The sequence below is a fragment of the Vidua chalybeata genome, chromosome 4 (genome assembly GCF_026979565.1).
Source record: "Vidua chalybeata isolate OUT-0048 chromosome 4, bVidCha1 merged haplotype, whole genome shotgun sequence".
Classification (NCBI taxonomy): Eukaryota; Metazoa; Chordata; class Aves; order Passeriformes; family Viduidae; genus Vidua; species Vidua chalybeata.
Window position 1 is genome coordinate 57,091,269 of NC_071533.1, and position 122,522 is coordinate 57,213,790.

At 37.1% G+C, this 122,522-nt stretch overlaps 2 protein-coding genes and 1 long non-coding RNA gene across 14 annotated transcripts; 1 reads left to right on the plus strand and 2 right to left on the minus strand.

The window, feature by feature from the left end:
* Positions 1-9,450: 9,450 nt before the first annotated feature.
* On the plus strand, positions 9,451-90,043 carry LCORL (ligand dependent nuclear receptor corepressor like). 11 transcript variants are annotated; one of them, XR_008430454.1, is made up of 8 exons: positions 9,451-9,631; positions 33,686-33,751; positions 40,595-40,674; positions 40,897-41,026; positions 50,070-50,324; positions 58,007-58,059; positions 59,003-59,093; positions 68,268-68,356. XR_008430454.1 is itself a non-coding variant. In XM_053940251.1 (8 exons), the coding sequence occupies exons 1-8, from the start codon at positions 9,484-9,486 to the stop codon at positions 89,550-89,552; spliced, it is 5,649 nt and encodes a 1,882-aa protein (XP_053796226.1). In that variant the 5' UTR covers positions 9,451-9,483; the 3' UTR covers positions 89,553-90,043. The 11 variants fall into 11 exon arrangements, 8 of the variants coding, with proteins under 8 accessions (XP_053796226.1, XP_053796225.1, XP_053796227.1 ...); XR_008430453.1 differs by lacking the exon at positions 68,268-68,356 and adding an exon at positions 60,505-60,592; XM_053940251.1 differs by lacking the exon at positions 58,007-58,059 and adding an exon at positions 89,512-90,043 and having other exon boundaries at positions 68,268-73,105.
* LOC128786723 (uncharacterized) lies at positions 84,855-91,288 on the minus strand. Its single transcript, XR_008430456.1, has 4 exons — positions 91,236-91,288; positions 87,167-87,390; positions 85,905-86,127; positions 84,855-85,442 (listed from the first exon to the last, which is right to left on the minus strand). It is a non-coding gene; the product is annotated as an uncharacterized LOC128786723 (long non-coding RNA).
* Positions 91,289-93,595: 2,307 nt separating this feature from the next.
* NCAPG (non-SMC condensin I complex subunit G) lies at positions 93,596-118,207 on the minus strand. Of its 2 annotated transcripts, none has more exons than XM_053941696.1 (21): positions 118,067-118,207; positions 117,247-117,456; positions 116,130-116,358; positions 114,704-114,849; positions 113,715-113,799; positions 110,409-110,601; positions 108,754-108,903; positions 106,526-106,666; positions 105,437-105,560; positions 104,621-104,710; positions 104,297-104,476; positions 103,745-103,855; positions 103,100-103,219; positions 101,357-101,593; positions 100,847-101,028; positions 98,024-98,198; positions 97,405-97,566; positions 96,415-96,586; positions 95,267-95,353; positions 94,753-94,828; positions 93,596-93,926 (listed from the first exon to the last, which is right to left on the minus strand). In XM_053941696.1, exons 1-21 carry the CDS (start codon positions 118,175-118,177, stop codon positions 93,800-93,802), a joined length of 3,108 nt encoding a protein of 1,035 aa, XP_053797671.1. In that variant the 5' UTR covers positions 118,178-118,207; the 3' UTR covers positions 93,596-93,799. The 2 variants fall into 2 exon arrangements, with proteins under 2 accessions (XP_053797671.1, XP_053797672.1); XM_053941697.1 differs by having other exon boundaries at positions 117,247-117,388; positions 118,067-118,130.
* Positions 118,208-122,522: the final 4,315 nt, after the last annotated feature.

Below are 122,522 nucleotides of genomic sequence, written 5' to 3' on the forward strand. Positions count from 1 at the left end.
TTTCAACATTCCTTTCTTTTGACTTCAGTTTTCATCCTGAGCTTTGCTTGCATGACAAGGAATTGTTACTGGGTTTTGTATGTGTACATAGAGATATTTTATGTGTGTGTATATACATATATGTGGTTTTGCTTCTGAGGGAGAAAAATCTGTTGCAGGTGATCTGGATTCTGCATGGAATTGAACTGTTTCTTCACCTTTAAGGTGTTTTTGTTGTTTTCAGTGTTACAAACTGGCTTTTTAAGGAAGCATAGTGGTTCAGAAGGATTTGGTTTACATGCATTTCTCTGCTCCATGGCATCTTATTGCTTGGCTGAATACCTCCGTAACTAAGAGAAAATATCTTTCCAGATGATTAAAATGATGACCATTTTCCCACTGTTTCCCAATAAACTCCACCACTTTTAAGTTTCTATCTTTAGATAAACCTACTTCCTCATTTTCTCTGCTCTATTTAGAGCACAGATGTGCTTCCCAGAGTAAATACTAGCTGTGTTTGGTATAGCCAATTCCCATGTTGGATAGAACAGCTGAACATAATATACTGTATGAAGGGTCACTGTGAAGTGCAAAAGAGAAAAGCAAAATCAAATAGCTGAATAGGTGCATGGCCTGTTTGGTGACCAGCTGTATATCCATGCAAAGTCTTATCATGATGGCCAATCTGAGTTCAAGTTTCTGCTTCATTTGTTTCTCCAGCTTGCTTTTTTTCATGCCTTCCCCTTGGCTTTTGTCCTCTACTGTGTGTATATTTATCATCTCATCCTAGATATGGCTCTTGTATTATCTATGACATAAGTAACAGTAGCAATATTTTCTTAGCAAGCTCCAAGGTTTCACTTCTAGTGAAACAAATAAAATGTATCCCAGATAATATATGCTGTAAAGAATGGCGATAGAAGTTGTATAATAATATTGAACACTTAATGATGAACTCTCTTCATATCGAGATATCCTTGGACAACATTGATTTGCCACATGCTGTGTAAGACTGTTTATGACAACTTTGATCAGAAGTACTCAAATTTAAGAAACAATCAGGCCACAGATGGCAGTTAATCTAGTCTTTGACTAAATTAATTGGTTTCATAATTGGGTACACATGGAGCTCTTTAAACATTAATCACAGTCCTCTTAGATATCTTTAACAAGAGAGAGTATGGCTGTTCTAACCAAATGCTTTGTGAAGCTGAAAATAACCAGGAAGTGTTGTCCTAGAGAGAAAAAAAAAAAAAAAAAAAAAAAACACCCAAAACTCAGAATGCTGTGATTGTATTTCGTTCTGGAGAGATAAGAAACAAGATGAGAACTGGCATGTTTGGTAAAATTTAAGAAACACTTTGTAACTGCACAGAGGTAGGAAACTTGTTACTGTTATCCTTTCACTGGGCACCGAATTCAAGATCAAAATTGCTTTGGATTTTAAAAGCTTATGCAATTTCTACAATTAGTTTTCTGTTAAATTTCTTCCAGTTTCATAGATCTGTAGATACAATAATGAAATACTAGAGCCCACTTAAATTATCGGCAACAAATGCTGTTGGCTTAAGACATTCTGAGCACTTTCTTTGACTCTCCAGTCTGATGGAGTATCTCACTAGAATCTATATCAAGGCAAAAACACCTGACTAATGAATGTTGAGGAAAAGCTGATTGTGAGACTGCATAAAAGGCTAAGAATATGAGAAATAATCTAAATAGGAAGGGCTTATTACAAGGGTATGAAAAGTACTCACTACAAAACCTTGTCAGCCAAATCTGATGAAGTGATGGTACAGCCTTGGCTTGTAAAAATATTTGTGTAATATTTAAGTGGTTAATTTTAATTTTTAACAGTAAAGCTCTACAGTTAAGATAGAGTTTCTACCTTAAAGAACAAAATATTGTCAGCTCTAACACTAGCATTACAAATTCTGTTTTTTCTTTAAGCCCAAGACTCTAAGACCAGAAGACAGGGGCCTCTTGGCTTTCCTTTGAAAGAAACTGTAAGCATTATAATGCAGAAAAGGTTGAAAATATACCTTGATTCAACCCTAAGCAGAGAGGCAAGGAAAAAAATGCAAAATGGAATGGAATGGAACGGAATAGACTACAGGGAATGGTTGGAGAAGGAATAGATCGGAATCACTGTGGCACTAGGCCCAAACTTGAAGGAGAGGGATGTCAGTATTGCTTTGAAGTGCTGCACACCAGCTTCTCAGCCAACTTGTTATGCACTGTGAGGAGGAATTGCCAGGGAATACAGATATCTAGCTGTGAAAACATCCTTCATGGCAAATGGTGGGAAATTAAACACATTTTAAACAAGAGGAGGAAAAGGAAGAAACCCTCAAAATGTTTGGGTTTTATGGGGAAGTTGCCTTGTCTAAGACAGAGAAGGAAAGGATTACTTCTCTTTGCATCTCAATCCATGAATACTTGAAAAGGCTTTTTCAAGCATGATCAAATTATGGGAAAGGACAACAGAAGTATCACACTTTTTCTCGTGATGATCTGCAGTAGATCATCTCTGTTGTCTACTTTTCTCAGCAGAAATCCAATGAGGAGCTGTTCAACTTGTCATATTCAGCCTACCGTGACTTCATTTTTTTATTAGCTGAGGGAATTACTTAATGTAGTCCTAAAAAGGCATACTTAATATGAATCTATACTTGTTCTCTTACTTTGTTTGAATTAGCCTAATACAAAAACAGTCTTTACAATTAATGTGAAAATGGTAAATGTAAGAAAAAACATGAATTAAAAAAACCTTCCATGTTTGATTATAAAATCTCAGTATGGAAAATATGAGAACATCTTGATTATGTTAACTGCCTTTACAAAATAGAAATGTTATTTTCAGTACATTTGCAGCACTACTGAGATTGATTATAACCACATGAAAAGATACTTATTCAGAACCAGTAGACAAAAATCCAAATATTTCAAGAATGCAGTTATATGAAGAAATCTAAGGTCACAGCAAACTAAACACAACAAGACTGATCTAGCTACTGAAAGAGTTGCATTACAGTAATAACACTTTTTTTTCAACTTATTTTGGATTTGAGAAGTCATGTTACTTTCCCTATTTTCCTAAAAGGATAGTGAATTTCGTACACAGTATTCCTTCTTTTCTTTTTCTTCTATGTTTTTTCAATTCAAGAAGTTTAGCTCGAAAATGAAGATACAGAATTTGTAGGAAAAGAGGGAAAGGGAAGATCAGTGGGGGATTCAGATATATAGCTTAAACCACATGCAATTCAGCTAAAAGAAAGGCTGTACATAAAATTGATAGGATGAAGCCTAAAGATGTAATAAAAATAGTTGTTCTAAATCAATCTATTAATAGTTCTACTTCAAGAGGTGATCATTTTGCAAGTGATGTTACAGGAAATAAACTGCCTTACCCAAATGACTACCACTTGGGGTGGATGCTGGTTAGGTTGGTTATAGAACTGCAGCCTGTTCTGGAAACTGCAGCTGGAAAGAGGTGCAAAGGACTCCAAAACATGAATTTCTGCAGTAAAATCAAAAACATGCATACACCTTCCTCATCGCTGACTCGCACTCCTAGGGAGATGGTAGAGACCTAGGAGGTGATACACTATGCTCTGCTTCCCGGGCAATGGTGCTCATGGAGCAGCCAGCTTGAGAACTGGGTGTTGCATATGCAATTCTTAATTTATATTGCAATCCTTCAGGGAGAAGAAACCACCTCCTGTGATGCTCCACACATGCTGCATCTTGTCATATGCTCTGTTGGTTCAACTTTCATACAGGGAAACCTACCCAATGTGTCATTCCATACAAGGAAGGGTAGGTTTTGGGGAAAAAACTTTCTTAGCTTAATAATTGAGCTGTAGTCTGCAACAGAAGTAGCAGCCCTTGTCTTACTTAGCTTTAGCAAGTTCTTAGCTACTGTAATTGTAAAAGTCATTCATGAAGACATAAACAGTTCTTTGTCTTTTCAATTATAACACAAGTTTGGATTACCAGGGCATTCTCTGATGGCTGGCTCAGTATTTCATGTCCATCTCTAATATTAAGCTGCAATTAGTGATCTATTCTCTCTGGATTTAATAGCAGTATATTTTCAGCTGCAGAGTTGCTCTGGTGATGGCATACTTAAATTACTTGGCCACATGGGAAACTTTAGAGAGAGTGAGTGACATTACTCAGCTGTGTGGAACATAGGATAGAGGTTTAAATGGAAGGAAAACCAGCCATATTTGATATATAGTGCTATGGAGACATCACTTAGGAGTATATATCGGATTTTACCTTCCCTCCAAATTTAATTTTAATAGTCAAATAATGACATGTTAAAACAGCAGTCTAATCTACAGTAATTTGTTATTTTCTGGCATTTCAAGCTGACTGCTTTCACTAACATACATTTTTCTGCCAGACTAGTACTGAAACAAGATATATCATCCTCATAAGAGCACTTTGAAAATAATAAAGGTTTTAAAATAGTACCAAACAAAAGTTTCTCTTTTGTTCTTGGGAACAAAAGACCTGAAAATAACCAATGAAAATTTCACTATATATTCTAAAATGGTATATTTTAATGGAGAGCTCTATTCATATGTTAGTTAACCACATAAAACCAAGTGCATCTATTTTATAAACATTTACTGTAGAGTTTCATTATAGTGTTTGCTTGCTACAAAAAAGGCAAGTTTGATATATGGAAGTGACATTTCTATTTAACTAAAATAGCTAATATAAGTAAACAGGACATGAAGAATATTGGTGCTCTTGAAAGCCTGCCTGCTTTTCACTAATTAGATGATATGATAAGAGCACATCCGCTCAGATACAAACTTTGTTTTTTGGTTGCTCTAAACCAGTACACCTAGTTAGATGCTCACAGATTTAAGAGCACTACTGCTATACCACAAGAATCTTATTCCCATTTTTTACTTTCCTATCCAAATGACAGAGATGTTTGTAAAAAAATGGTCATCTGCCCAAACTAATCATGTTTCATGTACTTAGAATTAGGTCAATAACAAGAACAGAAATACAGGCAGTGGAATCAGCTAATGTCAATGAGAATCACAAAAGCACACCCTGTAATAAGGAGACAGCAGTATTTTTAATTGTATATTCTACTGAAATACACAGTCATTGAACACTAAAAATATATCCTGAGATATACCTGATATGTGATGTGATTTGGGGGGGTTTCCTGTGCAGCCCCAGGAGTTGGACTCAATGATCCACACGGATCCCTTCCAACTCACAATATTCTACATACCCTGAAATTTCAGGTGTAAACAGATAATTTCTTTCTTCATCTGTAAGATATTCGATATTAAATTATAGTCTATCCACCCATCACCATTTGTAAACTATTTTTAATTTTATATGAGCATAGAGATATAAAAGATGTAAACCTGGAATGCTTACAAATCATACTTCTTCCTGGTGATCCAAAAGCCAATGAGGAGACCTGAAGTTGCCTGACTCTTCAGCTCTGTTAAAAAGCTCATTTTTCCACTTGTGTGTGAAATGGAAACTTTTCCAATTGTTCCCATTAGAGTTTGTTCTTTCATTTTCCCTTCATTTTCCTTCATTTTCATTTAGAACTGATGACAATGCAAAGAAATGTTTGGAGTTGAACTTTCAAGACTCACAGGGCCCCTAACTCAAATATCAGCAACATCTGGATTATGAACATATTTTTGTGTATCTTCACACTGATGAAAATTCAAAGTCTAAACTACTATTAGAGATAATCTTTTTATCTGGTCTGTGCTACTTGCCACCATAGACACGGAAGTGATAAATAATGGGCTGGCCCCTCTCTCACAGCATTCTTGCTGTACTGCTCTACAGCTGCTGGTCCAGCTGCCTCTGCTGAAGGAAAAAGAATGATCATGTCAGTGTTTATGGTGAAATACCCTCTAGTGTCATTATTTCCACCCTTCTATTTTCTGCTGCAGTATATTTTTCAAGTGATTATCTACAATATTCATTCATAAACCTATCACAAAATTCATCATTTAACCCTTTCTGTTTTACCAAGACACTGACAATTTCAGGGTTTACTAATTGCATTCATGTAAGAGAGGAGCTCACCACTGCTCCTGTAGAAGGCTTGCTACAAGGTTTTGACTGTTCAAGTTAGACTTTTAATTACACTTCATCATTGCCCCCAGTTTCCATAAAGCAGCACTTACATGACAAAGAGCCATGCAAAGTTGTCTGTACAGGAGTAAGTTTCACCTTTGGGGACTAATTATAAAGAGGTTTTGCTGATGAACAATTTTGCAATGTTTCAATAAGATAGTTAGATCTCCCAATATGTTCCAAAAATTAATTCAAAATATCAGATTTTGATGGGGTTGTGGTATCAAACTGTAAGCATCTCTGAGTGTTTTAATTTCTCTTTACCCTCAAATTAATATGAGATTAAACGGTAAGAACAGCAGTAATAATTTTTGTAGCTTCAAAAAAAAATTGTACTGGATTTTGTCTCCAGAGCCATTTCTAAGTAACTGGCACTCTGATCCCATAAAAATTAGCTAGGACAGGCAGCTAAAATTAACTAAATTGAAACTACCCCTCACTGCTTCAGCTTCTGCCTTCAATCAGCCTTGGAGTTTTGCTCAGAAAACTGGAAATGTTTACATAAAATCCAGTACAAATCCACATAAGAAGTAATATCTTGGCTGGAAAGACATTTTCATAAGAAGAAAAACCAGTACTATTAATGTAAAAATAACATGCCTGAAGGTTTGATGAAGCAGGATCCTTGGCTTACCTGGTTCAGCTTTGTTTGGAAAAATAAAACATCTCCAAGGGAGGGATTGGTGCAAAACTGGTCTCTACAGCATATCTGATTTCTAGGCAGTATTTTCAGAAGGAATAAAGAGTTCAAAACCTGGACAACTACAAAAATTCACTTGGAAATGCTTTCTTTCTCTTTTCTCCCCCTTCTCTCTGCCCACCAAGGTTTTCAGTTTTGTTACTTTTTCCTTTCATGTCTGGAGAAGTCTCTCAAACAGGAAAAACCTCAAAACTGCAACAAAAATTATGTTAATTTCACAAAATGAGAGGGACATGTGGTTACTTCCCTATTCTTTATTTAATCATAGAAACCTCAAAATAAAACTGTTCAGATGTGGGACATTTGTGTCCCTATGAAACTGATTCACATCACATAAGCTCAGGGATTCAGTTAAACACCAGCCATTTAAAATTTTTCTGTGTTGAATTCACTAAGCTCAATTACCTGCTTTACAGAAGTGACAAAGTTTATTTTAATGAAACTTCTTTACAAAAAATTATGTGATCTGCCATCTGTTCCCAAAGTATTGTTTGTTCCAGTAGAAGCAGAACGAACTTCAGGGACCTCTACAAGCAATCCCTGAATGTGTCCTTCACCCATAAAAAAAGAACATCTTTATGACGTTCAGAAGGCAATATCCATCAAGTAAGGTTTGCAATAGAAGTCAATTCATGAGAGATTTGTTTTTAACTAGTCTTATGGCAAAAAAAAAATTATATATATATATATTACAGGAGGGATACTGTTAGTTTGAAACTGATGTATTATCCAAATAAGGTTACATTTTAGTTTGTGTGGGTTTTGTCTTCTCTGAGTTATCTTGGGTTTTGCCATTTCTTTGAGGTAAGACTGAAAATTTTTATTGCTGTTTGGAAGGCCAGTATGAGACACAAGGTACTTGCAATAGATCTGAGGTGAAGAAGATGACTGGTAAGTTGCTGCTTATTTATTGCTGGCTGCCATGATGAAAAGTTAGAGGAAGCAACAGGCTACCTTTACATCTGCACTTCCAGTCTTGCCATTCTCCTGATAGGCTCGACTAAAAGGTGGTCAGGGCTCCACTCCTACATAGCCTTGCTTCTTACAGTCTACACAGATCTGTAGAGGGATGAATGAATGGGGAATAATTCCCCTTCATTGTTCAAACTTGAAGCTCTTCTGCAGTTTTGGCACAGTATTGCTGCTAACTCTGCTCATACTCTAGAACAAGAAAAAAATTGGGTATAGATAGAGCAATTTGGTTCTTTCCAGCCTTGCACCTTCAACCCATATAGGGGAGTAAGGGGAGAAACAATGGAGCCTTGTCTTTTCTATGACCTTATTAAATCCTGTTTTCTATTGCAACCTCCAAATAGGCACAGGAAATGTAATTTCTTACTGAAGTGACACTGCTTACAAAGGCTAGTATGAGAAGGAGAGCATGGGGGAGGAGGAGGCACTCAAAGACGAGCCAGGATCTGAGAAAACTGCAGATCTTGATTCCTCTGTCTAGGGAATTAAAGACTGCTAATTGCTGTCTTGCAAGACATGGGTAGCGATTGTCACATTAGACTGGTGCGGAGGGATATGTGTCTTGTGCTGCAGGCACAACACGAGGGTGACTGCAGAGCAGCACAACCACCGGTCCAAGTGGCTGTCAAGTGCTCCAAGTAATCCAATCTGACGTTTGTGTGTTAACTTTCTTGCAGTTACCTTAATCTGACTTCAGTTTGTAGGTTGATAGTAAGCCTTCTCAGGCGTGCTCCCAGCTACTGAACGGAACTGATTTGGTTCCTAGTTTTCACGCTAGTCTTTTCCAAAGGGGTGGTGGGAGATAACGCTGTGTGACGCCAGTCCCGAGCAAACCTCCCTGTCCAGCTCTACACGACTAGCACCCCCATAAAAACTGGACTGGAAGCAAAGCCGTTGAAAACAGACTGGTGAACTGGGCAGCAGTTCAGAGAACTTTGAAAATCTCCCTACGGAGTGAATCTGGTGAGCTGGCTGTAAGGCACAGCGCTGTGTGACAGCCGCGTCCGTGCGATGGTGGCAGGGCCGCAGCGGGAGCGAGCTGGCGGCAGCCCCGGGGCAGGTGAGGGCGAGGGGCTGGGAGAGGCGGCGGGGCACCTGAGCCAGGACCCCCGCTCCAAGCAGCGCCCAGGACACACCGTGGGATGAAGGCGAGAACCGCGCCGGTTTTTGAGCTGTTCTGAGCCCATCACTGTGAGGCGCTGGGCTCTGGGGCCGCTGGCAGGGCCGGCTGTGCCGCCCACCCGGGGAGAAACCTCGGGGGCGGTGCCGCTCCCCTCCCTCACGAACTACAGCTCCCGGCGGGCCTTGCTGCCGACTGCCCTGGCCGGGCCAGAGCAGGTGGCGCGCTGCCCTGCGGGCGCTGTAGGCCGGGGGAAATCGATGGGCAGCGGCGCAGTGGTGGGCAGGGAAGGGTTTTCGGTTCTCGGCCCGGTTCTCGGCCCGGCCCGCGGTCTGTGGGGGAGAACCGGGCCCCGGGCAGGGCGGGCGGCGGGGCGGGGGAACCGTGGGGAGCGGGGACGCGCGTCAGTCACCCCGCCAGGCGGCGCGCGCGCTCCCCGCGCCGGATGCTGAGGGGGAGAAGGGGGTGCGCGGGCGCGCGCTCGACGAGGCAAAGGGGGGTGGGGGGGAGGGAGAGGAGCCGGGGGAGCGCGCGCTCGTATGTAAATGAGCGGGCGTGAGGTCAGAGGCAGATGGAAAAGGGAACAGAAGGAATGGCCGCCGCGGCTCCCGCTCCTGCTGCCGCCGCCTCCCAGTGCCGGAGCCCCCGCTGCACGGCGGAGCGAAGGGGAGTCCGCCGAGAACTCGACTCCTGGCGGCACCGGCTCATGCACTGTGTGGGTAAGAGAGGGGGCGGCGGCGGCGTGTCCCGGCTGCAGCGGGGGGGACCGAGGGGCGGGGGACAGGGCGGCCAGCGGGGTCTGACACGGGAACGGGCAGCGGGGCGGGCGAGGCTCTCCGAGCCCAGATCTGTCGGGTGGGCGGAGTGGGGGGAGCGGGGATGGAGGAGCGGCTCCAGCGGCTTTCTTGGAGGGTGAGAGCGGAGACGGGGTCTGTAAGGGAGAGCGAAGGTCCTAAGCCGCCTCCGGGCAGCAGAAGGTGGGTGTTACGGCTTTGCCTGGGGCCGCTGGGTCCCTCCCGTCTCCGCCGACCGAGACCCTTTCTCAGCTCGGCTCCTTTTGTCTCGGCTCCTCGTCGTTCGCGCGGTGAGCGCCGGTGGCTGCCCCCCTCCTCTCCTCCTCCATCGCCAGTGCCTGGGGGGCGGAGGGGGGAAGGGAGCCCGCCTCTGTGTGTGTGTCTGTGTGTGCGTGCGCCTTTAAGAGGGAGCCGCTCCTGCACTGACGGTTGGGATTTGAAGTTTTCCCTCCCCCTGGAAGTTGTCATGGCGACGGCAGCTCTCCCCCCTCGCGCCCCGGGGCTGCCCCGGTGCCTCTCGTGCCGGGAGGATTCCCGGGTCACGTGACCCCCCGCGCGTGTCCGGCTGGCGGGGGCGCGCGGGCCCCGGCGGCGTTCCCGCCTGCGGGAGCCCCGGGACCGGGGCTGCTCCCGCTGCGCTCCGCCCGGGCAAATGCAGCCTCCCCTCCCGGCCCCGGCCCCTGTCCCCGTCCCTGTGAGCGCTGGCATTCGGCACGTGTGCCGCCTCGGGGCGGCGGGCTCTTCCGTTGGGTTTTTTTTTTGTTTATTTGTTTTGTGGAGGTGGGGTGTGAACGCTGAGGCCAGGAACTGCTTATTTGTATTGTTTCAACAGTCGTTTCCCTTCTCGGGGAAATAGAATCCTTGATCTTCAAGTAGAGAAGTAGAGCGTTAGAGCTAGTGCCGATCCTCCCCGATGGCTGAGCGGGGAAACACATCTAGTATGGCTGGGACGGAGAGCAGCACTTCATTCAGTGTTTCTGCGGGCTCTTGAGACAAGAGCAGAGTAAGAAGAGAATACCTAACAAGCTGGCATACCTGTATTTACAGGCAATTAGCACTAATCCAGGATCTGTGGATTTTTTACATTTTTCAGTAACCTGATAACTGCTTGTTATGAGCAAGCTTCTTGATCTTGCTGTGTTGCCCCAAGAGCACTTGTAAACACCTGTCCTAACACCTGTATATATGTTAACATGCCTGTGTATGCTTGCTGTGTCTTTTTATTCCTCCAAGTTATAGTACTGTTTAGAAAATAGTGTTTTCTAAACACTACTACACTATATAAAGCTTCTAATAGAAAGAATGCAGTTTAAGTAGAATATACAGGAGAGCCAGTGCATTTGCATAGATGCTGTGATAAGGTATTAAATCTGAGGATGGATATCTCTCACCAAGTGGCACTTTCTGTGGTTGCCTGTTATTTAATGGCATTTCATTTAAAAGTTTAAACTAAAATCCTAGAAGTCTGCTTGACAGTGGATGACTTGAAGGGATTTTCTGGTGGTAATTATATACTGTCAGATGTGTTTGAGAAACAGTTGCACAGCGCAGCCCACACTGAGAAGGAGTGTAAAGAAATACAATAGGTTGAGTCCTCTACTGGGCAGATCTCCTGGGTGTAGGGAACTTCTTCGGTGTTGCCTTTTGGGTTGGCCTTTCACTGAGAATTGCAAAGTGCAGAACTGTCATATAATTACTTACATTTTACACTGATTACACTGTGGTTGTTCTTCACATTCAGCTCTGTCTTATTTGGAATAAAAGTTAAGGGTATGATTTCTTTGTATATTCATGATGAGAAATTCAGTTAATAGAAAGGAGTCCTGTAATTATTAGGAACTGCTAAGGAGAAAGGACATAGGTTATGGTTTAATAGTTAGTCAAGAGCTATCTCAGTTAAGAGCTATTACCTGGCAGGCCTGTTGAGCAGCCCTTATCAGAGAGAGTGTAAACAAAGTGGCAAGAAAGTGAGTAAGTAGCCTGGATAATGGAGGTAGAGTATGCTTAACAGGTTTGGGCTGGGGCTTTTTTGTGTGGGTTTTTTCTTTCCTTTACTCCTTTGAAATTCCGTTTCATTAAATTCTGTGAAATAATAGCTAAACAATGTGAAATAACCTCCTACAACAGCGAAACAATTTTTACTTTAGAAGTTATTTTCTCACTTGCCAAAGTATTCCTAAGGATTTGAAGAGTCTAACAAGTTAGTGTTAACTGGAAGGTCTGAACCCAATGGCAGGGTTTATGGCTGAAATGACAACATGGTGGAAGAAGGAGTGGTGAGTTTGATGGATTTGGCACTCTTCTCAAGAATCATACGTTTATAATAAAGTGAGAAAAACAATATGGTAAGGCAGTAGACCCCCAATTCTTGAACTTTTTGGATGAACAACTTTATTTTGATGTCTTATGTCATTTACTGTATTGATACTAAATTTGATATTGGCATTTCTGTAGTATAATTAATTGAACACTGAAATAATTTATCTGTCAAGGACTCCTCATCTACTTTCTTTATGGAAGTGGTAAACTGAGCCAGAGATAAGACCTCCAAGACAGTGGTTGAGGCTTACAGTGAACACTGTTCATATTTACTACAGTGAGACTGAAGTAATATTCAGTAGAGGGCTAGTTATGGTTAGGGACTTCTTCTTGAAGGGCTCAGTTGCTGAATTGTTCATTGATCAAAGCCTGGTTGTAGATGTAGCTCTAAAGCCCATGCATATATGTAAAACCTTGGGGTTTGCCAGCCTGATATGTTAATTTGTGACCTGCAAAATATGATTTAAAGTCTTACGTGAAAATGTTCAAACACTTAAAGAATTTGAAAAGAAAAACAATGATAAAATTTCACTGACATTACTGAAAATTTGTTTATTTGGTATCTAAACATACTTGAAGGTACAAAAGACTCCACATGGTAAATGAATGGAATATATTAATGGAAATTTGAAATAGGTGTTCAGCACAAAATGTCTGTTCAGCTGGAAATCTTTGTGTGTGTTATTTTGAGCACTGACATTCCTAAGATGCTTAGACTTGTGCTTATTGGGTGTTCCTAACTCTTGCATGACTCGATCAGAGTTCAAAACTACATGTTCTTAAAAAGTACCTGGAGATCTCAATTCTGTTGGTGTCCTTACAGCTGTATAGTATGTGCTAAGAAGTATTGCTTAAACTTATCAATGGTGCTCACTGGTATGTTTTGGCTTAGGTACAGTCTTTGTGGCATAACTAACACAAAATACCCTAACTGTAAATTGTGTATTTATAGAAAAGTGCAGAAAGCTCAGGATTGAAGTACCTGAGTTGGCCAGTTACTGAGTTCTATGGTGGTTTAAATTACAAGGTATTTTATAGAGGTGAATATCAGAAGGATTAAAAAGTGCTTTCTGGTGCTCTTTGATTAGAACTTTGTCATGTGAATTGATTAATTCTGTTCCATTGGATTGAGAAGCTTTGGCAGTATGTATCTGTAAGTCTAGCTTTGTAATCAGCCTTAAAAAACAGGATTTGTGTGGGTTTTTTCAAGCAGTAATTGATCCCACTGCCCAATTTCACTTGAACTCCATAAGCAGAGTGTTGGCAAGTACTTTGAGTTCCCATGATTAGGCACACAGGAGAGACCAGGTAATGGCTGGGATGCAAGAAAGGTTCAAGCACAGGGTCGGGCTTTTTGCTTTGTTTTCACAGTAGCCTGTGGGTGAGGCTTGGAGCAGTAATACGGGGCTTTTTAATGGAAAGTGACAGGTAATTCCAACCATGGATGTTGGAATCTTGCTAGGACCTTGCAGTGTGTTGTGAAAATATAATGGTGTCTAAGTAAAGCTTTCATTTTCATTGAAAGATTAAAATATTATTGCTATTTTTTCTAAAAAAAACCCCATTACTATTTGGGGGAAGGGCAGAAGTTTTACTGTTCTTCTACTGCAGCTCAAGGACACACATTTGACAGGAAATAGCCTTGGTATTGCTTTCTTATGAAAACTGAAATTTGATCAAAGTGCACATCCATTTTTGTATGCTTGTGAAATCTAGCATATAAATACTCCTTTACTCTTGTTAAATTTTTTCAGCCTTTTTTTCCTTCAAAACTAGGATACATTAATGCATGTAATTCAGTTTTGATAGATCTAGACTTTCAATTTTTTATTTTGTTCTAGTATTTGAACTTCTGCTCCAGCTTACTATTTTTGAACAAGCTGTCTCTAAAGTGTACTTTCCAAGGAGAGGAATTACCCCCAAACAGAAGATTTATAGCTGCTTTGTGTGCTGGTATCCCCACACTTGCAGCACTCCTGCATTAAATACCTCATATCTTTATTCCCACAATATGCAGCAATGTTCTCACTTTCCATGTGGCTGTAAGTACTTTGCAGCAGGATAGTGTCACTTTTTTTTGTAATGCCGCCATGGTTTTAGGTGATTTTCTGTGGTTGCCATTGTAGTAGTGGGAGAACCAATTATTTTACTACACATCTGTTATGTTCTTGTGTATCTACTAATGATAGTTACGGTGGCTCAGTGCTCTGTCACCTGTCAGGCCACTAACAGATGGCATGCAATAGTGACTTCAGTATGGTACCTGCTTTGAACTCTTTTGCTTCCTTGGCACTCCAGCACCTTTAAACAGCCAACAAGCCTGCTATGGCCATAGTGCCATCATCCAATATGATGGGCAGTAATACTGGCGTAAGGTGTTCCTGTGGATCTGTTGTGCTTTGACCTGTGATGTGAAACCCTTGGTGTGATTCCAGCATGAAGCAGATCAAGGAAGTAATCTCAGTGTTACTGCAAATGTCAGAAGAACAGGAATTAATCTAGATCTCAATCACAGCACAGGTTCACAGGCAGTTTTTGATGCAATGAGGGAAGATGGTATCATGTAAGGGAATAGCTCAAACTACTATTACAGAGTCAGGTGTGCAAGTGGGCATTAGCATTGAACACTTATTGTGAACCACAGTTTAAGAATGCAATAAAGTTCCATTTTGCATTGTCAAGTCCCATGGAACTGTCAGTAGAATGGGGTAATTGCAATTCTGGCTACATGTTCATGCCTCTTGGATGCTTGCATCAGCACTCATTAGACCCCTATCTGATCTATTTTAACTCAGTATCTGGTCAACTGGCTGTTGCAGAGTTGGGTGTTTGCAAAAAAAAAAAAAAAAATCTGATGGCTCCTGCTGCTAACACAAGGATAGGGATGGGCCTTTGCAACAGAAGCAGCATGGGTAATAACAGAAAAGAGCCACTGGATCGGTTTAGCTGACAAGAATGGAACACAGTCCTAAATGTGCCATCTCAATTTCCCCTGAACAGAACAGGTTAACAAAAGAGGAAAAAATGGTCACTGTGTATATAGGTCATTGGAAATTGCTGCGGTGTATGTATTAAATTAACTGTCTTTAGACTGAAGTTAGAGAAAACACATGGGTTTTGTGTTTGACTACCTTTGTTTCAGATATGTAGTGTTAAATCAGCTTCTTTTCTGCATCCTCTCACAATCCATTTCAACTTCTCAGCTTTTCTCTCAGAAAGAAGTAATTGCCCACTGCTGTCATATGTTTTTAAAGGACTATCTTATGTTTGACTATTGAGAGAAATTTCTATGTGGTGAAAACAGTACAAGAAAAGTTAGATTAATGTTACCCAGAGATTTAGTTGAAAAGGCAGAAGGAGGAAGTTCTCTGTATTTAGCTGTAGAAGCAGTACTAGTTCACTGATCCCTTGAGAACCTGCAATTGTAAGGATCTGTGGAGCATAATTTTTATGAAAGATGAAATTGTTCCTGCTACATAGACTAATCCATGGATTGTGTGGCATGCATGCAGTGCTTGGTTTGAATTCTTTGCACATGGAACAGAAATGTGTTGCTGGGCATGCAAGCAGATACACATACCTTCAGCAGTGTTGATAAAACCTGTGATTGTTTTTGGTGCTCCCTATGTCTAGATACTGGTATGTGGAAGCAGTTCAATTTTTAAGTGTTCCAGGAACTACTGTAATCTTTGTCAGTGTTTCTAGACATAGCTTGAACTTACTTATTGTACGTTCTTATATGGTAGCTGTTTACTTTTTATGTACTGATAGAGAGCTGAGAAATTTAAACTCTGATTTTCTGCTTTATAGGCACTGAGAATTTCCTAAGCTGGAACTTGTGTAAACCAAAACCATGAAGTGCAAATAAAGTCACTGCAACTCCCTCTCAGTTCTTCCCTTGATTTGGCATTTAGTAACTGTGCACCCTAATGCTTGAGGTTGGTAACTTTCAGGGGATTTTTTTTTTTTTTTGTTGATGCATGACACAGTATTGTTGTTTTTCTTTCTGAACTCACTGTACCTACCTTCATGATTTATATTGACTGGTATGAGCATTCATTTACTAAACAGTTCAACAAACCAGGCTGTAAAACTAATCTAGCTTAACACTAACCTAGAAAACAGGAGGAGAAATGTGGCAGGAGGAAGAAGAGGAAAGAAAAGGTCAGATCTAGTTTAACTTGGATCAGTTTTCCAATCAGGTTTACAGTGTACCTGTTTTTTTCCCCTGAGTTAAGTTGATTTACTGGGGAGAACAAGGCTTCTGATTTTTAGCAACTGCTTATTTTATCACCATTTTGGGATGTTTGAAGTGTGTGAGTTGGCTGGAGAGTGTTCCTAACCAACAAGACTTGTTGATGAGAGAATACAGTACCACTAACAATAAGATCTTTCCACTTGTTCTCCCTTTGTAGTAGAACTTGTCTGGTGTAGCAGTGAACTGCCCTTCTGTTTTAAGTTAGCCTGGGAGGCCTACTGTAAATTTTGTTGTTGTTGTTGCTCTGGGTTGGTTTTCTGTTAGCTGAGTCTCCTGAACTGCCTTGCTATGTGATGTGAGGGAAGTAATAATAGGTATGTGTTATGCTGATCAGTTATCAGATCAGGGTATGCTGTTGAGGAGCTGTATTCCACCTACTCTCAAATAGCTTGGGCTTGTACTGCCTATAGCTAAATTGGGAAAAATTAGTACTTCTTTCCCTTTTCCACCCTTGCCTTTATTTTTCAGCTACATTATATGGATGAGTAGATGGTTACAATGGATCCCTTTTTCTTGACTATGACTCAAGTATCAAGGCTTCAAAGTAAGTTGTTGTTCTAACCTTTAGAGTTCAGTGTGTTTATGCAGAGGTCAGGCAGAGCTTTATAGACTTTACTAACTTAAAATTATTTGTCCCAGTTAGAACTACTGTCTTTTATGTTATTCTTGAACTTTGCTCTTTTCAATGTGCTTGGTGGGAACTTTGATAAGATAAGTTGGAACATTAATAGAGGTTGCAACAGAACTGAATTGCTGTGGTTCACACGTAAAGTATCAAACTTGTGAAAAGTAAGATGGCATTCTAAATTTGGCTACCATACATTAGGGGAAAAAAACACAGAGCACAAAACCAAACAAAATTGAACCTTGTTTGGGGGTATAAAGTTATGTGAGATATCTGTTCTTTTTCCACTGCTAATTTACCAGTTTATCCTTTCATTTACTAAAGGCATAAAGAAGCCAGGAAGAAGTAAGGGAAGAGTAGGGAAGATGGTGGTAGTGGCTCATCTGTTTGAGCGTGTAAGGGCACAGATGATGTATTGCAAAGAGCAGAGAACTCTGAATCTGCAAAAATGCATTGAACTGTGGAGGCTGAATTCCTTTTTATGGGGCGTGGTCAGCAGCATGTCACTGCAGATCAAAGAGCCACCTGTCAGGAGGTTTTTTTGTTTCCACTTCTGGCACAGTCCAGGTTCCTGTATAGTATCTTGAGAAGCTGGATTAACCCCTTCTTAGATAAACATCCTATTCTTGGCAAAATTCTTCTAGCATCTCAGTTACTGCTCTTGTGTTTGGTTCTCAACATCCATCTAGGCTTGTATCTCCATAGCAGCACATTGCAGGAGTGTGAGTTGGGTAAATGTCACTAGATGTAATTTTTTTTCCTGTTTTAAATTTTGTTAAAGTTTGTTGGTAAATGAAAGCTCACTGAATTTGTGACCTCTTTCACAAATTTCTCTGTTCCTTGCTTTCAGTTTCTCTTCAACTTGGTAGAATCCTGATATACAATTATGAGACATCCTAGCTTTTGTGGCACCATTGATTACTCATGTTAAAAGTGCTGTTCAGTGGGAAAAATTACTGGTTTTCAGTGTGTTTTATTGTAAAATGTTGCTAGTTTATTTTTAAAATGCTAAAATTTTGGATTTTAAGTATTTATCTTCCTCCTTCCACAGTTCCCAGCTTCTTCAAATCATCTTAATTAAAGGCTAGTTAGTTAGTCTTACATGTGCATAATAGTTCTCACTGTCATAGTTCCACTTTTATGGAATTTTATGGAATATTTAGCTTTATAAACTAGCTTTAGTGCATTTCTAGTCTGATGATCCACTACACTAATAAGTCAGAGGGCAGTGTAATTGATCTAGGGTTGAATATGCTCCTCCTTTTCATAACTATTGTCAACAAGCTTTGTGTATCTTATTTAAAAGTTTTATTTTCAATTTGAAAAGCACTACACCATTTAGTAATGCCAGGTTAAAATGCTACTGCTGTAAAACTGCTGGACTTCTTTTGATTAACAAGGAATTAGTATTGCCACCATGTATAATGTAGATTATAGAAGATTGCTTTAAAGGAGCCCTGCTTGTGATTACAGCTGGCAGTTTGGTCACAGAACAGTGTGCCACAGCAAGGCCCAGCTAAATGCAAAGATCTGACTTCACTTATGTGTAGCTATTAAGCCCCCTAATCTGAAAATGGGGGAGGATTATCAAATGGCTACTGTTTTGTGACCTTAGTTCAGATGTAGGTCATTCTGGTGTTAGCCACTGATGAGGGGGAAGAAAAAGAGAATCTGAGTTTTACTGCTACCTTAGACTGTTCTGTGTATGGGCTTGAGTGCTAGCTGTGACAAACTGTTTCAAAAGTTTACTGTGCTATCAGCTAAATAAATGATTGTGGAGTTACCTGTGATTCTGGTACATGCTCCTTCAATTCTCTTATTCTTCCTGGACCATCCCTGTCCTCCTTTGCATCCTTCAACTTTCAATGAGTAGTATTTGACTAAAAACAAATTTGAAAGTGATACAGTACAATGGCTGTTGGGGAAATAAGGTTTATAAACCCACTTCTGCCATTTTGAAAGGTGTCTGTTTAAAGGTCCCTACCATTTGAAAGGTCCCTACCCACAGCAGGGGGCTGGAACTAGAGGAGCTTTAAGGTCCCTTCCAAGCCTGTTCTATGATCTCTATTGGGAATTTTGCCACCTGTTGTGTCTTCTACTCTGTTGTGGCTTTTGAGGTCAGAGATCTTCCTGTGATATTTAGAGAGTTTCAAAGCTGTCCTGATTGAAGTCCTGCCACACCTCTTTCTTTTGGTGCCTAAGTCTTGTTCAGTTATAGTTGTCCTGTGATCTGTCAGGAAGTGAGATCCTTTGGTCAAAGTGATTTCAGCTGTGCAGCTCTTACTGGGTTCTTTGCTTCATTGCAGGTATGTTCCTGCACGTCATTTAATTAGATGTGAAACGAAATGTCATTTGTTTATCTTTGAGGCTTGCATCATACTCTTTGCTGATGCAATGAGTCAGAACTTCCAATGTACTTGAATGCTTCTTTTAATTGTTGATTAAATGTATTTAACAAGGTAAAATTTACTCTAAAGGAAATTGTCTTCTCGAGGCTAGACCGTCTCCTTCAGCATTACTTGTTCTTGTCTTCCCCATTTTTTGTCAATTCTGTGCCTATTTTGCATGCACAATACCCTACAGGGTTGATGAAGTTTTGTCTTGAGATGCCAATTGATGTTTAAATTGGTTAAACTATGACAACACATCTCTCCTAATTCTAACTGATGTATATGCCATAGGCGCTTAATACCAGTCTCCTATAGTGGTGTCCCAAAACATGCACTCCTGTTCTATGTCACCAAGCACTCACAGTTCTCTAAGGACCTCAGAAATGTGAGGTGGCTCTTGATGTTTGGCCTTTCTCGTTTTTCTTACTGCAGTTTGCATTATTCCCTTACTGGTTTTTAAATAGCAACAACAAACCTTCCCTTAAATTCATATTGGCCTTCCTTTTGAAATGCCAGATATTATACCTTCTCAGAAAGAATTTCTTCAACAAGACCATCAGACTGGTTAGGGTATATTGGAAAGTACCTTTATTTTCCATCTGCGTCCCTTTTGAAGTCTACTGACTCCTGAACAAATGGGTTCTACCCTAGTGAAATAGGAGTTAATAAGAAAATTATCCATTTGGAACCTGTGGTGTCGGTTCCTATCTTGGAACATTTGTGGAACAATGGTCCAGAGGGCTCTGAGCTTAGTGCTGATGTGAAAAACTGCACTGAAGTACTGACCCTAGATCAGCTTTGTGCACAGCCCTCAGAAGCAATGGTAGATGAGCCTTGGGTCCTTAGTACCTCACTATGTCACTTGCACAGAACAGAACTTATTCTTAAAGCTAGAGCTTCTCCACAAAACATCTGTGTTTCACTTGAGAATTCATATTAGAGATAAACTGCTTAGTAAATCTTAAAATAACAGAGTTTTTGAGCAGGTGTTTGTCTGTAAATCGGTCATGTCTAAATTACTGTTGTCACCTCTGGCAAGCACTCCTTGTCCCACAAACCTTCAAAGACTGAACTGAAAATTTAATGTATCATGGATTTCTTAAGTGGTCAATGCTTTCTGCAGTTACACTAAACTGTGAGAGAATCACAGTGCAGTGTGACCTGAGGAGACTTGCATGATGAATTTACATTATTGAAGTCTGTGATATTACTTGTTGCATGTGTCTCTTAATTGGTGACTTTAAGAATACTTGTCCAGTGGTTCAGGAAGGGGTTTTGCTGGCCCACATCTGGCTTTATAAGGCCTTTATTCCAGGTTATCACATACAGTAGTAGTTTGACAGCTGCTACTTGATGTAACTTGAAGTAATTTCCCACTCTTTCATGTTGTCTGAGGAGATGCTGACATCTGTTCAGACTGAGGAATTGAGTAATTCACCTTGTCTGCCTCACTCAGCCACCAGCATCGGAAACCACAAAGAGCCAAAACAGCTTGTGAGTGCAGTTACTTGGTAGTAATTTGGATGGTGTATTTGAAGAGCTATTAACTCTCCTTTGCTCTGTGTGGTGCTGCACTTCTCCACCTGCCTTCAACTGACCTGGTTAAGTGGCATTCAGGGTAGTTGCAAACTGCATACTCGACAGCTTCATGCATTCAGCATCTCAAGTGGCAAACAGGCATTTTCTCCTCTTTCATTCTCAACCTTTTTGACAAGTAATACATGTTTTTTTGCTCTTTGTGTGAGAGATATGAGTGATCTTGACCTATGAGATTGATTTAAGAAATTTGGTGCCAGAAAAGTAACTTTATACTATATACGTTTTCCAGAATGCTTGTACTGAGATTGATCTGTTTCCTGCAGAAGTTTCCCTCTTGCTGGAAATGCAGACTGTAATCACATCTTTCATTTAAGAAATCCTATTCATTGACCTTGCAGTTCACTTGGCTTCCCTAAGTGGTTGCAGTTGTCTTTTCAAATTGTTTCATTAAGAGGGAAAAGTGCTCTACTTACAGATCAGCTCAAAGTACTGAAGTTTCTTGTTCTGTCTTGTTTGAGACTTGTGGGAAGCAATGGGTTATGGCTATCTTGGGTCAAAGAAACTCACTAAACTGTGAGTGGAATAATGAGCTCTGCTAAAGATTCTGCCTTTTGTATTTATCTTATAATTTATGGTTCTTATGGAGAAAAAGAAGTGAACCCCAAACCAACTGATTTGAATCCTTTTTTTTTTTTTTTCAGCTGCTTGATCTTCGTGCAGAATTTGTGATGAGTTGGTTTTTAAAGGAATAAAATAGGGACATCCACTTTTTTCCCTTTTTTTTGCATAGTATAAAGTGAAGAAGTATCTCTTTGTTTTTAAAGCAGACTAACAAATTTAATAGTGAGAATTACTGTCTGTGGAAATAATGAATATTTGCTTTTGCTAAGGCAAAGACAGTGCTGGAATACAGAAGGAGTAGAGTGTTTCTAAGACAGGATAGCTACTGTTTAAACCCATCTGCCTTGTGTAAGAGCTCTTGTCTGTTCCCAACGTGATTCAACTATTCAGAATCTTGCCACTAGGTAAAAATGTATCTGGTTTTCCTTTGTGGTGTTCTCCCTGCTCCCCAACTCAGGCTGGACAGTTGTTTGTAATGTGAATTTTATGGAGTCTAATCAGAAATTTAATACAAAACTCCCAGTTACAAAAATCTCCCAATAAATTCTCATATGTAGTGTATGGTTGAATTTCAGTGCTATATGAATTCTGTTCCACTGCAGATGAGTTCAAGTCCCACACTTTGAAACTTACCATTTTCTTCTTTATCTTGTGCCATTTAATGATTGGATGGAAGCTTATAAAAAGTCTCTACAGATGTATGCTAATTGCTTAAAGAAAAAAAAATGACAGACCAAAAAATAAAAACCAAAAAACCAAACCCCAATCACAACTGCTTAAGCTTTTGAATTGTGTCAAATAGTAAAAGCAAATCCCAGAGACTTTTTCCTGTTCTCTTCTTACACGTGACACTTTTTATGTGATGAAAATATCCGATGTGAAGCTAAAATTTGTGTTTAAGGTCTTTATTTCTGAATTTCTGCTTTTCTGATCTCCAGGAGGAAATTAAATGATTCAGCCTTCTTAATCAAAAGTTAAACAGTTGAAAACTTTTGTCTGTTAATTTCAGTATATTCTGCAATACTGCAACAGATGTTGATTTGATGGATGCAGATTCCAGGTTGGTTGTCCATGACCTGTGAGCTGGGATACACTGCCTATGGCCCTTGAGCAATGTCATCTTCTATTCACTGAGCATGTTTAAGAACTGGTTTGAAATCACAGTTTAGCTGAGTTCTTTCAATCTTACAGGAGCATCTGAGGCACTTGCAGTTTTAGCCTTGAGCACCAGAACATATATTTTAGAGAAAGTAAGCATAGTTAAAATTTTTTATTTGAAGTGAAGTTTTTAAATAGATATAAGTCAGTTTCTCCTTAACATGTTGCTGACTCTAAATTTTGTCTAATTTGCAAAGCCAAATTCTGCCTGGATTTAAAAATGATGGCTGTTATAGGGGCCGGGGGGGGGTGTTGCTGGTTTATTTTTTTTTAACTAGGTATTTGTAAAAATAAGCTGTAAATTAAAGGTGAAAATACATGGCTTAGGTATTGTAAAATGCAGACAAGTGAACTTAAGACAAATTTAAGAAATTAACTACTATTAAAATGGTATATTCCACTCATTTCATGCTAACATGGTGATACTTCTAGGATTGCTAGAATGTTTTTTAATGATCCGGTTTCAGCATTTGTGTTAATGATATGTTTGAAAATAAAGATTTTCAAGAATTTGATACTGAGATTTATAGAGTTGATAGTTCACTCACTGTGTTGGTTTGGTAGCCTGATACAAGGAGCCATTCCTTCTGGAGCTTCAGCAGGTAGGAAAAGTGTCAATTGATTTCAGTGCAGTCTAGTTGCAGGATTTCAGTCAATTCCAAACTTTCTAAATAATAGAAACCAATAAATAGTTTCTCAATAACAAATAATTTCTGAGTAGGAGGAAGATGAATCTGCTGGGAGAGATGAATGACTTTTTTCCAGTTCATAATTTCAAAGCTATTTGTGGGAAATAGACAGGTTGTTTGAGTGACACTGAAATTATAATTGAAAAGAAACCTGAAAATTCCCTTGAAACTGAATCTCTTCTGAAATTCCTCTTCCTTTTAAAACTTAGTGTCAGGCAGCAGTTTCATGGAATGCTCTGAAGGCTTGTAACTTCATTAGCTTACAGTAGACACATGGTGTAACACAGAATCCTAAGCTTCAGTTCCTCAAAAACCCATCAGGCTAGGAATGTTCTGATTTTTTGTTTGTTTGTTTGTTTCTTGTTTTTTGGTTTTTTTTTTTGGTTGGTGGGGTTTTTGGGGGGGGTTTTCTGATAACTGTTTTTTTTCTAAAAGTTTTTCTTAGTGGAAAGCCCAAATGTTCTTTGATTCCTATAATCCAGGAAGTGTGCAAGACCTGTTTATTTGTTAGTTGACTCCTAGACTTTCTCCCAGATGCTGGTTGGATGTGTGATACTGCATAGTGATAAAACGATGTTGTGACCTATTCATTGTTAGGGACTTGCTGTGGACTTGACTTTTCTGTGGTTTAGTGAACATCTGACTAGGCCTTCAAGTAGAAGAAAAGAATTTATTTGACAATTGTAAACTTGTTAGGTAAAATAGCCAAACGTTTTAGTCCTCTTGTAAATCTTAAAATGATAATTAAGAAACATACACAGGCTTTAGGCAAATGGTTTTCTGAAAGTGACAGTTGTTTCTCTGTCTTACTCTTGGGCGTTATTCTCCTCATGTTATAAAACACTTAAATTGATGCCAAATGAGGAAGTTGTAAGCATTTTTCCAGGCTGGATGTAATCTTTTAGAGTCTCTTCCTCCCTCTGAATTTCCTTCTCTAAGGATACAAGCTATGAACTGGTCAAATTATTGCCAGCACTGTTCTGGGTAACAGTTGGTATCTATCTAGCTCTGATGTAGAGTCTTGGAAAAAGAAAGGCAGGATAAGCTTCAGTCTGAGCACCAATATTCACACCAATTCCATATTTAAATGCCCCAGTGCAGCAGCTGGGATTAGATTACTGTTCAAAGAGTTTTTAGAGAGAACAGAAATTAAGTTTTACTAACTGTCACTTGGAAGCATTTTTCTCTCTCCTTATCCACAGAGCAGCATAGTCACTTCTGAAGTGTCCTCCTTATGCCTTTTAAATTATAAATAACACAAGTCTCTCAGAATATCTGGCTGCTACATTAGACATTAAATATACTTTTAACATTGGCAATGTCTGAAGGTATAGAAAAAGGCATCATGTTGGGCTCTCCTGTTTACAAGTCTGCAAGGACACATTGGCATAGATTACTTGGGAGAATGGAACTGTTTCCCTTTTTAATGGACCTCATTTTTCTTGCTGTGATTTATAAATACCTGAACTCTAAGTTGATGCAAATTGCAGTCTTTCTTTAACCTAGAAAAACTTCCCCCTCCCACCCCTGTTGGCTGCCACCCTTTTCTTTAAAATTGTGAACAATTGAGGGGGAGGCACGACATTTCCTCTTTTTGTTCTGCCTCTGAGGTATGGCCAGTGTCAGTCTCCTGCTTTGTATTCAGCTTAATGCTTGCAACTGCTTCATGTTACAGCGAGCTCTTTTGATGTATGCAGTATTTTTCTGAAACTATATTTCATCACTGTCTTCATGCCCACAATAAAAGCACAGCATAGAGAGTTGAAACCAAGGATTTTTATCCTAAGTGAAAAGTAAGCAGTTAGAACTGATGTGATTCTGTACTCTCACTTCAAGTTTTGGTCACCCTGTCTTGCTGGCAGCAGCAGTGTCCTCAGCTGCATTAGTTCTTAGAGTCATGATTTGCAGAGAAGGAAAAGCATCATTTTAGCTATGCTTTGGAATTTGTATTTGAGTCTAAATAGAGGATTTCCTCCCTTTCATTTTGGAATCTCTGGTATGTTGGTTCCTGTTTGCTCAGGGAACTGAATCAATATGGTAAAGAAAATGAGTGTTTTAAGTTAAATGTTAGAATTTTCTATTATATGAGAACTTTTTTAGTGCTGTAAGCAAGAAATGGATTCAAGCTAGACAGCATATGCAACAGAAGCCCCTGCCCTGCTCCATTCCTAAGCAAAATCTGTCCTAAATTAAGTCTCAAGAATTTTTCTGCAAAAAAAAAGGGCTGCTGTTTACCTGATAATCTGGCCAACATTTTATCAAATAATGTATTTTAAGAATAGGTATTCTGTAGTGACATTACAAACAGGAAAAATATACTGTTTGTTAAAAAGAAAAAATTAAAGGCAGTTCTAATATTTGACAAAACCAATGAAGCTGAATTCTGTCTGTGGTATGATTGTTTTAATCCAAGGTAGCTGTCTTTGTAAGGCAAACCACAAAAGTTCCTCCAGATATACTCCTGTACTGGGCCAAGCTAAATAATGCAGTCATGAAAATGTACAGAATGGGGAGAAGAAGAACTGAAGTTTTTTATTTAGATATGGTACTATTTTGAATTCCATGCTGTTTTCAAAAGGAGTCAATTTTCAGGGCATAGTTACAAGGATAGTGGGGAGAAACTGAATTTATTTTTCTCTTGGTAATGTCAGTTTTGTCAGTAAGTTTTAGCTCAGAACTTTGTGTTTGTGTGTTATACCTTGGCATGAAGCTACTGCTACTTAAATTAAAGTGTGTATGAGGTGAAGGGGGCAGGTAGTAGAGGAGGTTGGGTTGTTGGCTGGGGCATAAACCAGTGTGCAAGATCTGTCTTTCAGTCCTTACTTCTCCATAATTTCTTTCCAATGTGATTCTGAGACTCCTCATACAAATCATGTAATAGTCCTCGTAGATCAAGAAATACCAGCTCAAAATATAGGTTGTATGACTTCAGAATGGGATCAGAATTCATATGTCAGCTAGATAAGTGTTTAGAGGCAAATGCAGAAACAGAAAATGAACTCATGAGTGGTTATCAAGACCCTTTAACAACTGGCTAAAATAACAGTAGCTGTTACCACACCAAAATATAAAAGAAGGTAGTTTAATTTTAGTGCTGTGTCTGGCAGTACAGTGCTCAATCTCATTAAACGTAATCTTATTCTTTGGATTTTCCTAATTACATTTTAAGGACTATTTATTAAATTCTACAGTCTTTTAAGAATTGAAATGAGCAGTTCTGAACTTACTTTCACATTAGTTTTGATTTTAAAAGCAACATTAATGGGCTAAAATCCACACTGCATAAAATGTGCAATTTTTTTTCTTCAACTTCTAATTTTTTTCTTTGCTGAGAATACTGAATTCAAAAAAATAAGGAGGATACATGAATCTTCCTTGCTGATGTTTGTTACTTAACAGGGGTGAGGCCTGATTTTATGTAAGAAGCTAAATAAGTGGTTTGGACTTCAATAAAACGACTTGAACTGCCATAATTCAGATGTGATTCTTGGTGTAGTAAGCCACAAAGTGAAGGGTGATGGAAGTAAACTTTTAGGCATACAGAAGTTGTGAAGATTTCAATATACACTGCTGCTGACTTTCTTGGGTGGGTTAACAAAATTGTGTTTCACAGAGCCTCAAGGTTCTTTTTTCCTACAGGGCCTCCAGAGGCTGTAGTGCTTAAAGCTAAAAGTCTCATTTCATTCTAGTAGAAATACATATGTATGCCCTGTCCTTCAAAGCAGTGTTCAGCAGTCTTACGTGCCTAGCTGATGATATACTGGAAGACAGGAAGCAGAACTTAATTTGCACGTACCCAGAATCTTCCAAATTCCTTAACACATGGAGCAACATAGACAGGACAATAGGATCTCATCTAAAGGGTAACCTTTCACATCAGATGAAAAGTAGAGCAGTAACTATGAATCAGATGAGCAATCTTGATAAGCATCTCCCTCTTTCATTTAAATTTTTTCTATCCCTGTAAGGAGCATTAATCTACTGTTTCTGGTATGCACCCAGAGGTATGAATAAAACAGTCTTTATGGCTTAGAAAAATATCAAACCAGAAGTGAATTTATTTAGAAGTATTTGCACTTTTATCTTTAAGGAGATGAACTGATAAAAACCTTATACTTTCCTAAACTGGAAAAGCTGCAGCAGATCAGAGGAGGGGAGAGCAAATATAAGAAAGAGGTTTTTTTAGGTGGCTTACTGTGAGGTCATTGGTGTCATTATTGTAGTTTGTACAAGTTTTGTAAGGCACCTCTTGAGATTTAGTATTATTGTGTTCTAGTACTGAGTAAAAGAACAAATAAAAATGCTTTGTTAAAATTTTAACTAAAATTGGTTACATTTTAATAAAACGTCCCAAATATAGGCTTAAAAAAAAAAATAAAGCCTTGTAGCTAAAGCCCTAGAATTGGATTACTTCTTAAACAGAAACATGGAAAGGTGAAGAGAAAAACTACTAATAAAGAAACAAAAAGACAAAAGGGAAAGGAAATATATCTGCTTTTATGAAATAGACTTTCATTTGAAAAGAACATATAAATTTGGGAGTTAATATGGCCATATGCAAGGTTAGGGGAATCAAGAATTTAATGTAATGTAGAGTGCACCAAACCTATCAAAAACTTTTTAATACAACTGTGCATATATTTCGGTTCCCTTTCCCAGCTGTAGAGTAAGTACTGCTCCTATCTTCAGACCTGCCAAGTGGTTTATTTGAAAGTGGTAGTCGAATGTCAGCTTCCATTTATTACATGATATTTATTCTTTTTTTGGCTATTTTTCTAACACATAGTCTGAGTTATTCAAATTTTTTGAAAACATATTTGCAGTCTCAATTCACTTAGACAATGGGGGGAGGCAAGGAGATGGATGTTGAATTCAACTCCGAGGCTAAAGTAACTGTTTCCTCTCAGAAACATTATAGAGATAAAGCTTTTGGAAAAAACATAGCCAATGTATAGCTAAACCTCTCCGACCTCTATTTGTACTGTATGACTGTTCAATTACTATATCTGTCTAAAATTAACGTAGACCAACTTTGCATTAAAATTTCTGTAAATCTTCAACTGGTGGTTTTGTCTAGGCTTAGTGCAGCAAAGACTATCCATTGCTTCCACAGTTGCAGGGACTGCATGGCTGCTTCTGAGTTTCTGAATGGAGAAGGCTTTTATAATTCACAGCCATGCAGCTGCTGCGGAGGAGTAGGATGAAGAAAGGCTCTATCTGGTTATGAGGGAGAGTCCCTGCATATTACTTGAGTACCTCTAAGTGTGTATAAGTTGCACTGTGTTGGAAAATTGCATGGAATATATCCATTTATATCCATTTAATTATTACTCTGTTTTATTCATGACAATTTTACAGCCTGCACTGTTCATATGTGGCACTTTCTAATGTGTAAATAGGCTTCAAGATGTTTCAGACACTAAATAGGTTACAGTGATAAAACATTATGGAAAACTTTATGATTTAAGCTTTGTGAGCAGCTGAAAGATAGCTTCTCTTTAACATCCTAAATAAAAAGTTGTGAAGACAGTCTAAAGGCTTCCTTTGGACTTAATAATCCTGTTTTAAATCTGAGTAAACTGGTAGAGACACTTAACATACTGGAATTTATTTACAAAGTATTGCTTTTTTTTAATCACTCAGTAGTGGTAATTGCCCTTCACCTTGCAATTTCTTTGACTTTATGAAATAGTTAGTAGGATATCTCAATAAAAACCTTGCCTTAGACCTTGGCCCATATGAGACTTCTCTTGCTTAGACAAGACAGTACAGCATCCCACTTCTAGTTCCACTGTGCTCCCCCTATCTTGGGGGAGGGATGTAAATCAGGTACTACTAAGCCCACAAAAAATTACTCAGCTATTCAAGTCCCTCACTTCCCTTGGGATCCTGCATTCCATCTCATGGCTGCAGTGGCCAAGACCACTGTTAACTGTTACATCACTGGTTATCTCTTACTTAATGATGAGTAGCAACTAGGTAGTGCCTCCCCTGTTGAGCTTGTCCATCATCTTAGGCAGGTTTGTCCTCCAGACACCACAGAATCCCTGTGAGTTGCTTGTGCACTGGCATGTTGCATTTCCAGCATAGGTCTTGGTCATTATGCAGCCTTTTTTTTTGGGGGGGGGGGGGGGTGTCATGTTTTTTGGGGGGTATTTTTGTTTTATAAAGACTTGATCTACTTACTCTTGATTGACAGTCTATATAGTCTGTAACAGATGTTCACTATGATGTTCACCTGGTTTAATCCTGACCTGTAGATTTTAACTTAAACAAATGGAGCCTTAGTGTGGAATGGCCTACAGGACAGTTAAAAATCTAAGGGCTTGCCTTGACTTTCTCACTTCCCCTTTCTTAAAAGCCAGTATCCATCCACTGCAGTTGTGTGAACTGTCTCACCAGTAAGATTGTTACGTGCTCTGGTGTATAATTGCTGGTGCTTGCTTCCTCTGCTGAATGGGTTCATATACAGTTTCCTAAGGTGTGTCCCTGCTTATGCCACTACTTCAGGAGGACTGTAAGGTCCTTGTGTGCATTTGCCCTCTCTGCCATTCTCTTCCTTTCTAGGCTTCAGTCTCCACTTTCCTGACAAACATAGTTTGAAGACCTCATTATGAGGCAAGCCTGTTGGCAGTGATGATTTGCATGATCAAATAGATCCTATCTTTCTCCAGCACTCTGTTTCTTAGAGGATCTTAATGTCATAAGAGCTGAAGTCCTGCCTGCAGCTATGTAGTCACTTGTTGATCCCACGGGACATTTGTTTGCCCTAGGAAAGCCTTCACCTTGGATCAACATCTGGGCTCTGTTCTTTATTACATTGACACGTGGTGTCATTGGGCATTGCCCCTGTGCTCCTTTAGTTTGCTGAAGATCACTTTTAGCAGTATCATGGTGGCCAGGTAGATAGGTAACAGAGGATATCTTCAACAGCTACATGAGCCATAAGACTTTCTCTGTAACATTCTGGATTTGGACCAGAGGCAAGAGCTGAACTTCTAAGACAGCCAGTCTAGCTGCTGGGCAGAAGCCCCGTGGGGGTCTGCAGTTACTGTCGCCTTCCTTTTGGTGGCCTTTGCTGTGATCCATGGCTTATATGCCAAACCTGATAGAATTTGTTCCTGGGCTGTTTGCCTTTTCGGTACCCAAATAGCTACCGATGGAAAAAGAGAGCCCCCTTCCTGTTGCTGGAGGTCACAGCTTCAGCCTCCCTCTTCGTGTGAGTTCCTGTCCCATCCCAGCCCCGAGTGAGGAAAGCAGCATCGGTGGTGGGGGAAAGGTGGGAGGGAGAGTTAATATAGGGGAAAAAGCCCTGTTTGCAGCTTTATTCAGAAATACAGATCGTGGAAGCTTGTAACTGGGTTAGGAGACTTGCTCTATCACAAATTTCTACTTATGAAGACTGTTGGAGGAACCTGTCTTGGATTTTAAAAGGTGTCAGACAATAAAGAAAATGGATTATTTCTACATGAAGATACAATAAATTTATTAGAGAAAGAGGGAGTTTGACAGTTTGGGGTATTGCAAGTTACTAGAGCCAAGTGTTGCTTTTCAGTTTGGAGCTAGAAAGTGTCAGATCATGAGTAACAGTTTTGAAAGACAGTTTGGAATCAAATAGGCAATCAACCACCATGAGACAGCAAATTCTGTAAATTTTTTTTGAAGCAATTTTTTTTTTCCATTAGTGAATCATTAAAAATATAAGCAAAGTGTATTTCTGACTAGTTTCTGTAGGCTCTTCAGGTTCTGGAGAGTTCCAAAGCTGCTACCTACTGTTTGGTTAAGCATACTGACTCAAGAAGAAAAACTAAGATTGGTTGAAGGGCTTGTGTCCAGATGGTTACATTTTAGGAAATGGTGCCAGCATTCATTCATTAGTACTAGAAACTAAGATACATTTTCATGTTTAGGTTAAACTAAAATTGTATCAATTCTGCTGAAAGGCAGCAGTACTTTGTGGAGCGTGCAAGCAACATAGGTACTTTCTGGGAAACTTTTAGCCTAAGGTCTGGAAAAAAATTCTCTTGATGTTCTTAGGTTGTACAAGTAAGTGTTCTTTTAAAAGAAGGCATCCAGTGTCCAAAGGTGAGGAAGCAAATGATTGGGTGGAGTAAGTCTGTTGTGTTTCCTTGGAGAAGTTCTGTAATACTTCAGGAAGAAAAACAGCCCTTTGGATGGGTAGGATGGAATTAAGTTTGGTGAATTAGCAAAGAAGCAGGCTGGTGTATCCTTTCCTCAGGGTAAGAAAAAAAAAAAAAACAACCAACTCCCACAGTGTGCTAATTGCCATCTCCATCTTTAATACAAGCTGTATGGAAGTCTGTTTGGAGGTTGCATTTTTCTTTGACACACTGCTGTTTACAGAGCTGGGTTTCTGTGCTCCTGGTTTTGCATAGGCAGGAGAAGGTAGTAGGGCAGGCAGGTAAGAACAAAAGTAAAGGCAGAAACAAGTACCACCCTCCACAGGGTGGTAGATATCCAAAGACCAAGGAGGTTTTGGGTGCTGACTGGGATGGTAAACAGGCTTCCTGTTGTTTGATTGATGAAGTTCTGAAAAACAGGGGTTGCTGTTTGCTCATTTGAAATAAGCAGAGTTGTCTCCAAGTGCTGCTTCATTCATTTCTTTACCCAGAGACAGTAACTTGGCAGAATGTTAACTAGCTAAAATGACTTAAAATGGCTTACAGTGTGTAACGTTAATGGCAATACACATGGTGTGAGTTGTATTTCTGCTCTGTTGTGTTTGGAGGATTGCTATCTTAACTTCAGGCTTCATCTCTCGTGCCTTTTTTGTCTGTAACTCTTTGAAGCCAGAAGAACAGGGAATATGTGCGATGCTAATATGTTGTGAATTTATATTACATTGAATCTAAGAGTTTCTGGATGATGCTTTAAGGTAAATTTTAGTGTGTGCCTTGGCTTTGGGCTTTTTGCTTTCTAGTTCTTGTAGGCTGTTTAAAACATGTGTGTATATATATTTGTTAGAGGACAGTGGTTTTGTAATTTAATTTGTGTTGTCTCGTGGTACTGTATTTAATACAAACAAAAGTGGAAAATGAAATCCATATAGTTCAAGATATAAATATATAAATCCATTTATAGCTCAAATATCAGATTTGTAGAGGTTATAGTTGATTTACAGTATAGTCCATATATTAAAATTGCTTTGCAATGGAAACTTTAACAAAACCTGCCCTGTCAAACTGAACAGCTCCTATGTGTTAAGATAGCTTCTCTTGTCTGCTTCAAATATTGTACATATTTATTCTTCCTTATACTAGTGTACATACAATCTAAACCAAAAAGTAAATATAACTTTTGGGGAGGGAACAGGATGTTATGTTGTCTTAAAAGACATCGCATGATGAGCAAATTTTGTGATTCTGAATGTTCTTTGTTGATAGAAGTTGTTTCCTGAAGATTTTGCTATCTTTTATGTGGTGTGATGATAAAATAGTCTTGCAAAGTTCTGGTCTAGCAAAATAGCTACAGACAGGCCTTTAGTATAAAGAATGAGAACCTTCAAATGCTGCTTTGAATTATCCTCTTATTTTCAAATAAGCTTATTGTTTGGAAGGAGAAAGGGGGGCACTTGGAAACTTTCTATATTGAACAAAACTTCTGTTATATTGATGTTGTAAATTGTCACCATATTTCATCAGTTGTCATGTGCTTTTTTTTTTTTGTATGTTTGGGGTTTTAAAATTTTATTTATTTATCAATCATCTGATTTGCTCTGTGTCTCATCACCCTTATTGAAGTATTTAATTTTTACCAAATACCTAAACAGACTAGCTGGTAAATCTGTAAAATAATTGGCTTTATCTAATCCTCCATTTTAAAATGTTTTTGTATGGATGCAGAGGACTAGAGAGCACTGTCATGGTATAGAAGCAAAAGAAGCTTGCATTTTTTCTATTTTTTGTAATATTAGCCTGCTCAGATTATGTAGTTTCAGGAGATCATGAGAAGTTTCTGATCTCTGAAGTTTTCTTTTTTTTTTTTTTCTTTTCATTTTTCTCTCTTTCTGTACATGACTCTAATTCTCAGGCTAAGAGAGAAACTCCTTCACTTGCTTAGAGCTGTGAGGCTAATCCTCCCACCTTTAGGATTCTGTGGTAGTTATTTTAAGTCTAATGAGGTTGTTGGGGCATGGCTTAATAGGCTGATTGTGGGCAGATGGCAGTTGCCTTGTCTTATTTTTATCTTCTAATGCTATTGACTAGTACTATCCTGGAAGGAGTAAATATTTGTTTGATAAATGTAACAATTTTTGGAATTGCTCTTAGAATTTGAGGATACTTATTGCCAGTTATCTGGAATTTGCTTTCTTTTAAGAAACTTTTGATTTACTGTTTTAAATGTTTCTTTTATCTCCAGGTTTTGAAAGTATTTTAGAAGGGCTTTATGGACCAAGGCTACGAAGAGACCTCAGTTTATTTGAAGGTAAATGAGCCAGCTGTTAGTGCAATGACCTTAACTTACTGGTTTTTCTTTTAGGTAAAAGTAGTTTTAAATATATATCTTGAATTTGAAAAAGGAAATCTTCCAGTGCTTTTCTTTCCAATGTTCATTTATTAATTTTCTTGTCAATACTGTGCATAAGCAAAACACTAGGGAGAATGATGCCTAGGTTTTGTTCCCATACAGGGGAATTTGGATAAGCTAAGCTTTTCTGCAAAGCTCTCATGAAAAAGACTTACTCTTCTAGAATAGTGCCTCTCCTCCTTTTGATTTTGAATATTAATTAGAAAGGGCAGACAAGCTGCTCAGCTTCCTATTGACATTAATTGGTAAAAGGAAGGTAATGGATGCTAGTTTGGTCTTGTAGTGGTCAAGAAAGTTTATGCTTTTTATATATTCATATTTTTTTACATCTTTACTATATGTACACCAAGCTTTTAGTTTTTATAGTACTTTATATGTATAAAAAGTCATAGTATGTTTAAGTATGTGTGTGTATGCATATATATATATATATATATATATACACATCTTTTCCATTAACCTTATAAGACCTAGCATTAGTCCAAATGGGTTTGGTTTTGCTGGACTAGCTGTCAATAACACATAAGTCCGTAGTTAACTATGGAATGATTTGACAACGTGAGTACCATACAGCAAAAATTTGCTTTGGAGTGTTGAAAGAATTATTTTTGCCAAGTTCATTTTATGACTTAAAAAATGTTCTTTCTGTTATCAGACCTTAAAAATGTTCCATCTCATTTCTTTACAATTCATTGTCTCATAGTGTAATTTGTAAAGCATATCATTATTTAGTGCTACTACATGAGGCAGACTGGCATGTGCTGTATATCTTTGCTTAGAATACTTTTGGAGCAATTGCTTTAACTTGGTTATGGTTTTGTCCCCTTGATAATGTGCAAGTTCCTTGGCCTGTATCATAATAACACAGTATTTTCATGGGGAAGGGGGGGGAATTTGGAATCCTACTTTGCTGATGCTTTCAGAATATTTTTTCCTTTCTCAAGCTGGGCATGCCACTAATAAGACATAGAAACATTTAAGAAATATGTACAGTTGGATTAAAGGTTGTTTTCATGACTAGTATTCTCATCTGCTGTGATAAGCAAGCACATTTGAAAAGGAAACACAGAATTTTGGTTTTTTCTGGTTGTAATTCCAATACGTTGTATTGTATTGAGCTGTACACTGATTAGTAGTTCAAGCTTTATTTTTTGTATGAAAGGGTTTACTTTTTCTTTTTTTTTCTTTTTTTTTGGGTTTTTTTGGGGGGGGGGGTGGGGTTTTTTTTCTTTTCTTTGTTTTTTTTTGTGGGTTTTTTTGTGGTTTTGTTTGTTTGTTTTTTGTTTTTTGTTTTTGTTTTACTTTTGGGTAAGAAGACAGTACTGAGCTGATGAGGTAGTGGCCAAAGTCTAAGCTGCAGTTAAAGGGGCATGATATGCTACACTGTAAAGTTTATATTGCTCCTTTAGACTTCATGTGTGCAGGTATTTGAACTGTTTCAGGGGTAAAGTTTTAACTTTAACTTACTTGCCTCAAGCTGTTGAAGATTTCTTACCTATTTAAAATCTGATACTTCCATTGCTTACATAGCTTTGCTATTTGATGCCCTTGTGACTTTGTCTTGAAAATTAAATTTGTGTTTATCTAAAATGCAACATCTCAGACCTTTTTTTTTCCCAATTTCTGAAAATTTTTTGTCAGTAATGTGCAAGAGTTCTTCAACAATTAAAGCCTATTTCCATGTCTGAGTCATCTGTAAAATTGATTTTAATTCTGGAGCCAACTGCTCCAGAACTGCTGGTAGGTTGGGGTGCCTACCTTACCTTACTCTATTTTTGGTTTATTTTTATAGATATAGTATCTGTAACTTCAGTAATGCCATGTGAAATGGTTTATACTGGTACAGTTGAGGTCAACTTTATCATTATTATAGTATGCAGGGCTATTTCTAATTTGAAGTCTGAATTTTGTTTTGAAGATTAATACAGAACTCTCAAATAAAATTTGTACAAAATTTTCCACTGTCATAAGTGCCACTTTTCATTTCACAGGTAATGAAGCTAAGATACAAAGTAAATAATTTGCCTTAGTTAAAAAATATGGCTGGTAGAATTAGAATTCATGTTTTTAAACTCTAAGCAATGTGCCTGAATTACTGCATCTTTTAGGCTGTTTATTTTCCTCATAACCACTAAACTAATACTGTCAACATGCAGTATTATGGCTCATTAGCAGCAAGAGTGTTTCCTCAAACATACCTCAAGAAATTATGTAGCTTTCTTGTGCAGAAATAGGTGAGAATTGGCTGAAATCTATGTTGCTTAGATACAATAACATTTTATTCTCTTATGTTGTTGGCTTCATCTATTGTGACATGAAAAAAATCAATAATGTGCATAAAATGTAACATGATTGATATATTTCCTCCTTAATTCTTTCCTGAAATAGTATTTGATCTATAGATTAAAATATTGTGTTGTATTATCTTAAGTTACTTGAGCAAATAATAAATTGTAATGACAAATCTTAATGTTAAAAGGTACACTTCAGTTTTACTAGACTATTACGCTTCTCCAAGCAAATACCTTGTAAACATTTTTTTGTGTCTTGAAATTCTTTTATATGTAGGATTTACTTTGTACTTGCTAAACTGGTTCTTGTCACCATTATTCAGCATCAGTTTGTTTTCCTGACTGCTTGGATTCTGTAGCTTCTAGTTGCAAAGGGGTCAAGTTCTGTATCTTGGCATCTGACCTTGGTTCAAGCTCTGAACTGAGGCTTCTTATGTCATTGAATCTTTAGGGCTTTCTAATCCTTTCCTCATACCCATTTTCAGCTAAGTAAATTCACATATAAATTGTTATTCTTTACATTCTACTTATGGATAGTTAGCTAAACTGTTAAAAAGCTGTTCCTCTAATCAGGTGATATGTGTGTACTTTTTTCTAGGGGGGATTATGTGCTGGGGTTCTATTCTCTTAACCACTGAGGAAAAGCTATGTCTTGTTGGAAAAAAAGCAGCTCTTAATGCTCTTTTTCTGCCAGGAAAAAAATCGTCTTTATACAGGAAAAAAGCTTTGATTTTTCCTTATGTTATTTTGGAGTATTTCTAGTAGTGAAAAATTTTATTAGAAACACAAATCTAATAGAATTTGAGTTTTTATGAAATTAAAAATACGAAGGACTTGATAAATACTTCAGCTGTTTTAATGTACTTGTTAGGAAGCAGTAGTGCTGTATAAAAAGAAAGGCAGTGATATGTTCCAAATTGTTACAAATAGCTGGAAAATCTTTTGGGACATTATTATATAATAATCAGAAAATTCTGGTAAGTAAGAGTTGAATTTTTTAAACTATTTTGTATTTAGATTTACTAGACAAATATTTCATATTTTAAGTTATAAACATGGAATCTGTTCAGTACTACAGATGTCTGAATTAATTTACTTAATTTGGCATTACTTCTTGGGAAAAGTGGTTTGGGGAAACAAAGATATGAACCTCTTAAGAAATGAAAAAAGTTCTGTTTTGTCAAAGTTCACCATTTTATTCTTAATAAATGGAAATAAGTTTAACAGCTTTGTGCTAAAGGGTTTTGTTTTCAAGTAATGATCTGTACTGTGTTTAGTATTAAAATGCTGTTTGCACCGTCTTAGCAACTTTTTCTCGTGAGCTAGCAAGCCTTACAGGTTGTCTGCAAATCTTTCATCATCTGACCCCAGGCAAGATAAAATGGGGAGGGAAGATGATCCTCATCCTAAATTCAATGCAGCTGAAGGAAAGTTTGTTCAGCTTAAAGTGTTGTCTGTGCCTCTGATTTTTCTGAGAGTATGGCTGCCTATCTGTAGTTAAAAACTTAATACTGATATCAGGATGTTTCCTGTGGTGGTGACCTGAGACTGTTTGTCTGGCATTTGATATATCTTGTATATATCTGATATCACTTTTGCTTAGCTCACTGGCAGACTTAATATGTCTTGTATGTGATTTATACTGCTTTGAATACAGGGTTTAGTGTTATGTAGAGGTGATGTTTCTCAAGGTTTGCTTTTTTGGCAATACACAAGGATTGCTCTCTAGTTTGACTTTTACCAGTGGAAATTCAGGATTCCAAGGCAGAAGAACTTCTCTGAAAATATAAAGCCTGTCCTAGAGTTAGGTGTAGATTCCCAGGACTCATAAACAGAATTTTCATGGTTGCAAGGAAAACAATGAACTTGTTGTGAAGGAATAGTGTTGTTTTTATGCCGTGGACATCCTAAAGGACTAGCTCTAATTGGCTGGGACAGGTAGATTAATTCAGCAAAAATGACTCATTATCTCTTGTTACTGTCCAGCCAAGAAAAATACCATGTCTGTTTTTAAACATCAGCTGTCCAACCTGTAAAAAATTGCTGGTTTGCACCCCTGAAAGCATATAATACAATAATACAGAATTCTGTTATAAATCAGTATTTTAGAGCTGAGCAAACTAAATTTAAGTAATAATATGGAGTTACATTATATTTGTGCTCAACTGAAGAACTTTTATTTTTCAGAGTAATTTTTTTCTTATTTTCTAACTCTTTTTAATAATATCTTTGAGAAGATGTAAAAGCTCAGCAGTTATGGGAAGAGGGTGGAGGACAGTGGGCAGTGGGAAACAACCCTGCAGACAGCAAGGTCAGAGAAGGAAGAGGGGAGAGGTGCTCCAGTCACTGGAGCAGAGATTCCCCTGCAGCCCTTGGAGAAGACCATGGTGAAGCATGTAGAACCTGCAGCCCATGGAGGACCATGTTGGAATAGATATCCACACTGCAGCCCATGGAGGACCCACTGGAGAGCAGGTGGAGATGCCCTGAAGGAAGCTGCAGCCTGTGGAGATCCCATGCTGGAGCAGGCCTCTGTCAGGAATTGCAGCCTATAGAGAGGAGCCCATGCAGGAGCAGCTTTTCGGGCAGGAGCTGTGGATTTGTGAAATGATCTCTTCCTGAAGGACTGTGCCCTGTGGAAAAGACATGTACTAGAGCAGTTCCTGAAAAGCTGCAGTTGTGGGAAGAACACTGGAGCAGTTTGTGAAGGCCTGTAGCCCATGGGAAAAACCCCAAGCTGGAACCAGGGAAAAAAGAGAAGGAAGTGGCAGAGAGGAACCTTTATGAACTGAGAGCAGCCCGTTTCCCATCCTCCTTGCACTGTTTGGGGTGGGGGAGGAGGTAGAAGAGTCAGGAATGAAGGAGTGAAGCTGAAGCCTGGGAAGAAGGGGTGGTAAGGTGGTTTAGAGTTTTCTCTTTCTTATTTTGAAAATCTGGTTTTATTGACTATAAATGAAACTGATTCTCTCCGAGTCTGACTTCCCTGTGACAGTAATTGGTAAGTGATCTCCCTGTCTTTATCTTGACCCTCAAGTTTCTCCCCCTCATTTTCTCCCCTACCATCTTACTTCCTCAGCCCTGCCCTATTGAAGAGGGGCAGTGAGAGCATCAGTGGATTGGGGGGTTGGCAGCCAGCCAAGATCAGGCTACCATCATGTGCTATTGAAAGCAGATAATCTCAAGAACCTCCCTAAACAGAGCTGACTGTAATTTAGTGGTATGGAGAAAAGGAGGAAACATACCTGGTAACTAATAATGGGAGTGAAAAAGTTCTTTAAGTTGTAAGCACATGAACTGGAAATGAACAGGATGGAGAAAACCTTGGTGTTGTAGTTAATCATGTTTGGATTCACCTGCCAAAACACTGCAGTTGTAATAAAGGCTGCTGCGTAACTAGGATACTGTAGGAAAAGTACTGCCTGCAGTGTAGGGAAGTCTGGTGTAAAGGTAAAAGACATCATCATGAGATCTTGGTCCCCATGTGCAGGAAACAGATGTTCAAGTGAGACTTGTGCAGAAGAGATGGAGTTGAATCTCATGAGGAAAACCAGGTGGACTAGATTAGTCACAAAATGAAGTGTAAAGGGGACAATGAAAGTCTCTGTAAATGCATCAGGGTGCTAAATACCTAGTTATTGTTCATGGGTGCAAGAATAAAATTGCCACAAAAGCAAACTGGAATAAGTTGCCATGTGCAATTTTAAACAAGAAATTAGAAGCTTTATTTTAACTATTAACACAGTTGATTTGGGAAAAGTTTTAAAGTAACTGGTGTTTGTGAAGAGAAGGGTATTGGCTGAAAACTCTTAATTTTTGAAATGGAGCTTAGTAGTTTGTTTAAAGGAAGTAGATTATGTGTCTCCATTCATTAGAAGACTGGACTTGATATAGGCAATGTAAGTTTAAGTCCTGCATTCCCTCTAGACCAAAGTACGTTTTCTGATAAAACATATAAAGGTACTTTTCTAGATAAATCAAGTGCTACAAGGGAGTATAAGGCTTGGATTTACCTATAGTGATGATATCAAATCAATTAAATATTATAAGTATAATGCATTTAGCTCACGTGGTAGGGAGTCCGTATCCTAATTCTTAGCTTAGTTTACCACAAGTTTGCACACTTCAATTAAAAAGAATGATGTCTGCAATTCAGAACTTTTTTTGCAGCATTCATATGCCTCCCGTAATTATGACAGATAATCAATTGAATTACATGAGTTTACCTTTTCTTTTAAGGAAGGCACTCTTTGCTATTTTTAAGTTGAGCTGTAAAAGCCAGACAAGAGCTTGAAAACATCTGAAGAATTGAATATGACTGAATGTACTCTACCAATAAATATATATTATATTAGTAATGGAATTTATTTACAAGACTTTTAGGAAGTGTGTGTTATTTTCAAAATCCATTTTTTCTTGTTTAAAACATCTAGATTTCTTTTCTTCCTTTAAGACTGTGAGCCAGAAGAGCTAACTGACTGGTCTATGGATGAGAAATGTTCCTTTTGTAATTTACACAAAGAAACAGCCAGTGTAAGTATGAGCATTATATTAAGCATTACTCCCCAACACTAATTTTTTGGTATGAAAGTAAGAGAGAATTGAATTTTGCAAATAAGTTAATTCTGCATTTTGACTCAAGGTAGTTTGATTTTAGTGGTTCTATTCCATTCAATATCTCAGTAATTTAATTATATGTTTTACTACCAGCAGACTAACTTCTGAAAGATGTTATGATCTTCATATGTTTTCTAGGATCGTGCATCAGTTTTCGGTTCTTCACAGTCAACGCCTACAGAGGAACTGTCATCTCAGGGCCAGTCCAACACTGATAAGATTGAATGCCAAGCAGAAAACTATCTAAATGCACTCTTTCGAAAGAAAGGTAATAAAAGCATGTCTTTTGTATTATGAAATATGACCAAAAAAAATCTAGAAGAATCAGATTATTCAGGATTAATTTTGTTTCCTAAGTATTTTTTTATTTATCTATTGAAATAGATGTTTCTGCTGTTTTTCTTTTTTATTCTTTTGATTTTCCTTAATCTTTTTCGTACTTGAATCACTAAATGAAGTACTACCCTTCCTACTTGCCATTCCTCTTCGTCCTCTTGCATTATGTGTCATTCTTACGAATCCCAGTTCATAAGTTGTATTGGATTTTTCTTTTTACCATGAGCTGCTACTTTGTTTTCATGCCAACCTCAGGTCTCCTTCTCTGGAATTCTAAGCATTGAAATATTTTCTGTTCCTAAATTCTCACTTCTGGTTTTCAATGGGAAAGGCATTTTAGGCAAGAGAATGTGCTTTGCAGATTGCAAAATGGAATTTGGGATCTTCTTGCATGAAAGCTGCTCCTTCAAATACATCCAAGTTGGAGGCTAACACTTCTTGTCAAAATACACTATTTAGCAGGTTATTAATTCTTTGACTGTTCTTGTTCTTTGACATTCATCAAGATAGAGCAGTACATGAGTGAATGACCAGTCAGCTTAGTTCATGAACGCTACGTGGTTTACTCACTGTCAACAAAAGCAGAAATACTCATTTTCTTCCTTAAGTTCATGTGAATGAAGTTACTGTGAATGCAGTAACTACAATTTTTATAGATTTTTCTTGGGCTTAGTATGTGTATGTGGATGTCAGAATAGCTGAGTGTGGCTAGGGTGACAGCTCTCTCTTGCTTTTGACAGAATTAGTCAGACACTACCTCTTATTCACATAGGTGGGAGAAAAAAGCGAAGTTAGTTTTGTCCCTTTTAAATTGCTGTAGCAGGAGAGATTATTATGCCCTTGAACCTGGGGTATGTAGAATCTTTTTCTGTACAGACTTGTCTACTCAGTCTATGTTTTGCTTTTTTGCATTTTAAAGAACTGAAATGGAGTGTAACAGCATTTTGAGTGCATCCTTTGGACTCTTGGCTTTCTTTCAAACCAGCTATTTTCCATTTGAAATAAAATGTCCAATGAAGTTGGCACCTCATTACTTCTTAAAGTCTTATTATATTTTCATCACAGGCCCAATTGTGTGGCATCTCCCTAGGCAGATATTTTAATTCCTTCAAATTTCTACTTTGTCAGATCTCTTCTTTGTCTTGATGTGTACAATATTATTCAGTGTTTGCCTGCTTTATGCTCCTTCTGCAGATGATCTCTTTTGATACTCCTTGAGCGGAACTTCTATCATGGGAGAAGTGAAACTTGGCATGACCTCACCTTAGTGGAGTGAATGACTTCTAAGTGAAGTTTCACACAAAGAACATTTGGCTTTTAGCATTTTCTTTTGGTTGATCTGCCAGATCAGTAATGCTAGGTTAAAGAGGTTTTGTCTATTGAAAGACGAAACTTCCAGTTGTTTTTGTGATTCTCTGAAGTACTTCTGTATTCTTGGATAGGAATTTACTAAGAATATTGCTTCAGTTCAGGTTTTAGCAAAGTCTTTAAAGTTGTTCAAATTATGGGAAGTGAAAAGAAAGAAAATAGTAAAGGGCATGTGAAACCAATTTATGAGGTATTCAAGTAACTGGTTTGGATTTTAGGAGGAAGATGAAGAGTTTTACTAAGAAAATCCCAAGTCTGCTTTCTGAATATTTGTAGGTTTTTGAGTTCAATATCAACTTATGAAGAAAAGAATAAAAGAAGTATCCAGTAATTGTCTAGCTAAGGAATAATTCTTATACCTGGTCCCAAACCAGATGTTCTTTTGTTGTTAGAAAGTTGTAGAATTCTTGGCTGGCTGTCTTTAAAATGGAGTAACATTTGTTTGGATTGCAAACTCCTCAATATGATCTACTTTCTTGGTATTGTAGCTGATTTAGGCCTCTATGAACAACTTCTAAGACTATTGAGCAAATTAGAGAGTTAATTTCTTGGTCCCATTAATTTTTTTTTTTAAGAAATTAATATATGGATTTTTTAATTTGCAGACTAGTTTGAGGGGATTTGGTTGTGGGTTTCAGGTTTTTTTGTTTTTTTTTTTTTTTTTTTTTTTCTGTATCAGGTAACTTGTTCAGAAGATCTCAAAACATGCAGCAATGATATATTGTTGCCTGGAGCAGACAGCCTTCAGACATTAATGTTTGACTATTTGTCTGTAGAATCTGGGACAAAAGATGATAAAACTCCTGCCAAAATGGGTAAACTCTTGAAATGCTATAAACAACTAAGGCCTTCCCATTAGGAGCCCAACTTCATTATGAATTAGTGAGAGATCAGTTTTGTAATCAGTTGTCTGTAGGAAAGTCCTGTGCTCAGCAGACATGTCAGCAAATCCAAAGTCCTTCTTGTCATCAAACACTGATTGTTGCCATTAAACAACCCAAATACTTTCTTCCCTAGTATGACATCTCTCTTTATCCTTTTGGTGGTATAAGCAGAGTAGACTTAGATTGGTGCTTTTCCACTTAGATAATGCTGAAGTTCAGCTGTTCTGTTTTGTTAAGGGAAAAACACAGTACGCTTTAAAAATATATATAGGTCTTTTTTTACTATGAGTATTATAGAGTGTGACATGTGCTCATTGTTATATCACAGAATCACAGTTGTTAAAAGCTTGATCAGACATTTTGTTCATGGACTATTAATTTTCTGTATTTCTAGTAGTACATGTTGTGTGTTCTTAGAAGCTTATTTTTCCATGCAATATTAATGTGACCTCTTTAAACAAAACTAAAGAAAAATGGTTGTGAATCGGGTTCTATCTTCAGGATAGATGATCTACCAAGAGATGACTGAAACATGAGAAGCTCATGTAGAAGTTAAGGAATTTAGGCACAAAATTATAGAGAGAATGTTTGAGATTTACTTGAATCTTTTCAGATTCTCTGCACTGCTCTGTCAAGTATCTTCAATGCCATGTTTCTTATCCCAATGTAATTTTCCTGTGGGCTTTTTAAAGCTCTTTACTATCTTTCTAGATATCCTTTTTATGTTCTAAAATATTTCCATTCATAAATGTGGCTTTCTTATACCATACCATATACCTGTATTTAACTTTGAGTTCTTCTGTTCTTTTTGTAGTTTTCTTTCAGTTGCGTAGCTGTCACAAGCTGGTTATGCATCTTGGACAATGTATATTTAATTTAGCAAACCTAAGTCAATGTAGTCATGCACACATTATCTCAGACTAAAAAAAGTGTTACTTTCTGAGGTGTAGTTTTGAGTTGCACACACTGCTTCATCCAAAACCTGCAGTTTCTTTTGATTATTAGTCTTAAGAAATCTAATTTGTTCTTTCAAAATCTGGATGGTTTTCTGTAATCACTGACACTGACACAGTTTGTGCAGTAAACTTCTGTGACAGCTTTTCTGTCCCTCTTAAACTTCATCAGGAAAGAATGTTTAGTGGGGTTTTCACTCCTTTCTTAAGGAGACACTTTTTGTGTTGATCACCTACCTGCCAGCGTTATTCTCTTCACTGATTCTGCATTTCTTGATCATTTCTACTACATTTACAAGGATTCATAGAAATATGACTGGATATAGAATTGTGAACATTGCAACCTGAGTAGAGGAAGAAAAAAGGTGGAGTGTTTATGAGAACAGAAGAGTTAGCTTACTCCTTCTGTTTGTTGGTCGGTCAAGTTAACTGAACTAATCATGATATATGCCTCAGAATAAATAGTTGTATTCCTGTTGTAACGTGCTGATGACCTGACAGCGACCTGAACAATTTTACAAGTAGAGCTAAGAACATCACTGGGACAGTTTGGTGGCTGTTGAGGTGGGGTTGTTAAAAAAAATGTGGCCTTTTTGTGAAAAGGGTGAATTTAGGGAGTGAATTTATGAAGCACACTGAGAAGTAATCACATGTTCTTAGTCCTGCTCCTCACACAACTGGATTGCAGGTACAAGGGGCATTGTGATTCCCTGCTGCTTTTCACTGCCTTTTGGCATTGTGTCAGAAGACAAATTCTGGTCATAAGGTTGAGTTTTTAGTGAAAAAGTACTGGTTTTCAATAAATGGAATACTGTTGTGGAACACTATTTTGGGAGCTTTTAACTCATTGTTCATTGTCCTGACAGTCAAATCTGTCACCATAGACATTGCAGTCTAGTGATCACACATAATGTTGATGTGCAGAATAGTTAACAATACAAATTTGAATAGTAACAAGCTCGTGCAGCACATAAACTGAGGAAGTATTAATCCTAAATATGAGCTTTGAATTAAAATAAATCATTGCAATTAGTCATAATTACATTAGATAATTACTCTCTTCTCTTGCATTCAGACTGTTACCTTGACAATCAAAACCAGAAAATATCAGATTACATCATACAGATTCAGTCTTCTTTTATACTAATAACATCAGGTCTGTAGACCTTTAGAGACTATTCTACTGGGTTTAAATTATACATTATACATGGACTAAATATACCTGCCTTGTATTTTATAATGACTGTGAAAAACAGATTTAAACAGATGTAGGCATGCAAATTTAAAACTTTGCAAGTTTTTCATGTAGTCACAACTCCTAATAAAACATCTTAGGAAAAAAACCTATTCAGGTCCTACCAAGTATATCTGGTGCCATCTGCTGATAACAATTAAGAAATATTTGGTAGTAATACTAAGTTCAGAGTTATAATACCTTTCTTGCCCGAAATACATTTCATTGTGTTTTAAAATTTTATATGGCTAATTACAAATTTCTCATGTGTAGTGGAAAATTACCACTATGAATCATAGGATGGGTGAAGTACTTCCCCGTGTTGGGTGGAACAGACTGAGATACTAGAGAGCAGCACTACAGTAAGGGATTTGGGGGTCCTGGTTGATGGAAAGTTGAACCTGAGTCAGCAGTGCCCTGGCAGCCAGCTGGGCCAGCCCTGTCCTGGGGGCATCAGGCACAGCATGGCCAACTGGGCAAGGGAGGGGATTGTCCTGCTCTGCTCTGAGCTGGGGCAGCCTCACCTCAAGTGCTGGGGCAGTTTTGTGCACCACAGTATAAGACATTAAACATTAGAGAGTGTCCAAAGGAGGGCAACAAAGATGGTGAAGGCTTTTAAGGGGAAGCCTTACAGGGAGTGGCCGAAGTCACTTGCCTTTTTCAGCCTGGAGGAGACTGAGGGGAGACCTCATTGCAGTTACAACTTTTTCTTGAGGGGAAGTGGAGAGGCAGGCACTGATCTCTTCTCCTTGGTGACCAGTGACAAGACCTGAGGTCAACCTCAGTCCCAAGCTGTGCCAGAGGAAGTTTAGCTTGAATATTAGGAAAACATTATTCACCAGAGGGTGGTTGGGCACTGGAGCAGGCTCCCCAGGGAAGTGGTCACAGCACCAAGCCTGACAGAATTCAAGAAGCATTTGGACAATAATCTCAGGCACGTGGTGTGACTCTAGGAGCTGTCCTGTGCAGGGCCAGGAGCTGGACCTTGATGATCCTTGTGGGTCCCTTTCAACTCAGAATATTCTAATTTTAAGACAGGGTCAAAGTCTTTACAATGGTGCATAGCAACATAATGACAGACTGTAAACAAGCTGAAATGAGAGGTTCTTTTTAATGTAAGGAAAAATGAGGACAGGCAAGCAGTAGAACATGCCACCCAGAGGTTGTAGAGTCTCCCATCCATGGAAGTATTCCTTACCTAACTAGGTAAAATCCAGAACTTGCTTTGACCTTACTTTGAATAAGCAGTTTTACTAGAGCCTTCCCAAGGTACTTCCACCACGATTTACAAGTTAATGATTTGCATTACAGAACAGTCAATTTGATAGCAACACTATTTGCATTTATGGCAGGTAAGTTTAGTCTACCTGTGTCTAACCCTTTTGATTGAATATGCATTTAGCAGCAAGAGCACTTCAAATTCAACCTGAGAGCTCATCTTTCAGAGTATATGCTCTTAGATACACATACACCATCCTCTCATTATGTTACCTTTTTAGAATAAAATAGCTTAAAATCTGTGAACTACCAATAGCTGCAGCAGTTGAATATATAAGAAATTCTGCTGCATTTATTCTTCATAGGGAGTATTTGGAAATCATTGCAAAAAAATTAAACTAATACTAAAGAAATTATTATGAAAGCAAAAAAAAAAATTCTTTCTTATTCTTACTAGGTAAAAGATGTCTTTGCTTCTAAGGGAAAAGCTGACTTCTCCTGCAAGTGTCTAAAAGTCATACATGCTTGACTGTTACCAGTGCAAAGAATCTAAAGTGGAGTAGAAAGGCAGTAAAAACTTGACAGTTCTGAATTAGTTTTGTCTTGCAGTTTTATAATAATTGATGCAGGGGATGATGATTAATAAGGAGAAATCTGTTCCAGGCTGTTGTGTTTTCCTACTAATGGTAGGTCCCCTGTACTCTCTGGTCTTTTGCTTCTTCAAGGTACATTTGCACTGATGATCAGCTGTTACCCAGAAGCTGTCAAAGAAGATTTTCTTGTGTGCATGCAACAAATTAATTGCTCTGTATATAAGTAGGGTCATTCCAGGCCCTACTCAGTCTTGGTAATGTTTTGTATAATTCATTTTCTATGAGTTTGATTACAGGCAGTCAAATTTTTGGGTTTTCAAGCTAAGCTGTTGATCAGTAGATTTCATTGTCTGGAACTACCATTTCCCTGTCATGCAAACACTTTTGTTCCTAGATAATTCAGTTATTTAATTTCATCTCTTAACTTTCCATATTCTTTTCTTGTATTTTGCATGTGCATCAGTACTTTACATTTGTTGCCTTACTGTTGCAGTATCTGTTGTTGAATTCCTTTTTTACTTCAAAGTGTGTCTCTAGGATGGTAAACTCCAGTTGAATATTTATTGAGTTCATTATTTAGGAATCAGGAAATAGGTATGCTCTGTGTATATTGCTGTGCCTGGAGGTTACATGGTGAGATCTTTATAGGTATCATCCATCATTTAGAATTTTACCTCATACCTCTCTTCAAGAAACACCTGTCAATTTTAGGTATTTTGGTAGAGATCTGGTTGAAAGATTGTTGGGAGATAGAGCCTTAACCATAAGCAGATTTGTTTTGTGATGCCTTGGGTAAGTTCTCTTGAAGCCAAGATGTCTTAAAAATGCTGGAGCTTCACCGTACCTCATTAAACACTATGGAGAGGCTGGCCAAAAGGTCTTGACAGGAAGCATCTGAGCAGTGAGTCAGCTGCCCTCTCATGTGCTATAGTCAGCAGACCTCATAGGTGCAGATTTGTGATTCCTTGCAATGCTCTGTTGGTGAAAATTAATTCTCAAAATGGAATATGTTTTAAATAAGCCTGAAACAAGCAAGCAAAAAATCTTCCACACATTCATCCTAAACCTGAGCAGCATTCCTTGATCAGTGCTGGCAGTCACTCTCTTGATAGTTAATGGATAAAGCTTCATTGGCATAAAATGCTTGAGCAAATACGCTGAGTGATCCTCCAAACTTCCTATTAGGAAATATACCCTTTGCATGCAAACATCTACCCAACCCAGCCCTTTCAGTATCTTCACTTCCATGAAAAAATCCCTCAGTTTATCATCTGTTTTATTTGTTTCAGATTGACTTTATTATCCCAGTAACTACGGAACCATGTCCTTTGGTATTTCCTCCAGGCAATCAGGGCTCACCTAAAAGCTAATTCTCTTCATTGCTTTCACACTTGCTTTAAATCCTTCTCCCTTCCTGATGGAAAACTGTTTCACTCATTACCTATGAATTCAAGGATGGTCAGTGGTTAAAGTATTGAAAAGGATATTTTTGTGGAGAGGAGTGTAGAGTTGAAGGAAAGAAGGAAGAGTGAGGTAGTGAAATAAGTACTACTACTGCCAGTTTAAGGGAAAACACAAGTCTCTGAGTATGGTCAATTGTCTTGTGAAATGGTGTGTTGCAGTCATCAGTGCAGTAGCACAGCTTACTTTAAGTTTGTTAATTATATTATTTACGCTAAGTTACACTTACATTTTGGTTTTTCTGTTGCTTTTAGGATTCTTTTTGGTGATTCACAGTTGCAGTTTCAGCTGTGCTTTTTAGTAAGAGGTTTAACTTTTCTAGCTGATAGATTGCATTAAAATAAAGTAATATGTATCATGTGTGATCCTTTTTTTGTTTGTTTGTTTCTAAAATGAGATACTTCTTTCCATTGAAATACTGCATACACCAGCAAGAAACAAGATATACAGGATATACTGTTTAGAATAGGAAATAAAGCTTTTCTTCCAAGTGTTTTATTGCTAGCACTTTGAAATTGTCCTAAAAATCCTGTAAGATTTTACAATAAAAGCTTAAAACTTTGTTTGTATTCAATTGCTTATATTACTACAAATTGTATGGGACATTGAAATGCCAGAACTGATATGATGCTACTTGAAATCCTGAGTCTACAATGGGGATTATGATCTCAGAGTGGAACACATATCTTCTTGCTTTTTTTTTTTTTCTTTTTAAGACCAGTTCCTCAAAAGTCCAACTGTTCCATGTTACAAAGAGGGCTAATCTTTATATCTACACTTTAAAATTATTTTTGTTATGGTTGTTCTTTGAAAGTAACTTCTTTCTGTATTAATCCATATATCTTATTTTACTTTCATTGTATTGTATTCAGTATTCTTTATTTTCAAAACTGAAAATGAACAGTCTGCAAATGAAAATTCAGCTTATTTGCCAACAGTACAGATTCTGAGTCCCCTAAGTAATGCAACCGCACAAACTCTTACTTGCATGCTATGATATAGGAGTAAGGTAAAAATTAATGATCTGTGCTAAATGTTCTTATAAATGACTTCCAGTTAGCTATGCTCATTAAAAAAACTTGATAGACATCTGAGTCAATATGTTTGTTACACATGTACTTATTTAACACATTTGTGTGCTTATACGAAGTATTTATTTTTGTACTTATTTAACACATTTGTGTGCTTATACGAAGTATTTATTATAAGAAAAGTAATCAAGTTTGGTTCTAATATATCTGTTGCCTGTGTTTTTTATTTCTAGATCTTCCTCAGAACTGTGATCCTAACATTCCCCTAGTTGCTCAGGAATTAATGAAAAAAATGATCCGTCAGTTTGCAATTGAGTACATTTCAAAAAGTAGCAAAATTCAAGAGAACAGAAATGGTTCATCATTTGAATCAAGTCTGATGTGTAAAAGTATCCAAATGAACCAAACTGAAAACTCCCTTCAGGAAGAACAGGATAGCCCTCTAGACCTCACTGTGAATCGAACTCAAGAACAGAATACTCAGCAAGGTAAATATCTATATATGATAAAGCTTTGGTTTACTTTCATTTATTTATTTTATGGTGTCTTATACCCTTAAAAAATAAATGTCCATGTTGAATAGAAACATTTTTCATATTGTATGTTAGTAGATAAGCGTTCTGATTTCTGAGTACCTGTGTTAAATAAGTAGTATTGGAATTTCTCAGCTTTGGAATACTGAATCTAAGTCCTCTCACCTGTGCTGTCACAGGTAACAGTGGTTCAAAGTTTTTTTGAAGAAATGGGCTGTCAAGAAGCCTGAAAAAGAAAAAAAAAATGCTGAGATTTCAGGGAGCAAATGTCATTCAGTCTCTGTCAGCTCTTGAACACTTTGAATCTTTAAATACAGGTTAGTTAGAATGATGGGAAAAGAAGATTAATCTGGGAGAAAATTTCCATACTTTATACCTTAATCATTATAGATCAGTGCAGCTTTCTTAACTGAGAGTAAAGCTAGAAAAATAAAGTCTGTCTCACTATCATTTACAAAAAGAAAATAATTTCTTTGCCTCAAGGAATATTGCGATCCAAAACTGATAACAGTATAATCACAAGAGTGTTTTGGACTTTGAACTAGATTTGGGTTAAGAGCAGTTTTCAGGAAGGGTTGTGACTGTCATGTGCAACCGAAAGCAGTGGCAAAAGCAGCTTTTGTCTTTTACAGATATCAGGGTGTGCTTAATCCTGTAATACTGCAGACCAAAGGGAAAAGTTCACCTGTATCTCATATACCATACTAAAGAAGTTGAAAGAAGACAGAACTAAGGGGTTTTTTTTTTTTTGGGTTGTTTGGGTTTTGTTTGTTTGTTTATTTTAATATACATTAGCAGATTTGGTATGTATGTACCTAATGATGCAGTCTTTAATTGGAGAACCTTGGGGGCAGGGAGCTCTGATAGATTCCTCATGATAAATATACCTATTCTAGGTTAAATTTCAAGCATCCTTTCTCTTTGACAGAAAAAAACATTAAGAAATACTAGAATTTTTGCTTTGATTTTGTATGGTCAGTGGAAACCAGTTCATGCCAGGGTTTAGTAAATACATAGTGGTTTAAATCCTGAGAATCCTATTCTGCTTGGATGTAATTTTGCTATAGATGAATTACAGATTTTAGAGGTTTATAATTGGCCAGGTTGAAGCACATTTGTTTTGCAAGAACAGTAAAAAATACTTTCCTGATATCAGGACTATAGCATGTTGCTTACTTCAGCAGCTGATTATTAGTAACTAGTCTTAAATGTTCATGAAGGAGCAAAGTCCCCAAAGGCAGGTTCTGGCCATTGCTGAGCCCAAATAAATCTTTGAAGAATGAAAGGGAAGGCAGGAGGTGGGCAGGGACAGGAAGAAAATTATGCTGCCACCTTAATTATATCTTAAAATCCACTGATCTTTCCTCTAAGAAAAATCTAAAATATAGAGAAATTGAGTTATTTAAATAATCTTTTTTTGTCATTGGATTTCTTTCTTACAGTAAGGCTAAAGAGCAAGTTTAGAATTGTGCACCTTCAGTGAAACACCTAAATCTAAAATAGATGCTCAGCACACACAGTGTACAAGTCACACATTAAACTGTGTAAGACACTGCAGAGTCTCAGACTGCCATGTTTGTTTGGGTGCTTTTTAGATGTCAAAGGTAACATCTTGCTGTGAAATTCAGAGATGCTGAAATGAGAAATAATGGTGGAATAAGAATATAGTTGGAGAAAGGTGGCTTGAACATCTTAGCTGCCAGGGAAGTTGTATTGTGGTTTCTGTTTTCCATGAATGTGTTAATTTTGAGATATTTTAGCTTTTACTGTGGTGGTGGCAACACAAGCAAATAAGTTCAAGATTAAAAATGTCAGCCTGCTCTTTTTATTTGCATTGTGTTCTAAGTGCAAAGATTAATGAAAAAGTTATTTCAATTAGCTTTTGTCAGGGGCTGTGTATTATTATTGTACCCATCTCTCAGTTCTATACTTTTCCTGAAGACAGCTTGGTTATAATAAAGTGTCATATACTTATGGTAGGGAATTAGGAAGTTTTTTTAATTGGATTATTTTTTGAAATGTATCATTCTCTAATATGGTACTCTTCTTTGGTCTGGAGACTTCTCAAAGCTGTACCATGGTTCCATTCTTAGTAATGTTTTTTAAATATCATGCAACTCTCTTTAGGATTCGCTACTTGCAATTCCTGTTACAATTTCCAAATGAAGTGGCAGTAACAGAGGAGGGAAATTCAAGTCGCTTTGATGGATCCTCAGAGTTGAAGTCCTTAATTCAAATCCTGTTAAACAGATAATAATCCAAGTATGAGTTCTTTAGGTTCACTTTCTGCCTAGGCAGCAGCTGCTTTGTATTTACAATAGTTATCTTTGAAATAAATTATCTAACTAGTTAAATAGACAATCTTGCTCCTTTACCATGAGAGTGATTCTTGGGCTTGAGAGGCAGGAGTAAACTTTATTTTCCAGATGACTAGAAGCAGTGAGATGATCCAAGCTAAGTGCTAGCTCAGCACTGAAAAGAGATTCTGCCACTGGAGTTCTACATTAAAGAAAGCTTCCTACTTTCCTTTGGAGGCCATCTCTGAAGCCAAAAAATCCTCAGGTCTGACACTTCCAGACCTGATAGCCCTGATTTTTGGGCTTACATGGAAAGGTTTTTGTAGCTGGGGAGGGCTGTAGGGTGGCATCTGTGAGAAGCTTGTGTGAGAAGCTTCCTTGTGTGAGGCTCAGCCAGCTCTGCCACAAACCCGCACCAGGCTGAAGGGGAGCACAGGAGCTGGGCTCATGGTGCTGCTGTGAAAGCATGGTTAAAAAATGCTGGACAGGCAGAGGGGTCAGAAACAGCACTGGGAACAAAGAGGTCAGGGAAAGGGGAAGGGAGGTGCTCCAGGCACCAGAGTAGGTATTTCCATGGAGCACATGGAAAGGACCATGGTGGAACATGTGTTCCATTGCAGCTTGTGGAGGAGATACTCATTCATGTTGCAGCCTGTGGAAGACCCCACATTGGAGCATCTGGATGTTTTCTGAAGGATCTGTGGCCTGTTGAGAAGGAGCTGTAAAGAAGAATTGTACTGACTTTAGCCCCCATTCTCAATCTTGCCTATGCCATCTTGGGATGGGGGAAAATAGAGGAGTTGGGAATGAAGTTGAGAGCCTGGGAAAAGGTAGGGGTGGGGAAGTGCTCTAATTTTTATCTTTTTCTTTATTATCCAACTCTATTTTAAATTGCAATAAATTCATTTTCCCCAAGTCTGTTTTGCCTGTAATGGTAATTGACAAGTGATTTCCCTGTATTTATCTTGATGATCTTAATTTTATTTATTACTGCCCCCCCCCATTGAGGATGAGGGGTGGTAGAGGGGCTGAGTTGGGGTCTAGCTACTGGCCAAGGTAAACCCATTGCACCTCTGGAACTGCAGCATTTGGTACTGGGTATGAGTTTAAGCAGTGGCATCCAGGTATGTCCAGCTGACACCTGACTGGTAGTGGAGTCCCTGCGCATACTCTACTTTCCTCTGCAAGTGGAAGTGTGGTAATATAGCAGGGTGCTTTCATTCCTGTGTACCTTGCTGGTAATCAGGCAATCATTTCATTGTCAGTCAATTAGCAGCGAGTGTCTCCAAAAATTCCTGTATCTTGCTCCTTTTTCTAATCCATGTGACTCTTACAACTGTCCAGGCCTTGATAATGAGTACTCTGTATAGTGAAACAAAACCTGTTTTCCATGCACTGCATCTAACAAAAGTGGGGTGTTACTGTGTGCTATTGCTTTTCCTTTAAACTAAGCCAATGAAGAAACAGCATCCTTGCAGAATGAAATGGTGAGTAAGGAAGTGTTGGAATATCCTGCAGCAACTTACTTTCTTGTGCAGTCTTCTTTTAAGAGTCAGAAGTAGAAGCAGTACAAATATATAATCTGCAGGTTTAGCTGCACAAGCTTATTCTTGTTTCTGAATATTCTGGAACCAAGATATGCAGAACCACACACTGATAGTGTGTAAACATAGCCAAAATATTCAAGAAAATTTTCATAATTCCCTTGTTTCATTGAACCATCATAGAATGGAAGACATCAAAAGATAGCTGGCAGTGTATTAAAAGAATTCAAATCTTTACTGAAAATAAACTTCTTAATGTCCTGGCTTGCATTGGTGAAAATACTATGCATTTTGAAGATACACCTGGTATGTTCCCAAGATAAATTGTACGAGCTGTAAATATATTCAAGAAACAGTTTAATACTTTTGCTTGAGAAAGTCCCCCTAAAAAGCTACATTTTTGAGGGGAGTAGGTATTTTTCTTTGCTGGCTGCCATGATGGCTAGCAGCCAAGCCCCTTGTCAGATGCTTGCTTACTTCTCTCTTGATGGCACAGGGGAGAAAATAGGAAGAGCAGAAAGGAGAGCTTATGAGTTGAGATAAGGACGTGATCATTGCTTACTACCATTTGCCATCATGGGCTAAACAGACTTTGCTTGGGAAAAATAATTCAAATATTGCTTATTAATATAATTTTTTTCATTATTAATTCAGGCAGTAGAAACAAAAAGTGCATTAAAACACTGCGTTTCCTAGGCTCAGCTTCATTCCAGGTTCACTTGTGACCACCACCACCCCTGAAGTGCAAGGGGATTGGGTGTGAGCTGTCCACAGTCTGTACCTAATGGTTTCTCTCTGCTGCTGGAGTTACCTCTGCTATTTTCTCATTCTTTTTGTTCCCATTTTTTGTGTCCATCTGGCACTTTTCCCCCTTTCTTAAATACAGATCTTCAGAGTTTCTTCCCAGGTAGCTGCTGGACTCAGCTGTGCTCTGCAGCAGGTCTGGGAGCCAGTCATCTGTGTCCAGCACAGGGCAGCCCCTGGCCTGTCCTCACAGATACTGCCAGGACTGTGCCCTGATCACCCAATGTATGGCCATATACTTTTCATCTGGCATTTTTTATGTTGCTAAGTAGCACTTCAAGTCAAAAGGGGCTACTCAAAGTGGTAGTTAAGAATTAATAAAAGGCTTTGGTGTTCCTAGTGACAGTTTCCTGAAAACTCTGTGTTCAGAAGTATAGAAAACAGGCAGCAAAAGGCGAGGCACCATGAGGAAAAGTACTGAACAGTGTTGTTTTGTTGCTACAAAACCCCTCGTCCTGTGGATGGATAAGGTAAAGGGAGAGTTGTTATTTACTAAATCTCACTATATTAAAACTAGGTAGGACCCTCTGAAAATTCTTAGAGGAAGAAACAGGTAATGGGCAGGTTTTGCTCAACTGTTCTCAAACATCGGAACTGCTGTGATAGGAGGTCATGGGTCACTGGGCTCACAAAGGGCCTTAGACTTCACAGGTAAGAGAACCAAGGCCAGAAACTAAAGCTAGAGTAGGCAGGGATAAATCTCTGAGATCCCTAAGCCAATGATAGCAGCTGCTAGGAGAGCAGGAGAGCAAAGAGCTGCAGGTAGTAGCCGAGCTGATGTGCTCTTCCACAGTAGGAATGGAGTGCTCCCCTGCCTTGGAGGCTGAGGACTGAGTAGTGTGGGTTATCTGATCTAATAAGACAGTTCATAATAGCTAATGAGAGATTTCCTGAAACCCAGAAAAAAATCAGTTTAGAAATCAAATACCAGTTGTAGGAACTCAAGGCTGACCTGGTTTCTGTTGCTTCCCCTTCCCCTCCCTGCTTCCCTAACATCACTAGTCTGGAGGAGTTTCAAGTGATTGTGGTCCTGATTATTTTGAAAATGAACTTAGATCACACTTAGTTTCATCTTGGTATTGGTGCACCTGATGATCTTGTGCTGAGAATCAAAGGCCAGAAGTTGAGCCATTTCTTTGAGGATAAGAATAGTTTAATTTGCATAGAAATAGCTGCATTAGAAGACCATGAGTAGCAAACCTGAAAAACATCTAATACATTTTCCTATATTATCCACTGTTACATACTTTTTTTTTATGAAGGCTCGCTTCTTAGTAGTCATGGCTTCACCAAAAGAGTGGAAGTAATTTCATACCTTTTATTAAAAACACCTTACAGAGTGTTTTTTTCTGTTCCTGATACAATTCAGTTCCTGTCCAGAATTCTTGCTGTAATACCTGTTTTGATTGATTTGTAAGAAATAATAAAGTTCTGGCTCACTTTAGAGAAGACTATCCCTACCTTGCAAGTAACAAGCTTCCAAGATTCATAGTCCACCTGTAGGATGCCTCTTTGCCTTTATTGGTCCTGTACCTAATGTACCAAAGTGAACATCTCAACTGTGTATATACATTCATTTCATTAGGTAGGATTTCACTTTGTCTTAGAGCTTTACAGCAAATACTCTCATTTTCCTACCAGTTTGAGGTGTGAGTTTTTGTGAGGGTTGTTTCTTGTTGGTTTTGGTAGAGTTTTTTTTTTGTGGGTTTTGTTTGTGGCTTTTTTTTGGTTGTTGTTTTTTGGGGAGGTGTTGTTTTTTGTTTTTTTTTTTTTTTTTTGATTGGTTGGTTTGCTTTTTTAAAATATTCAAATGAAATTGCTAAAAAAAAAAATCTGTACTCCAGTGATTCTATCTGGTACTTTGCATATATATAAAATTTCTTATTTTTACTGAGTATCATCTTCCCATAAAGCATTGTCTTCAGGGAGGTGTCATATACCTAATGTATTTGCATTTGCTGTGTTGGAAGAACCAAATGTCTTGAACCTTAGATTCCTTCAGTTCTGCACATCCTTTAGAGGCCTGAATATATTTTTTGTTTCAGGAGGCTGAATTTTCACTACTGTGTTCTTTCACTAATTTTTCAACTGTTTGCTAGCCTGGTGTTATCAAAGCCTGTTCTGAAAGATTGGAAATGAAAATTATTTTCATTATGGAATCTTACAAGAGCCTTTGGATTTTGTTGATTTGGCTGCTAGCTTTGTTTTTTTGGGGTTTTTTTGGGTTATTTTTTTTTTTTGTAAAAACTTTCTTGTGATGTCTACAAGTATCGACTGAAGATGGAGAAACTTGTGAAAGGGAGCATCCAAGCAGTTAAGAAAGGGAGATATGCTTTGTGCGACTGACAGGGCACAACAGATGGAATCTCTTCCACAGGACTCAGGGTTGAGCTTGGGTATTCTTGGGTAGGCCAAAATTTCCACGTAGAATTTTTCTGTAGTGTTCTGAATTGGCTTTTTCTTCTGTAGTATCAATGCATTAGGAAGGTTGATTAGCATTAGTCCTTTCTCTAACTTTCTTAAGAAAGATTTTGAAAAGAATGTATTCAGGTGAAAAGGAGCACCCTTGCTAAGGGGCATATTTATATATATATTCATCCCCTAACACTGATTTATGATGTACTTTTTCTCTCTTTGACCTCCTTCAAATAGTACAAAATAGTTGTGGAAAAACAGTGAAAAAGCAGTCCAAAACCAAAAGTCTGGATTTGATTATTATACAGAACTCTATTTCTTTGCATTATTGGTATAAAGGAGAGCTTCCCAGACAATTTTCTTGACTTCTTATTTTACTGTTGGCATTTGGATCCTTCAACCAATGCTTCATTGTCTGCATCTGAGGCTGTGGAAAAATATGTGTAATTGATTGATGTTTTTGAAATAATAGGCAGTAACATGAAAATGATGCTGTAAATGCAATAAGGGGTAGTATAAAGGTGATAATAGAGTTGAATGTTGAGCTACATGTTGAAACTCAAAATTGAATTCGCAGAGCTCAGGCACACAAAACAGCCCAAGTTTGAAACAGAGAACCAAGGAAGAAAGGTATGAAATTAAATATATTTAGGGGATTTAACTATAATTTAAATGTCATTGATTTTTTTTTTTATTAAAGAAAAAATTTTAAAACGAGCACCTGTTAATGTTTTTGAATACTGTTTTTTTAAAAGTATGTTTTTCTATTTCAATACTTCATAGACTTTAATAGCCAAGTATAAATCTTAATTTTTAACATTTACAATGACTTAACAGAGCAGACTCCCTTTAGTCCCTTTAGCAGACTCACTTTAGGTATTTCTTTTTTCTTATTTCTAATATTATTGCATATATGTGGAGGCAGCAGGAGGAGTATGTATAGTTAAAGTGTTAGAACTCTGTATTGGGCTCAAGCTCTTTTCCCAGTGACAGAAAAGTTAGTGGATACTGGGAAGTTACCCAGTTACTTGTACCTGCTCATCCAGTAACCTGGTCTGGTGTCATTGGTGACCCTGCTCTGAGCAGGAGGTTGGTCTGGGGGCCTCCTGAGATCCTTATTAGCTTGAATTACCCTGTAAACCTAGGATTTAGTTATGTCAAGTTTAACTTCAGCATCAGAATTGTGTGTTTGTTTACACTATATAAATATGAATAATAATTGTAATATCAAGTGCATTGTTTTGGTTGCCTTGAAAGTAAAAAGTGCAATATAGACACATGATTTTTAGGAAAGCAGTCATGTTTGGTTAATACAGGTTCTTTTAAATGTTATTATTTCTGAATGGGTTTACTTTTTATTTTTTCTCAAATTTATAAAAGTTTGGTGACAAATCAAATATACAAAATAATTTGCTGATGGCTGATACTGTTAATGGAATAAGGTGTCAGAAATTTTACAAGATAAAGTAGCTGCTTGAAAATTGTGCCATAGGTGAAAATACATTTGCTGACAAAATCTCTTGAGATCTTCCTTAAAGCCACTGTTATTATCATCACTACTCATTCTTTGCAGGGGATGGAGTGCTAGATCTCTCTACAAAGAAAAGCGCAAGGTTGGAAGAACCAAAATATGATCCCTTGTGTTCTGAAAACTCAGTGTCTGGGTAAGCAATGTTTAGGACTCTCTTTGGCTTATCAAAAAGACAATCCAGGTTTCTCTTCTTTGGCCAGGTTTTATGTTCGTAACATACCTGTATATACTGGCACACACATGTGGTTCCTATTTTGCTTTCAAAAGAATTTTTGTCACTCATAAGTGTGTGTCTATGTATATATCATATGTTTCATTTGTCTTTTTTCCTTTTTTTTTCTGTTTAAAGAAAAGTTATCAGAACAATCACCAAACTTTAGTTCATGTTACTAAAAATTATGTGAAAATTGATTACATAACACAGTAGAAGTAAGAGACTAGTAGAAGAAAGTGCAAATAATTATTTTAGAATTTATTTAGGGAACTTCAATTTTGGACAAAAATGACCATGTTAATAATTAGATGCAAAATCTTCTTCAACTAATATGAACAAGTTAAATGACTATTATCAATAATATTCCTTAATAGAGAGAGAGCAAGCACGTGAGAGAGAGCTCTTAATCATCATACTTATATTTGCATCACGGTTCTGACTATGGTGTGTGGTGGCAAGTGGTTAAATTTCTTTATTCAGCAAGGAAAGCTTTATTGCATCTGCTGAAACCTACCACAAAATTAGTGAATATCTTTGTTTTGTTGGATTTTATGATCTTGGCATCCTCCCATCCACTAGCCATAGCAGGACCCTTTTTGTCACCTGTACGTCTTACAAATAACTTATTACAAATAGGACTACAGTAGCAGCATTTGTTGAATTATGTAAAAGTGCATTTTATTAATTTGCTGATATGAAAAATTTTGAACATGGATGGCTTTGTAATTAGTGAGCTGTAAATAGTGAGTAGAAGTTTTTAAAATTTTGTCTTATTTTGTGAAAAATGGACTTGATTGTTAACTACAGCACTTTATCTTCTTGTTGTAGAAAGCCTAGTTTTGTGTAAGTCTGGGATGTTTGTGTGTAGTTATGTACTTATTGCTGCAAATTTTCTATAAGGGGGTTGACTCTTTTATTACTTGTTTAGCGGTAACGTCACGTTTCTACTAACAAAAACTCCTTCAGGATTTGGGTATTTAACAGAATGTTAATTGTATAATTAAAATTATAACAGTGTTGCTCTGCAAGCATGTGAACAAGGGAATATAGCAAGCACATGAGACTATTACCAAATACTGAGCTAGGATATAAAGTTCTTGGAAGGGCTGCTGTAGAAGCCACGGTATGATTTTTGACACACTGTCCTACCAGAACTGTAACATTTTGCTAGGATAATCATTTAACTACCACATCTCAAAGGCTAAAAAGTATCAGAAGCAGTGATGTTACCGAAGCAAGGAGTATAATAAAGGAGTGGACCCTTCCCTTCCATAGCTGTGTGAGAGTCTCTCATACATCAGTTTACCATCGTTTCATTCCATCCATCCAGGAGACTACACAGAAACAGAGAGGACTATGTGGAAAGAAGTGCTGAGTTTGCAGATGGTTTGCTCTCAAAAGCTTTGAAAGACATTCAGTCTGGAGCACTGGACATAAATAAAGCAGGCATACTTTATGGCATACCTCAAAAAACTTTACTTCTCCACTTAGAAGCCTTACCAGCAGGAAAGCCTGCACCTTTTAAAAATAAAACTCGAGATTTCAATGATAGTTATTCATTTAAAGACAGTAAAGAAACTTGTGCAGTCCTACAAAAAGTAGCCTTGTGGGCAAGAGCTCAAGCAGAGCGCACAGAAAAAAGTAAACTCAGTCTACTTGAAACCTCAGAATTAAAATTCCCAACAGCTTCCAGTTACCTCCACCAGTTAACTCTACAGAGAATGGTCACTCAGTTTAAAGAAAAAAGTGAAAATCTACAATATGAAACTTCAAGTCCCACTGTACAATTAAAAATTCCTCAGCTAAGAATAAGTTCTGTGTCCAAACCACAGTCTGATACTGCTGGTCTTCTGGATGTTATGTACCACGTTTCTAAAACCTCCTCAGTCTTAGAAGGATCAGCTCTTCAAAAATTGAAAAATATACTCCCTAAACAGAACAAAATTGAATGTTCTGGACCTGTAACTCACTCAAGTGTTGACTCCTACTTTCTGCATGGGGACCTCTCTCCTTTGTGTCTTAATGCTAAGAATGGGACAGTAGATGGAACCTCAGAAAATACAGAAGATAGTTTGGATCGTAAAGATAATAAGCAACCAAGGAAAAAACGTGGCCGCTATCGGCAGTATGACCATGAAATAATGGAAGAAGCAATTGCAATGGTAATGAGTGGGAAAATGAGTGTTTCCAAAGCACAAGGAATTTATGGGGTACCTCACAGCACTTTAGAATATAAAGTAAAAGAAAGATCTGGAACATTGAAGACTCCACCGAAGAAGAAACTCCGTTTACCAGATACTGGCTTATTTAATATGACAGATTCAGGGACTGGCAGCTGCAAAAATAGTAGCAAGCCTGTGTAGAATAATTGTTAGCAAATTGTTTTGTGTGTGTATGTATGTCTGTATACACACACTATGTGAGAAATACATATGCTCACTCTTGACAGAAGACATGAAATTACACAGTTCAAAAACCACATACATGCCTTTTGAAAAATAGTTTTATTCAGGGTTTTCACTGTGGACAGAAATATAGAGTTGCTCACTTAATTCTTATAGTGTGTATTTAATATAATCCATGTATAAATAGGTGAAAAGATTCAGGTTTTATTTAGTAGTCACTAGCATAAAGATGTTTTGGGAAAAAAGGTATTTGTCATGTGAAGCATAATTTTTAATTGGTGGAGAACCACTTTACCCATTCAATTATCCATCTTATTATGGAAATACACAACCAAGGGTTAGCAGACTTTTATAGTTCACAGAATACTTACAATAACTTGTAAGTAACTCAGATTATTCACAGCAAGGGATTAAAAAAAAAAAAAAAAAAATAGTTCCTCACAAGGAAGTGGATTTGTGAAGTATTAGTAGGATATAGTACATTCTGTGAAAGAAAAAAAGTTTGTTATTTAAATATCCAATACAAGTAAGAAAAACCTTTCATTACAAAAATGTGTGTTTAGCAGGCATAAACTGCATTTTTTTATCATTTTAAGAAAATTTTGTTGTTGGTTTAGAAAGAAATTGGTGTTTACAAAGTGTACACTTATGAAATCTGAGAAATTACTGTAGTTATAGAATTATTAAATATGAAATAAGATGGAATACTAAGAGCATAAAATAATTTAAACTTTAACATAATTTCCCTTTTTAGTTTGACAATTAAGGTAACTTGTAAGTTTTAAAAAGAAAGTTGGAATGCAACTTAGAGCATGTTCATAATGTGCACAGAATGAGCTTGAGAATGGTTTGGGTTTGTTTTTTTGTTTAAACGTGCTGGTTAGTTGATGTTATGACTACTTAAAATTTATTTAAGGATTGTGTCACACTCCTATTGAAAAACCTCACTGTAACTGTAATGTATTTGCTGCTGTGACATTTCAAAACATTTTCAGTTTATCAAAATGAATACCAAGTTACATTATCATCTTGCTAATAACCAAATTTGCAGTTCAGGGTCTTGATAGAAATACAAGTATGAAACAGTGAAGCTGTTTTTAAACTTTCAGTAATATAAATTCTTTATAAATTTGGTAGTTAGAAGTTAGACAGTTCATTTTAAATACATAACTTTTAATAGAATTTAAGGGAGACCAATTACCTTCATATTGCAGTTTTTACATGAATTTCAAAGTATTCACACTGGACTTTTTATCACACTTAATTTTTTTATGTAACATCAGAATTATATGTCTACATATGAATGGGGCTTGCTTCATACATTCACTACTGAACATCAATGCCCTTTTCCTCTCAACATGTAATTTTTTCTCTGTGTGCCTAATTTGGCATAAAAAAAACTTCCAACTTTTATACACATAGTACATGTGCACACTTTTTTTTTTTTCCACTGAAATTTGCATGTGTATGGGTTAATTGTAGAAATTAAATGGGACATTAGACACATATGGGCCACATCAGGTAATTTCCATTTATAGATAGACTTGCCATTAAATTCAGTGGAGAGCATACTACAATACTGGTGGCAAAATCCAACCCATATCTATTAACACTACAAAAAAATGACAACATCCACTTTAAAAAAGAATAATCCTTTGGAACTGCACAAGCAGTATCTCAGTTCTTTGGTCTCTCAGATCTATACTGAATCTTCTTCAGTCATTAAGGTTTACTTGCATATTACAGAATGAATCTCTCAGGCACATGATGATTCTTGGGGTGTCCTGTGCAGGGTCAGGAGTTGGACTCAGTGATCCTGGTGGGTCCCTTCCAACTCAACTTAATCTGTGATTCTATGATTTTAAGCAGAACTGTACCTGATAAGGAGTTCGCAGAACAGCAGATGTCAGGGTCATCTTTCATTTTAAAAGAATTAAGCCATATTTTGTGTGGGCCAGAAGGATTAATTTGTGAATATATCCCCACTGAAAATGCAGCTGAAAAAACCTTAAAAGTTTCAACATCTGTCTTTATACAGTTTTACTTGCAAAAATCTGGGGCTTCAATACATTGCCTAATATTTGTACCATACTGATGTTTTCTACTCCTCAGACATTGTTAGAAATTTGAGTCAGAACTTTATATTGAAGGCAAGTGACAGTACTCTTTTTATATCATTTAAAAGATGACCTGACCAAAAATTTAACAGGATTCATAAAATCAGGGATCATTTTACTATTGACTTAACAGTACTCAGTAGTTTTGTATGTAATATTATAATTAATTTTCAACATTTTAGTATTTGTATTTATTTTTTGGTCAGAAATAGTAATTAAAATATTTTTTGATAGTTTATAGATGATACTCAACCTGTAAGTGTTTAAAGAACAGAATTATTTGTTTCTAATTATTAGGCTAATGTTTAATTATACAGCTAAGGAAAGGCAGGGAAATGTGTAAATTCTCCTCCCCCAACCCCTATGTATTTCATTAATGTCATTTAAATTATACATTTTGAACTGTTTTATAAATTCAGTTACCAGTCACTACTTAGTAATTGACAATTTCTGAAAATCCCTCTTTCAGCAGAATTTTAAATGAAGGTGAAAGCAAGCCCTACATGCTTTCTACTTATTTGAATGTTTCTCAAGTATTTTATATTAAAAAACAGTGCCTCTGTTTTTAGAACTACTGCTCAGTAAAGTTGTTTAAACCATTTCTGGTAGCTAATGACAATTTTATATTAAATTGTATATTAACTTTAGTGAGACTGATTTTTTTAGTTGTTTACAGTACAAATACTTGTATTTGTTTTTTAATTGCAGTATTTCCATTGTCGCAGTAATTTAGTAAAACTCTGTGGCTGCCTTGATTTTTGACAGATTTTTGTTAACAACTGATTTTTAGGCAATTAGTTATATTTATGCATAAATCAATTGCACTATAATTCATGAATTATTTATTACAATATTTTCTAATGAATTCCATGTATTTGTCTTGTGTTGTAAATGTACTGTAATTCTGTTTCTTCTTTGTGTTGTTATATTCCTAAATCTGATTGTATGAATTTAATTGTTTAGTTAACGTGTTTCTACGTTGTAATTTGTAGTAAAGCACTTCAATGCTTTTGCACATAAATTTACAACACTGATGTGTGATTGATTTGCTCATTCAGTAAAAAAAAAGAAAGAAACAAAAACCTGTACACTGACTTATTTGACTTATTCTTGAGGCACAAGTTGATTAGCAGTGGCATAAGACTAAGAACTGTACAAATTAAGCTCATAATTACTAATTTGCTATGAGAATTTTATCAGAAATAGTAGCTTTAAGGAAGGATGTTTTCTTTTCTCAGAATTGATTAATTACTAATGAGAACAAAATCAGAAAATTAATTTTCTAACACTCCCTTGAGTTAGCAGCTAAAAATTATGAATAGTATATAGCTTTTTTGAGGTACTTATTTACTTAAGTCAGAAAACGAACATTTCTGTAAGACAGATTTGTATTTCTATAGTAGTTCCATTCTGTTTGTATGAGTACTTGAAACTATGTTCTGTTCCAGTTTTGTTGCTGTTCCCGGTCTGTACAGTTCTTGCTAGAGTGATCTATCTTGTCTCTGGCTGAGACAACAGGGGAAGGACCTTTTTTGGGAGTCCTCTGATAGAGCTCTTCCCTGATAGTTTTTGTGGAGGAGGCAAAGTTTAAGTTCTTTATATATAAATTAATACACTGAAAGTCTGGGAATTAACCTTATCACATTGTTGCCTTTGTGTCATTTTTGGACTCAAGTCAATCCCCACTCCAGTTATTAACTGCCCCTATCTGCCAGAAAGGAAATATCATTCCATGCTTCACCGTGGTCTTGAGCAATACGGAAGGTACCAGGGTAGCAGTGCATCTTGATCCTCTCACCTCTCAGCCCCTCTGTTTCCTGCCCACTCTCTCCAGCCATCTTTGTGTGTGTGGTTTGGAGGAAGTGTGCAGTTTGTCAAAGTGATAGGTCTTCCTTCTATGAAATTGTTGCTTAAGCCTTCTATCCTGAGGATAGTCTAAGCTACAGTGTGACAAAAATTTAAAGAAATACGAATTTCTTTAAACTGAAGCATAATTCCATAGTTGTATTGAAAAGCTACTAAAACTTAATATGTTTAAATATATTGACATCTCTACAGGGAGACGCTTCAAGGAAAATGTGTTGCTTTAATGCTTGAATTTGTTGGTATAGTAAGTTCTGCTCCCAAATGGTGACTGAGTAAGAGCTCCATGTGTCTGTACAAGCTCAGACGATCGTTTGGACTGTGGTACTATCGCAGTAGAATAGATGAAAGTTGTCTGTTGTCTGTCAGCTTTAGAAACTAACTCACGTTAAGGGAAAGCAGATTAAAGATGTCATACAAGGGTGGATAATTGGAAAAGAAATTGTTTTAGCATAATGTCTGTGATAATCAGAATACTGCTTTATACAACAGATTGATCTCCACATAGCAAATTCAAAACAGCTTTGAGGCCTGTGGATGATTTGGTTGCTCACTTTGAGAAGACTGTAAGGCTCCAGAAGTTTCTTCCACCAGTGAACAGACTTTAAATAGCAGTTATGGATACAGGTCCTCTATAGTTAAGGCTCTCCAGTGAAGATATAGACACACCTTGCAAGTCTAGACAGATAGAAAGGTACTAGTTTAAAAATTCAGTCTAAAAATTGACTGTGCTATAGCTATCTTTTTAGCAAATTAGTACTTAACAGATTTACTCTGATTTACAAACAGAATATGGAAGATGAAGGCCTAGTGGCATTTTGATTTTTTGGTTTTTTTATCTGGCCTTTCAAAACATTAATTAAAATCATGGTGGTGAGGAGGGCAATTACCTTTTATCCTTAATTGTACTATTAGAGTAAGCTTTATTTTTACAAGGGTAGTGATTTTGATACCTTGTGACTCCTGAATTTGTTGGAGTAACAGACTTTTCTCAGTGTAGTGGCATTTCAAAAAGAGTCAAATCCTGACACTGGCATTCCCTTGAACAATGCAGGTTTTATTTTAGATTGCAAGTGCAAAGAGGTTTTGGGTTTTTTTTTCTTTTTAAGACTTAATAGTTTCAGATTAAATATCGCAATTTCAACTAATACCATCACAATTATTTTATGCCTTCATGAGTTAGTATCATCTAGATGCTTGATTTTGAATGTATACCATTTCATACAGAATATTACAGGAGGAGAAAAAAAACATGAAGAATTATTATGCACAGTTGGCTGGTTTTAAGCTCTAAACTTTAAAATCTGTCTAGGACAATAAAAATACAAGCTTGCATGTAATAACTTCCAGTAAGAAACTTGAAGCTAAAAGTTATTATTGATGCTTATAATTTTGGGTATGACTTAATTAATGAATAGATAACTATATTTAAATACAGCACATTAAATTTTAAATATGCTTGTTCATTGATCAGTACAGTTGTAAAAAAAATCAAAATTAATTTTAAGTACAGGCTTAAATACAAAAAAATTACAGGGGATAATAGCAGGGAAAAAAAGTTAGTGTCATGTTCAGAGTTTGGTGATATGTTTAAACTATACATACTTTTCTAAAACAGAATTCTTCCAACATTTTCTGCTCATGTAATTGGTTTCAGTAAAACATTTGAACTAGGTGTTAACTATCTCTTGATAGTTGCTATCCAGCATAAGGATTTTGTATTTAATTGAAGAAATACCTGTATTAATTTCTACCATGGAAAATTTTCAGCTTTTCAGTATAAATGATTGATTAGGTAAGTAGTGACATTAGTTTTAATAATTTATAAGAAATTGATTAAATAGTTAAAGTAGTATTTTATAAGTTTTTTTTTAGTTAATACATTTCAGAACAAATGTTCAGCAGTCCATCGATATAGGCCTACCCTGTTTTAAGGATATTTAAGGGATATTAGCTTTTATCTTGGAAACTACTTATTCCAGTGGTGATTATCTCTTTTTCTGTTTAAGGAATCTGTGTGTTGCACACACGTGTGCGTTTAATATATTGCAATGAAGAGCATGTGATGCACCACTGCAATTTTTTAAAAACTGAAAGGGAAAATTTTACCTGAAAAGAGTGCTAGGCTATTTTTTCATTTTCTGTTAGCTTGTTAAGTGTTCTTTAAATATAGAAATAAAAATGTCTTTAGAAATACCTTTAAGTGTATCCTGAAGAGCACTCAGTACACTTGAGTATTTAAATATCAAAGAGTGGGATTCAGGAGAGATGGATCCATTCTTTCCTCTGCCACAACCTTGAACTTCACTCATTTACCTTCTCTGTGCCCCAGTTAGTGAAATGAGAGTAATACCAAGCTTGCCAGGTTCTTGGTGAGGTTTTCTTTCATTAATAGTTAAGATAGTTTGAAATACCAGGAAGTTAACATTGTTGTAATTACAGTTAGGTTCAAGAAGCTGTATTTCAAATTATTCTTTTTGCCTTTTAATTTTTTCATTATTATTTTTCTTAATGATAGTTTAGTGCTATCACTGATAAGATGCACATCATTGCTAGTGACACTTGCAAGTATGATTGAATACTGCAAATAGAACAGAACTGTTTTGTAAACATCAGGTTTTTAGGCTTGAGTTTAACCGTTATAACAAACATTAGATGTGGTGTTTTACTGTAATTTATATTTTGTTTTGATTTGTTTTCGTTTTCAGTTCAAGCTCAACAGCTGATGCAAATTCAGAGGAAACAGCTAATTTGGAAAAAGGAAAATCAACATTAAACAAAGTTTTGGAGTCTTTTTGTTCATATCACTGGCAACAGACTTTGGCTATGTTAAAATTCCTATTACAGGATGAAAATGTTCCTATAGTTTGCAGTTGCAAGCAAACACATTTGGTCCACTCTGAAACTCCCAGTTCCCTTACTGAAGAGGATGTTCACGTTCCATTTTGCAGTTGCAATGGACACATGCTGACAAAAAGGTGCTGTTTACAAAATCAAAGGCCAAACACTTGTTTACCACCTCTGTCTGTTTGTATTAAAGATTTCCATTCTTTGTCATGCCAAGCTGTAGCAATTGGATGTATTAAGACAATGGTGAACAAAGCATGTAGTTCTCCTAAGTATTGTGCTGACCAGTTGCAAAATTATAACAGGCATTCTGTGAAAGCAGCAACATGTACATATTCAGCTAAGGACTGTGACCTCTTAAGCAGCATTAAGTATTCAAACAGATCCCGCAGTCCATCACCACCTCCACTGTCACCTGTACACAGTAAGGAATTTGAATTGTCAGAAGGAATGGTTATGGACTTTCCAACTTTGGACAACAACAAGCTTGAAATATCCATCAACCAGCCTCCATCCCTCTTGCCAGCTGAAGGAAGCAAAGGAGAGTTTGAATATGAGGGTAAAACATGCAAAGGAAAAGAGATTGATTATTCTGATGGAGCACTGGGATCAGCAGACCAAGAAAGCAATGATGGTTATATGAACTCTGAGAAAGGTGAACATTCTGCTATTTTTCAAGATTTAATGGACCGCATTAATGAGAAGTTGAAATCAATAGACACTACAGATCTAGCAACAAATCTTGTAAAACTTTCTAGCAGTGACAGGGCACCAGAAAATGATGTCAAATTAGGAGACTTCATAACTTCTCTTTTGCATAATGCTAAGGCAAGTGATTACAGCTTTATGGAATTACTTCACCAACATGATAAACAAGTGGAAAATAAAATTATTCAGACAAGATTTCGCAAGCGTCAGGAAACTTTATTTGCAACATATAATTCTCCTGATTCACCAGTCATTCGACGACAGTCTTTGCAAATCAAGAGGGAGCTTGCAAGCCTTGATGAAACTCTTGTAAGAAAAAAGTCAATTTCTGAGAGAAATGCAAAGAAATCTACAAAAAAAATTGATAAAATGCATCCAAATAAAAGACATAGTTTTACTGTGATAGAAGATGAGACTTTGCAACATCTTGAAAGTAATCCATGTGTGAATTGTCAAACCAAACCAATGTGCTTTCCAGTACACCAAACAGAGTCTTTCGATCTACCTCTTACTAAATTTCAGACGAGCTCCAGCTTTTTAGTTCTTTCAGAAAACAGTGCTATTGCAGCCAGCCAGGCAAAACTCCCAAATACACAAGGAGATTGTGCAACCTTAAAAGAGACTGGTCAGATTCCTCTGAAGGATGAGAGTAATGAAATCTTGGGTAGAACTAAACGTAACATTGTGCCTCCTGGATGGTACTCTGTGTATGTAACAAACAATATCATGTTTAGAAAGTCATCCAGTACAAAAAAGTCCTTGAAAAGTTTGGAAAAAATGAGAATAAATAAAAATCTTCATGCTGAAAGATGCAGTGACATAAATATAAGCAAAATTATGAGAGACACAAATCTGCAAGTTGTTGTGGAGCGTTTAGAAGATACAATAAACTTATCCAGAAAGACTAGCAACTCATTGTTGGATAGTTACAAAATAAGCCAAAAATTAAAAGATAATGCTTATGAACAGGTTGTGAACCCAGCTACTAGAAGGGGCTTACCTTTCACTCTGAGCAAAATGGGATGCACAGGACAAAGCTTCCTTCCACATTCACATATGCCAAGCAGCAGTAAAATCAAAGCAATTTGTGTTGCATCAAACACACAAGAAACTGTTATAGATCAAGAAATTAATGATGGCCTTTTGAAATCTCTGACCTTTAATTCAAGCAGTTCAGCTTCCAGTAATGGGGACTTGCATGTAACTTCTGAAGCCAGGGAGATCTCATCTCCCTTAAACTACTCTAGTCCTATTAAGCTTATGTTTGTCTCAGAAGTTAACAGTCATGAAGGAGTCAAATACACTTTGACATCTGCAGCTTCATCTTCTAAGGGAAGCACAGATCTTTGTTTGTTTCAGGGGCACACAAATGCTTTGTTAGATAAACGTTGTGATTGCAGTGAAAATGATACTAAGGAGAGGTCAAGCTGTATTTATGCGGAAGCAGTTACAAGCTCTTGTCCAGTTGGTCAGATTAACATAAATGATTCAAAAAAAAATGATGAAGTTGTGGAGAAATCAAGTAGTAGCAATGAATTAGTTTTCAAAAGAAAACCTGGTAGACCAAAGAAAATAGGTCCTCAAGTAGTTAAGCAGGTTAAGAGACCCATTGGACGGCCTCCTAAACCAAAAGTAGACATGAGTGGAAGCACAAAACCTAGACCAGAACTTAGCTGTGGTGGTAAAAGTGTCAAGTCTGATGCAGCAGCAATGGAAGAAGTTAACAGCAATAAAAATATTACTGTGACAGTTGTTTTTGGAAGGTCAAGAAGAACTAAGAGACATGTTTCTGAAGGAAATCTAAATCTCATCAGCATTCTGCCCACACAACGTATTGATTCTAATTTTGCCAATGATCCCAGCAAAGCAAGACACAATGCAGAAACTGGAAATGCTTTGACTGAAACAGTAAAAGCCTTCCAGAATCCTTCTACTGAAAAGGAGGTCTTTGGTTATGACTATGTCAGGCCTATCAAGAGTAATCTGGCATCACCACATCCTTGCAGCAATGTTATACGGCAGATTAAGAAACCATTAACCACTGTTCGAAAGCCTGGCAGGCCAGCAAAAGTAAAAATTTCCGGCATATCAGTGACTGTCAGTAGACTTTCACCTCAGGAAAGAAAAGTGAGCATCAGCAATGGTTTGCCTCCTTTACAACAGCAGAATGTGTTAGAAAAAAACATACCACAGGAAAGAAAAAATCAACTGTGCAATAATATGGGTCAAGTGAAGAACATGCAGAAAGATTCTAGAGAGGATGGATCACACAATGTTAGCACAGCAGTGTCAAGAAAACGTGAAATTCCATCGAGACACTCTGCTAGAGACAGAAAACCTTCACTGCATTTTTTGCATTCATTAGCATCTTCTAGTACATTTACTTGTAGAAGTGCCTTACTACATAAATCTTACAAACTCCATTTGAAAAAAGCTAAAGAGAGAAAGGAAAAACTTACACAATCAAATCAGTGCATAGCATCCAGAGATACCTCAGAACAGAGAAATCCAGTAAATGCTAAAAAGGATCTTAAGGATGGTGGATTCGGGCCCATTAATGAGGTATCATCAGATCCCATTTTTTCGTCAAATCCCTCTCTCAGGTGGTGGCCTACTTCCACTTCAAGTGACACTTTGTTGGAAGAACTAAACAACAGATTTGAACAGATGACTAATACCTGGTTGAGAGTGGGGGGAAATGAGTTTGACAAATGTCAGTGTGAAAAAAGGGATCCCATTGGACGAGACTGTAATACTGAAATGCCAGACCCTTTAGACTCCTGCCTTGTAGAACTTGAAACATCGCCTATAAAAATGCTTTTCCAGAAAAAGTGTAATATGAATGAACTCTGCGCCTGGTTTATGCAAACTACAGAAACACAGTCTCTCTCTCTTGTGAGAAAGGCAAATGCTCGCAATCCCTTAGAAGTAGTTAGTACTAAAGAGATAAAGATGGAAACTAAGCAATCTGATCCTAGCACTTGCCCTTTCAGAAAGCACTTTAAAAAGTTTGCACTATCCTCCCCTTCAAAACCAGCAGGGAAATTGCAAATACTACATAACATGGTGAGGTCTCCAGTCTTAAGCATGAAAAGTAATTTCACTTTAGCCAGATTAAAAAGAAATGAATTTAAGAAGTTGCAGCGTGATAGGTGGGGACAAACAAAAAAGCTCTATAATCAGGCTCCTGGAGGCTGGAAATCAAAAAAGAAAAATCTACAGTTATTTTGCCAAAGCCAATTGTTTAAAAGTACAAGTGGGGAGACAAATGATGAAACACCCAAGCTGCAGGACAAAAATACGGTAGAAATCCAGCCCACTCAGACTTTGGTAGAGTCTCAGAATAGCCTCTTGCCAACTGAAAATGAAACCAGAGATGCATTTGTTCAACAGATTATGGGATCGTCTGACTTTAACCCACATCCTGGTTTAGCAAATATACTTAAGTCACATTCAGAGGCGAATGGAACAATTCGTTGCCAGCAAAATGTTAGAAAAGAACAAAGCCAAGATAAACTGTTTCAAAATACTTGGAAAGCCAAAACCTTTAAAGACTGTAGGATATTTCTGAAAAAAATCAACCATATTGAGCAGCACAATTCATTTAAGTTAAATAATGTCATTTATTCTCCTGAAGCTGTCGACAGTAAAAGCACTCAGGCCTATATGGAAGAAAAAAGACATCCTCTTTTAAGGTCCCATTCTACTAAACAAAATACATTAAAGAAACAAGAAAATGAAGTGGAAACATCTAAAGGATCTAATTCTTCTAAAGTGATTGAAAAGCTGGATGGCCAGTTTCACAGCAGAAAATTAAGTAGTGGTGTAAACCAGGACGATAATCCTGCTGGTAGTTCTGAAGGTCTTACTAGAATAAACAAAAGGAAAAGTCCACAATGGGAGACCACTGATACAAATTTAAAAAAAAGGCATAAGAGACAATCATGCAGTAGTGGACAAATGGCACCTTATTACCCAAAGTACCAAGTAGGTAAGTTATTGTTCCCCACTTCATCTTAAAATTGAAATCCTAAAGAATTGGACAAGTCAAACAACTAAGCACTTTTTTGTTTATTGCATGTTTCTCATTTTAATTTCAGAAAAGTCATGAAATCAAACATTGCATAACATCAGAATAATTCAGAAAGTGCAATTTTAAAATGTTTATGTTTTATAATTTTTTGCACCATTCTTTCAGCTCTGATAAGCTAAGCAATATAGTTTAGACAGACAAGAAGTCAAGTTCTGACATTCTGAAGTCAGTCACAACTGGCTATTGCCTTTAAAAGGAACGGAATTTCATTCTATTGTGTAGTTTCTCATAGTGTGAGGAGGAGTCAGCTATAAAATGAAGCATAAATCCAGTGCATTAGCATATAGCTGGTTTTAAAAAATTCTCATTTAATGATTTCTGTTACAAATCTGTAATAGTTTTGTAATTTTACAGTAAAAGATAGTATTTTGTACTTCTGGAAATTATTCAGTCAGAGACCCATTTTAGTATCCTTTCCATGCCAAATGAAATCTGCTGACTCTAAGGGGTTTGCACATTGAATCCTTACACAACAATTTAAAATGCAAAATTATTTTTCACAAGTACAATATACAGTTATTATGCTAAATACTTTGGCTTGGGATCTTTTTAGGCTAGTGTGAAATTAAATAATTTTTTTAAGATAGGTGTTTATAAATATATTGTAATACAACTGTGATCTCAGAAAGGCCATTATATTACTTAGAAAGAGGGCACATTTGTGTAATTATTTCTTCTGTTGGGTGAAGAGATATCCTTAAACAGAAGTCTTAACTAATTTCAACAAAATTACTAAGGTGTGAAATCCTCACCAAGTAAAACACAACTCCTGCAATGTGATTTAAATTACTGGCTTTGTAAAAACAATATTGTATTAGCTAATCTGATATATTGGCCAAATAAAAAAACCTTATTCAAAATATCAGAGCAAAATCTTAGGTCTTCCTTTGTATTCTGTCTTGTAAAAAAAGATCTCTGATAATAAATGGAAAGGTTAATTTAAGTTGTAATATAAACAATATAATGGCTCTTGTATGCTTTGTTTCTTTTGTACTTCATGTGATTATATAGAATTCTTCATATTAAGCTCATTCAGTATAACCCTGCTTTTTCCAAAGTGTAGCATTTTTTTATCTATAGACTACCCTTTTGTATTTGAATTCATTGATCTGGGGCCAAGCTCAACATAAATAATTTGTTTTTAAGAAGTTCAAACTTTGACACAAAATTGCTGTAAAAAAATAACTAGGAAAGGAAAGGATAGAACATATCCATTTCTGTATTACAAATGAAGAAAGAGCTCTCTCATACTTGTAACTTGTTGAGAAATTGTTACATTCCAATTATAATTATCTGTAAATGTTCTGTTTCTATGGTAATGCAAGACCTGTTACTGTGATACGGTCTCATGTTAGTTTTAATTGGGACTCAATTTTATCTACCTGATAACTTTCATCCTTTAGTTTTGGATTTTCAGGAAATCTGATAACTATTTTGATATTTTACATTACTTCATCTACAGTTTTTGTTATTTTCCCTTTTACTCATGGTTTCTCATATCAGTCATTGTCTTTAGAAAAGCTATGATAGGAAATTCATTGATAAAGGAAATGTTAAAAGACAAAGAATGATGATTCTGGAATTGTATCCAAACTTGTAACCCCAGATCTTTCTTAGGGGTACTATTGCACTATCAGAGGATTGTCTGATATTGGAAGGATGTCTTGTTTTGCTGTGTTGATTCCACATTGTGTACTCTTGCACCAGCCAAGGAAATCATACAAACATTTTTAGTCTGATACGGCTACTCTGTAACAAGAAATAACCTGATTTCTAGCTGTGCATGCATGTGACTTCAAACATAATTCCTGCATCTGGGAGTTTAATGCACATGAAAACATCATGTTTCGTTCATATGTTGTTTGGATTGTATTTTTGTTTATGTGGTATCATAAACTATATCATTGTTCTGTTGTCATGCTTGAAATGTTGCTATAGACGCACTTATGGTCAGTATTTGAAGTTTTTCTAAAACTTTTACGGATCTTGGGGTCTTACCAAATGTTCTTAAAGAGAGATGTTGTGATGCTGTTTTATTTGTGGCAGGTGGGCAGAATGTTGTTACCAAATTTTCTATGTACACTTGGTTTTCATTAGCATGTGCAAGCAGGAATAAACAATTGAATTCCTACAGCTCAAGTAGTGTTAAACAACTAGAACAAGCCATGCACTCATTGGAGCAACAGAAAAGAGTTAATTGCTTTTTCTCATTGCCTGTTGTATTCAAGATAAGGTGGCTGGTAGATACATGGGTCCATTTGATGTTTGTTGCTACTTCTGAACTGTTGCTTCCACAATGCTTATGATGTGTTGAAGGGCAGTTTCCTTTTACTCTAAATCCATCTTCTGGCAAGTTTTATTTCTTTAGCAACACTGAAATGCTATTATTCTCTGTTGTGCAAAGAAAGTTACATAAGCATGTTTTTAGGAAAGCATTTGTTTTCTTTTCACAAGGGTAATTCACTTGTAACACTGAAGTGCACATTAACATGCTTTGGACTTGGCCGAAAGGTTTCAAGAAAGCCAAGCTAAAATACAAAAAAATATTAATCCAACAATAAAACTGGGACATGTAAAATACTCCATTTTACAATCTTACAATGTACTGAATATTTTAAAAATCTGCTTCAGAGGATGTGGACTTCATACAGATGGAAAAGAGATTGTGAACCTTCAACAGTAGCAGGCAGAGCTGATATCACAGACCTATGCTCTTGGCCTTCCTATCAGGGTGGGAGTTTGCATACAAAAGCTTTTAAAAATCAATTTCTATCACTTAAATTTAGGATATTTTCATCTAACATGAACTGTCTAATTTTCGCCCTTACATTCGCTTTTCTTCAAGTAGTCTGGAGTTTTAGAACAGATCTATTGGATTTGTCAGCAGAGAATATGACTTTTCAATGTTAATTTTTTATTACATTTGAATGTGTTTTTTCTATTCTACCTTAATGAAATCAAGTTTGTGCAGTACTTGAAAAGAGAATTTGCTAATTTTTGTGGTCAAAGTTGGCTGCAAGAGTGAAGAATCATAACTATGAAAAGTTCAGTGTTGTGAGTCTAATTGGTCTCTTCATTGTGCACATAAAATAACATCTGTATTAACACTACAGACAAACATTTTCTTAAACTTAACTTCCATTACTGTAAGTTTGCTAAAAATTGGAAGGGAAAATTTTGTGAATTTTTTCTTACACATATGTGTTAGAATGGCTTTAATATTCCAGTATTGTTGCTTATTTGTCTCATGGTAGTGCAATCCAGTAATAATAAAGCTACAAATGGGGGAATCCAGTAATAATAAAGCCACACTTCCCTACTACTGTGAATGACCTAATGACAAACAGGATTGGTTTTAGCAGGTTGTTCAGCTTTCATGAAGGACCACATTCTACACCCCTAATGAATGACAAATTTGAAATACTGGGCTAGAAAAAGTGCAGAGGAGACATAGTGTAACAGTCATTAAATCTGTTGATTTTAAGAAGGCACTTTTCACAAAGGCTTTTCATCAGAGGGTTACTTGGCTCTAAAATAAATTTCACCTGTGATGCAGAGTAAGCAGATAGAAATTTTCATACCTGTAGTTGCCAGACAAGAAGTTAGCTTTTCACAGGCAGACATAAACCAAAGAGCATTAATAGAAATATAAGAAGAATATGAAATGAATGACTGTTCACAGTAAGTGAGCCATTTTTAATGCAGAAGTGTAAAAGCAGAAAGGTACACTTGATATGTAGTTGACTATACATGTGTACTAAATCCTTACTCATTTAATGAACTTATTGGTCTCTGCGTCCTTCCCCATGATGGAACAGCAGCTCCCATGCCACAGTCTAATGCTCCATTTTGTTTTACACTCTGGAATTCTACTTGCCAAATTACATACTCTTCTTTCCTTTTCTTTTTCTCATATCAGGTGATCTAGTGTGGGGTGTGTAGGTTTTGGGTGCCGTTCAGCTTTAAACTGCAGTTATTTGCATATTGCCTTAGAGTATGCTGTTACTCATCTTCTTTTGAGAGTTCTGAGCTAAGGATTTTTACTATTGCTTCTTTGAATAATGGACTTTTTTAAAGAACTTGGCTCTGAGGTCTTCAAATTGCTTTACCTGCTAGGATATGTAATTTGCTGTAACTTAGTGCCATGATCATTAAGCCTTTGTGTAGGATTTATATACCCAATTTTATACCTAAGCTGGGGTGATTTTTTCATCATTTTATTCAGTATTGTTTTGCTGTCTGTTTTTAATTTTACCTCTTCAAAAACTGAGAAACTCATGGGTATATTTTCCTGTTTGTCCTTGGTCCTGAGGAAATGGCTACATTTTTCAGCTTTCTTTAGGGAACTGGTAATACTACATAAATATAGACAATCTTCTGTCTTTCTTTGAAAGCCTTTTACTAAAAGAGAAAATAGCAGTTTTCCAAGGCCAGCACAGTGCTTTTGAAAATCTGACAAGTATATATCCTTTTAAAAATCCTCTCTACTGTTGAGAGTTCACGACCTTAAAGCAGAGCTTCTGTTGCTGTTAGACAGAAAAGGAGGGAAGTCAATCAACAGAGCCTGTGAAGAGGTAACCTGTAAATTAAGTATTTATGTAGTCTGACCATGACCAGAGCAGATTAATTTTGCTGAGACAATTCCACATTTTGGGGTTGAAAATAGTTCAAGAGAGATGCTGTAATTCACAGAGGCCTGTGTACTGTGCCTTAGTTTGCATTTCTCTATTGTTTATATGCTAAAGCTACTGCTGCTTTTCAGTTTTCACCACATCTTTGTAAAGTGTCTTACACTGGAATCTTCAGTTAATTACATTCAAAAAGTGCAGATTCTGGTTCCAAAACTGAGGGGGGAAATTTAAAATGGTGTGACAAGACTGGGTTGTTTGCATGTATTCTTGGGTAGATTTTCCTTTTCTAATTCATCTTTCATTCCTCAAAGGATAGTTTTAGTCAGACCCTTGATGGTTTGAAATCTTTTTCAGACTTTTAAGCCAAATATAATGGCACATTTATTCACTGTTCATCCTTTCACTTGTGGTGTCCTTTAATTTTGCTAGAATGTACAGTTGTGCCTTAAAGATATTGTTTAAACAACCTTTGATACTAGTAAAAATGTTTTTGTTATTTGGTAACTGGATGTTAATTTAATAGAAATAGTAATTTCACCATATTTTAAAGACAGTATTTTCTTATCAAAAGCCTTTTTCTCTGCAATGTTTCCTGTGGTTAACATGGAAAAGAAAGGCTCTCTAAAATGTCCTTGAATCTTGGGTGCCACTGAGAATGCTGTGTGTTTCTGAAAACTGTTGACAACCTTCAGGTTTTAATTAAGACATATTTTTACAATGATCAACAACTTTGATGGATGGATATATCTTTCAGATGGATATATCTGAAAGGAAATTGCTGTATACAAGAAGCCTAATATTTTAAGAGCAGCGTTTTGCCAATATTGCCGTGCACACCCCACTACAGCGTCACAGCTTGGCGGGTTTGCCCTTGGTGGCAGTCGGGGCAGTGTCCTGCTTCCTGTGCTCAATGTCATCTCAAATGTGGTGGTAGTTTGGGGTGTATGGTCTGGATAAACAAAGTTTATGTAGTCCTCATTAGCCATGTTTACTTCATAGTTATTTAAAGATTTTTATTATTAGGTATTTTGAAAGAAATTAGAGGAAGACGTTTGGAAATCAGAATTACGGATTTTACCAAATACAATTATATAGAAATGTGTGATACATAGACCTGTACCTGAATATATTTATACAGGGTTATGTGCTACCTGTGAACCTTTCTAAGGTATGATTTTAAGAAAAAATCACTTCTTTGAAAAACTGCAAGTAGAACCATGATTGACATGCCAATTGGGAAGTTATTTGGAATTTTTTACTTTGTTGCTCACAAGGGTTTTTTTAATAGTGCTTTATAAAAAAACTAGAAAAGTAATGCTTATTTCACTGCTAGTCAAATACAAGATTGAAATTATTGTAACTGAGTCATAATTAACATGTACTCCACAGTCCTAACCAGGTTAGGACTCAATGTTTTGGTTGTTTGCAGTGTAACTTGGTAAAATAATGTTGTTCTTGAGACACATCTCTCTCCATTGTCTCCTTTCAATGCATGAGGTATCATCTTGAAAACCATCTATGAAAACCACAGTTTTCACATCTCCTCCATCTGTTATTTCTTTTCTCCCATTGTTGGATTGCCAGCTTTCAGCAGACTGACTTAATTTCTCATCTAAATGCTCACTTTATACTACATTCTCAGTGTCTGATTTTTCATGAACTTTTTTTGTTAATTACTCACTTAATAAATCGGATTATCTGTGTTTTCCCTGCAGTTTTGTACCTTTTTGTAAAAAGTTGTGCACACTTCTTCAAGGAGGGTGGTGAGCCCAATTAGGATGTCAAGTCATTGCACATCAGCTCTGCTCCTGTAGTGAAAATTACACCCTTGCCATTGGCTGCCTCTTCCTGTGTTGGCTGAACTGCTGCTTTCTGTATCTCATGACACTTACTTGTGGTGTTGCAGCAGTACAGCATTGACTTGTGCTTCATCTGTGCTCCACGATAGCTGCCTGTGCCTTTGTCCCAGCAGTGCCTGTCCTGCACTGGTGCAGCACCGGGCTCCTGCCGAGCTGTTGTTCATTTCACAACGTTGCTGTTGCTCCTTTTGTTTATTCAGACCCACGTCTGAGCCACGGTTCAGACCAGCCAGGCCATTGCACTCTGGTTATTCCACATTTCTCTGCATCCTGCCTTCATACTTTGCTCTCCTTTAGTACCAAACTGTAACTGATTCTCAGATCATGCATCAGCTTTCCTTTTATCCTAAGCTGTGTGTTTGTGAGTGCCAAAGGATATTCTACAGAAGACAAGTGCAGCCCAATTTTATTCCTGTTTTGATTTTTTACTACGTTTCTCATTGTGTACTTTGGCTAATCCATTCTGTCTTGTCCATACACCTGTCAAGATATTTTTAATAGCATGAGCAAAATGTCAGTCAGCTTTTGTCACAGATTTCTTCAAACCCAGGTATGGAAATTCTTTTGTAAAAAGCCATACCAGATTTTTAATCCATTTTTTTCATATTGAAGACCAGGTAATTTATTTTTTTCCTACAGTGTAGAGATATGTCTTTTCCAAGATCAAGATATTTAAGCAGATTTCATCTTCCTGTCTCCATGCTTTTGGGCCAACAGCTGAATGCTTTATAACTCTAGACAAGTTACAGTTTCTGCTGCCACATTCATGGCAAATTGCACATTCTGTTCTTGTGGGACAGGTCAAGTAATTTTTGTTTCTTTGCATTTTTTCATAAGTGAAAGGGGACCATTTTTTGAGGCTGATTCCTCTCATGTTCCAGACATCAGTAAAGGCGGTTTAGATTATTCTTCAATTTCTTTGGAGTACAAAAAATGGTATCTCTTGCTGTGTCAAGAGTATGTAAACCTTTAGTGAGAAACTTCATGATTTATGGAGGCAATGTCCCCTTTTCTGTATTCTATTCTTTTGTTTCAGTCTGTCTAGGTTTTACTATTTGATTTGTCTTTGCAACAGCAGAAGCTCACCTGACTTACATCTGCTTTATTGGTTCCTTACTTCAGATTCAATTTAGCCACTTTCTTTCAGTGGCTGTGCCACTCACCTACTCTCCATCCTCCACTCACTGCCACATGCTCCCTTCTGTCTTCACTTCTGGGCATCCATAAGAGGAATCTGCTTCTGTATTTTATCATGGTTTATTTATAAGTGGGGCAGGTATCTTAATTTGACTGCATCTCTTTCTTCAGTTAAGATCAACTTTAGACCTACTTTTCTTACTTCATGTATACCAGTAGAAATGGCCTTAAAATTAACTTAGGACTAAAAATACTTTTAGAAGAGTAAGTCTGGATTTCTGCTTGGTTTGGGATGTTTTATGTCAGCTGTCAAGACATCAGTGAGTAATGTGACTACAATCAGGTTTTTCCAAGCAGGTCTTATGTAGGTATTCTTATTCTTTGTTTTCATTTTGTAGCTCAGGGTAGCATATTTCTAAATTTATGATTCTGCTAGGAATTAGAATAATGAGGCTTTCACATTTCATATTAAAATGCATGCATACATGAAAATTAAGATGTTCAGGGAAGTCAGTCTTTTCAGATGGATCTTGTCACAGGTTCCTGTTACCTAAGGTGTGGATTTCACAAATACTCAGAGATTATATTTGATATTTTACTGATACAGGCCTGGCCTCCAAGCTTTCTTATTTCAAACTATTGAAATCTTGGTCTGAACAATGGATTATTTCCCTATACATGAAATGGAAACCTAGCTGAAAAAATCTTGTCTAGAAGCTGTAAAAAATGACTTAAAATATTTTTCTTTCAAAATAAATTCTTATTCTCACTTGAATTATGCTCTCTTGCCCATGTGTAAAGTCTTTCATTTTGAATGCAGGGTAAATTTTAGGGGGAAAAAACTACTTAAAAGTTAGGCTTCAGTGTTTTTATTGGGGCACTTAGCATAATTTTCAAAACATTCAATAATAATAATTTATTTTTACAATTTAAGAAATTTATTTACAATGCAAGTGAATATTTAAGAACTATACTTAAGCTATATATAGGTATCAATTCTTAAAATTTGGTGGTTGTTGTTACCTGTCTTTCTAGTTTAAAGTTCTTGATGTGTGTTTGAATAAATTCTCTTGTTTATCATATTTGTTGCTGACATTTCCTATTTATCAGTTTACTACTTACAGCTGGTTTTAAATTACATTTAAGTAGTAGAGATCTCAGAAAAGGAAATTACTTATTTGCAAATTGCTGTTTGACCTTCCTTAATTCAGAAGTCTGGTGGATTTTAAACCACCCAGGGACTGTCTCATCATATTTCTGAGATGATCTCTCTCCATAACATAATTGCATTTATAATGTCAAAAAACTATTATGGATTAAAGATTTGAGCTCAAGTGACAGGACTTCCATAGCTGCATTCATCCCAGCACTTGAGATGGAGGCATTGTGCTTCCTCAGAACAGCCTGAACCAGAAGCACACACTGTTCTGAACCTCCAACCTCACCTTATTGCACCTCGTTCCAAACCTTTTATAATTATGATTAGGTAGAAAAAAAATAGTAAAAGCTTTCAGTGGTGCTCATCTGCACAACAGATGTTTAGGGGTTTTATTTTATTTCCATGCTGCTAACTTCTAGTAATAACTAGAAATTAGTTTTCTTTCAGGGAACTGATGATCAGAGGAAGGCTTGTTTCATGGCGGTGCCTGGAAGCTAAGAATTCATTATGTTCATCATCATATTAATGATGCTGCCTTTCAACTGTTAGAATCTTAGCTGCTTTTTGTTACCAAGATCTTTTAAGACAGTATGCTATGAACAATTTGAGATCATAGGGTTATTTTTTTTTCTTTAACAGGTTATGTACTATCATCATTAGTAAATTGCACCCTAAACTTTTATTACTTCTTCATGCCCACTTCAGAGACAGCTTACATTAATATTCTACTTCCTTGTTCTTGAAAAACCCTGTGCCTTCTGTGGAGTGGTAAAGAATGTTATTGCTATTTAGACCTTTCAACATATATTCAACCCTGCCCTGTATTTTTGGGAGCCATTAGAATGGAGCTCTGTACTTCCATGGCTGTGCAAGCCTGATTAATTTATTTTTAAAAAGAGATTTAGTTCCTGAATTCTTCAATGAAATTTCAATTTAAACCTTTTGTGTTACGTATGATCTGTTGTGTGTAATTTTCTGAGGCTGACTGGTTTTGGGGAGAAAGTTATGATATTTCTCTACCTGAACTCTCAAACTGTTGCCATCCACTCCACTTGCCAAATGTTTACCTGAGAATGGAACCATCTGCTGTTCAGTGTTACTGCTGTGCTATGGTCTTTGAAGATGAAGTACCAATGATAAGCACTGTGATCTAATTTTGTCTCTGTGCAAGTTAAACTTAAAGCTTGAACAGTGTGTTGGTATCTCAATATATAGATTCAGAAAAAAGCTACCAGTTAGTAATGCTCTTTCACTGACAGGCCAAGAGTGCTCACAAATTCCTAGTTGCCTCTTCTTGCTGCCCTTCTCATATATTTTCTATGTATTTCATTCATATTTCCTTTTTTTTTTCTTTTTTTTTTCTCAAACCAAGAAAACAACTCTGAGTTAGTCTGAAGAGCAAAATAAACTTTCCACCATAATTTCAGTCTGGGATTATGGCTGGTTCTGACTTCTCACCCTGTCTTTTTGTCTCCATTCAATTCACCTCCCATCTTGGTATGTTGTGCTGTTTTGTTTGTCTTAGCACTCCAGCTGTGTTAAACACAGCTCTTATATCTAACTTTTAAGACTCCCTGAATATTGTTTATTTTCCCATCTTGCTTTGATTGATTTCCAGGGCATTTTTTTTTTCTCTCTGATTCCTAAATGAGATTCCATCCACACAGCTGAAATATGTTATTTTATACTACAATGAGAGTCCAGCTGGTAAATGGAAATGAGACATGAAAATTTTCTTTATAGATTCCTTTGCTGCTGGGTTTTGGCATTGTGGAAAAAATAAGTTTAAATTTTAGAGACAATCAGTCAGACTATGCATGCTTGGTTTACTGTCTTTTCAATGTATATTACATTACCAAATCAGTCTCTGTTGGAAGTCATACTGAGGCTACTGTAGTCATTGTAGATTTTAACTTGGTGTATTCCACTAGTTCCTTTTTTGAGAAATTGTTCGAGCAGAGTTTGTACAGAGAACATATTTTTAAATTCTGCTAAAGATTTACTGTTTCTACTCAGTGTTTTTGAAATATTTCTGTAAAAGCCTCGAGTCAGTGCTGTGTGTCACAGATGCTTTTATGCATTCCAAGCTACCAGTCTGCAATCACTGCTGGCAGTGTTTAACAAGTGCAGTTTGCAGAATTTCTGTCAGACAGGAGGGTAAGAGCCAGTTTGACCTTGCTCCAAAATAGTGGGGAAGGAGATGTTCTTGTCTGTAGGTGTTGCAAATGACTTAGAGAAACATAGCCCTGCAGTGATACTTTCATAGCTGTTTTACAGCACACAGCATTGATGGCAGTCTCTGATGGGAAATGCTGAGGACTGACCTAATAGATAAGAGATATTTTTACCCATTCCTACTTTTTTCTTTTTCCTACTTTTTTTAACATGTTGTGACAGATTAACTCAGCAAATATATGGACTTGAGCTAGCCAGGTTTTGTTTTAACTTTATAATTTTCATAAAACAACAACAGGTGTCAAATATCCTGTTTTCCAGAATAATGTGGCTTGAAACTGCAGAGAAAATAAGCAGATCAAAGAATATTGTTTTCCTTTTGTACTTGGCAGCCTCAAATTTTCTGGTGTTGCTCTCCCATCCTGCTATTAAAAATCAGTATTTATAATAGTATAATGATGATTTGGGTAAAACTAAAGAACGAAATGTGGATTTTCAAACAAAAATAGTTGTATTCAGGCAGTTTTAACAGAAAGTATGCAAAAGAACAACGTTTTCTTTAGCACTTACAAGCATGGGGAGGCCACTCATTGCTTACTTTAGTAGAAGGCTGAATTCAAACTTCTCTATTTGTTCCTTTTTATTAAATGATAGGAGGAAATTTTTGTGGGGAGAGATCCCTTTAGGCCCCAGCATGTCTGGAAACTTAACTACACACAGGGTTCTCTGCTTAGCCAAGGAGACCAGAGAGGACCCGAGAGTCCATTGATGTTACTCTGATCTGACTGCTAAGATGAATTAGAACAACACAGCCAATCCATCCTTTCTGCAGTGCTGTTGAAAGATGGTAAATTCAGAGGTAATTCAGTAATGGTGATAGGAGAACGGGGAGTTACAACACACACAAAACCATCCCGAAGTCCTTGCTGACTGTTCCAGACCCATTGGTTTGGTGTGCAGCAGCTTCCAAAAAAAGCCCAGAGCAGGTGAGGGCATTCCCAGCTTGCACAGAGCCAGCAGCGTGTCCTGTCACTGTGCACAGCGTGGTGTGCCCATGTCCTCAGTGCCAGGCCTGCCATCCCTCTGGGCTTCGCATGGCTCTGGGGAAGATCAAACTTCTCTGACACTGAACAGGCCCCTTGCACAGAGCCACGGCAGAGCACCTGCTGAGGGGCTGCTGAATTTGGCTCCCCGAGACATTTTTTCAGATTGCTCTTGTTTCAGATCAAAAAGTGTAGTCACATTTCCATATTCCTTTTTTTTCTGTTTACTTTCTAAGAAAAGACAAGAATTATATGGATTAGTTATTATACATGGTGAAATATAAAATCTTTTCAATTAAGCAGTAAATATGTTACCAGCACTTCAAGACTATTTAGAGAAAAGAGCTAGGAAAGGGTAGTGTAATTAAAGATGAAGAAAAAATGCTGAATTTTCCAAGACATCTCACTAATTTGTCATACAAATTGTGAAAAAAAATGAAGATGGTTTTCATCTTTTTCACTGGGATTTGAACACTGTTGTCCTGTCTTCAAATTCCCTAGTGAAAACAAAGCTATTGGATAAGTCATGGCTGGAGTTTATGATGTTCCATGTCACAGAAACACCTGTAGCTGCCTTCCACAATTCACATGCATGGAAGCTGATTAACTGAGTCAGTCCCAAGTGAGTAAAAACAAAACAGATGATAATTACTGGCATGATAAACACATGACATCAGAACTCAAAATTCTAACCTTTTTAGAGACCATTTGGAAAGGTCAGTATATGCCTGTTGTCCAGGGAATTAAAGGAAACTCCATCTTCCTACTGGTGTGAGTGTTGGTAGTGCAGAGCTCCAGGGGGCTGTGAAGTGGGGATACTCTTCCAGGCTCTCCTGAAATAGGCTCTGTGGCTTCTGGGACCATCAGGCTGTGAGTAACATCATCCTTTGCTAGGAATGCTCAATGCAATGTGGAGCTTGTGCAAGTAGAGTGGAATAAAATTGAGAGTAGAATCAATTGATGGATTTGAATGGAAAAACTTAACTGCTTCTGTTTAACTTTATCCCTTTAATTACATTCTCTGATTTAAAAATATTTAAATACACCATTTTTTTACCTTATTACATCAACAGCTGGAATATAAATCACTACAGGTGAAGGAATAAAAAGCAAGATAAAAGACTAGGTTCTTCTTGGTTAACAAATATATTAAAGCAAATCTCTAGCCATATTATTTTCCACTTAATTTTTATCAAGGTAAAATTTTCTAAAATACTTTAACTTTTTTTATTGATGTTACCCATACCAAGGAACTGGGGCAAAAAATTAACATTTTTCTATTCCTGTTGTTATGCATTTATTTAAAAAGTAAAGTCTTGAGTTTCCTAGGGTTCTTCTCTGAGAGGTAAATAGATGACCACATGAAAATTATCAACACATACTCCAGTTATAGTTTTGCAAATTCAGTCCAGCCCTTTGCACCTTGTACAGAAACCTGTACAAACCTAAAATATGAAGAGTAGGACAGTCCCTGACAGAGCTGAGTCCTTGGAAAGGGCTGTTTGATGCTACAATAACATGCAGCATTTTCATTTATAGTACAAGCAAATGAGAAGGAATGATGGCCACAGTTGCACCAAATGTAGGATACACTGTTACCACCAGCAGCTAGTTTGGAAAATGGCCCTTACCAGCTTGGTACAATTCTCAGTTGATCTACAGAAGGAATGTGCCAGGTCATATGAAGAGCCAAAACCTTTGGCTTTTCCTATCTGGCACTTGCCCAGCATTCAACACAGTTTATCTGTCTACTGCTTTAAAGACAGTAGAAATGCTGGGGTTTAAAGTACTTTGCAAGTATATACTATTTCATAGTTTGCAATTTCTTGATTCCCAAGGCATTTATGTTCCTTTCAGATAGCAACCACCACCACCAACAAAAAATCCCAAAACCCAAACTACCCCAACCCTTAAAAGAACCAAACCAAAACATTCCTGCCCTATTCATTCATTACCTGTTGGGAAGTTGTTAGAAGTTGTGTTTTGCTACATGGCCATGCCTGAAAAGCACAAAATCATTAGGGATGAGGAAAGCTGCTAACTGAAGCCTTAACGCCATCTTCCATATGCACTTAATCCGATGGTTGTAAGAAAAGCCTTTGACTTCCTGAGGGCAAAGATCCAAGTCTGAAGCGGTTGTAAACTCAAGAAAGTAACCTTGCTGACTGAAGTCCTTTTCCTACAGGAAAGGAAAAGATCAGAGCAAGCAGAAGAAAAGGGCACAAGGCAAAACAAGACAAAAGAGATAGGCTGAATAATGACACAAGGAAATGCAGAGCATGGGGAAAGTGCACCAGTTTAGAGGGTTGGGAAGTAGTGTTAGTAAATGAGAAATTTCTGTTTCACTATGTCAGCACACAGCCTTGAGGGGTGCTGATACTAAAATGTGAAAGAATTAAAACTCTTTCTGACATCTATGACAAACAACAGTGAATTGTCATTTTAGCTGTTGCCTAAGCTCTTTCCCTTCTGCTGTGACACAGAAAATGTTTTAATCAAAGTCAGTTATTGGTATTTAAGTAACACAATGCAATGTTTTAGGGTATAGTCCTATACTGACTGACTGTCCTCAGCCACTCTGCACACCCATGTGAACACTACACTACAGCACATTCAATTCTTCAGAATGAGTTCTGTGTTGAACCTCTTTTCCTGAAATGCAAATAAAAGCTGTTTCTGCTGCTTAAATACCCCTTGGATAGGAAACTGTTCAGATAGGTTTTACCATGGTGATTACCTCCTACCCTTAATTACAGTACTTAGAACATTTTTAGTACCTCAGAAATATTTTCAACTTTGTCATTCTATAAGTTCTCAAAAACTTTGAAAAGGATGGTGAGAAACAATGTATCACACACAGGGGGACAAATCACTGCAGGAGGTAGACAGTAAAATAAAAGGGATGAAGAGGTTTGAAATGAGGATTGAAATTGTCTTCCGAGTATGTTTTATATCTTAAAGCACTTCTGAGTGCTTTATATATTAAGGGAGACATTTTTGATTTTGAGGATGGTGAAACACTGAAACAGGTTGTCCAGACAGATGCTGGATGTCTAGCCCTGGAAACATTCAGGATCTGGCTGGATGGGGCTTTGAGCAACCTGATCTAGTTGAAGATGTCCCTGTCATTGCAGAGTTGAAGTAGATGACCTTTAAAGGTGCCTTCCAACCCAAACTGTTTGAGGATTCAGTCCACACATCTGTCCTTCATCTGCTTAGTGACCCCCACAAAGGACTGGGCTTCTTTCCCTTCCTGTAATACTTTTTCCCCTAGATTTAATCAAAATACTGTCAATATGTGTGTCCTTCTATGGCTGCACTAAAGTAATAGTCAGCAATAAAAACAAGCCCCGAACTCTTGCCCAGTTCCTGCTCTGTACCTTTACAGTAGTCAGTCAGAGATGATTGAAGCAAGAGCAGCTGTTACTGCACCTCCTGTAAAGGAGCAGCACAAGCAGGAGACTGATCTGGGACTGACACTGCCAGTGGACAGGGCCTCAGCCATCCCCACACAGACCAGCCCAATCTGCTGCACAGCACAGCAGAATCAGGTTCTAATCTCAGTGTTTTTGGAACATCGTGCACTAAAACAACAAAAATCCCCAGCAGAACACAGGATCTGCCACCACCTCATCTTGCCTCTTATCAGCTTGTTTGCAGGGCAAGAGGAAAGTGTACTAAACTTCTTCTCATTTTTTTCCCCCTCTCCTACCCCCACTTCTTTTCTCACAGCACGCTACAAGTGAAAGTCTCGGAGCCGCAGAATTCAATAGACATGAACACAGAAAATGAACATTTGAAGTCCATAAAGATGTGCCTTAATCAGCCCACTGAGTGGAATCTGAGTTTTTCAGCAGCATCTCTCGCCAGCTGTAAAGTTTTTAACCAAAATCTCAAAACAGATGAGAACAAATAGATTGCAGCTGTTCTTGCACTATTATTTTGTACATTGTTCCTGATTTTTTTTTCTGCTAAATAATAAGCATTTATTACATTGATCTTGAAACAATCTTGTGTGATTTGGCTTTATATACTACTAGCATTATTCAGTTTGATGTACTTTTTCTTTTCTAAATATGAAGTTTCACATCTGACCATCATGAAATTCTTGCCGTACAAATTTATATCAGAATCCGATGTTCCCCTTTAATAGTATTGTGATTTTTCTATGTTCTTTAAATTTAACTATGGTTTCCCAATTTTATTTTTGTGCACGAAAGTTAATATATTATGTAATTTGTGGCATAGGTCAGTCACCATGTAAAGGTTTATGGTAATAATTCAAACAAATCTGTAACAGGTGGAGACCGACTACCTCGAAGCAAAGCAGTACAAAGGTAAATTACCTGAGATCTCCTTCACCAATGGATTGAAATGTGTGGAAGCACCACTTTGTTTCTGCAGTATGCTTTCATCTTCACTTACCTTGAGAACTTCTGTGTGATGGTGTTTAATGACCCTAATGTCTGAAAGAAAGACCAAGCCTGCTGGAGAATCTCGTGAAAGATTGTCATTCAACAAATCTGTATCTGCACTTTTTGAGGTTTCTGCTAAATGGTCTTTCTTCCCCATTTGTTTTTATGAATTTATGCCTGCCACCAATTAAAATGGATGTAAATGCTCTTCCTATTTCATTTTTTCCGTGTACTTTGGAAATTCAATGTAAAATCAAAATTTTATCTCTACTCAAAGAAGTAGTAAATGGTTGTAGCTGACTACATTGTAGACATTCCATGCTTAATGATCTTAGCAAGGTTCATGTACTTCGTTCATCAAAACTTTATTATTAATACAGCTATAAAAAAAGTGTTAGAATAAAACCATATAATATACTTCTCTTTTCTGGAGTCATACATTCAGTAGCTAGAGTAGAGGTTTTTTAATTCATGATGAGTTGTCTGTCCTTTACTTGACAAGAACTAATTTTCCAGAAGGAAATTTCCTTGGAAGACACTGTATTTTATAAAACAAAGGTTTTAAGGATTGACCTTACAAAAATGAAGATGCATTTCCTCTTTACAGAGGTTTGTTGGTTTGCAGGTGCAATCCAGTAACTGAAATAAAGAGAATGTTACGAATTCTGGTGGCACAAGATCCCAAGAGGGTATTGAGTCACTGAAGCATTGGACATGATTAAAAGAATGTGATTAAAAAATAAACATACATCATGTCTCAAGCTGTTTAGAAGGTCTTTATGTATCTCAAATGTTACATGCACGTGGATTCTGTGGGGCAAGAAAGCCAAAAGGAGAATTAAGCTTCCCAGGGGAGAGGAACTGAAGCTGACTTTAGTGGAGCCCCAGCAAAGCACAAAGATCAGAAAGGAGGCAGGCAGGACATAGGAGTCTTACAAGCACTGGAGCCAACGCAGCTGGAACCGTGTTTGTGTGCCCATGGGAGGAGATGCCACATGGATTTTTCTGATTTCAAAGACCCAGTAAATACCAGCACCTCACTGCTTTGGACATGTCTCCCTCAGGTCCAAGCAGAAGCCTGGTTTTTGTTAACAAATCATTATTATTAATTATTATTCCTTTGAGTTTTAGTTGGCTGCTCACTCAAGAGTTTTCATGCACAGCCCAAGCTCACCAGCCCCTGCTGTCCTGCCTGGAGAGCAACTGGCCGAAGGCCTGTTTTCAAAAGAAGCTGCTTTAGTGCACAGGCTGAAGAGACTGAATACACAAGCAAACAAGAATCACAACATTAGTTTAAAGAAACAAAAACTAGTGTGGAAATAAACATGGGATCTAAGTTTGATGAGTGATCACTGCTATTTTACCGTTATTTAATGGGCAGTCAAGTCTAGGTCTAGTTCATCATTGACACTGTTGTATTTAGCCAGCAAAGAGAAAGGACACACAGTAATAGGTCCAGAGCAACAAAGAGGTTGTTTTTTAAATAAATTAAAATATTTTAGGAATAAAATATTATTCCTTAATTAAGAAGCTGGGAAGTTAGGCGCTTTCAACACATAGAATTAAAGTAAAAAACAGCATTATTTTAGCTAGAAGGAGTAATGCGTACCAAGAAAAGATGTTTTTCATTGCAAAGATGACAATTCCAAGCTTGGCTCCTTGTCACCTCTGGATGTATTCTTGCTGCCATGTGCCTTTCTCAGGAAGTCAGCTGCTTACATTGAAACCTTGATCATCAGTAATAGTGAACTTTGAGAGACAGCACACATTCTGATTGTCCCACCCTGCAGTTCTGCAGCCACCCCTCCTGAAAAGGTAAAGCAATTTTACAAGAACACATCAAATTTTGTATTACACAGAAAACCCTTCCCTTCACAGAGAATTGGGCAGGCAATGTTCCCAGAGGGGCTGGAAATTCAGTGCCAGTTTCTGCTCAGGTTTCTTGCCTGAAAGGATCACAGGGTAAGTCCGGCATAAAAGGACATCAGGAAGGTCCACAGTTGTACACCCTGCTCAAAGGCAGCCAGCTGTGAGTAGTTCACACCTAGTCCTGTCTTAAAAACTCCTAGGACAGAACCTGCACAGGTAACCTGTTCCAGCAGTTTTTAACCTGTTCCACTGCCTTTTTCACCTCTTCTGGTCTGAGTTTTGTACCCATAATTTATACCCAGTTTTTTTATCCTCTCATGCAACGAAGAGCCCAATTTTATCTTTTTACTGGATTCCTTGCGGGTAACTGGGGATCCTCCCAACATTCACAGGCTCAACAAGCCCAGCTTCCTCAGCCTCTTCCACTGGGCAGAACTCCAGCTCCACACCAGCCCCAGAGGCCTCCACTTAGACAAAGTCTATTTTCTATTAACACACACCAGTGAAGCCACATCCACAGCAGAGGCATCCACAGACTGGGAGGTGACTTGAGGGAAACCTCATCTTTACAGTCCAGCATTCGCAAGAGATGCCAGAGACAGAACCTGTATATGTGGCAAGGCACAATAGAACAGCAAGAAGTCAAAACTAAAGTCTTATTCAGGAAGGCATGTCCAGAGGCTTTTATGAATTATTATTGCTCCTGCTTTGCCTCAAAATTCATTTTAAGAAAAAGTAAGAGTGGACTAGCACCAGTTGCTCCAAGTGTAGTAGTACTTAAAGAACAAACTACTCAAGAGAGGGAGGATGAGAGAGAATTTAAATTTAAAAATCCCCAACACTAAGCCCCAAGGAAGGTCTTACAACTGAGAAAAACAACTATATCCTTTGCCCATTTCAACTATGTTCAGGCAGCATTCAAGGGGACAGAGAGCATCTCCGAAGTGCCTGCATGTACACAAACTCATACTACAACAGAATTTGGGGTTTTAAAAGTTATCAAAGGAGGGAGATCAGGACCTCAAAATTGTGTTTAAAATTACAAAATTAATTCATCACAGTTACAGAAGCTTCTAAATAGAGCAAATATCATCACAAAAGTGTGTTGTGGCATTTTGCAGTTTGACAAGTTTCCAACAAAAACTGCAAAGGATGAAAAGCAACACAATCCCTCTGTTTCCTATATGCAAGCTTGGAAACAGCATAATAGTTTGAGCATTACACTTTAAGAAAACTAAATTTCATGTGTCCCTAAGTAATTTCTGAGAATTACCAAAGATAATTTATAGCATATTTACCTGTTTAAAATGCAAATTCCTTAGAAAGCTGCATTTGGCATCAGTAGTTGAGACGTGCATGTCAAAGAATGGAGTTTGCTGCCCCCGCTCCGAAATGACCCCACTGTGACGCGGACATGGCTGCCGCAGTGCTTCCGACGTGAGTGAACTGCTCAGCCACAGTGACTGCTGAGTGAGCGCGGTGACTCAGTGACTGCTGTCCTCTGCAACCCCTGACCATTCCTATGTGTTTAGAACTTCAGAGCTACAAAGAAATAACAACTGGATACTACTTAAAAAACACACAACACTGACCTTAGAAGATTTCATTTTTTGCCCCTTTTGTACTTAAATACTCCTTTCCTTACCAGATCTTATTTTGTGTCACAAATATTTTTATGCTTTTCTAAAAGCACATCCCTGATTCTATGTAACAAGGTCAGCATCTGTAGATTTTCAGTATGGTATGTAAAATCAGTTACTCAGTTTTACCACTTTGATATTGTTTAATGAAGTGGACACACACCTGCAGGATGCAGAAGTCCCAATTAAGAGCAACTCAATTTTACATTAACATGCATAGTAAATACATGCATGACCAGGTTTTACTGTTATAAAACCTTATAAAAATGAAGAAAGCAGGTGCATAAAAGTAGGTACATTCAAAACTGCTGCCATCGCAAGCAACCACTCTCTGCTACTGTTAAATATCAAAACAGCTTTAACTATGGAATACTTAGCACCAACAGCAATCTGTATTTGCAGGTAAGATGCATTCTTGTCTACAAAGTAAAAGAAAAAACATCCACGTTTCATTCAGGTAATATTTTAATCCATTTTTATTACATGAATGAGGGACTTTATATTAGGAAATACAAGAAATATAGCATCTATAAAAAAACTAATATAGAAATGTAGAATTATAAATGATTCATATAAAAGGAGTAAATATGACTAGCAATAAAAAAAAATCTTATTTTCAAGTCTGATGTTAACTACCAGTGCTGACAAAGGCACTTTCTTCTCTTCACTCATCTGTTTCCTCATTCAACAGTCTTGAAAGATTCATTCGGGTTTTCTCCAGTGCCAAAGTTTTTGCTCGTCTCTGAGGCCTTGAACTTGACACTGGGACTGGTTCTGGAATTCTATCACAACTGAAACATAGATTGTTTAAGAGTTCAGTAAAAAAGACTAAGAAAACTGAAGAGCTTTTATAGGAACAAACTTGAAACATGGCCTTAAAGAGCAAAAATACTTCTTAACAATTAAACACTTTTTATTTTTTGAGAATATACTGGTGTTTTCAAGTGATACAGCAGTAACAGTAAAGTTAACCAAGTGATAAGCAGTTGCAAAATAAGCAAAATTGGATGGAATCAAAGCAAACACACCAAATAGGCAAATGGGAGAGACTGACCCTGGTCACAATAAATTCCACAATAAATGGATTGCTTGCTTAAGAAAGAGTTGAACACAGCTGAAAAGTACAAAGATAATGTTGTTTTAATGCTTATATCCTACAAGATCATAAGGGAAAAAAATCCATTCACTCTGTTCACTTCTCAGTCATTTCTAGATGCTTGCCACCTACATGTTGGACAACAAGCAACAAGACTGTGAAGGGGGAAAAAGAATTTAAGTTTTAAAAATTTATACTTCCACAGAACAGATTAAGAAAGCCAGGAAAAACCAACTGGAGGAAGAGCAATAATGTAAACCAAAAATCTGAATTTTTCCAGCTAGAATATCTGTTGACTTAGCACACAAAAAGTACGTTAAATAAATATTTCAGGCTTCTTGGCAGGACCTGCTACTATTTCAAAAGTGCCAGTTTGAAGAATTTTTTTTCCTTAAATATTTATCAGTCTTTTCAGAACAGAGGGTATCAAAACATACATGTTTGGGACAGAAAAACATTTTAATTGAATTTCCTTGCTAGAACAGACATCATAGTTTTGATGGTGGGGAGACGAAGATTACCTTTCAAGACCGTGTTTTACACTTGCACCAGTTTTTCTTCTGCTCACAGACCTCACTTCTGACGCTTTCCGCTGTCCTAAGTATAAGCAAAAGTCTTTTTTCATATCTTGATACCATTTATTTTCTTAAACTAGTTTTGTATCTACTTTTCCTCAGTGTTTGATATTGCATTGAAACAGAAATATGCAGTCTGCACTGATAGAACGTGGTCACAAAAACCAACAACAAAAACCCCACAATTTTCTACTTCTCCCAAAACACCTGGACCTTACTGTCAGTGGCTGTGGCTGGGTTATCTGCAAGCCTGTAGTCAGTCCTTTTCTCTTTTCTGAAATCTGTGTTATTGGGAGAGGCTAACAGCACAAAAATTTCCAAAGAACAAACTACTTTAATTTTTTAACAAATACAACTGTAAATCTACAACAGAGTGTGAATGGCTTTCCCATCTACACATTCACAACAAGTTAGCATGAAATTATTTTACTAAAAACAACTAATATTATAGTCACTGTACCTTTGCCAGTTTTGTTTCTTGTAGATCTTAATTTTGCAGTTTCTTTAACTTCATTAACTGGAGTATGAAGAGCATCTTTATTATTTTCTGTTAAACAGAATAACACACACAGAACTCAAATTAAAACTTGATTATCTTAAATACCAGTATTTTAAATTTTGGCTCTTACATTAAAAAGCCACACAATTGAACCCCACTTTTTCTTTAAACCAGAAACTACCTAATAAAGCTAACAGGAAGTTTAAAATGCCAGCTGTAACTCCACCCCAGCAAAGGTCAATAATATATAAACTATTCCTGACAACTGTTTAGCTCCTTCTACTGTGTTGGAAGCTGAGCAAGTGGGACAGAAGATCAGCTTGTCTAAACAGAGACCTCCTTGTGGAGCTCAAGAGAAAAAAGGAACTGCAGGATCTCTGACAGCAAGGTCAGGCTTTGCAGGAAGATGGCAGAGCTGTGGTTCATACATGTGGGGAGAAGGCACTGAAGGCCAAAGTTCAATTACTGTTGAAACTGGTCAGTGTTTGTGAGATAGTAAAGAAGGACTTTTGAAAGTCCAGTAAAAGGAGGAGAAAATCCAAACAAAACACTAGATGAACACTTGCTGAAGATGGTCAGTCACCTGACTAAGTGACTGACTAGAGAAAAAAAGCAGAGCCATTCAGTGCTTTATTTGCTTGATTCTGTAATATTACTGATGCACCTCAGGCTGCCTAGTCCCCTGAATCAGAAGACCATGAGCATGGGAACAGTGATTTTCCATTTGAGGACACTGATATTGTAAGGGACCAGCTCTAACAGCTGAATGTCTGTAAGCTGAGCAGGAGCCAGCAGTGGCATCCTGGCTGGCACCAGACTTCGTGGCCAGCAGGTCCAAGGCAGTGACCACTCCCCTGTACTCAGCACTGATGAGGCCACGCCTCAAATCCCATGGTCAGTTCTGGGCCCCTCACTGCAAGAAACACATTGAGGTGCTGCAGTGAGTCTGGAGAAGGGCAGTGGAGCTGGGGAAGGGTCTGGAGCACAAGTGATACAGGGAGTAGCTGAGGGAGCTGGAGGTATCTCCCAAGTCCTATTACTTCTTATTTCCATCTAAATAATTTATTGAATTGTACACATGCTACTGTACTACACCCCTCCTGAATTACCTTCTTCATTGTGAGCAGTATTTTGAGACAATGTGACATCTTTTTCCTGTGTCCTTTCAGAGAGACCTGTTTCCTCAGTTCTTTCAGAGTGGTTTTTGCCCACATTAGGATCCTTGCTCAATTTCATTTGGAGCTTCTCAATAGCTCTTTGACATGGCTTATCTTCCACTTTCTGGAGAGCAGACATTTAATGTTAAATGCTACTTAAATTTACAACTATTTCATCTATAAAATTTGCCTACTAATAGGATTAGGTGAAATTACTGCACAAAGGATACAATGTGTGATATGAAAGTGACCAGTCAAGCTAAAAGGAGAAAAACTTTCTCCATCAATACTAGGCACTAAAATACCTTTTTTCCCTATTTTTTTTAAAAGAAAACCTGAAAAAAATTAAAGCAACTGGACACAGAGTACAGCTACCACTGGATGATATGCCCATCATGGATTCAGCAGTCTTACCAACATTTCTATATACCATTGTGTTCATGTGCCACACTTTCAAATTTCAATATTTTTCCATATTAATAAAAGCAATAAAGTAAAACTCTTGTAATTCTTTCCCACTTCATCTTAAATCAATCATCCTTGTCATGCTGTCTAATGAGCTTCCTATTATACAATAAGTTTAGGTGTAAAATTTCAGCTGTTAATAATTAACTAAAGATAAGCTGCAAAACTGCAAGACTCAATACTGAATTTTATTTTAACTTAAAAAAATAACTACACCACAGTTATCAAAAGAACTTACTGTATTGCAAATGTATCAAGTCGGGCACACTGTTTTTCAAGCTGCTTCTACTGTCCATGGTTTATGCAGTGATATCAGCTCATATTATTGTAAATTGTTCAAAAATTAATTTTCAAAACTGGTTAGAAGATAAATTCCAGTCATATGGTCATCGTAAACAAAAGGTCCCTTTTTAAGGGTATCAGAATATTAGACTACTAATGATTAAAAAAGTAAGAACCATACTATTTATATACTACCTCTTGAATCTCATTGAGCAACACCAGAAGATTCTCTGTAGAAGAACTACTGAGTTCTAGAGAATTTAAAGCTTTTGCATAAATACGGACATCTGGTGCAGTTGGATCTGCCAGGATTTCATTGCAAATTTTCGTGGCTAAAGTATCATGCACTGTTAACTCCTGCAAAGGAAAGAAATTAGCTATTAGTAATTTTGCTCTTTACAAAACTATTTACAAGAGACTATTTACAAAGAGCAGTGAGAATAATCTGATTTAAACAGTTGGCTAATTTTACACAGCAAACATCTTCCTAAAATGCACTGTTTTCAGTACATTCACCAACTGATTTTTATAAATATCTTCCACAATATAAACAATTAGCCATATGCAAGTTCCTACTAGCATTTTTTAATTGTAAGAGGGAGGGGAAATTCGGGATAGGGTGGGGAAGAAAAGGGAAGGAAAAGGGGGAGGAAAGTGTCAAGCTAAAAAACTTCATTACCTGAACAAGCACTCATTTAATCCAACTGCTGACACCTGGAAACCCAGAGAGGCCCTGACAGGTAGCAGTAAACTAAGGGGGAGTAGTTCTTAATCTGACACAAGTACTATTTTCGTACAGTTTAACTCATTGTACCTGATAGTCCTGAGACTTCTTGGACTGACATTTCAGTCCACTTGGTCTGGTCAGGTCCACTAACAGCTCAGAAACATTACTGATATCTACTTCAGCCAAAGGTGATGTTGCAGGAGCATTTAAGAGTGTTTGCAGAGTTGGAAGATAAGCTTCTTCAAAGCACTCCTGGTTAGACCTGTTTCAGTGAAGTCAAGTATTAGTAGCATAATAAGAGAAAATTAAGTTTTCTCTTCCATGATGAAAGTTCACTGACCTGGTAGATCAATCAAAGCAAAGTGAGAGCAGCTAAACTTGGAAGCAACAGCCAGAAAGATCAAGACATTAAAACTCTTTCATAGTACCATCTGAAACTTTAGCAGATGGTATTTCAAGCAAGTTTTAAGTAACACTTCCTTCCTCTGAAGAATTTGAACATTCATTGTTACTACTGAAAACTCAACTGATATATACAGACATGTTCTGTCTTGAAGAACAAGAGAAAAAAATTCCATAAATACATGTGTCTAATGCATTTTCATAGATTAATTCTTGTTTTCTGCTCATTCCTCCTTTCTGCTAGCATTTTTCTTTGGGGATACTTCTCATTGTATAAGAAAGCAAGAAAACCTGGTAAAAAAAGTATGCAGTGGTTAACAAGATTTTTGAAAGAAATACTTGTGATTTTTTTTCTCAGAAAAGTTCATTACTCCTGCCAAGCAAGCCTAAAAATCATGTTTCACTTGGTTGTGTAAGTTGTCTAGAAGTGTGGTTCCACAAGACTTGTCAAAACAATTTAACAAGTAAGATGTCAAAAAGTACAAGGTACAGTTGAAGTGAAGCCTTTACTCTTACTGATATTTGTATTAACTTCCTATTTGAACCCAAATAATTATAGGAGAAAACCAAGAAAGCAAGTAGTTTTTAAAAAAGCTCATTATTTGCTGCTGGATTATGGAGCCAAACCAGCTGCCAAAAAACCCTTTTGAGCACTACAATTGGCTACAAAAGAACCAAAGCAAGAACTCTCCCTTTCAGCAGCTTCAAGACTTTATATTGGCTCAAGTATTACTGAAGTATCATTCAGACTATTCCTTGCAAATGAAAATAAAAACCCAACATCTCTACTAACACACAGGCACAAGCAGAAGCTTCTCCTCTTATGCTGCCTGCAAGTTTAATACACTATAGAAGACAGTCCATGAATAAGAATTGTCCCTATTCTAGCATCTCATATCACCCATCCAACATTACAGATTATTTAAAAAGTCAGGATCAAAATTTCTTCCTCAGAGTTCAAATATTTCATTTCAAAAAGTAAAGCTCTTGATTATATCTGTGATGAGGTGTAAAGATTAACAGAGCAGCACCCAGAAAACAAATGGAATTTTAAAATTCAGTGAGAGATTAGTACCAAATCTAGGTATGAGCCTCCACTAAATCTCATTTATTACTCATGAATGGCAACTTTGCAGACAAGTTCCGAATTACACCTGGTATTAATAATTCGCTTCTAATAATACAGTATCCATCACTGAAGAAAGTAAATTACTCCACTTAAAATGGACTATTTATGATCCAAGATGCAGACAATGTTTTGAGACAGAAAATAAATAAGATTCCCTAGCTAAACAGAGATTCTAATCAATGAGCCAGACTAAGACATAGGATTTTTTTCTCCACAGATTTTTCTGATTTTTGCTTAACACACACACCGTGTATTTTTTCAAGAACACAATCATCTATGAGGTGCCACAAGAAATTGCCTCATTTGCAAATGACTTGGAAATACTCAGGTGGGCAATCACTAGAACTCATAAAAAAAGAGAATGAAATTCACAGCATCAGAAGATGACATTCACAAGTAAAAGATTATCAATGTTAAAAGCTTAAATTCATTACTAATTATCAGAGATATTGGAAACATTAACTCAATTTTTCTGTTACTTTCATAAGAATTTGAGTAGGGAAACCCCCATTCTATAATAAACTGGGTATTTTTCTTTGGCTTTTTTCTGACAACAGCAAATACCACACTGCTTAGGGTTTTTTTGCCTCTTCAAGACAACTCCCCTTTGTACTACTCCTCTTAATGTGGCAACATATAGGCCACAAAAATTTAATTCAATTTGGTTTGAAAAATAGATAAGGTAACATAATACACCGAAATAAAAACTTAACTGTACAAAAGCAGATAAATCTTAGTTTGTTCTAACTTGGTAAAACCACTAGCAGCTACTGAAAAGTAAGCTTTCAGCAGCAGGTAAAAGGAGATGAGAATTGCTATTTAAGCTCTTATTCCCTTCCATAAGTTCTCTACCTCTTTCGTCCACCACCAAAATAAACAAGAGATTTGAATATGCCGTGAATTTAAATTGGAGTATTCCTTGGTTCAAAAACAAACCCCAAACCACAACCCAGCAGCCTGCTGCTTTGATAACTGCTGGGCACTGATTATTTTCTTTTGAAGCATTCCTGCTAGCTACTTCTTAGTGACACTTCAAAGCCTACCTGTAATGCTCAACATAAGTAAGTAAAGCACATATTTTTAAATTAATTTTATTCAATCTTTTTGAGAAGAGTTTCAATTGTAGGCTTAGGAAAGAAAAAAAAAAAGGCAAAACAACATGGGAAGCCACAGGGGTAACAGGGAATTAATGGAAAGTCTTCAGAATGGTCACAGGTTGAGATTATGTATTTTCAAAAGCAATAGGCATAGGAGGCTGAATTACATGTCTAAATCTAATTTGCATTTGTACCATTTGTACTAGAGCAAGACTAAGAAAAGGTTCCTAAAGCTGCCAGATGAATGTATATTGTCATATAACAAATTACAAAGAGCATTACCTATTTGCATAAGCAAATAAAGGGAAGAAAACTCCCAGACAGTGTCGGAGCCGAGTATCCTCTTCAGTCACGGGATTATACCACAGCAAAACAAGACGAGAAAGGAGCTTGGCACTGATCAGCCTCCCAGAGAACATCAGCTTGGCAATGCCTTCTGCAGCTTCTGTCCTAAGTTCTGAATACTGAAGAAAGAGCTCATCATATACACAATACACCAACCATAATGTTTTTCACTAATACTTTACTGTAATAGCCTATATCCTATGTTAGCAATCACTTCTCTACATTCACGTATTTCCACCTGCAAATAGAATGCAAAGCTGCTCAAGGGTAATCTTAGCCTGTACCAGTGACAAACTTGTGGTCATTTTCTAGGACAGGTGTTTGAATATTAGACCATTAATTTCAATTCACATCACATAATATTCCCAGGCAACCACATGGGATGATAAGCCATTTGCAAAAATAATTTTAAAACAAAACTAAGGCAAATTTTATAATATTCCTTACCTCACTGTCTAAGAAACCAGAAAGAAGCTTCAGAAGGCTGTGAACTGTGGCAGTCTCCTCTTCTTCCTCTATTGTTTCACTTTCATCCTCACCATTTTCAGTTCTAATGTGTGCACTTTCACTTTGAGAGTCATTGTCTCTTCTGGTTTTAAAAGGCTCAATTCCGAACAGCATTAGTTGATCGAAGATTGCCTTTAAAGCACTGAGCTTTATCTTTATGTTATCTATTTGTAAAACCTAAGTTTAATAAGGAAAAGAAATATATCATCTTCCAGTAGACCACCAATCTTGAGATTAAGCATAATAAGATTTTTCCTTCAATAAGATTGATAATTTTGGGAATTTTTTTCTAATACTTGAACCAATTTTCAAACTTTAGGAAGGTGTGATACAAATTTAAACCTGAACTGATAATACCATCTGGGAAATAATTTATCAAGTCACCTATGCAATTTGCACTACATAAAATCAAATTAATTTCACGCATGGAGTGAACATCTATGAATGAGATGTAATTTTTATTGTTCAACTCATAAACAAACACTGGACAAACATAATCTGTTTGCCTGTGGCAGCTGCAGAGTGTTAGGCATTACAGAAATATAGCTAAATAAAGTACAGTTTAGTTAAAATCACAGTATGTAAAAAGACAACAGGGACCAAGAGAGCAATAAAAGTCAAAGTTACATAGGTTACTATATGTATTATCGTGGGAATAACATGTAAGTAAAACCATGCATCATGAGTTAGCCCAGAGATCTGTTTAGCCCAACACCGTGCTTCTGCTAGCAGCCTACATTGAGATGTGGGACTTAGTACCTACAGATAGATTACTTAACTCAAAAATTTAAGTTACTAAAGTAACTGAAATCCTCTACAAACAAACTTTTTTTTTTAATGTGACATACTCAAAGACAAGTTAAAAACAATAGTAAATGTTACTTTTTTAGGAACCTAAAGTTCTCCTACTATGACTGACAACTCTACTATCTTGTCTGAGCTAAGCACATCAGTTCAACTCTTGCTGTCATTTCTCCGTATCTGCCTGAACACACTCTTAGAAGAGCACAGTGGCTACCCACACTTCCCTCAAAGCCAGGGTCAACAACCAGGGTTAACAAGTGTCATATTTGATATAATTAGCTCGGTGTCACAACAATCACCACAAAGATGGGAATTGTGGATATTACAGCATCCAACATGCTCCATATCCACAGATGTTTGGCCATGCTATTATTTGTTGGTTTGAATACAGCTTTATCCTCTAGTTAACAACTCTTCCTTAATCCTTAATATAAACATATTAATTATTCAGAATTTTAATCAGACACCCAATATCACAGGGAAGTATGCAACAGAAATGTGAAAACCATCAGACACATTTTCAGTCAAGGAAGGCTTAGAGAATTCTACAGCTTCTCTTTCCTGTATTAAGTAACAAATACATAACAGATTTCACCCAGATTTGGAAGAGAAAGTAAGACCTTAAAGATAAGGAACTCCTAGAAAATTTTAAGACAACAGGTGACCTTATAAAGGTAAAACATGCTACTACCAAAATAAACAATCTTATTAGACATCAGAAAAATCTACAGGAAACCACACTCTCCAGATCTTCAGAAAATCAGGAATTACTGGTTCTCAAAGAACATTACTATGTATGATAGCTTGTTATAGATACAAGACTAGATTTATTTGCTAAGTCACAAAGACCATAATTTCATTTCTTGTCAGATATTTTACCTGTAACAGCAATGGAAGCTGTTGTTGGGCAAATTCTTTGTTCTGAAGGGTACAGCAACCCAAACATAGAACTGCCATATTTCTCACAGCTGGGTGGACATTAGTTACACCTGGAAGTATCTGAAAACAATAATATTAAACTTCATAGACAAAATACATAAACTGAAAATAAAACTGACTACTAAAATATGCTTACCCTGAAATTAAAAATAATTTATTTTGATACAAGATTGGAAAATGGCAACAACCAAATACTCTGTTTATCTAGATATAAACAGAAGAGGATTGAATATGTTGTTTGAAATCAGCAACAAAATAATGAGTGTTTTGCTTTGTGTTTTTAATAAATACTTGTTTTCAAACAAAATGGAGTTGATCACTCTGGGAAACAAAAAAACCAACACACAACAACAAGCCTACACATTTCTTCATAAGACATTAACATTCTTGCAGAGAAACAATACCCAGTTCCAAGTTACGAAATACAGGTGCCACTGTGATGTACTTGAAATGGTTTTGAGAAGACAATTGCAAAAATCCACACAAAAGAAAAAACAGACTAGATACGGTATGAACAATGCAAAGGCATCATTTAATATTTTTGCATTCACTAAGGAGTTCAAGTTATTTTGTATTCCTACATACCAGAGATGGAATGATTTCATTAATGGTTGGATTGATTCCTTTAGAAAGAGACATGATCTTCAGAACCTCATAGCACATCATCAGACACTTCAACAGTGTTTCAGGATCATTCTTCAAGTTCAGGGAAAAGAGAAAAACATTATTAATACAAATGGTGTCTATGATCAGAATGGGACCATTAATCATAATTTGTCCCTACCCAAATAAACTTCTCCTGTCCACTACGCATTTGTGATGCAAGAATATTAATCATCATCTGTCTATAAGCTATGATCAAAATAAATTCCTTTTTATGTTTTCAGTTAGTTAAGAGTAAAAAGAGTAAGAACAAGACTGCAATTTGTTTTTTCTAGAGCATACCATCAGCTTCTATACAATTTATCTTTTGTTAGAGCATACTATTGGCTTCTATAATTGCAAAAGAAGACTACTAATACCATAAATGTTTGATTTCAATTTTTAAAATGTATTTGAGACAAGGCCAAGCTACATTTTCTTTTAAAATTAAGAATAAATTTTAAAACTTAACCAGCACTTAAGAAGGGAAGATACCTTCTCCACACGCGTTTCTTTAATTTCAGTTTGCTCTGTGGTTTTTATCAGATCATTTTTTGTGTGTTCCAACTCAGTTATTTTTTCTTTTAATACTGATGCTTTATTAAAATCCTGAAGAGTAATGCATTCTTCCAAAGCTTGTTTTGCTTCAAAAAGTTTCACTTTTATTTCAGCCAGCTGAAATACAAAGTAAAAAGAAAATTAACATAGTAACCTCTGTGGTATTAACCCTATTGACACTAGCCAATACTAACCTACTATATAAAACTCTGGATGATTAAACTTAAAACATATTTTTCTTATTAACTAAAATCTGCTCACCTTTAGCTCCCGCTTTCTTATTTCAGCAGCATCAATAGGCTGGTCAATTGCAACAATTGGCTCACGAACTTCTGATATAATTTCTGCAATCTATTGTTAAAACAGTGTATTAGTGCCATTAACTGCAGTTCAGATATGTACTAAGCATTTAACTTTTCCAAATTTAAAATATTATCTTTCTGGAAAAAGTATTCCACATCCATGCAGTTTCTCTTAGCAGCTCGTTCCCTGTAAATAATCCTCAATTTGACAACACATGTTACCATGAGCACATTTCAATCCCATTTTCTCCCATCCAGCTGGGTAAGCAAGGAACAAGAAGACCTTAAGTACCTATCTAATTTAATAGGAGGGAAGAGAAATATGAAACCTGGAAAGCAACATCATCCTCACTTTGCATGTTTTTGTCAAAACACTTTGCATCTAGTACGATAAAGTATTCTGGAACGGGCTACTGAAGTGTAACACTTTCCTAGTCTGAGGACTGCATTTACAACACCAGTCATATCTTTAAACATAAAGGTCTCTAGAAAACCACAAAATGCAGCTATGCTTAAAACCAAAATAACAACAAACAACAACAACAAACCCCACCCACCCCAAAAAATCCAACAAAACAAAAAAAACCCAAAAAAAAAAAAAAAAAAAAAAAAAAAACCAACAAAAAATAAAAAAAAAACAAACACCAATCCAAAAAAAACCAAGGGGGAAGGAGACAATATTTAAATACTGATATTTCTTTTACAATGCTTCATAAAGGCTGTTTGATTTATGGGGAAGACGGAGACTAGAAAACAAGCTTTTACAATTACTTACAATTTGAATCCTTCTGTCCTCATCCTTAACAATACTGAGCAATCTTTCAACAAGCAGAGGTATAAGTACTGCTGAAGTTGAAGGTAAAATGAGAATCTTTTGTAAAATAACTAGCAGATGCTTTCTGGATTAGAGAAAAAAAAAACAAACAATGTTTGCTTATTCAAGAAAATAGAAGATGTAAGAGTTACTACCCTACCAACTTAGAGATATTGGGATGAAGACTTCATAATACAGTATGAAACTTTTTTCCATAGCTACATTAACTGCCAAATGTATCTTCTTACTTAGCAATGTTTGCCTTTTACTTTTTTAATCATATGTCCCTACTGTCCAAAGAAAAGTCATACCAGCAGAAAGAGTCAGTATCAATGGAAATTATCTGACTGCAAACTAAAAAAAAAACAAACAAACAAACAAAAACACACCAAAAAAAAAAAAAAAAAAGAAAAATACAACTTAAACTATCCTGCCAGTCTGGCACACATTTACACATTCCACTAAGAGTTTGAATTTACTGCTGTGTTTATACTATCATAACTACAAGTTTTCACAAAATGTCTGAGATGGTATGAATTTTCAGACATGTTCGCTCTTCTTACTTCACAACAAAAGGCTGTTCAAATTGTAAGCATGACTCAGTTAACACAATTTACCCTGGCATCTAAGATATTTGTAGTCTTTTAGGCCTTAGCAGATTATAGCTTAAAAACACAAGAAACAAACAGGCTACTTGCTACAAGTCGTCTGTTGTGAAGCAGTATGCATTCTCCCTTTATTTTTTACATACTATGCTCCAAATGAGCAGTTCTGTATTTTCATAATCTCAATAATACTTTATGAAAACAACTGAATTTGTTTTCCCTAACAAACTTCTGAATTAGAACTTACTATTCCATAAAAGTAAGCAGACAATACTTGGCACAATGTTGGGACCAATTCCACTAAGGAGACTGCTTTCTATTCCAGCTAGCATTGGAACTGTATTTTGTCTGTTTGATCAGGTTCTTTTCCAAGCAGAGGTTCTATGCCTGTCCTCAGGCATCAGTATCTTAAGCTTAATAACACAAATTTGATATTTAAGTTTACCTTCCTCCCTCTTCCATGGTATCCATGCAGCCTATGATTAGAATCAGTTGCTGGCCTATGAATTCTTTTGTCATCAGGTTTTCAAAACAATTAAAATCTTCTTTTTGCTCTTCACTGAGAATTGGCATATTTTGAAGATAACTGAATCCAAACAGAACAGATATAATTACATTCAGATTCACTGTTGGACAGTAATAAATAATAAATAAATACACTCCAAACAAATCCAACTATCCACTCCTGCCCCACCCCAATAAAAAACCATACCACTTTCTTGTCCTGTATAATCAAATGGTTACATTATAATCAAATTGTACCTAATTTTTAGGTACAAACCCTAAAAATTAATGATTGTGTTCTTTTCATAGATTATTTTTCAGGAAGTTATTTATACCAGATAATGTACAGTTTCAAAATCATGTACTTCATTTTAAGAAAACCCTTTTGTGAATGTAATACAATAGGAAACATGAATGTCAAGTAATGCTACATGTGATTTCAGTTCTGTAAAAATGCATAAAGGTAACATCTTAGGAACAATCATGAAAGTGTACAGTGACTTCTTTATCTGATTAAATATGTTATCACAGACTAATCTCTTATCAGATACATTCAGCTATATAGCATGGAAAGTGTGACCAGTTTGTTCCATTTCTTCATTTTTCTAGACTCAATTGTTTTTTAATCAAAATTTTATCTATCAGTGAGAGTTATGCATGTTCAGAAAATCCAGAGTGAAACATCACTGACAAAATTCCATATCACAAAATACAATTCAAATATTGACAAGAACTGTGAAAAAGATGCTTTTTTTACCTCAGCTTTGTAGATACTTTTCAGTAACAGCTTGTTATTTTTAGCAAATTTTCACAATTTCTTCAAATTTAGGACAAAAAAAAATTTGCATGTAACTACTATTTAAGAAGATCTGAAATGAAAATTGTTTCTAATCATTTAATAATGTTACCTGCACCAGGTAACAGTGGATATGGAAATGCAGCTCACAATCCTGCTTTTTTCTAAAGTCCCAATGACTTGTCCCCATGACTTGCATGTTCCTGCTTCTCCTAACCAACACCCTCACAGTGCACTGCATAATTGTACACTGCACACCAGAAGATCGAGAAGTGAAAAACTTACCTGAAACAACAGCTCAACAATGAGGGGTTTAACAGTTGATACCATAAACAATTACTAGTAAACCTGATTAATTTTGGCCTCACCCTCAAGAATAATGTAACTGAAGGCACTTTGAGTAAGATTGGATGAAAACAGAACAAATGTTCTCTTGAAGAACAGATTTTTTGGAAAATAAACGTTTCATGGACTGTTAAATGCATAGTGAATGAATAAATTTATACCCTCCTGACTGGATATACATTTCAAAACTAAGGAAGCACAGATGCTTCATTTATTAGAAGTTTATGAAACATGTTAACACATTCCACACTGAAAAGTAGCAATGGCTTCTGTAATCACTACCAGTATACTGCACCCAGTACAGTGAGAAAAGAATATGCACATTTTTAATTTGAAACATCCATCAATACAATGCATTTTTCAGCAAATCTGATTTATTATTATTTCAGGAAGATTCAATGTTTTTCAGGTACAACACCTCAGTGAACATTTCCCAGCTTTATCCATGCTAAGAAACAAATTCTGTTCAAAATTTATGTTAAGACTAAAGAATCTCATGAAGACAAAAAAACAAAGGAAAAAATAAAACAAAACAAAAAACAAACCCAAGCAAAACACACACAAGCACACAAACAAGCACCCCATCGAAAATAAAATTGCCATTCTTCATTTGAGCAAAAAAATTGCCTTAAAAAACATTCATTTCCAGCCTCCTGCACCCTCCAGTTAAATAACTCTTCTGTAACTGGCTCATTTTGCTCTGTCACTGCCTTCAAACATAAGTTTTTAGGAACCATGCCTGCCTCAGCAGGCAAAAGACAAGGGAAGTTTCAATTCAAAAATGCTTCTCTTAGGGACAGCAGCAAAATCTTACTTTATTTTCACAAATGACAACAATGGAAGAAGTGTCAGTTTCTGCAAGCTCTAAAAAATCTCTCAAAAATATTTTCAAAAAAGCAAAGCTAAAATCCCTCTTCAAGCACAATTTTGGGTTTGAAGGATATGTGAACACTTGAATAAAAGAAATATCCTCTAATTTAAAAAAATCTACTTTAGTGGTAAGAGATTTATTTTTAAATGCAATGTACCTCAATAAATAATCTGCATATATAGCTGGTTCTGGCAAAATCTGTTCTAGTAAATCTTCACCTTCTTCACCTTTTGATTTTAGATATTCACAAAGACATCTCCAATATAACACATTCTCAGCTGTTAAATCCTCCTGTGGAATCAGCTTTCTAAACAAAAATAGACAAAGCAATATGAAGAGATGAATACAAGAGTCTAAAACAATAAATACACAGAAGTATTAGAAAATAAGAAATAAATATTATTTCCTAAAATGCAAATAAAACCCCATCAAAGGTATTCCCCACAGAAATAGTTAGAGATTGAGAAAAATAACTTCCTCTCTCTTGAGGCCACAGAGCTCCACAAGCCATTCACTACATTGCCCTTCTCAGTATTTTAACTCAAGGCTGTTCACACCAGTTTGCAGAAACATACTGCCCAACCCTTCAGACCTTCTACAGCAACCAGCCAGGTACTTTATGAAACATTGTTATCACTGCACAACTCTGGAAAACTGAATACCATTAATCCACAGAAGTGCAAAACTGCAGTAAAATATTTTTCAGCTTCTATGAATTGTTTCTTCCATTCTTAATACAAGATCTTGAGACAATGAAGTAGCAATCATAGTATGTCAAATGCAAAAGCTAATACAACTTTTTCTCAGCAACTCTGTAAGCTTATCATCATCTGCCATCATACATAGATCATCATCATGAGACCTCTACACTCCTTTTTAGATCTATAGTATTTTTCATGCCAAGTATGGCAATTAATTTTTGTTTTCATAGCAGAACATTAAGTTGTGCATTAATTCTACCTCAAAACAGAAAAGACAGTAAGTATCACTGTGGTGGTACTTTTTTTCTCCCTTGAATCCCATTTTACTTGTAAACTATCAACAATTTTGGTTTTGCTTTAGATTGCTCACATACAAAATAAACAAAAAACCCAGCCAAAAACACCCAAGACGATATGTAGATAGAAACTGATCATTTGACAGGTTCTCATTTATCTGACAGGTGGTTATTTAAAAGTAAATTTAACAAGCAGAAATCACAGACTTAAAAAATCTAGCCATTTATCATTCTGATACTCCATCATTCAAGCTGTACTCAGAAACTTCATACAAAAACAATCCTAGTGTTTTCCATAAATTAAATTAATGTAAACTTCATTACAAAATGAGTAATTTGACTTACTTTTCAAAATGTCGTTGTCTAACAGATATGGTACTTAAAAAATTCTCAGCCCAGTTTTTCAGAATGCAAGCTTCATTTTGCTCAGGACAAAAGTCAGACCAACCAGAATGCAGTGATTTTGAAGAATGGTAAAGTCTAATCTCAGATGATAAAATTAAGTGACAAATTGTCACTGATTAAAAAGCAATAGCAAAATCTTACTCTGTATTATGGGAGGAAATGCACAGTATCATATGAAGGGCCTTGCATTCCAGTTAGTAGCATGACATGTTTTGAAATCAGTAGATGCTACATGCACTGCACTCCAAAGCTATAGATGTGGGCCTGTCTGGCTTTAAAAAGCATCAATAATAGTGAAATAACTTTCTTACAGTGGAAATGGGCCAGTATCTTAAGAGGTTAAAAGGAATTTAGTTTTATATTCTCATACAAAATACTCGTCTTTTGGAAATGAAGAATGCTCTGCATACCTGCTGTCAAGTTTTTTACAGTTCTGAACAATGTCATGAAGTGGATATAATGAAAACATAGCATTTAGTACTGGGATGGCCACTTCTGGGCAGTTTTCTATATCCAGTCTATGAAGCAATTCTAAAACATCCCCTTCAGTGAATTGTAACCAGGCTTGAAGTAGCTTCTTCTTCATTACCTCCTTTACAGCATCTAATAATACAGGAATTCAAACAGTTTAAAACAAAAGTTTAAAAAATATCAAATTTTAAACATACTTTCACAAAACATTTTTCTATAGAAGTCTTTTTGCAAAAGAAGCTATTATCCAGTTAAACTTAACATTACCTTAAATAAAGAAAAACCCTGTTGAGCAAGAACGACCTAGGGCACACACTTTTTTGTGGCAATGTACTTTTTCCTCTCACAGGGAATTAAAAAAAAAAAAAAAAACCTCTATCCAAAAGAACTTCTACATTTAAAGACAGCATCTCAACCCAGAAATCCTACAAACTCCTGTAGAAGAAATAATCAAAATTAGAATCACAGAATAGCATCCAGACACTTTTTGAGTATTTCCAGTGTGGGAGACTTCACAACCTCTTTGGGCAACCTGCTCCAGTGTTTGGTCACCTGCACAGTACATAAATTCTTCCTCATGTTCAGGCAGAACATTCTGTGCATCAGTCTCTGCTCATTGCATCTTTTCCTATTGCTTGGCAGCACTGAGCAGAGCCTGGCTCCATCCTCCTGCCACTTTCCCTTCAGGTACTGACAGACATTGATGTGCTCCCCTCCCAGTTTTCTCGAGGCTGAACAGGTCCAGCTCCCTCAGCCTGTCCTCATAACAGAGATGCTCCAGTCCCAAATATTCTGGGTAAGCATTGGTTACGTACTTGCTCTGTTTCAGGAATCAGCCCTTTTGGAGGCAAGATACTACATGTGAATTGACATACAAAATCCTCAGGCTATTTCAATTATATCAATGGGTTACGAAGTTTATATATGATACTTTAACTCCCTACTCAACACTGCCACAAGAATCCAGTTCCTGGATCAACAGAGTACTATTTTATCAATGAAAAAAACTATTTATGGGAACATGCAGAATATATACATCATTAAAGCATTTACCCAGACTTAAGCAGGTAAGTTGAAAGGCTGTGTCTGATGGAGGTAAGAACATAACTAGGAAGGAAAACAATTTTACTCTTAGGCTCTTTCAGAAAACAATATCCAGTATAAGGGAAACAAAATACACACACACTGACAACGTTCATCTTTCCTCTTATATGTAACTCATGGTAATAAATACAGCGCTTAAATATAGTTTAGAGTTCAAAAATAACTGTAAAAAGGCCTTGAAAAAGCTAAATTACAGTCCTAAGGATAAGAAACCTCTCCAAGAAGGTGAAACGCATAAACTAATAGAATACAGTACAATGAGAGCTGAATTCACCCTGAAAAGCATAACAAAGCGGAATGTGGATTATGTATTCTAGACCTTATCTAACTATAAGCCCTTGTTCTGAAGCCAATATGGAAGAACATACAAAATTTAATGTAGGTACCTTGAATGAGCAGGTTCCTCGCTTTGTTAGCTCAGGAGTTACCCAGATGGGCAAATTCAATAAAGATATATATATTCAAGGTTACAGGATTTGCAATATTTGCAATATAGAATAGCCAGTTTGGAAAACAACCTATCTTACCTGGCAAAGAACATATGATATCAGTCAAACTACAAACCCTGGCAGATGTTTTCCCCTGTGATGTCAAGAAAAAGAAAAGTCCTCAATAGCTGGGATGTAAAATCATCCTAAGCTAAAGACAGACACTAAGAAAGTATCTATCCTGGATCATAAAAGAAGACACTTCTTTATGCTGAACACATCAAGGTCACCAAAAAACAGGCCACATAGAAAGGCTGTACTTTCTCTCTAAGGGAATACAACAAATATTTGCTCCTGACAAGCGAAGGATCACATGAAAAATTAGGGAGAGTAGTTTCTTCCTCAGTTTGGAAAGATTACTAAGTTAAATGAATTCATGCTTAGCAGTATCTCTCAAGACTAAGGATTAATGGGGGAGTGGTGGCAGCCAGCAGACAAGCAGCAACTAGTTAGATAAAACAGAAAACGAGTGTATCAGTAAGAAACAGTAATTCAGAACATGGGTTTTTCAGTGCTGGACTTCAGAAACAGAACATAGCTAACTTCTGTAGGCTACTACAGGCCAATTCAGGATAGGCGTGGCAAAGTGACTAAAACTTCCTATACAGAAGGACATGGTCTTTCTATGTAGTTCTACTCAGCACAAAAAAGGACTCAGCTGATTCTCTCTCCTGTCAAGAACAGAATATGAACCCCAGCTAGCCAAAAACAATAGATCAATAAAACACATGCATGCATGACACACCTTAAAGAGATCTAGTCCCCAGTACTTCAGTCTTGTTTTTAAGTGAATATCCACATAAATCATAATTCTCACAATTCCCAAGCAGCATATCAGTCAGCAAGGGAAATTCTCAGAGTAAAATTCAACTTAGTGCAGGCTTTCCAATCAAAGTAGGGGGTTTCACATCAGCACTCAGTAAAACTGGTAGCTTCTATTGTGAAATTCATGCATACAATTGTGCTGCTGTTGGGGGAAACAAAAAAACCAAAACAGTGTTCTACGCAGGCAGGCCAAAATTGTCTTGCTCAGATGCAGGTGATGTTTTGATCTTTTGGCAACACCACCCCATACAATTATGGATACATTCTGAATGGCTCTTTCTATAGAGTGATACAGTCTAAAAGACATTAAAAAGAATAAAGCTGCGACATGGTGAAATGCATAAGGGTCAAAGATTCCTTAAAAGTTAAACAAAAAAATAACCAGCTGAGAAGACTTCTCTCTGAAAGCACATAAGCAATATTTTCAAACTGATATTAATGTTCACATTTAAATTCGTTAATATATTTATTAGTTACAAAAATATCTGTAATGTAACATTTCCAAATACAGCAAATTAATTACATTTTTATAATTCTGTGTTTAATTACTTTTTTAAAAAATATTAATAGCATTTGGTCCTATTTTAAAGCTCATTGGCTTTCAGGTTTTTTGAAAGTGCAATTCTTTTCTGGTTTGTTCACTATAAGGGGCCTTGAAAAACAAAGCAGCAAGCAGATTTAATGTGTCTAAACACTTCCTGATACCTCATTACTCCATTCAAGCTCATTATTGCCATCATAGCTTCTGCAAACATCACTCCAACACATTAGAAATTATTCTCTCTTAAACATTAGTATTAACATGTTAAGAAACCTGTGATCTCTTACCAGATCTGTCATTAAGTCCTTGTTGCAACAATTTTACTCTCTGTGCTATTGTCAGAGCTCTCATGTGAACTTTTTCTGCCAAAACCTGAAAAAAATATTAAGACATTAAAATACATTTCCACATGTGATAACCTACCTATGGTTTTACACTTTGAGTTTTAACTATCCACATAAATCCTAAATCAATAGAAACCTCTAATACCTATACCAACAGCACTGTACGAACACATTAACCATCAGATACTTGTGCATGGAAGAAAATGTAAAGTAAAATAAACAACAAAATTAACACATAGCTTAAAAGCTCATCAGCTCTGCTTGAATGCAACACCTGGACATGAAAACTATCCTCTCTCTTTAAAGTGCACAGGGTAATGAATACCTACAATAAATTACAGAACTTAGTACTTTCCTTAAAAAGCCTACTGACAGAGATTCAGTTGAAAAAACCAATCTAACCTAAGATAAAATAAGCAGATGGTTCAGTGTGAAAAAATTGAATATTTTGTTTCAAGATCTCCCGTAAGATGCCTACATAAGAAACAGACATATTAGCATACTTTCTTACCTCTGCATGTAAACCTGAGTAACAGTTGATACTTCCCAAAATTGCAATACCAAAACCATGTCATTTTTTACTACTGCTGTGGTCCTAACATCCACTATGTAATAACAGAGAAGCAAATTTGCTTCAGTAACATCACAAAATGCAGAGAGAAAAAACAAGAGACTGCATACATAATTTATACTGTTACTACCTGATCTTCAACAGACAAAGTCTACCACACAAGTAATTTCTATCAAGCAAGTTCTACAGTCAAGTTCAGCAGTTTTAACTAGAAAACTAGTATTAAATCACCCCCCTCAAAATTTTGGTAAATGAAAATAAATTATTTAACTGTTCTTAGTGTTAAGTGAAATATAATAAAAGATTTAAAGTATTTTTCTTAAGTCAGCCTTTGAAATTAATGATAAGTGATCCAATTTACCTCATATGCCAGCTTTCTGACAGCCTCCTTTACATCCATGGTGCGGCCTACAATTATTGGCAAAGTCCTTTCTGATGGAGCGATACATGACAGCACGGCACGTCTCACATCTGAGTTTGAATCATTTTCAAGCAACGTGCTGTAAACTGAAAATAAAATAGTCATAATAATGCTTTCAGATGCGTTTGAAACATAGAAAAACAGAAAATACTTTTAAAAATAACATCAGCAGTTGTTACCAAAACCCTTCTCCTGCCCCTGCAGAGCTGATAATTTAGGAAGCAGCTCAGGGTCACAACTCCAAGATTTTATGGTAACTACATGATGAGCTATGATGTCAAAAGAAATAATGTTTGCAGTCATAAGATCCTCAGTTAATAACTCCAAAAATTACTGCTCTAGATCCCACCCATAAACAACCACTTTGTCATTTACTAGCAGAAAAAAAAACATTTCCAAATATTGGCTCTTTAAGACCTTTATTCACTAGTTGTACTTCTTCATTATCTTTTGAAGTAGATCCTCAAATTTTCCTATAAATGGAAAATTGCAATCTCCATTAAGCCTACCAAAACTCCTACAGTAAATCCCTAACATCCCTCACACTCTTTTATTATATTTTTGAACCTTATTCAAAATCCAAAGCAGCTATAAATTTAGTTTTATCAGAGTATACATGAATTCATCTTGGTCTGTAAGACAATGATTTACTGTGAAATTTATGTGCTCCTAAATAAGTAACCTATAAACAACACATAGAAAATAAAATTTAAAAGAAGCTACCTTAACAGCAAAAAACTCCAATTAAGTAATTCTTCACAAAAGGCAATATGTAGAGATTAATTAAGGCACAATTTACATGTCAACTCTGCTGGTACAAACAACACTTTGTCTACCTCGAGACAAAGGAAGTAGCAACTTAGTCAAGAATCATACGATACACAAAGAAACCCTCAAACATCATCAAGATCACTGCATTGCAGAGATGGTGATCTCTTCTAGAAAAGTGATCATAATTTGAGACAACAGTAGTTTATCATCTCTACTCTTCTAAGAAGAGTTTTGTACTAATTCAATTAACAGTACCAAAGGGTCCTTAGAGCGCAAGAACTGAACAAACACATATTATACCTCCACTCTACTACACATTTTCACAAGCCTACTTCTACATTCAGTTCACATAGCAGCCTGAGCCCAGTATGATTGTCTAAGCAGATCTCTCCTAACAGTTGTCTTTTCCCCTTGAACACACATAACACTTGCATCTTCCATCTCCTCAAGCAAAGAGTTTCACAGTTTACAAATTATTACAAGAATACCCTCAAACATCCATATATTCAATGGTCAAAAAAAAAAAAAAACCAAACTTTAAAATACTTAAAAGTAAGGTAAATTAAGACAAATGAGAGAGACCAATACTACTTACTATTAACAACAGGGCAGTTTTCATCCTTAGGATCTTGAAGCCTTGACAGGGCAAAGACAGCTTGAATTCTCACACTTGGAAATTTATCTTTAAGTCTAATCAGCATAGCTTCATTAATTTTATCAAATAAGTCATCATCAATCTCAGCATTCTCTGGCATATTTCCCAAAATCTTATTAACAAGCTGACAGGTTCGAAACCTAACTGCATGGCTGTTCGCATTGTGAGACTTAGGGAAAGAAAAAAAAGGTATTCTTATAATCACACTTTTCTCATTTCCAACATAAGGCTATTAATATGCACATCTAAGTGCCTAATATTCTACAGAATAAATGGAATATGTATTTCTATGTTTCAAAAGCTTTTCCAATTTAATTTTATTTTTAATCTCAAAAAGTGACAGAAGTGAAAAGCAATTACAGCCTATTGCCTAGACCAGCAACTCTAGAAAATTGGCAGTGCCTTCACAAAGGAAGCAACACGCTGACCACTGCATGCAGCCTGCAGTGCATTAGCCAACTTACTACTCTGCCTCCATAAAACATTAGAAGAAAAAAAACCACATTAGCAATTATGACTAGCTATCTTAGGCCTGATCCATAATCTTTCCACGGCAAATCAATAGTTTAGGAAAATGTAATTCTATTTGTGTGTCCATGCTGTTGGAACCGTTTATCTTTCTATGTAACACTTGCAGTAAGCAGAAAGGACTAATACATGTGCCAGCCACAGTTGTATAGAAGATCTTCTAATATTTTTGCTATCAAAGGGTGAGTATAAATTAATTTCCACCACACTTCTACAATTTCATGCTTACAAATATACCTCTAGCAAAGCCTATAAGTGACATATCTGATAGCCATATAAGAGAACTTTCATTTTTCTCAAAGGCCCATTTTGAAATCCAGTAGTTAGATTATTGTGTGTGATTGGTCGATCTTTTTGTGTGGGGGAATGGGGATGATGTTACTTGTCAAGCACTAGCTTTGTTCTGCTTTCACTTTTTAAGTTCTGATTTTTAAGTATTGTCAAGTACCAGCAACTTTTCCCCACTGCAAAAAGTTTCCATTTTCTATGTTAGAAATGTTAGACATTTAAGAATAAATGTTAACTGTACCTCAAGCAGAAATTTAAACACATAATTCAGAAGTAAATTATCTTCTTCTCCCTCATTACTACCATCTTCTTTCTCCATGTGATAGAACGAAGTAACAAATCCAGCTGCAAAATTGATCACTCGTTCCACTGCTGGTTCCCGCCTGTAGATTATCATAGCATACTTGAGGAAGTGAATGAATTTTTCATTAAAGCCTTCTTTATCATCCAACTGGGAAAAAAAAACCAAACCACAACAAAAGATAACTATCCGGTTCATCTTTCAAAGCTGTACCACAGAAAAATAAAGTAAGTGGGCTTACAGCTGACAGTTTCCAATTGAATTTAAATTTTTAAAGATCTACAGCCAGCAGCCGGGGCACACCCTCTGTCGTGCCCTCCTCAGTGAGTATTTTGCTGTAACTCCACAGCAGGCAAATTACAACCGCGGGGTTCCACCCGGCCGACAGATTTCAGGACGACAATCAACACCCCGTCCATTATATCTTGTGTCACACCCACATCTCGAGTATCCGAACACCTTCCCGCGGCATCACCAACACCTGCGGGCAGCTCTCACCGCCGCGTTCGCAGGAGACAGTTGTGCAGAATAGTTCAGCGGCCTGGTTTTGCGGCATTTGGGTGTGTTTTTTTGGGGAGGGCTGGGGGCTCTTTTTGTTTGTTTGTTTGCTTGTTTTTAAGTCGCGGGCTCTCCTTAGGCACACTGGTGTTCGTTTTAGAGGAACACTGCGGAGGCGGCCCCTGCCCCCCGGGGGACCAGCGGAGCAGCCCGCTGGGGCCCTCAGCTCCCCCCGCGCCGGGCCGCCCGAGGGCAGCCGTACCTGAGCATAAGTGCTCTTCAGAGCCACCACGAGCTTCGCGTGGTTCTGGTGAGGCTTCTGGGCCAGCTGAAAGGCCTCCTGGACCTGCAGCAGCTTCTTTTTGGCTCCCATGGCCGAGGAGCGGCTGCGGGACCGACCCCTCACAGCCCCGCGCGCGCGCCAGCAACGGCCACAGCCTCCGCGCGCGCAGCTTCAAACCGAGCGCGGGAGCAGCTCCCGATCTCGCGAGAAAGCCGCGCGGGCGCGCGCTCGTGCCTGCGCGCTGCAGGCGGGGCGGGGGCCGGGCGGGGCGGGCGATGGCGGGCGGCCAATGGGCCGCGTTGGCCGGGAACGCGCGCGGAGCGTCGCCATTTCTACACAATCACAGAAGGAATCGGGTTGGAGAACGGCTCTGAGATATTCCCGTCCAAGCTGTGAGCGAACACTGCCATGTCAGCTAGACCATGGCACTGAGTTCAGTTACTTCTTGAACACTTCCAGGGATGGTGACTTTACCATCTCCCTGGACAGCCCACTCACCTTTCTGTGAAGACTCACCCTGTCTAATCAGTCTTTCTCTGAAGAAATTCTTCCTAACGTCCAACCTTAAAGTGGCTCATTTTAAGATGTTCCCTGGTCCTGTATCGGGTTGCCTGTGAGCAGATGCCGACCCCTATCTGGCTATAGCTCTCTTTCAGGTAGTTGAATTGATAAGGTTAAATTTATTCATAACAATGGGGTTTGTGCTCCAAACCCTTCAGGGCGGCCTGGGAGGGAGAGGGATGGGCTGGGGCCGTGCGGGGCTGTGATTGCCCTGCGGGGCTGTGATTGCCCTGCGGCTGTTCCACGGCGGGAGCGGCCGTTCCAAAGTCCATTGGCGGTGTCAGCCCGGCTGCGGCTGAGGGGAAGCGGCGCGGGCGAGGGCTTCCAGAGCTACGTTGGCCAAAATAGTTAAATGTCCCTGACAAACCCGCCCGGAGCCGCTCTCCCAAAGTCCTCTCCGGACGTGAGCACCAGGAAAAATACAGACCGGTTTCGTAAACCGAAGCATGTGCGGCAGCAACCTGAGAAACTCAGCCGCTGTCTAAGTAATGAAAGCTCATTGAAACGCCCGCTCTTCTGTACCCTCTGCGAGGGGCCTGAGAAGGCGGACATACGGATGCAACACCCATCTGCTCCTTCCAGTCTGAATCCCTTTTTAGTGGAAATTTCCCCCAAGTATTCAAGCGTTTGTTGGGAAGCTAATGCTTTCCCAGAAATCCTTCAACCTGAGAATAGTAATAAGCCTCATTATCTCAGAATCTCATTAAAAACAGGAAAGACAACTAAGCTCAAACCCCAGAGCTACGTTAGTGTTACGGAACGTACGGTGAGCATTTAATGACACAATTAACGAGAAACAAGGCCGTGGGTGATTAGCTGAGGGGAAACATTCTGAGCACATAACAATTACAGAGTTATAGACAACATTCAAAGTGAACACAAACCGTGGACAGCAGGAACTTAAGGTGTTTGACGTCCATATATGTTTGGGCTTTAGGAAAAAAGTGCCTGATTGGATGGGCCTTCAAGGGATGACAGCTATTTAGTAAGGACAGGTGACAAACCATCAAATGACAAGAGGTCAAATAGGCACGACCTGTCTTGAAGAAGAGTCATTTTTGTCTAAGGGAAAAAAGAAAAAGGGAAAAAAAAAAAAAAAGAAAAACACTAGGGGTCAGTCTTGTTCTAGATCTGAATCTTCCTCGTGTTTTAGTGTTTTATTTAAGAAGCAGATTTTAATCAACCAAATAATTGGAATTATTTTCTCCTTAGAATTGTGTCAAGGATTATGGGATATATATGAGCTGTATGTGAAGAATGGAGGGCAGCATCTGGAGACAAAGTATTTTCTTTTATAGACCAAAATAAATTCTAAAATAATTTAAATATGTGGCAGAGTTTTTTTTTTTCCCTGACATATTATACTACCATGCATTTGTGTATGTTTAAAAAAAAAACACCTCAATTTTAAAGGTGAGTTTTATATTTTTTTATTAACTTCTAAAATATATGGATCAGGCCTAATCACCTTCTGCTTCTAGGGAGTAGGAAATTGACTCTATATCCACAAATACAATAGTAACATAGAGTCTTACATGTTAACATTTTTTCTAAAAGTTTTCATTTTATGTAGGAGAAATAAGCACTCTACAAAACCACTATAATCAACTGCAAATCATCAATGACTTGAACTTTTTTTAAATTAAAAAAAAATCTAAAAAATATTAAATTTTGTGGGGAAATACAACGTGTAATAATCTTTCTATTTAATGTATTCTTCATATAGATTTTTTTTTCCTGCAATAGGATCCCGGTGTGTGGACAAGAAGATGCAAACAGGGAGATGAGGAGATAAACCTTTGTGATTCTTGTGGCATTAAAAACACAGGACAGTTATTTTAAGTGAAATCATAATGCAAACTGAATGATTTTTGATTCACATGTTTAGCACCCCAGTTGTGCCTACCTGCATCTCAGGTCTACAGAAGAAGACCTTCCCTGGAGAATACCTCAGAGTCCCTTACCATGGATTTCATCTAGGATGTGAGATTTATTTCTTACAGACTGCTTTAAATATTTCTGCTAGGCTTTGCATATACAGGTAGAAATAGAAAATTCTCAGTACAAATGGTATTTCATGTGCAGGTAAATAACATGCTGAAGTAGGATCACAAATGCTGGTTGTGTTTCTGTGGTACCAGATACCTTGTTCAACTGACAGAAGTGCTGCAATCATAGATTTTACAGCTTACTTTAGTGCAGCCTTGACTGCACTGATCAGCTTTAATGAGCCCTGACCTGCCTCACCTGAGGCCTGAAGCCACAGCCTTTGCCTGTGAGCCCAGGAATCCATTCCAGCTCTGCCCTGCACCCTCAGTTCCTTGCTGAGCTAACTCTCAGGGCACAGTGAGGACCAGCTTATTCCTGAGGGATGGGTATAATGACTGACTAGGAGGGCAAAGATGTAATGAAGGCACAGAGGTTATAGCCAGTGGGATTCCACAGTTCTATCCAGAAAAGAATGATGAAACTCTGAACCTTGAATGGTGCCCTGGAGGGTAATGCACTTTATTAATTCCAGCTTTTTTCCTTATCCTTTAAAGTAGTGACCTTATCTGCTATGTTCTAATTCTCATGACTCACTGTTCTAGATCCTTTATCTTTCCTTTGTTGGTCCTGTTATGTGAGCAAATACTGTGCCACAGGGTAAGCCAAACTTGCTGCATGCCAATTACTTTGTGGTAGTATTAAATGTAGGTCACTGGATAAAAAATGGAAGTAGGAAAAAAATGGAAGTTGATGCTATCCTGTTAGGTGTTCAAGGGCTTTTATATCTGATGTGTCTGGTTGGTTCCAGTTTCCATATTTAAAACATAAACATAGTAATGTTTCATCCATAATCAAGCCATCATTATGCAATAGAAGCTTATGTCCACATTCCTCCAAAACTTGTATATATGTAAGCCAGCTATAAAATTGTATATACATTTTTGAATAGATAATGTTTTCAGTTAATGAGGAAATCAGTAGCCCTTCTGCTGTTTTTGGAATCCTGTCTCTTTTATGAGGTGGGGAGAAATTAAAATATAAAATAGTAATATATAATATTTTTATATGTAATTATGCATAACATGGGTAATTACCCAAGATGAATCAGTGGCAATGCTTTATATTTGTCATTTTTCTTGCACTCAATCCCAAAACAAGTTTTATTGGAAATGGAATAGTGAATTAGGCATAACTTTTATGAGTCTTCTGACTGTTATTTTTATCTTTATTTCCCTTTTTTTTTTCCTCTTGTCAAAAAAAAGAACATGGTTCCTGTATTCTGTGTTTTGATTTCACTCTAGGACCAAAGTGAATGTAATTGGAGATCAAAAATGAGGGTAGTGATTTAGGAATTGAATTAGAATCTCAGGCATGTATCTTCCTTTACTGGCACACAAAGTTGAGAGGTTTTAAGTCAATTTTAGTAATACAGCTTTTTCATTTGAAACATAGAATCATAGGAAGGTTTGGGTTGGCAGGGACCTTGGAGAGCATCTAATTCCTGCTGCCACCCCAGCGCTGCCATGGGCAGGGATGCCACCCACTAGCTCAGGGTGCCCAGGGCCCCAGGCTGTCAGGTCTGACATTACATGACAGTTAATGACTAACTGTTGTTCTACCATTTTCAAAGACAAACTTTGTTGGACTGCAAAACAGTAGTAGAATGTAATCCAGAGAATCAGTTTAACTTTGCTGTTGTATATTAAAAAAAAAATCTCACTGAGCACTGCTGTCCAGACAAACAGTGAAAGAATTGGGCTGTATTAATTGTGTTTTAGGAAAGCTGTTTTCATGTGTTAAAGAAAGGTGCAAACTTATGTATTAAACATTTGCAACAGAAATATATATTTTTTTAAATGTCTTGGAATTTGCAGGTATGGCTCTT

Coding starts and splice junctions, on each gene's coding strand:
- LCORL (XM_053940250.1), top strand. CDS start 9,484: ATGGAAAAGGGAACAGAAGGAATGGCCGCCGCGGCTCCCGCTCCTGCT. Junction 9,632..33,685: donor CCGGCTCATGCACTGTGTGG/GTAAGAGAGGGG, acceptor TTTTATCTCCAG/GTTTTGAAAGTATTTTAGAA. Junction 41,027..50,069: donor TGCACTCTTTCGAAAGAAAG/GTAATAAAAGCA, acceptor TTTTATTTCTAG/ATCTTCCTCAGAACTGTGAT.
- NCAPG (XM_053941696.1), bottom strand. CDS start 118,177: ATGGGAGCCAAAAAGAAGCTGCTGCAGGTCCAGGAGGCCTTTCAGCTG. Junction 117,457..118,066: donor TGAAGAGCACTTATGCTCAG/GTACGGCTGCCC, acceptor TTTTTTTCCCAG/TTGGATGATAAAGAAGGCTT. Junction 113,800..114,703: donor TCAGAAAGCTGGCATATGAG/GTAAATTGGATC, acceptor TATTTTTTTCAG/GTTTTGGCAGAAAAAGTTCA.